Source organism: Myotis yumanensis, unplaced genomic scaffold (assembly GCF_028538775.1).
Source record: "Myotis yumanensis isolate MYYU_CA2020_CCGP unplaced genomic scaffold, mMyoYum1.0.hap1 SCAF_1, whole genome shotgun sequence".
In the NCBI taxonomy this organism is placed as follows: domain Eukaryota; kingdom Metazoa; phylum Chordata; class Mammalia; order Chiroptera; family Vespertilionidae; genus Myotis; species Myotis yumanensis.
In genome coordinates this window covers 138,305,628-138,429,889 of record NW_027223752.1, presented here as the reverse complement: position 1 = coordinate 138,429,889, position 124,262 = coordinate 138,305,628, and the positions used below count along the sequence as shown (strand labels likewise).

At 42.9% G+C, this 124,262-nt stretch overlaps 1 protein-coding gene across 1 annotated transcript; it reads right to left on the bottom strand.

Moving 5' to 3' along the window:
* Positions 1 to 34,173: 34,173 nt before the first annotated feature.
* Positions 34,174 to 117,758, bottom strand: LOC139021728 (ankyrin repeat domain-containing protein 26-like). Its single transcript, XM_070432258.1, has 21 exons — positions 117,741 to 117,758; positions 115,932 to 116,046; positions 115,596 to 115,769; positions 114,213 to 114,310; positions 112,086 to 112,153; positions 110,179 to 110,235; positions 106,167 to 106,223; positions 104,067 to 104,201; positions 101,224 to 101,257; positions 96,164 to 96,251; positions 82,811 to 82,971; positions 72,135 to 72,312; positions 69,345 to 69,785; positions 65,682 to 65,788; positions 61,363 to 61,492; positions 54,709 to 54,990; positions 53,945 to 54,153; positions 51,665 to 51,802; positions 36,890 to 37,054; positions 36,139 to 36,175; positions 34,174 to 34,806 (listed from the first exon to the last, which is right to left on the bottom strand). Exons 3-20 carry the CDS (start codon positions 115,701 to 115,703, stop codon positions 36,148 to 36,150), a joined length of 2,484 nt encoding a protein of 827 aa, XP_070288359.1. The 5' UTR covers positions 115,704 to 115,769; positions 115,932 to 116,046; positions 117,741 to 117,758; the 3' UTR covers positions 34,174 to 34,806; positions 36,139 to 36,147.
* Positions 117,759 to 124,262: the final 6,504 nt, after the last annotated feature.

Genomic DNA, 124,262 nt, shown 5'->3' with positions numbered 1-124,262 from the left:
TGGAATGGGAAATGACCTGATGAACTTCAGTTTCTTATAAATAGCATCTAGTTACATCCTTAGAACCTGGATGTAACTGGATGCTATTAATAATATTATTGTCTAAAGTCCTAGGAATGTCATTAGATAGCATTTTGGATGGCTCTTGGAAGCTTGAGACAACACTGAAGATTATATTGTAAACAGTGCCTGCACTTAATGACAGAGAAGCACACAACAAAACTCAGACTTCAACTGCCAGACATTTAAGGTTTTCCCTCCAGGCCCCAGAAACCTAAGAACAGGTGCTCTTTCTGAGGACTGCGCCCCTCATCCTGCCCTCCCTTCCCAGGATCAGCAAGGAGAAAGCCTGTGACAGAGGGCATAAGCCTGTCCCTACAACACCTGGAGCCCACTCTCCCCACCTCCTTCTACTTTTCTGACAGCGCCCCAAACATTGCTGCCAAATCCCAGAAAGCCAGGGCCTGGTGCTCAGGGTAAGGCATCCTGTTGCCATAGTGTCTGAGGCTTCTCCCAGACAGGCAGGCTCCATGGATGCAGGTGCACTCAGACCTGGGAAGGAAGGAGCCACCTGGCCTGCCTTCCATCTCCGCACCTCCATCCCGGAGAGCGGGTGTCCATGGAATCCGCTTGTGGGCTGGAGAAAGGGGCACATCCCTGCCACATCAGCCTCTGCCAGACTCCTCCCATTGTGCATTGGACCCCGCAGAGCCGATCCCAGCAGCAAAGCGCCCAGCCAGGAGGGCAGCAGCGTGGACACTGCCACCTCCCAGAGACCACGCCCGACCTCCAGGGCCAGGGTCTCCAGCCTTCCCTGAATTCGAATCCACAAGGACCAGGTGCCCTGAGCCTAGGACCCCCTTCCCCAGGGAGGACTCAGTGTAACCCGCGCTGGTCTTCCCACAGCACAAGGCAGACTGGGCAGGGGCTCAGCACACCAGGAAGGCAGGCATGTGATGGCTGGGGGACTGGGCAGCCTCAGGGAGCCTGGCTGCCAGGTGGGGACACAGCTGTGCCTGAGCGGAAAAGCAGGTGAGTGCACACCCGGTGGGCAGGCCCAGCCTGACAGGGCCCCTGTGCTCTCTGGAGGATGGAGCTAACCCTCCCATCTCCTCAGTAAGAGTCACGCTCCCATTTCCTGAGGACGGGACAGGAAATCTCCACGTGAGACCTGGACGCCCTGGTCCTCCCTCCATGTGGGGTTTGACCAGCTTTCCAGCTGACTTTGGCAGACATAATCCTCAAAATTCATGTTTTCTAGAAGTGAGTCTTTAGTTAGGAAAATTTGCTGCATGCTGCATGGCCTTTTCCGCTGTTTCTCTTCCCTAACCCCTTACCTGTCCACCAGGTTGGTTCAAGCCCGCCACACTGCGCACACCTTTCCCACTCTCTCTGCCAGCCCCCAGAAAGGGCCCAGGACCTGGACTGCAGTGCTCAGTGGCCCCTCCTCCTTGGGAGCTCCCCTGGCTCCCCAGCTTTCTCTACTGTCTCTGGTTTATTGTCCTGAAAGGGGTCCTGCAGAAGCGACCTCTGTTCTGCTCTAGTTGCCTGGTGGTGTGGGGAAGCCACATGCGCTCTTGACGTCTGGGGTACACGCTGTCCACGCTGGGGGCACGCACTCTGACACTGGGAACACGCGCTCTGACACTTGGGGCATGCGCTCTGATGCACAGGGCACGCGTTTTGACACACAGAACATGTGGTCTGATGCCCTGGGCACTTGCTCTGGACCTCCTGGGCAGGAGCTGTGGGAGTGGAGCGCTTGGGTCAGGGAGGCCTGTGCACATGGTGACACCCTGTGGTCCCTGTGCTCCCTTTATTCCAGGGGGAAGGCTCCTGGGGGTGGCTGTGACCACCCTGCCCTGCGGAGACCTGCAGGTAAGCAGAGCCCCAGGGGAGCTACCACCACCAGTGTGGGTGAAAGGACGAAGGTCTCACTCCAGGCGTCCCTGTGGGTCTCTTTCTCCCATTTGTCAGAAGCCAAGGCTAGGTTTCCCCGCAGGAGTGAAGCTGTCTGTCCACAGGAGTGATGTCTGTGCTGGTTTGGTGTGCTGGGGAGGGGAGGCTGGTCCTGCACCACTTGTCTTGGGTGCTGAGGTAGACCTGGTACCGAGCCTGGGGGAGGCCATGGGACCTGCACCAGTGGGTGCACCAGCTTGGTGGACTTGGGCAAGCAGGGCACCTGGACAGGGGTGTTTCCTGTTCTCTCAGAGGCTGCCTGTCCTTTCCAGCCCCCTGTGTGCAGTCCTGTTCCCTGGAGGAAACTGGATTTCTGCTGCAGGGGATGGGGTGGGGGGTGGGAGGGTGTGAGTGGTCGCTCAGGCCTCCCTCCTTCTCCAGCTTCTCCATCCTGCCCCAGCTTCTCCCTCCTGCCCCAGCTTCTCCCACCTGCCCCAGCTTCTCCCTCCTGCCCACAGACCCACCTCTCAGCCTGTTCCCACCATCACAGTGCCTCCAGAGGCCCACACAGATACACAGTTGGTCTGTAACTGGCTTAGACCTGCCACCCAGAAACGTCAAGATAGGTTAGCATTAGAACATCCTCACTGCTTGGATAGGCACTGCCCACAACCTGCGTATGTCTATTTGCCCTCCTATTTATCCTGATGCACTGGGAACTGCAGTGTCACATCCACCCGGGTCCTCACAGGGCCCAGGGTATCACGGTGCTCAGTGAGCATGTCTTCACCACACCTGGCCTGGGCCCAGTCAGGGTCCTTACCTGCATGGCCGTATCCCCTCTTCCCATCCTGTGTCTGTTTTGAGAAGGTGATTACTTCACTCAAGTGGTCCATTGAAATAATCAGACTGCTTAGTCATTCCCATGGAAGCGCAGAGCATCTGGCCACCTCACAATTCTTGGTGGGTCAGAGAAGGGGTAAATCACAGAACCCTAAATACAGGTGCCAGCGCTGCAAAATGATTGCCTTGCTGGTGCATTCGGAGAGCAGGGTCTACAGCGACAGTCCTTCTTGGAATCTAATACTTGTTAAAAAGGATAAAGATTCAGATGACACAATTCAGAAACCATGAACGGCCCGCACAAATCCTCCACTGCATGCTGTTTCTATGGTCACTTCTTTGGGGAAGACCCTACCTTTAACAGCTGTCCAGCTTCTCTTCCCGACCTGGAAAAGTCACATGCCCACCTGCCAGAGATGGGAAGCTCTTGGGAGCCATCAAAGGTATTGAAAGCATTGTAGTTCCTGCTTTTCCCCTGCTGGCTGTGTGACCACAGGGGAGTGCCCAACCTCTCTGAGATGGTTTCTTCCTGCCTACATCAAGCGATTAAACAAAACTTTGTCCTGCCAGTGTCGCTCAGTGGTTGAGCATAGTCCCAGGAACCAGAAGGTTGTCTGTTTGATTTCGGTTGAGGCACATGCCTGGGTTGTGGACACAATCCCCAGTGTGGGGCATGTAGGAGGCAGCTGACCAGTGATGTTCCTCTCTCATCAATGTTTCTATCTCTCTCCCCTCCACTCTCTCTAAAAATCAAGAAAAACAAAACCAAAATTTATCCCTGGAAACCTGCACATCCCTTTGCTATTGCTGATTGAGAACAGCCAGCATGTCTCTGGCACTCAGGTTTCAAATCTCGAACATAGACATGCAGAGGATGCTCCGAGGTCAGGGGTCAAAAATATTCACATAAAACAGTCTGCAGTGAAGGAGCCATCTTCCTGTCAACATGAAAGGTGGGCCATGTTTCTGGAAATTGACTGTGTTAGACTTGGAAAATTATAATCTACTTAGAATCTTTTGCACATCTTGCTTCTGAGATGTTGCTGCCAATTTTCATAATTCTGTTTCCTCTATCCTCCGTACACTCAGACATACACATCTGAGAGAATATATATATGACACATACCTGCCGTACATTTTCCCACAAAATGCAGCTCAAACCCCTGTGGAAAATCACCAGGCATTAGTGCACAGGTTCCAGATAGTAGGCATTTCCTATAAAATGAAGTTGGGGATGGAATTTATTATATTAACTAAACCAATTTCCATGCGATGACGGTGAAAATTCTGTCTGGCAGCCTGGCTGTCTTTGTGGCGGCAGCATTCCTTCACCAGGAACATCTTGGCTGCCCCTGCAAGAGCACTCCCAATTAAGAAGGTGCGGTTACATGGCAGTGTCACTGTGCTTTGTGCTGCCAGCTATGGAATGAGTGCTCCAAGCTGGGGAACAGCTTTGGATCTCCTCATGCCTGTTAATGACCTGCATCAGAATGGGCTGCTTTCTTTGTCATTTTACTTAGTTTTCTTAGAGCCAGATTCAAGTTTTGTTCATAAAATCATGATGGTGATAAATGAAGGGGGCCCTATAAACCCTCGGAAGCATATAGATCATGGGCTAGGAATACAACAGCAGGTTTTGCCAATGGAAGGAAATGCGTCAACTTCTAGATTACAGATTTTTAAACATGTATTTGCTTAATGAAAAGTTGGTACAAGTGTGTCCGTAAAATTCACAGGATATGAGAGTTACAAGGGTACAGCGGAAACCTAAAACCGGTCTCCAGCTAACAAAGCTCTGTCTAGGGGCAACTAAGGTTATCGATCCTTATGTGTCCTCTGTCTTATTTTACAGTGAAGGAAAATGACACTCAGACCAGAAAAGCGATTAATTGAGCCATACCACTGGTTACTTGCTGTAGCTAGACCACTGGACCAGGACCTGGCCTCCCCCAGCCCTAACACATTCGTCCCCATCAACCATGGCTGTCCACAGGCCCCAGGCAAACTAGAGACATTCTTTTTTTTTTTTTTTTAAATAGTTAAATCTTTATTGTTCAGATTATTACATTTGTTTCTCTTTTTTCCCCCCATAACTCCCCTCCTTCCAGCTCCCACCCCACCCTCCGCCCTCACTCTCCACCCACTGTCCTCATCCATAGGTGCATGATATTTGTCCAGTCTCTTCCTGCATCTCCCACACCCCTTTCCCCCCCAAGCATAGTCAGTCCATTCCCTTTCTATGTCCCTGATTCTATTATAATCACCAGTTCATTCTGTTCATCAGGTTATTTATTCACTTGATTCTTAGACTCACTTGTTGATAGATGCGTATTTGTTGTTCATAATTTGTATCTTTACCTTTTTCTTCTTCTTCCTCTTCTTAAAGGATGCCTTTCAGCATTTCATATAATACTGGTTTGGTGGTGATGAACTCCTTTAGCTTTTCCTTATCTGTGAAGCTCTTTATCTGACCTTCAATTCTGAATGATAGCTTTGCTGGATAAAGTAATCTTAGTTTAGGTTCTTGGTATTCATCACTTTGAATATTTCTTGCCACTCCTTTCTGGCCTGCAACGTTTCTGTTGAGAAATCAGCTGACAGTCATATGGGTATTCCCTTGTAGGTAACTGAGTTTCTTTCTCTTGCTGCTTTTAAGATTCTCTCTTTGTCTTTTGCTCTTGGTATTTTAATTATGATGTGTGTTGCTGTGGTCCTCTTTGGATTCCTTTTGTTTGGGGTTCTCTGTGCTTCCTGGACCTGTAAGTCTATTTCTTTCACCAGGTGGGGGAAGTTTTCTGTCATTATTTCTTCAAATATGTTTTCAATATCTTGCTCTCTCTCATCTTCTGGTACCCCTATAATTCTGATGTTGGTACGTTTGAAGCTGTCCCAGAGGCTCCTTACACTATCTTCGTATTTTTGGGTTCTTTTTTCATTTTGCTTTTCAGGTTGGGTGTTTCTTGTTTCTTCGCATTTCAAATCTTTGACTTGATTCTTGCGCTCCTCTGGTCAGCTGTTGGGAGTCTGTATAATATTCTTTATTTCAGTCAGTGTATGCTTACTTCCTAGATGGTCCTTTATCACACCATCGAGGGTCTCATTAGATTTCCTGTACATCTCATCAAGTTTATCTACAGACTCTAGAAGCCTCTTGAGAGACCTCAAAAGTGTGGTTCTGAACTCAATATCCTCCCTTGATAGTTTTGTCCTGTTTCTTTGTCTCCGCATTTTTTATGCTTTCTTGGTACACCCCCTAGTGGTCTTTGAGCTCAGTCATGTTGTAGTTAAGCCTTGATTGTTGTAGTTAATACTAGAGGGATTTGACCTCCAGGCCGACTGGCTGTGATAATCAGCTGTGTCTGCAGTGGAAGAACTTGTGTCCTCTAGGGAGGTGCTAATCTAGCCTTTGCCTGAGGCTATCCAGCAAATGCCTCTGTGCAGGGCTTGGGCGGGGCGGGTCCTAAGGGATCAACAGGGCGGAGGAGGGAGCAGTTATTGCTGCTCTCAGTCCGTCCCCAGGGGCTCTGCCTCTCTGTCCCAGCAACTGCTGCAAACCTTGGAGGGACTGTAACCAGACAGTCCTGCTTCTCCCGTTTGAGTCTGGATCCCTAGAGACTCGCCCGGATCTGGAGCTCAGAGTCTGAGGTTCCCTCCGGATTGAAACAGACAACCACGCCCTCAGCCACCAGCCCTACTGCGCGCACTCCGCACCTTAGTATTTTACTTCAGCACTGCGCCTCCTCTGATTCTCGGTTCCTCCTAGTTGTACAACTTCCATTCAGCCAGCGTTCCTGTGGTTCTGGATGATGTCCATTCCGTCTTTTAGTTGTATTTTTGAAGTGGTTGTTCGAGGCAGCAAACTCCAGCATTAACCTATGCTGCCATCTTGGTTTCTCCGAGCTTGCTTTTTTCTAAGAATAAGTCCATTTTGTTGAAATAGAGTTGTTCATAGTATTTTTTTCATAATCCTTTATATTTCTGTGTTGTCAGTTGTTACTTTACCTCTTTCATTTCTAATTGTGTTTATTTTGGTCCTCTCTCTTTGCATCTTGGTGAGCCTGGCTAGAGGTTCATCAATCTTGTTTATACTTTTAAGGAACCAGCTCTTGATTTTGTTGATCTTTTATATTTTTTTGGTCTCTATGTCGTTTATCTCTTCTCTGATCTTTATTATTTCCTTCCTTCTGCTTATGCTGGACTTTTCTTGTTTCTCTCTTTCTAAGTCTTTGTGTTGTAGGGTTTGGTAATTTATTACCATGGCTTCTTGTTTTTTGAGGCAGGCCTGTAGAGCTATGAACTTTCCTCTCACGACTGGTTTCACTGTGTCCCATAGATTTTGGATTGTTGTGTTTTCATTGTCATTTGTTCCCATGATGCTTTTTATTTATTCTTTGATCTCTTTGGTGATCCAGTCATTGTTTAATAGCATGCTATTTAGCCTCCAGGTGTTTGATTTTTTTCGCATTGTTTTTATTGTAATTGAGTTATAATTTTATGCCATTTTGATCTGAGAAGATGCTTGATATGATTTCTATCTTCTTGAATTTGAAGAGACTTTGCCTGTGTCTCAATATGTGGTCTATCTTTGAAAATTACCATTGTGCACTTGAGAAGAATGTATATTCTGTGGCTTTGGGGTAGAATGTTTTGTAGATGTCCATTAATTCCATCTGTTCTAGTGAATCATTTAGGATTGATATTTCTTTGCTGCTTTTTTGTTTAGAGGATTTGTCCAGTGGTGTTAGTGGGGCATTAAAGTCCCCTACTATGACTCTATTGCTGTCAATTTCTCCATTGATATCTTCCAGAGTTGTTTTGGTGTGTTTTTTTTAAATGTATTTTGGTGCTCCAATGTTGGCTGCATATATGTTTAGCAGAGTTATATCTTCTTGTTGAATTGTGCCCTTTAGTATTATGAAGTAGCCTTCCTTATCTCTTGTTTTGACCTTCACTTTGAGGTCTAATTTGTCAGATATAAGTATTGCTACCCCAACTTTTTTTTTTCATTTCCATTCATCTGAAAAACCTTTTTCCATCCCTTCATCATCAGTCTGTATGAGTCCTTTGTTCTGAGGTGGGTCTCTTGTAGACAGCAGATATATGGGTCATGTTTTCTTATCAACTCAGGTACCCTATGTCTTTTGATTGGGGCATTAATCCATTTACGGTACATTTGAAGTTTTTATTGATAGGTACTTGTTTGTTGCCATTTTTATTCTTTATGCCTGTGTTCCTTTTTCCTCTCCTATTTCTTCTTTTTACAACAGACCCTTTAGCACAGAGGTTCTCAACCTGTGGGTCGCGACCCTTTTGGGAGTTGAACGACCATTTCACAGGGGTCGCCTAAGACCATCAGAAAACACATATATAACTACATATTGTTTTTGTGATTAATCATTATGCTTTAATTATGTTCAATTTGTAACAATGAAAATACATCCTGCATATCATATATTTACATTATGATTCATAACAGTAGAAAAATTACAGTTATGAAGTAGCAATGAAAATAATTTTATGGTTGGGGGTCACCACAACATGACGAACTGTATTAAAGGCTTGTGGCATTAGGAATGTTGAGAACCACTGACATAAGATATTGTAGATTGCCTGAGGTCACAAAACCAATTATCTACAGGCCAAAAGTGGGCTCTAAGTCTTCTCACTGAATCTAAGTTTCTCTACCAGCTACTTCTTCTTCATATTCAGGAAAAATACATAGATTTTTAACTATAACTCAGAGAGGATGAGTATGTAAAACTTTGTCATGTACCTCCATAATGTTTAGGCATGAGATCCAAAATGGTAACTTTGTAACTAGATAAGTTTTAAAGTAATGAATAAACATTAAGTGGCAGAAATTATTAACATAACATCCATAGTGGAAGTGAATACACTCAAATAATAAAGCACAGCATTCTTTTAAGCACATGACAAGAAACTTGAAGAAGTAAATCTTTAGTTAAATCAAGCAAGCTGAAATTGAGGAAAGTCTTCCTTAAAGGAACATTCATTTCCCCCCAAATAAAACCTGGCTTACCAATGAATGAAGAAGTTAATTATCCATGTTGTGAATTATCTGTAGCAACATTTAAAATACAAAACTGGATTTTCTTTACCGACTAGAATACTTCTGTCCAACCTCTCTTGACCTTTGTTGTCATGTACAAAGGACATAAACCTAATTTCAATTATGATTTAACCCCATCAGAAATTGTAGTAGTACCTTCAGTTCTTTGTCCTCCAGTCTCCACATGAGGACTTAGACTCTCTCTACCTTCCTCATGAGAGGAGAGGAGATGTACCTGATGGGTGAATTTGAGAGAAGTAAGAAAGAATAATTGCCTGGTACTAAACCTCTTCTTGGAAAAGATGTGTCTTCCCACAGTTACATGAATTCCTGGGCTTCTCAGCAGGGACAGGTGTAAAGCATTTGTTTTCTCTGATTACAACTGTGGGAAGAAGTGATAAGTGTTTGAAGGACTAATGTGGCCACATATGTGAACCGTATCCTCCAGTTTGTTATGATGTGTTAGTAACCAAGCTTATAAGTTCATCTCCATCTGCCTGACTCCTATGTTCTGATATAAGAACGGAATGAGGGCTGTCATTTGTCACCTACCCCACCACAGCTCCAAGAAGATGATTATACAACATGTATGGTCATGTTTTCTTCTTCCTTGAATTTATACACAATGTACATTGACCAAATCAAGTCCCACTCTATCAGCAAAAAAGTTACATTTTATTTGTTTTTTTTAGTTTGTTTATTTCATGACCAACCAAAGTTATTTATTTAAGCTATCTCCTGCCATAGCAAAGAGATGGAAGACCAGTATAGTATATAGTCATTTTACACTAGGAAAGAAGTCAGCTTAAGGTTCCATACACTTTTCTGGTCTGTGTGCAGAGTGTGGTCCAAACCAGTGCTGTGGTCCCCACTGGGTAGTGGTCCAGGTTCTCTTTATTCATCTTCATAGCCAGTTGGCAGTGGATTCAGATGAGGATTATGGAATAGAGTATGGTACCATCTCCCCAGGGAAAGGGCTCGGTCCTGATGTGGAGATGGAGGTAGGCGATGAACTCAGGTCTAAAGTGCTCTGCTTGGTGTGACTTCAGATAGGTGTGAGCAGAGCCCTCCTTGCCGTGGGCATCACTTGACATAGGTCATGCCAGCTGTGGCGTCAACAGACCCATAAGTCCAAAAACCGGGGACTCAGCTGTAGTCACCACTTTGACCAAGGGAAAAGTTACATTTTAGAAAAAATTATACTGAAGCTAGCCAGCACCGGTTTGGCTCAGTGGATAGAGCGTCGGCCTTCAGACTGAAGGTTCCTGGGTTCGATTCTGGTCAAGGGCATGTACCTTGGTTGTGGGCACATCCCCAGTGGGGGGTGTGCAGGAGGCAGCTGATCAATGTTTCTCTCTCATTGATGTTTCTAACTCTCTATTCTTCTCCCTTCCTCTCTGTAAAAAAAAAAAAAATCAATAAAATATATTTTAAAAATAAAGAATGATACTGAAGCTAATACCATCAAAAGCAAAACAAATACAAGTAGATGTTCATTCATTCAACACTAACTTATTGAAAGGCTACCATTAAATTATATCTGAAATTACAGGTTGGAAAATAATGTTGCATTCCCTTTTTGAGACCAATTTGATAAACACACATACAAAACACATGCATGTATACATTTTCAAATCCTATATAATAAAGCAGTAGTATGCAAATTGACCTTCACTCTGTCACACTATCACAATATGACTGCACCCCACAGTAGAGATGTGATTCCTGTAATGAGCCGTAGCAATCGATCAGCAGGGACCTGAGACTGCATGGCCCTGGGCTGGGGTGGGGGACTTGAGGCTGCACCCCCAGCCTAATGGGGCTTAACAGGGGGCCTAAGGCCACACACCCTGACTGATGGTGCTTGATGGAGGACCTCAGGCCATGCCCCCCACCAAGTGGGGCTTGACAGGGGACATTAGGCTGTGCCCCCAGCCTGGTGGGGCTTGATGTGGGTGAGATTGGCTGGGTCTGGATCTCACCCAATGTGGGTGAGGCCAGCCAAGTCTGGGTCTCGCATGATTTTGAGGCATGCCTGGGTGGGCAGGGACTTGACTCTGGGTCCCACAGTGTGCCCCAGACTCTGACCAGAGGAAGATTTTCATATACATTTTACTAATTTCTTTTCATCTCTGACACTTCTATTACAGAGAAAGGGCAAATAGCAATATTAAAATATTTCCTCTAATTCCCTTTTAATGTGCACGAATTTCGTGCCCTGGGCCACTAGTCTACACTAATAAAAGAGAAACATGGTAATTAGCGTACGACCGCTACCCTTCCCATTGGCTAATCAGCATATCCTTATGCGAATTAACTGTCAGCCAAGATGGCGGCCAGCAGCTATGCACTGAAGCAAACAGGGAGGCTTGCTTGCTCCAGTGACAGCAGACTCCAACGTTCCCCACACTTGCCGGACTCTCAGCTGCAACTCTAAGCAACTATGTTGCAAATATAGAAGCTAAAGAAAACCCCAGAAACTGGCTTTCAGTCAGCCGGGCTTCAGCCAGCCGGACCACAACATTGTATCAAATACAGAAGGTAAAGGCCAGAAACCTGCTTTCAGCCGCTAGGCCTCAGAGCTAAAGCTGGCCCAGAATAGAAAAAAAGAAAAAAGAAAAAAGGAGCAGTTGGGAGCTTCAGTCACCTGGGAGCCAGACAATGGCCCTCAGCCCCTCAGCCCCTCAGCCAGACTGGCCAGGCACCGCAGTGGGGACCCCTACCCTGATCCAGGACACCCTTCAGGGCAAACAAGCCAGCCCCCACACGTGCACCAGGCCTCTATTCTATATAGTAAAAGGGTAATATTCCTCCTGGCACCAGGATACACGGAGCTGCGAGGCCTCCCAGGACCGGGATCAGCATGACAGGGGGCAGCGCCCAAACCCCCTGATTGCCCTGCGGCTCTGTGTGTGACAGGGGGGAGCTCCCCAAACCCATGATGGCCCTGAGGCTCTGTTCGTGACAGGGGAAGGTGCCCCAACCACCTGATCACCCCTGCTCTGTGCCTGATAGGGGGGAGCTCCCCAATCCCCTGATTGCCCTGCGGCTCTGTGTGTGACAGAGTGCGGCGCCCCAAGCCCCTGATCGGCCCTGCTCTGTGGGTGATAGAGGGTGGCACACCAACCCCCCTCCATGGTCCTTGCTCTGTGTGGAATGCTGTAGAGCCATAACTTCCCCATTGGCCCTGCCCTGAGTGTGACAGGGTACAGCGCCCCAACCCCCTGATCCGCCCTGCTCTGTGTGTGACAGGGGGCTGTGCCCCAACTCCCCTATTGGCCCTACTCTGTGAGTGACAGGGGGGAGCTCCTCAACCCTCTGATTGGCCCTGCTCTGTGCATGACAGGGGGTTGCTCCTCAACCCCCTGATGGGTCCTGCTCTGTGCATGACAGGGCAGAGCTCCCCAACCCCCTGATCTACCCTGCTCTGTGTGTGACAGGGGGCAGCACCCCAACCCCCTGATCCGGCCTGCTCTGTGCATGACAGGGGGCGTCGCACCAACTCCCCAACTGGTCCTGCTCTGAGCCTGACCAGGGGCTGCACTTAGGGATTGGGCATCCCTTCTGCCACCTGGGAGCAGGCCTAAGCCAGCAGGTCGTTATCTCCCAAGGGGTCCCAGACAGTGAGAGGGCACAGGCCGGGCTGGGGGACCGCCCCCTGCCCCCCGCGAGTGCACAAATTTTGTTCACCGGGCCTATTCTATATTATAAAAAGGCTCCCATTAAATTATATCTGAGATTATGGGTTAAAAAATAATGTTGCATTTTCTCTCTGAAACCAATTTGATAAACATATACAAACCACATACATGTACACATTTTTAAATTTAATATATTTTCAGTAACTGTTGATATTTTTAAGCTAAATTTCGATAGATAGCATTCTTATTTTAAATCTTTTAGAAGTAAACATAATATCAAATGAAATAAAATCAAGTACATTTGCCATTAAAAGGATTGCAATTCATTATCTAATTGTGAATATGTTAATGTGTGAAAAATACACTGGGAAATTTGTAAATATTAAAAACATGTATTTTGCTGCAAAAAAATGAGGACAGATTTGTTCACCATGGAACTAAAAAGTTAAGCACAGAGAAAATGAATGAAAAAAAGGAATAGGAAGAAGTTGAGCAATTATCTGTATCCTTCAAAAGACAAAATTACTAAGGACAATTGTGTAAGTGACCAAAGTGCAGTGCAGACCTAAGCAATTAAATAGAGTAACTTAAATAAACAAGTTTATTAAACTCACCTCTGCCTTATGCAAAATTAGGGGAACCACTGTGATAGTTTGAATAGAGTTAAAATTCACAGTAGAAAGGCACTGCCTTGGTGGTGTAAAGATGATGCCTATATTTAGTCAGAAAGATATCTGACTCAACAATGTGTTGAGACACAATGTTCTGTGTGCCATGTACAAAGTTAAAGTCTTAGGAATATTAACTCTTTTAGCCTTCATGTATTTGTATACATAGTAGCTAAACTATTGAATACACATTTGAGAAGTGGAAAACAATTACCTAAATGAATCATTAAAATATTTTCTGAAAGTGTCAAACATGGATCAAAGTCTAAAAACAATCAATGTAAAAGGAACTCTTCCTATTTAACACAGATTTAAAGAACAGTGATTGAGGAACGATTATGCCAGGAATTGTGTTGGAAACATAACTAATGAAAAACACTTTAACATAAAATATTTTGAACCCAGAGAAATTTCATCTGGTGTAAAACTGCCTAGAATAAATTTTCAAATTTTCAGTTGTTAGTAAAAGCTTCCATGTACAAGAAAATCTCAGTGGTCCCTGGCCCGGTGGCTCAGTTGGTTAGAGCATCATCCCATACCCCAAAAGGCTGCAGCACCTGTGATTCCCAGCAGGTACATGCCTAGGTTGTAAAGTCGATCAACTGTCTGGAAGCAACCAATCCATGTCTCTCTCTCACATCCATGTTTCTCTCTCTCTCTCTCTCTCTCTCTCTCTCTCTCTCTCTCTCTCTCTTTCTCTCCTCTATCTCCCTTCCTCTCTCACTAAAAAGCAATTAAAGGAACATATCTTCCTGTGAGGATGAGAAAAACAGAAAATTAAAGAAAACCTAACTAGTGATATATGTGTTCAAGCTAATCTTAACTTTTGTATTTTATAATATCATTAAAGAACACAATTGAATAAACTGAAATTGCTTCTGATGCATACAATAAACATCCAAAATTAAATTAGAATGTGAACACTAAAGATAAAAATTATCAAAACAGATACACAGTCATCTATATCACTAAATGGAATCAAGTGGGCAAGGCTAACCTTATGTAATGGTGAGAAAAGAACACATATAAATATTCTGAAAATGGAGAAGCTGAAAGCATGGATAAATGATACTTTATTATAATTATTGTCCTTAAAAGTTGGGAAAACAAGGTAGGAATAGTCCAAAATGTTAAAACTTTACAAATACAGGAGATTAAAAAACAAATTCAATGTTAAGGTGTTTTTAACATTTGACTCTCCAGAATCATACCTTAAAAACCTTTAGAAGTCTGCTCTATTGTAATGCCCCATCCCAAAAATCACCCCATTCTTTCATTTTAGACAGCATCTTACCACCTCTCTTAGTATTGTTTTCCCAGTAGCAATAATGAAATTCCCAGCAACTCTACAAGACACCTTCTTTCCCTAAATCTAAGAATTCTGGAAATAACAACTGTATAAATTTTTCAAGGAATTCTATTGGGATCTTGTGACTTATCTCTATATCTTGTTAGAGTGGTGCTTTTTTAAAAAATATTTTATTGATTTTTTACAGAGAGGAAGAGAGAGGGATAGAGAGGTAGAAACATCAATGAGAGAGAAACATCAATCAGCTGCCTCCTGCACGCCTCCTGCTGGGGATGTGCTCGCAACCCAGGTACATGCCCTTGACCGGAATCAAACCCAGGACTCTTCAGTCCACAGGCCGACGCTCTATCCGCTGAGCCAAACCAGTCAGGACAGAGTGGTGCTTTTTTTACTCTGTCTTATTAAGTCTAGCATAATTTGGTCAACCAATGTCTTATGAGGAAACTATGCATACCTTGGAAGCAACATTGAGTTTAAAATAAAATATTTTTTCAAATTTATATAAGAATACAAAAAAGGAGACAAACAAAAACAACACAAAACAAAAAAACCTGCACCATATTCTTCCCAAAATATTAAAAGAAAAGCTTCCCCAAAAAATCTTCTCTTATTCTTGCAATGCTTTTGCATTTACATACTCTTTCATCTTCATCTTCTGAAATGAGACATTATCTGACTTTCCCAGTGAGAACTAACACGAACATGTTAGGTTTGCATCAGGCTTACCAATTTACAGAAGTATTTGACATTCTTTTCTTTTTCTTTCTTTAATATCCATTGTCCAATTTCACAACTTTGAAGCATTTAAACCTTATTTGGCCAAAGGGCGGTCTAAAAATCCTTAGCTTTGCTCCTCTGTGATGTGTTCCGATAAAGCCAAATGGGAAAACAAGGTTGAAGCCTCATTTGGCACAGGCCTGTGCTATTTTTCTCTGCATTAAGACCATGAAAGCACCATCAAAACCATAAGCCGACGTACACTGATTGAAATTGGAATTTTACTGAGTGACAGAATCATGGCCAAGTGAGACACCCCTTTGTATCTCCCCTGAAATCTACAACTAGTTTCACATCCAGAACCCAACAAAGTTTCCTCTGGCCCACACACTAAAAGTTCCACAGGCCAGTACTTTCAAAGGTAGGCTTTTAAAATGTGTAGGAGAGGCAGGATGAGGGTAGAGGGCGCGGGAGGGAGAACAGGGATAAACACATCACTGCAGCAAGGCTGAGCTGACAGGCCTCACAAACACAGTAATGATGGAGGAGTTGGGGGGTGCAGCCCTCACACCAGGAACAGCAGAGGGCAACATCTCAGCAGCATCCCTCCCCCACCAAATCAAGATCCCTCCCCAGTTGCAGAGGTGCTCACACTATCCCAGACCAGCAGCAGCAGCAGCAAAGCCAAGTCTCCAGCCTCCAGGCCACAGTACCTTGCTGCCAGTGGCCATAGGGAATGAGGTAGCAGCTCAGTGGGCTCACAAGCTGGCCCCCCTCAACTGACCACATCCCTGTCAGGAGGGTAGTGCCCTGAGACCTAGGCAACCTGGATTCTGCACCAACACCCACTACCCTGGTCACCCCACAACCACTTCCACCTGCAAGGTTAAGCTTTCCACACCTTGAGTCACAAACATCCCCTCCCCAAGCTTAAGTAGTACAGCATGCTGCATTCATGGAGAATGTGCTTAAGAATCCTCTATGACAGAAAACATTTCATTCTTTAAAAAGAAATGTCTCAATACATCCAGGAGAAACCAAGATGGCAGCATAGGTTAACGCCGGAATTTGCTGCCTAGAACAACCACTTCAAAAATACAACTAAAAGACGGAACGGACATCATCCAGAACCACAGGATGGCTGGCTGAATGGAAGTTGTACAACTAGGAGGAACCGAGAATCAGAGGAGGCGCAGTGCTGAAGTAAAATACTAAGGTGCGGAGTGCGCGCAGTAGGGCTGGTGGCTGAGGGCGTGGTTGTCTGTTTCAATCCGGAGGGAGCCTCAGACTCTGAGCTCCAGATCCGGGCGAGTCTCTAGGGACCCAGACTCAAACGGGAGAAGCAGGGCTGTCTGGCTACGGTCCCTCCGAGGTTTGCAGCTGTTGCTGGGATGGAGAGGCAGAGCCCCTGGGGACGGACTGAGAGAAGCCATAACTGCTCCCTCCTCTGCCCTGTTGATCCTGTGGGACCCACCCCGCCCAAGCCCTGCACAGAGGCATTTGCTGGATAGCCTCAGGCAAAGGCTAGATTAGCACCTCCCTAGAGGACACAAGTTCTTCCACTGCAGACACAGCTGATTATCACAGCCAGTCGGCCTGGAGGTCAAATCCCTCTAGTATTAACTATAACAATCAAGGCTTAACTACAACATGACTGGGCTCAAAGACCACTAGGGGGTGTACCAAGAAAGCATAAAAAATGCGGAGACAAAGAAACAGGACAAAACTATCAAGGGAGGATATTGAGTTCAGAACCACACTTTTGAGGTCTCTCAAGAGGCTTCTAGAGTCTGTCGATAAACTTGATGAGATGTACAGGAAATCTAATGAGACCCTCGATGGTGTGATAAAGGACCATCTAGGAAGTAAGCATACACTGACTGAAATAAAGAATATTATACAGACTCCCAACAGCTGACCAGAGGAGCGCAAGAATCAAGTCAAAGATTTGAAATGCGAAGAAGCAAGAAACACCCAACCAGAAAAGCAAAATGAAAAAAGAACCCAAAAATACGAAGATAGTGTAAGGAGCCTCTGGGACAGCTTCAAACGTACCAACATCAGAATTATAAGGGTACCAGAAGATGAGAGAGAGCAAGATATTGAAAACATATTTGAAGAAATAATGACAGAAAACTTCCCCCACCTGGTGAAAGAAATAGACTTACAGGTCCAGGAAGCACAGAGAACCCCAAACAAAAGGAATCCAAAGAGGACCACACCAAGACACATCATAATTAAAATGCCAAGAGCAAAAGACAAAGAGAGAATCTTAAAAGCAGCAAGAGAAAGAAACTCAGTTACCTACAAGGGAATACCCATACGACTGTCAGCTGATTTCTCAACAGAAACTTTGCAGGCCAGAAGGGAGTGGCAAGAAATATTCAAAGTGATGAATTGCAAGAACCTACAACCAAGATTATCCAGCAAAGCTATCATTCAGAATTGAAGGTCAGATAAAGAGCTTCACAGATAAGGAAAAGCTAAAGGAGTTCATCACCACCAAACCAGTATTATATGAAATGCTGAAAGGTATCCTTTAAGAAGAGGAAGAAGAAGAAAAAGGTAAAGATACAAACTATGAACAACAAATATGCATCTATCAACAAATGAATCTAAGAATCAAGTGAATAAATAACCTGATGTACAGAATGAACTGGTGATTATAATAGAATCAGGGACATAGAAAGGGAATGGACTGACTATTCTTGGGGGAAAAACAGGTGTGGGAGATGCGGGAAGAGACTGGACAAAAATCGTGCACCTATGGATGAACATACTGGGTGGGGAGTGAGGGCAGAGGGAGGGGTGGGAGCTGGAAGGAGGGGAGTTATGGGGGGAAAAAAGAGGAACAAATGTAATAATCTGAACAATAAAGATTTAATTAAAAAAAAAAGAGAGAGAGATATGGGGTGGTAGCATCACAATATTTCTTGACCTGCACCTAGTTATACCATGCTTGCTTTAGAAATATTTATTACATCTTATATATATATTTTATACACTTTTCTGATGCATGCTACATTTTACAATGAAGCATTTCTTTGTTTAAAAAAAAAAAGTAAATGTTTCTTCCTCCGCTTATTGGTAGTTCTGAATGTTAGGTTTTTGTGTCATTTTTATTTTCCCATGGGATCAAAAGGAACCTAATATATGATTGCAAGTTGAAAATAGGGGACAGAAATCAGGTATTGGCAGTTTTTCCATTTTCATTTGTGTGTGAATTTTTTAAATATAAATGTGGGGACATAAAGCATTTATGCAAGTCAAATGTTTTAGTAAACAAGTTTCAACAGTTCAACTTTATAACAATACTAGAGGCCTGATGAACAAAGATTTGTGCACGGGGGAGGGGTCGTGTCCATCAGCCAGGCCTGTGCCCTCTCACAGTCTGGGACCCCTTGGGGGATGACCACCTGCTGGTTTAGGACTGCTCCCCAGGGAATTGGGCCTAAGCTGTCAATGAGACATCCCTCTGGCAGCCCGGGAAACCTCGGGGGATGTCCATTTGCCAGTGGAGAGCAGGCCTAAGCTGCAGTCTGACATCCTTAGTGCTGCTGAGGAGGCAGGAGAGGCTCCCACCACCACCACTGTAATGGCAGCCATCAGCTTGGCTTGTGGCTGAGCAGAGCTCCCCCTGTGGGAGTGCATTGACCACCAGGGGGCAGATCCTGCTTTAAGCATCTGCCCCCTGGTGGTCAGTGTGTGTCATAGTGACCAGTCATTCCCAGTCATTCTGCTGTTAGGGTCAGTTTGCATATTGCCCTTTTATTATATAGGATAGAGGCCTGGTGTATGTGTAGGGGCCGGCTGGTTTGCCCTTCAGGGTGGGGGTCCCCACTGGAGTGCCACTGGGGTGCCTGGCCAGCCTGGGTGAGGGGCTGTTGGATGTTTGCAGGCTGGCCACACCACCTTTAGGGTGGGGGGTCCCCACTGGGTTGCCTGGCCAGCCTAGGTGAAGGGCTGAGGGCTGTTTTCAGGCTGGCCAAGCCTCCCAAGCAACAGAAGCTCCCAGCCTCTCCTTTTTTTCTTTTCTTTTTTTCTGGGATTTATTTACCTTCTATAATTGAAACTTTTTAGCCTGGAGTGGAGCTCAGAGCCAGCCGGGGCTTGGCTTCCTCCATTGCCAGGGGCAACCCAAGGCTCCAGCTCAGTGGCCACAGCTGGCTGAAAGCAGGTATCTGGGGTTTATTTACCTTCTATAATTGAAACTTTGTTGCTTTGAGTGTAACTTAGAGCCGGCTGTGACAGGCTGGGAATCTTGGCTTCTTCCATCACTGGAGCAAGCAAGCCTCCTGCTCATTCCAGCTCCTTGGCTTCTGGCCGCCATCTTTGTTGGCAGTTAATTTGCATATCTCGCTAATCAGCTAATGGGAGGCTTAGCGAAGGTATGGTCAATTACCATGTTTGTCTATTATTAGGTAAAATAAATAAACCTGTTAAATTTTTCTGGACAATGCCAGAATTTTTATTTTTTTTTAAAACAAGTGAATTTCTTATTGATGGCAACTAAATGGTGTTTGTAGCATTTTTATCATACAGTATATTACATACATTCACTATACTTTTCTAACTTAGTTGTCCTACTGTTATGGGTTGACTCAGCGAGATAGACCACCGACTCAGAATTTAAGTTTAGGTGCCTTTATTAAGCCGGCCAGCTGACCACAGTCCCAGCACCCCGCCAAAGCAAAAGGCTGAACTGTGGTGTAGACTGCAAAAGTTACAGCATATTTATTTGCAAAAACTACAAAGTTACAAAGCCTTGTTTACACAATTTGTTCCCGATAGAGTATAGCATTATCACCTTCCTATCTATGTTTTCCGGGAACAGAGAGCACAGTATATTGAGGAGGGACCATGAGAGGGACCATGAGGAGGGACCCGATATGCAGCCCAGTACATTCCCTACTGGTCTTATTCCCGAATCAAATCTTTGATTCAGCGCCCTCCTCTACGATATGAAATTGAGGAGGCATTTGGCAATGCAGGGGCCAAATATGAACCCTAGGAGGAGCAGAACGACTGGTCCTCCCAAGGAGGAGATCAGGGTAGTTAGCCAGGGGTACCAGGAAAATAAATTCTCATACCAATTGCCTTCAGCCCTTCTAGTCTCTTCTTGGTCAGCCAGCCGTTTTCGCAGCTGGCTAAGGCTCTCCCTGGTCACCCCCGAGTGGTTGGTGTAGAAACAGCAAGACTCCCCTAGGGCCAGACAGAGGCCTCCCTGCTTCAGGAAAAGCAGATTTAGGCCTCGTCTGTTTTGTAATACTGCCTCTGCGAGTGAACCAAGGGAGTCCTCCAGTTGGCTAACAGATTTTTCGAGAGAGCTTAAATCTTGATCTATCTGCCTACTTAACTCTTTATAATTCTGGTGGCCGGTTGCTAGGGTGGCTGTCCCGATGGCCGTGGACCCTGCTAGTCCTATTCCAATAAGGAGGGGGACTAGGATGGGGGCCCTTTTAACCCTTCTGGGTTCGAGGTTTAAATGTTCTCTGCCCCCTTCTCCCGAATAATAATATACCTGTGGGAGGATATGAGTTAGAATGCATAGTCCAGGGTCCATCGGATTCTGGAGGACTGGAGAGAAGATGCAAGGGGTTATACCAGTTGTACATGCCCACCAAGTCCCCTCTGGAGCTACTAAGTAGGTGGGGGTCTCTCCTGTATAATTCTTTGGAAGTATGATAGATGAATTACATAGATCTGTATAGGTGGAACTGCTAACGGGGTAGTTCATAAGGTACACACAAGTCCCGGGGTTTAAGATGTCCCCAAGAGTAAGTCCTTGGTGTTTGTGTCCCCACATACACAATCCGTCTGGCAGACTTTCTGCCGAAAGGTTTCTGATGGCAGAAGCGTCCTTCCCGAGCTGGGCCCCTGCCCCTATCCCAACATAATAAGGGGGTTCAGGGTTGAGGCACAGCCAGCAATCCGCAGTCAGGTTTGGGGAGGTGCGATTTAGGAAAGAAAACATTAAGTCCAAGGTTCCCAGCAGCTTCCGGTTTGGTTTTCCTGCACCTGTATCCAAAAGCTGTTGTAGGTCCCCAAGGGCTGGCGAGGTCGTGGCTGCAGGTGGAGTAGGGCTGGGGCTCCCAGACCTTTGTGACCCAGGGGAACTAGGAGGTTTAGCTGGGGCTGGGTGCTGTGGCTGGCTCGGCCTCTCTGGCTTGTCTAGGGGATGCAAGGGACCAATCGGGTTGAACCACCAGGGAAGAGTCCGGCGTTGAATGGTGAAGAGTTGGCCAGGGTCTCGGCCACTTACATAGAGTCTTAGTCCCCAGGTCTTTCCCCCTTCCCATTGGTCAGTCCACCAGGCGAGAGGCATGAGGAGGGCAGGGTTACAATTTCCGATCGTGCAGTTCTTCTTCCGGGCCCCAGGTCGAACCTCTCTTCAACGAGTCTCTGGTCTTCTGGACCCGCCATCCCTCGACGCTGTTGTTTGTTTTCTTAACCTGCATACACGATGGATCCAGTGCCTCTTTCCTGCGACTTTGATGGCGGTTGGAGTGCTCAGCACCACCTGGTAGGGTCCATCCCATCTAGGTTCCAGGCTGCCAGGGTCATGACACTTCACCCAAACGAGATCTCCCAGAGAGAAGGCAGGCTGTGTTGGACTGGATCTCAGCAAGTCCTCCTCCAGTATGGCTCTCGCCACCCGTCATGCTGACTTGGCGCTGCTCTGCAAAGCCTGTAAGGATTTAAGCAAATTTTAGGTAGAGAGATGGGCGACTTCCTCCTCCCTCAACCTGGGCACCAATGGCAGCGGTTGCCCAAACATTATCTCAAAAAGGAGTTAGCCCTTGGATGTATGGGGTGCACCTAGCTCTGAGGAGAGCAAAAGGAAGGAGACTTACCCAGTTTTCGCCAGTCTCTAATTTTAACTTAGTTAATGTTTCCTTTAAGATCCAATTTATCCTCTCTACCTGTCCAGAACTCTGTGGTCTATAAACACAATGCAATTTTCAAGTAACTCTTAGGGCCTTAACTATGGATTGTAACTTTGGCGATAAACGCCAGGCCATGGTCGGACCCCATGTATAGTGGCAGGCTAAACCGGGGGACGATTTCAGTGAGGAGTTTTCTAACTACTAACTGTGCTGTCTCTGCCTTGGTTGGGTATGCCTCAGGCCAGCCAGAGAAGGTATCAATGAAAACCAGCAAGAATTTATACCCTCCTTGTCCTCCTGGTATCTCGGTGAAGTCCACTTCCCAGTGTTCTCTGGGGTTCTGACCTCGGAATCGCTGTCCCAGTGTGGCCACAACAGGGGGCCCTTGATTCACCCGGGCACACACTTGGCACCTTCTAGCCAACTTTTGAGATATTTTCGGGAGCCCTGGGATGTAAAATTCTCTTCCCAGTAGTTCTGATAGCTTCATTCCCCCAGGTGGGTGCTCTGGTGGGTCTGGGAAGCGATGGTCCACCCCAGGGCTTCTGGCATTATAGGCCTCCTATCTGGCAGAATTAGCCATCCAGCCTTTCCTTTCCCGGCCCTTAGTTTCTCAACTAGCCTCTGTTCCTCTGGAAGATGAGTAGGCTTCTCTGGGAGCCTTCGTGCTGGCAGGGCTACGAGAACTTTAGGGGCCCTACTGGTCTTTTAGTCAATTCCTTGGCTCCTATATGGCTGCCAGGTGGTTAAGTATCTCAGGAGCTTTTTCCTTTCCTCCTGAGGTCAGGAGACTTCTTTAAGGTGGCTCCCGTGTCCTCCTGTAAGGGCAGTGTGAGGAGATATATCCCTGTAGTCCCTAGGTAGGTCTGGCAGGGCCAGTGTCAGGGCACTTACCAGGGCTTCTTAGATCTCCCCTGGCTCCTCATGTACCCCCCGCTACCAGGTACCTTCCTCTACGAAGCTGCTCCTGTCGTCCGTGTAGAGGGTCTCATCCGGATTCTGCAGGGCTGGTCCACAAGGTCCTCACGGAGGGAAGTAAGGGTAGTCAGTGTCTCCTCGCAGTCAGGCAAAGGGGCCTCTGCCTTCTCGTCAGGGAGGAGTGTGGCATGGTTCAAGGCAGCTGTTTTCAGGAAGCTGAAATGTTTACTCTTTTCCCCTTTCCCTACCAGAGGGCCTGAGTGAGTGCTATGAGTTCCACAAGGAAGTCCACCTTTTGACCCCCCACTGTCAGGGTTATTCTGGGCTCCTGGGAGCCAGCTGAGCCATGACAATCCCAATCCACCTCCTCCACCAGCATGGGAGGGAGTCGGTTCCCCCGCAGGTTCAGGGCACTCCCTTTTCCAATGTCCTTCCTTTCTGCAAAATGCACATTGATTTTTCCCAAGCCTGGGTTGAACTCCTTTTATTCCACGAGGCTTTTCTTTGCCCTTGTTGTCTCTCTGGCCCCTTGGGCCATTTTCCTCATTTAGGGCCAGGAGGACCTTGGCCATCCAGGTGTTTAAACCTGCCAGTGGGTCCTTCAGATTGTCAAAAACCTCCTGGGCCACCTCAACCAACTTAGAGATTGATTTCCCCTCAAAGCCTTCTAACTTCTGTCATTTTTTCCTAATATTTGGGGCCGACTTGGAAACAAATGCAACATTGACAGCCCTCCGACTTTCCAGGGCATCAGGGTTAGGCCCCTGGACTGTCTCTGTCACCTTAGAGAGGTTTGTGGGTCTCCAAGCAGCAGCTTGGATGTCCCCTAATAGAGTCTGGCGATACCGATCGAGAGCCTCCTTTCCCCTGTCACTATAGGGGCTCCAGTTGGGTTGCCTGGAGGAAAACACAGCCTTTAATCTGTCTTTTATTTGTTCTTTCAGAATGGACTAAAGTAGCTTTATTTCCCTACAGGGTCTTATCTGTCACAGGACCTTACAGGGTCTGTAATTCCTGTAACAGAAGGCTAGTATTCACCACTTTATTAACCCCCTCTGTTCTAGACAGGCCTTCCCCAGTTTCCTACAGTTGAGGTTTTGTGCCACCCCTGACATGGCCATGGTTACACAAGCCTATAAGACAGTATACAGGTTGCTAACTGTCAACTGTCTCTCAATAGAGACCAAAAAAAATTTTTTTTAATATACTTTATTGATTTTTCACAGAGAGGAAGGGAGAGAGATAGAGAGTTAGAAACATCGATGAGAGAGAAACATCGACCAGCTGCCTCCTGCACATCTCCTACTGGGGATGTGCCCGCAACCCAGGTACATGCCCTTGACCGGAATCGAACCCAGGACCTTTCAGTCCGAAGGCCGACGCTCTATCCACTGAGCCAAACCGGTTTCGGCAAGAGACCAAAATTTAATAGGTATTCTTCTTTGCCCACCTGGGAAACTGCCCTCTCGGCAGCTAGACACCATTTACTTTTTGGGTTCATTCCACAGAGCCTTTTTCATGGACAGTTTACACATAGGCCAGTTCTTCTTTCTAGCCACAAATACAGTTTGTCCAATGTCCTTAAAATGTATTCTGGCACAGGAGAAAGTTGTTTTGCTGTACATAGGTAGCTTAATCCCTATACAACTGGGCTTGGACCTCTGCCTAGCAAATTGCAGTCTATAAGTTCAATATGCAGACTCCGGTCCTCCTAACTCAACGAGGTTTCAGCTAGTCTCTGAGTCAGACTTCTCCACTCTTGGAGAATTTCAAAGTCCTGATGGCTCCCAGGTCCAGGGAGAGTGCCTTTTTCTTAACTCTGTTTATATTTACAGGGCCCTGCTTTCCCTGTCTTCCCACCAGTCCCCTTTATGGCAGAGCAGTGACCAGGCCTCTTTGAAGGGAGTGTACTGAAAGGGGATATCAGCCCCTCCTCTTCCAGCAGGAACAGGTACTAAACCCTTTCAGTACATTTGCAAGCAGGGAGCTTTTACTAACTCTATCTGCAGCTTTTATAGATCTCAGCCTTATGGCTTAACTGCTGTAGCCTGCAAGCTAATGTCAGGTCTATTTTCTTGCTGCTGCTTCTTTTTTAGGGTCACTGCAGGCAGCTCAGGCATCCAGCCCCCCTTCTTTGATCATTCACTCCCTAATCTGGTCTGGAGCTGGGAATAGATCCTCGGTCTGCCTTGCTTCCCCAGAGGGCTGCCTGTCTAGCCCAGATCTAGAGGGCCGGCCTGCAGTAGTGGCAACATAGGAACTGCAGGACTGGCGGATGTCATAAGGTCCTGCAGGTTCTCCCCCCACCCCCCCCATACGCTGTCCCTGTCTAGTATGGGATGGACTGAAGGGGTTGAAGGACGACAAAGCCCCTCCTGTCGGTGGGTGCAGAGGGAAGACAATTGGCATCAGGGGAGGCAGGGGCTCTGGGTCGAGCTGGTGGCTTGGCCTGGGCCTGAGGCCCGGGCTCACCTGAATCCGGCGCCAGGGGACCATAGGGGGGGGGGGCGGCTAATGGGTTCTTCCTGCTCTCCCTGAAGGACCGGGGGAGCCTTTCCCTTCTGGGGCCAGGCCAAAAGAATTGTCTGTCTCTGTCCCAATTTTCCCTCGGGAGGCAAGCCCTCATTTACCAGGGCTTCTTGGACAATATGTCAACCTAAACTTGAATATAAGGAATTTGATTAGGATGCCCTGGGTGGCCGTGTATGACGTAATGGACCCAGTAGGCAGTGGTCAAAAGACCCTGCATCCGGCCACCTCTTCTGGAAAGTGGGCCACTCATTCACAGAATCACTGTAAATCAAAAGAATTAACATTATAAACTTTAAATCTACCCTAGAATTTCAGTTTAATACAGTAAATTACAACCTAGGGAAGAGCAGCTGATAGACAGAAATCTTTATTAACTAAGTGGGCTGATTCTCCTTAACAGTGAGCAAAAGACTCTGAGAAAAATAATTCTTGCAGTTGCCGAGAGACTATTTGCAGACTGCTAAGGGACCAGCCCAAACGTTCAGCCAAGTATATCAACAGAAAGCAGAATAAATCAAAGTAGCTCTTACTTCACACAGACCAGTAATGATTTACACTTTTTTCCTCCTTCTCTGTAGTAAATTGGCTAGTCCCACACAAACAAACTTTGTCCCAACCCCATGATGATCGGTGATGAGAGACAGACAAGCGAGGGGATGACCTGTTTCCACAGATCCTCATGCAGATGCCCGCCTGGCCGCATCCCTTGGGAGCTTAGATTCGTTGTAGCTAAAGTGCACCCATATAAACCCCGGGCCTGGTCACCTCCACATGGGGGTGAGTCACCGTTATGCCATATGACGAATCACGGAACTGCAGGTTGGGGCCCACTCGGACTCCATAACTGTAGTTGTTGAGCCACATAAAGGAGAGGAGAGGGCAGGCCCCCTCCCTCCACACTCACACACTTTCACCAGACATTCACTCAGAGTTTAAACAATCCACACAATTCCTAACAATTTCCTAATTCCTGAGGGAGCTCTATAGCTTCCCGGGAGGTGATCAAGCTCCCCTTCCACTCACCCGGAGTGGGCCTGACTGATCGGGGGTCGACAAAGATAACTGACCCTATCGCATTTGACAAAGACAAAGACAACAAAGAACAAAGACAAAATAAATCAGCCAAATGCAACCTAAGGTTGCCCGGAACCTGCAGCTTGCTCCTTGAAGTCCTGAAATTTTTCAAAAAACATTGCAGCAGGGTGTACACAGAAGCAGACAACTTTTTAACAATAAACAGCAAGACAAACATATACCAGACAGACAAACCCAGTGCAGCCTACAGCCGCACAAACCAGGGACCCCGGCCACTGTCGTGGCCCCGGGTCAGGACCAGGAGTACCGCTGTGTCCAGCCCTCCATATAGGTCCTTCCGTGGGACGTCCCAATTCCTGTTTAACAACAGGTCCTTACCTCTCTTGAGAGTCCAGGTGGCTCGGTTTCCGAATTGAAAGTTTTGGGTGGACTGGAGGCCTCCTTGGTAGTCGTTCTCCACAGGTGTGGGGTATCTCGCTGAGTGCCCGGCAACAAGTGGGGGAGAGCCTCCTGCCTTGAATAGGGGGTCCCTCTGCTCCCTGCTGTGGGAGAGCCTCCTGTCCTAAACAAGGGGTCCCTCTCCTCCCTGCCGGGAATCTCGCTGCAGGCCTCCAAATGTTATGGGTTGACTCAGCGAGATAGACCACCAACTCAGAATTTAAATTTAGGTGCCTTTATTAAGCTGGCCGGCTGACCACAGTCCCAGCACCCCGCCAAAGGAAAAGGCTGAACTGTGGTGTAGACTGCAAAAGTTACAGCATATTTATTTGCAAAAACTACAAAGTTACAAAGCCTTGTTTACGCAATTTGTTCCCGATACAGTATAGCATTATCACCTTCCTATCTATGTTTTCCGGGAACAGAGAGCACAGTATATTGAGGAGGGACCATGAGACCATATCTCAAGGCCTGACCTGATGTCAGTACCTTCCTATCTGTCTGTTCCAGGAACAGACAGCACAGCAGCCCAGTACACCTAACAGCAGAAAGACTGGAAATGACTGATCACTGTGACACACACTGACCACCAGGGGGAAGACGCTCAACACAGGAGCTGCCCTCTGGTGGTCAGTACACTCCCACATGGGGGAGCTCTGCTCAGCCACAAGCCAGGCTGATGGCTGCCAGTACAGCGGTGGTGGTGGGAGCCTCTCCTGCCTCCTAAGCAGCGCTAAGGATGTCCGACTACAGCTTAGGTCTGCTCCCCGCTGGCCACTGGACATCCCCTGAGGGCTGCCAGGCTGCCAGAGGGATGTCTGATTGCCAGCTTAGGCCCAATCCCCTGGGGAGCAGGCCTAAGCCATCAGGTGGTCATCCCCCGAAGGGTCCCAGACTGCGAGAAGGCATAGACCGGGCTGAGGACCCCCCACCCCCGAGTGCACAAATTTTTGTGCACCGGGCCTCTAGTATGTATATATTGTGAAATGATTTATACAACAGCTAAATTAACATTTATCATCTCACGTAGTTACAATTTTAATTCTTGTCATGAAAACTCTCAAGTAACATCAATTTTTAACAGATTTTGCTGAGACTAAGGATTTTAAAAGATATCCATGAACACAATGAAATAACTAAGGTCCCTAAGCTACTATATCTGAGTTATTTCACAGGATTATGTTAGGGATCCAATGAGAAAAGTGATTTAGAAATTGCTTGTAAACAGAAAAGCACTACATAAGAGTTGTTTGTTATTACTGTGAGTTAATGCAACTGATGTTTGAGGGAACACAGCTCAGTTTATACTTTCGAATTAATCGTGTCATTTTATAAGTAAAGATCTTGGTTTGCAATTAACTTATTCCAATAAAGGTGTTATTACTTAAAATATTTGGGGGAATTTTTTGGAGGGGAATTTATTTCAACCTGGTTTTGAATATTGTTAGGGTTGAGATCTATTTGTCTTTTAGGCATAGATTTGGTTTTGGAGGCAGCCAAACATTATTCTGATACCAATTTGTTGAATAAATGGATGTTCAAATTAAGTAATACTGGGCTTTTTTCAAGAAAGGAAGTGCATGTGTTTGTGTTTATGTGTGTGTTATGTACATCGGAGGATGTGTAGTATAATAGGAAAAAGGGGAAGGGGTTTGAAAATTGCCTGTCAAGGCAAATTTAAAAATAATTTTACAAATTGTATTGAGGAATGACAGCATCACCAAAATAAATATATTGCCTCCCAAAGTAAATATGTTGAAAAAGTAACACATTTGATCTAGAAATTATGTTCATTGAAAAATCAGACTCACTTCTTTGTAGTTGCATTTCATTTGGGAACTCTTAACATTTTTACCATTCTCAACTGGGGCACTGGATGCCAAGTATAATACATTACATATACTTTAGGGTCTTGATATGTTTTCAATGAAATTAGGTATGTTTCTAAACTACCATGAGAAAAAGAAACCTCAAACTTCACTTAAAACACATAGCGAAAATTATGTTCCAAAATATAGCCATATAGTCAATATGGCTACAGATAATTTAATACCTTTAATATCCTTTGTAATATTTTTTTAAACTTGCACCATTTAAGTTATGGCACATTTCCAGTTAAAACATTTCCAGTAAAACAGATAAAGATGGGGTATAAGTTAATGCTGTGATTTTTGAGACTAATTTTTAAAAAATTCTATAGTCATTGTCCATAAAAGTACCAGAGAAATGTGACTCAGTATATACATACTTTTTCACTTGTTTTCCTGTACTTCTATTTCTAAGGCTTACAAGACTGCATTTTTCCTATACTACTTCCTGTGCCCATTCAGAATAAATAAGTATTCTTCTTAAGAAGTAAATGTTGCATGTGAATATGCAAATTACCAACATCATAAATGAAAAGTAAATTATTAACTGAATTAAATGTGATTTATGGAAATCTTATAAATGTGCATTTGCTATGTATTTTGAATATGGGGAATATGGGGAAGAAAAAGAAAATTCGAGGTTTAAAAAAGTTGTCTTAATGTAGAAAAAAATTTTAAATTGACACAGTGTTTATTTCCATCCTATCTAATAAAAGACAAAAATGGTAATTGACCGTACCTTCGCTACGCTTCCCATAGGCTAATCAGGGCGATACGCAAATTAACTGACAAGAAAGATGGCGCGGTTAATTTGCATACATAGGCGCCAAGCGACGGAGGGAAGCTGGCTGGCCCCAGGCAGGAGCAGCAAGCGAAGGCCGGTGTGGCAAACGAAGAGCAAAGAGGGAAGCCCGCCACGCCGGCCTTGGCCACGCCCCCGGGGCCCGGGGCCCCTCCCAGCAAAGAGCGAATGCCTGGGTTCCGGGCCCTGGAGGAAAACTGGTGCCAGCAGCCAGGGGAAGGGGCCCCTGAGGGGCCACAGACTGCGAGAGGGCACAAGCCGGGCTGAGGGACCCATTCGAGTGCACAAATTTTTGTGCACTGAGCCTCTAGTCAATATATAATTTATATTATCAAAGTATGTTTATTGCCCAAGTATATTGCCAATATACAGTATACTTATTAACACAGTAATTATTTGTTCTCATCAATAAGTGGATAACCAGATCTCATTATCCTAATAGTAGACAAAATGCAAATTGACCATACCTTCATTATGCCCAACATTGGCTAATCAGAGCAATATGCAAATTAACCCGCCAACAAAATGGCAGCTAATTTGCATATACTGGCTGGGAGTGAAGACTGAAGACATCGTAGAAGGAAGCCAAGCAACAGAGCCGAGGTAGCAGAGATGGGTGGGAGAGACGCGGCAGAGAAGGGTGGGGTAGGAGTGGCAGAGAAGGGCAGGGTAGGAGTAGCAGAGACGGGTGGCGTAGGAACTGCAGAGACAGGAATGAAGCCCTATTCTTGCAGGAACCTTCCTGCAAACGGGACTCTAGTGAGATAATAAAGTTTATTAAAGTGGAAAACCCCTAATTCTACCTGGCTGAATTTAGTATAAAAGTGGGTTTATGCTGTGAGAAAGTAAAATTTAATAGCTGGCAATTCCTGCTCCTACCCCTCTAATACTGCATAGAAATTTCAGCCCCTATAGCTGTTGGAAAATACCAAAGGCCCTTTATTTATTTAACTGTAATTGCATCATAAGCCTAGAAAATCTGGAACAATTCCATGAGGGTTAAAAAAAATGGAATGTTGTATTCGATCTCTAGCAATATGGTAGATAAGACTCAATGAAAAATTTTACTTTTACTAATGAAAACATCTGAAAAATATTTTAAGTTTTTTTTAATGTATATTTTATCTATCAAGGAAACAGGAAATCATCAGGACACCAATACAAAGTATAAGAGAGAGAAATAAGCCCTTAATCTAGCTTTCACCCTGAAGGCTTCCATAAAACACCAATGAACTTGAAATTTATTTTAAGAACTATGAGAGTATAGGAGACTACACTAGAGCCTAGCTTGGGAGACCTGTAATAGCAGAAATCATTCTCCCTTATCCATACAAAGCTGGAACCCAGTGTCATGGTGAATTTGAGGTAAACCTGCCCTAAAGATGGGGCCAGCAGCTAAACCTATCTGTGGGAGAGTATCCACTAAAAATGTATAACTTCATGCTGAATTGTGTTCCAAAGTCAGTGAAGAAAATCTGTCTAAAAGTGATCCTGAAATATTGGCTTCTGAGTACTCAATAGAAGCAAATTCAGACCCTATCTGGCAAAACTCACATTCAACCTAAGGCTCCAACAACTCTCAACAATAAAGTTCCAAGGAAGTGGTTACTATTGCAAAACAAACCAAAAAATATCACAACATGAACAAGGAAACAGATTCCAACATTTTGCATTATATGAAAATATAATATAACATATTTTTGGTATCGATAAAGAAGTTGAGATGATAACAATTATGAGCACAAAATAAATTAACTATTTTAAAAGTGAACAAAGATATTTTATTAAGAAACAAATTGAATTTCTAGAAATGAAGGATATAGTATAGTAATTGAAATAGAAAACTTAGTAGCTAGACTAGGCAACAAAGTAATAAAAAGGGAATTGATAAACTAGCAAATAGGTCTGACGAAATTATGGAGAATGTAATACACACAGACAAAAATAGATAATATGAAAACTAGGGTTAGCAACATATGTTAACTATCTAGTCATAGTTCCAGAAAAAGAGAATAGGATGAATGCCAAAGAAATACTTGAAAAAATAAACACAGAATTTTCCACAATTGATGAAAACCCAAAACTAAGCAAATCAAAAGGAATACATCCTAAACACAACATAACTAGAGGCCTGGTACACAAAAATTTGTGCACTCGAGGGCTCCCTCAGCCCGGCCTGTGTTCTCTCACAGTCTGGGACCCCTCGGGGGATGTCCACCTGCTGGTTTAGGCCCACTCCCTGGGGGAATGGGCCTAAGCTGGCAGTCAGACATCTCTCTTGCTGCCCAGAAGCCCTCAGGGGATATCCACTTGCCAGCAGGGAGCAGACCTGAGCTGCAGTCAGACATCCTTAGTGCTGCTGAGGAGGCAGGAGCGGCTCCCACCAACAGCACAGTACTGGCAGCCATCAGCCTGGCTTGTGGCTGAGCGAACTCCCCCTGTGGGACTGCACTGACCACCACCAGGGGGCAGCTCCTGCGTTGAGTGTCTGCCCCTTGGTTGTCTGTGTGTGTCATAGTGACCAGTCATTCCCATCGTTCTGCGGTTAGGGTGAATTTGCATATTACCCTTTTATTATATAGGAGTGCCTGGCCAGCCTGGGTGAGGGGGCTGAGGATCATTTTCAGGCTGGTCACAGCCCCTCAGGGTGGGGGTCCCCGCTGGGGGGCCTGGCCAGCCTGGGTAAGGGGCTGATGGCTGTTTGCAGGCTGGCCACAACCCCCAGCCACCCAAACTCCCAGTGGAGGCTGGCTGGAAGCAGGTATCTGGGATTTATTTAGCTTCTATAATTGAAATTTTGTTGCCTTTTGAGGAGGCCACAGTCAGCCAGAGCAGGTGGGAAGCTTGGCTTGCTTCATCGCCAGGGCAACCAAGCCTCCTGCTTGCTTCAGCTCCGTGCCTGCCGGCCACCATCTTGGTTGGGTTAATTTTCATATAGTCGCTCTGATTGGCTGGTGGGCATGGCATGGGCATAGCAGAGGTGAGGTCAATTTACATGTTTCTCTCTTATTAGATTAGATAAGTATTCACTTTAAACTATAATAGTTTTTAAAATTTTTATACTGCACTACTAATAGTACTACTACTAAGATACCAAATGCACTTTTGGACTTCTGTGGCTCTTTTGCTTTAATTAGCATATTTGTCTTTTATTAGTGTTGATTATGTAAGATAATTATATTTTCCTAGGAAATGCACACTAAAGTATTTAGGAGTAAAGAGGTATCATGTGTGCAACTTACAAATGGTTCATATATTATATCTAACAGACCTACATTTACATTTATTTAGGCAATAGACAGGAAGGGAGAAAGGATAAAGTAAATGTAGTAAATTGTTAACATTTGAGGAATGGTTTTAGGAATTTTTTTGTACTATTGTTATAACTTTTCTATAAGACTGAAACTTCTAATACAAAATATTTCTAAAAGAAAAATTTTAAAAATAATTTTAACACATTATAACCCATTTTATGAAATAAACCACAAATTCATATTGATAAATGAATAAATTAAAAGTTTAATGAAGAAGAGATATTTACACTGACTCTAAAAACTTCCCTATAAAGCAATAATTGTGAAGTGAAAAAAGAAACATTACAGTGGAGAAACCCAGTAGATACTGCCTTCACTGATGAACATTAACATCACAAAGAATGACAAATCAAAACTGTAGGTCACATCACAGGATGCAATGAGAAGAGTATAGGACTACTTCTGTGATGCTCTTGCTAAAAATGTCTGATCTGAATCCTACATAATAAAAGCCTAATATGCTAAGTGTCTGGTCATCTGTTCAACCAATCAAAGTGTAATATGCTATGCTAAGGCCAACCACTTGCTATGACATATACTGACCACCAGGGAGCAGACACTCGACCCAGTAGATTAGCTTGCTGCTTGAGTCTGGCTGATGAAGACGGCCTGGACATGCCCTGGAGCCCTTCCGCGGTCCCTCCCTGGCTGGCCAACCTCCCGCGCCCCCCCCCCTCGTAATCCAGGACCACTCAGGGGATGTTGGAGAGCTGGTTTCAGCCCAATCCTGCAGGCCAGTCCAAGGGATCCCTCTGGTACACAAATTCATGCACTGGGCCTCTAGTATTATCATAAGGAAACATCAGAAAAATCCATGGTCTGAAATTGAAGGACGTTCGACATACATTAGTTGAACTTCCTCTTCAAAGGATTCAATGTCATGAAAGTCAAGGAAAGACTAAGGACCTGTTCCAGCCTGAAGGAAAAGAATAGCCACTACAGCTCAATGGAACCTATGGATCTGAACAGGGTCTTCATGCTATACAGACAAGTGGCAAAATTTGAAAAGGATGTGAGGATGAAACAATAGAATGTATTAGTGTGAATTTTCTGATTGTGGAGGTGGTATGGTAGACAAGTGGAATGTACTAAAGCAATAAAGCACGGTGGCACAGTGTAACAATTTACTCTCAAATAGTTCAGGGAAACAGAGTTCTTGGAACTAAAACTTGGAACTTTCTGTAATTTTAAGACTCTTTCTAAAAATTCATTCAATAAATGGAAAAGTAGAAAAGCCTTAGGCAAACTTTATTTCCCCCACAAGGAAAAATTTTTAAATATGTGTTTAAAATTGCATAAGTCCAATGCCATGATAACATTTTAATATAGCTAAACAGAAGCCATAGCAGCAGATACCAAAATTATCTCTGTCTAAATCTTTAGGATCAAATATTGTGATAAAATTGGAATATGTAAAAATATCTATCAACTAGCTTCACTAAAATATGAAGGACAAGTTGTTTGCTTTGATGTTGTTTAAACAGTTGGTATTTGAGCAATTTGAATGTGTATAATTCAATAGTGCTGGCTTTCATTTACAAAATCTGCTTAAAACTTACTTAGATGCCCCCAAAATACTCCAGTTTAAAATACTATATAAATTTTCATCAAATATATGATCAAAAATTTTTTTCTTTAATACAAGTTCACGTCATGTGTCTAATGGAAAACAAAATGTTATGTAAACAGTACAGTAAATAATTTTTTACTGTTTATGTTTCAGATCATGTAATTTTTCAGCAAAATCTCTTTATATTCTTTTTGTGTTTTCAAAAGTAAATCTTGACATGAACTTGACTGACTGATTGATCCTACAGATCCTACAGGACAAACTCTATAGGATTCAGCTTCAAATTTAGCAGCATCTGGAAAGAAAAAGAATTGTATTCTTTAAACTACAACTAAGTATAAGTGTTAAAAACAATAAAGACTTCTATATCTGGGTACAATATACAACACAAGAATACTATGAAACGTAATTATTAATTCAGTGGTTGCACACTGTATTAATTGGTATCATGGCTAAGTATCAGAGCTTCTGGTTTTCCCCATATTCAACACCATGCACTAAGGTAGTGTGACAAGCACTGGAGTTACAAGATGAAGATGACACAGCCCACCCCTGAACAATCATTTATATATATAAATGGCTAATATGCAAAGTGTCCCCTCAGGAGTTTGACTGGGAGACCGGAAGTTCGAACGCTGCTATGATGTGTGTTGACCACCAGGAGGTGGCGCGGAATGAAGCAAGGCCCGGGCCCAGAGCTGGAAGGCCCCAATCGACCCTGATTGCCAGCCAGGCCTAAGTACCCTACCTTTGCACAGATTTCGGGCACCGGGCCTCTAGTTTACTGTAAACTGAAAAAGCAACAAACGAGCAAGCAATTTCACTCAGAGTCATAGATACCACCAACCAATATAACACAGGGCACTATTGGAGCACACAGAGGAGACATCCCAGTTTTGTGTCAATATTGTCAGCTTTTTGCTGGAGGTGATATGTAAGTTGATATCTGATGGACAAAAAAAAAAAAAAAAAAAAAAAAGTATGCCAGAAAGAGAAATGAAGCAGATGCGAGAACTAGAAATGAGGAAGAACATTTGTGGAACTGGAAATGTCTAGTTTAGCTGCTAGAGCAAAGGGGCAGAGCAGCAAATAGAAGGCTGCATTATTTGGCAACAACTAAATGGACTTCAGTGTTTTTACTCCACGTAAAGGAATTTGGAGTTTTCATGAAGGTAAAAGAATGACAAGTCAATGACTGGAGTTTTGAATATTTCCCCTCAGTTGACAGTTACATGAACTGTAACTGCTTGACAGTATTACTAGATGAGTCTGGTTATTTGGCCTTATATCACTAGTAAAAACATGAGAAGTGATGAAGCCAGTTTTCTGACCATAGTTTCAGTGTGCAGGTCGACAGTCCACGGCAGAGGGAAGGAAGAGAATAGCCAGAAATGAAGAGAGATGCATGCTGGTAGACTTCTGAGGTCTTTAAAGAGCCATAGAACATGGTGATTACATGTGGGATAAGTATATTCTTCCTTATGACTGTTTATATTTCACATTTTTCATTCACATGGAAAAAAATATTTAATGCAGTATATATTATCCAAACATGGAAACAGATGCCATTTCCTATTCTCAGTTTATTTACAAAATCAACGATATCTAATAAGTTTTGGCAACATACCTTCTCTAGTTAGGGTTTCTCCATACTCCTGCCATATCTGAAATAGGTCAAATATTATTTTTAGTATTTAGGTTAAATAAGAGACATTATTAGAGAAATGATATATAGCTTATGAAATGTGTCTTTTAAATACTACTTTTAGAGACTGGAGCATTAGGGATTGCACAAATAGAAAAATAATCACATAAACAAAATTAATTCAGACTCATTTTAATTTTAGATAATAGAGAGCATGCATATATAATGCTATTTAGATTAATCTGATAGAAATACAATTATTATTGGTCCATTGAATAACCATAACTTCAGAAAAGTAATATTTGATACCATTGGTTTAAAGAAGTTTAAACAAGTCAAGTCATATTTAACACTGAATGCATTACTTTGCGATTCCAAGAAAAAATGCTATTTATAAAAATTTAGGTTTTTGTGAGTTTTTTTTTTACTTGAATTGATTTTTATTTTAAATGATCTTTACATCCCCCTTCAGGCCAGGTGCTGCTAGCCTACAGCCCCCCTGAGTTGCCTTTCCCTGCTGGGGGGCGGAGGGAGAGGGCTGCCCATGGGGGCGCTGAGGGGCCACACGTGGTTCTGTGCCTCACAGGCATGTTGCTGGGTAGGGGTCTGCTCCCGGGGGCGCCTCAGCTTCTCCTGCCCCTCTTGCCACTCCTTCCTGATCCCCAGGCCCCAGCCCAGTGGTTGGTCCTGGCACAGCCCAGGCCAAGGCAATGGGGACCCTTCCGCGGTGTACCTGGAGCAGAGGCCTTCGTTGGGAAAGAGGCGGTGTCTGGTGTCTTCCAGGAAACCGGACGGAGCCCATGGTGACCCCTGGTAACCCTGTTCCCAACGCTGGGGATCCAGAGGCAGCCTGACTCGAGTTGTCATGGATATGCTGGCAGAAGACCGTGTCTGCATTCTAAATCATAGAAAAGCCCATAGGAGAGATAAGTGACTTCGGACTCAATATATTCAGATGAGTCTGTTGCTTCACATTTTGCCCTTGTCACTGTTTTTTGATGAAGACATCAAAAAACGCTTTAAGGATTCAGAGAAAAAAAAACCCTTTCCTAAAAAAATGAGTAAGATTTTTGGAAGAAAAGCTTACAGGCGCTCTATTAGATGAAAAAACATGTTCTGTGCGCCGAGAACAATTAAATAAGGCTTTATCATGCCTGCCGAGAGGTTTGCATTGATAGAGATAATTTAAAGAGAAAATTGGATAAAATGAACAAAGGCAACCTGAATGTTTAAAAGTATTGAATGAACAGCAGCAGTCTAAAGAAATAGAAGTCCTCAGGCTAAGAACAGAGGTGGAAACACTGCAGGTGATAAGGAATTTAAATCCACCTTCATCAAACTGGGAGGTGGAAAAGCTGAGTTGTGACCTGAAGATCCATGGCTTGGAACAAGAACTAGAACCGATGAAAAAAGAATGTAACTCTCTCAGAATAGAGCCTCAAAAAGCCAAACAAACACATCCATCTCAGGAAGACAATCTGCAGAGCAGAGCTCTCCAAAGACTAAGCATTTCAAGTGATGATATGCAAAATGTATACTGGGAGCTGAAGGGAGAAATGTCTAATTTGCATCTGGTGACTCAAGTACAGATTGAACTGAAAACCCCAGCTGCCATCAAGAAAGCCTGTGCCCCGTAGGATTCCCGTAAGGCCTTGGCAAAGACAGCACACAACTGCACTTGACGAATTTCACTGCAACAAACAAAAGACACCCCCCTCTCTCACCAAATGGCAAAACTCTTTGTCTTACCACAGCTTCCCCTTTACCAGGAGATGGAAAAGTTTTATCAGAGAAAGCAGCTCCCCATCATGCACAGATAATGAGAGACCCATTCCTCATGACTGCACAAACTTTCAGGAACATTACTCACATGGCAGAAATTCCCTGGAAGATAATTCCCAAGCCCTCCTAAATCAAGTGAGACAGCATTTGGGGAGACTAAAAATGAAACGTTGCCTTTACCCATCCTGCCACCACCGCATAACTTGGATCAACATAATCAAAACTGCCTTTATAAGAATGAATTCTGAAGAGAGCTGTGACTTGGTCATGAAGTTGCTGCACCTCCCCCAAGGGCACTCTTGAGAAATTCTTTAATAAACTGAAAGCGGGATTTGATTAAACTTTTGCCAAGATCCTCAATGTACACGTCTGCACATACTGTGACGTATTGTGTAGTTGATTTGCCAGTAGGAGAGAGCAACCCTTCATCTTCACATTCTGCCTAACAATTATATATATTACTAACAAATTAATAAACTTGTTTCAAAAAGAAAAAAATAATAATAAAATGAACTTTCTATTCTTATACTTTAGAAAATTAAAAGTTTAAGATATGTTCTATGCTATTAATTTTTCAATCTAAAATTACAAAAGTGGTACTGTCATAAGGTCACATGAAAATTCTGCTGGCAAAAGATAACTGAAACTATGCTACTGTCTTTATTACGACTGAGACATTTCTTTATTCATATGAACAACAAAAGTTTCAGGAAATCTTTGATTTGAGGAATAAAAAAATCAATATATGGCCCTGGCCGGTTTTCCTCAAAGAGCTTCAGCCCTTTGACGTAAGGGTTGCAGGTTTGATTCCTGGTCTGGGGCACATACCAGGGTTGCAGGTTTGCTCCCCGCCCCCAGTAGGGTTGCATGCGGGAGGCAACCATTAGATATTTCTCTCTCACATGGATGTTTCTTTTCTCTCTCCCCCTCCTCCCTCCCTCCCAGTCTCTCTGAAAAGCAATGGAAAAAGTATCCTCAGGTGAGGATAAATAACAGTAACAAAAATCAATATATAATTCTGTAATTGTAACAACCTTGTTTTCTTTCTAGAAATTAGAGCTACATTTGGAAACAAACAATTATAATTATAGTCTACTTAATAATGAAATGTGTGGAAATACTTCCAATTATATTAAAAGTGTCCTGATCTAGAGTGTTCTTAATAAAACTTTTCTTTAAAAAGGTATCTTTTCACTCAATGCCTGAAACAGGGTTTAAAATAGTATATTAAGCATTAAACACTGTGGTGATCATTATCATGTGATACCCAATACCAAATTTCAGGTATGAAGACAAATTTTATGACTAACATGCTCCCCAGTATTTTTGGAGGCTGTTTTTATTAACACTTATGACAATAGCATGACAGACAGGCCTTATTAAATGGATAATGTGGCAACATTACTAGACAGACTTTGTAAAATAAATAGCTCGATACTAGATAAAGACCAAGGCCTTTATTGAATCACTTTTCTGTCACCATTAATAAAATAGGTATTATGTGAATCACACTTTTACACAACTTGAATTAAGAAACTACCCATGGAACATTATTCTCTGTTCCTACAAAAGCTCCTTTCCTAAATATTTATTTCTGTGATGTTTATGCTTATTTCTAGGTGAGGACTTTGTCCAGAGGGTGGAAGGAGCTTGAAGTTCCAACATTAATAAGGAGAACACATCTGCCATTTTATTCCTATTGTGTCATTTTCAACAATATAAAAAGGTGAAAAAAGTATAGCAACATTCAATTCAAAGGATTTGTCATTAGAAGGATTTTTCTCAGAACTGGTAGTTCCCAAACTCTCTCCCATAGGAATCTGTTTCCCCTGTGGACACCTGCAGGATTGCAGGGCTTCAGAGTCTCCATCCCCCCTTAGTTAGGCAGCTCGATTTGTCTGTATTATATAAAACATTTTCATGCAAATTCTAAAAATAAAATTTCTAGTCTAAAAAAATATTTAAGGTATGAAAATCACTGATTTATTTTTTTTAATTTTTTATCAAGCATATATATGTCATATTTAATGGAAAGTTCCATAGATTTCTGCTTTCATACAAAAAGCATAGTGAAGGTAAATATGAGCAAATTGGGAGACCAAGATGGCGGCATAGGTAAACACCAGAAATTGCTGCCTTGCACAACCACTTCAAAAATATAACTAAAAGACAAAAAGGACATCATCCAGAACCACAGGAAGGCTGGCTGAGTGGAAATTCTACAACTAGAAGGAAAGAGAAAAGAACACTGAGACTCAGAGGAGGTGCGGAAGTAAAGTGCAGAGGTAGGGAGGCGCACGCAAAAAGGGCAGGCAACTGAGGACCTGGTTGTCTTTTTTAATCAGGAGAAAGTCACAAGCTCCCAAATGCTCTGAACTCCACTTCTGGGCGAGTCTTTGGGGACCCGGATTCATACAGGGAAAAACTGGACTGTCTGGCATCGGTTGGAACTTGAGGGCGACTTCCTCTCAGAGGTGCTTGCAGTGATTACTGCGGGACACTGAGACACGGTGCCTCTTAGGGTAGGACTGAGTAGCAGCCATAGCTGCTTGCTCCACCCTGTTGAACCCCTGAGACCCTGCCCCACCCAAGCTGTGTGCAGAGGCATTTGCATATGAAAGGCCTGGCACTTTGCAACCTGAAAATTACCTAACAAACTGCAGCTTGGTCAGAGAGACCCAGAACTTCCAAAAGAAGGCCCAAGGCCCCACAGCAGCTTGCATTGCTTCACAGCTGGGCCTCATCTGGGCACCTCCAAACCCCAAACAAAGAAGAGGAATCTGCAGATCTCTCCATAGCTCCTGCTGGGTAGCCTCAGGCAGAGGCTAAATTAGCACCTCCTTAGAGATCCAAGAGCCAGTGTACCCAGTGGTCAGATTGGTACCATCCAGATTACAACTCCTCAGATCCATAAGGGACACACTCAGGGGGCAGACTCAGTGAGCACCAAAGCCCCACTGAAGCAAGTTTTGCCCCAGAGGGGTATCTAAAGCACAGAAGTTCTCCCACTGCAGACACAGCTGATTCTCACAGCCAACTGGCCTGGAGGTCAATTCCTCCAAGTGATATCTACAACAATCAAGGCTTAACTACAACAAGACAGTGCACAAAACCCAGAAAGGGGTGCACTAAGAGTGTCCACCTCAGGTAACTGGGGAGGCTGAGCCACTGGGCCCTATAGGACACCTAGCACAGAAAGCCAATCTATCAACACAGAGAAGCAGCCAAAATGCAGAGACAAAGGAACGGGTCACAAATGACAGAAATGGAGGAAAGCAAACTACTGGACATAGAGTTCAAAACCACACTTATATGGTTTTTCAAGAATTTTCTAGAAACTGCCGATAAATTTAGTGAGACCCTCAAGAAATCTAGTGAGACCCTCAAGGTTATGAAAAAGGATCAACTAGAAATTAAGCATACACTGACTGAAATAAAGAATATTATACAGAGTTTCAACAGCAGACTAGAGGATTGCAAGAATCAAGTCAAAGATGAGAAATACAAAGAAGCAAAAAACACCCAACCAGAAAAACAAAAAGAAAAAAGAATCCAAAAATATGAAGATAGTGTAAGGAGCCTCTGGGACAACTTCAAGCGTACCAACATCCGAATTATGGGGGTGACAGAAGAAGAGAGAGAGAAAGATATTGAAATCCTATTTGAAGAAATCATGACAGAAAATTTCCCCTACCTGGTGAAAGAAATAGACTTACAAGCCCAGGAAGCACAGAGAACCCAAAACAAAAGGAATCAAAGAGGACCACACCAAGACACATCATAATTAAAATGCCAAGAGCAAAAGACAAAGAAAGAATCTTAAAAGCAGCAAGAGAAAAACAGTCAGTTACCTAAGAGGGAGTACCCATATGACTCTCAGCTGATTTCTCAACAGAAACTATGCAGGCCAGAAGGGAGTGGCAAGAAATATTCAAAGTGATCAATAGCAAGAACCTACAACCAAGATTACTTTACCCAGCAAAGCTATCATTCAGAATTGAAGTTCAGATAAAGAGCTTCACAGACAAAAAAAAGTAAAAGGAGTTCATCACCACCAAATCAGTATTATATGAAATGCTGAAAGGTATCCTTTAAGAAGAGCAAGAAGAAGAAAAAGGTAAAGATACAAATTATGAACAACAAATACACATCTATCAACAAGTGAATCTAAAAATCAAGTGTATAAATAATCTGATGAACCGAATAAACTGGTGAATATAATGGAATCAGGGGCATAGAAAGGGAGTGGACTGACAATTCTTGGGGGGAAAGGGGTGTGGGGGGTGTGGGAAGAGACTGGACAAAAATCGTACACCTATGGATGTGGACAGTGGTGGGGGGTAAGGGCAGAGAGTGGGGTGGGAACTGGGTGGAGGAGAGCTATGGGGGACAAAAGCGGAACAATTGTAATAATCTGAACAATAAAGATTTAATTTAAAAAAAATATTGTAATAATTATGTATGGTGCCAGGGGGTGCCAGACTTATGGGGTGATCACTTTGTAAGTTATATAAATGTCTAATCACTATGTTGTACACCTGAAACTAATATAATATTCAATGTAAAATGTAATTGAAAAATAAAGTTACAAAAACATCAAAAATATATGCACAAACTGCCAGGATTTGGAATTGGTATATCTTCCTTCATGCTCTATTTCTCTCTTGTATTTCTTGCTAATGTCAGTTTGTCTATCATTAGCAGCTAGTCTTTTTTACCTCCCCTTAATTGTCATTTCTAATATGTTAGTAATTGAGAAACCAGATAAGCAAACTTTGAAACTTTGGCTCCAAATACACAATTCTGCTTGAAGGCTTTAATGTCCCCTGAATAAACTGCACAATATTTAATGTTTTTATTTTGTGGCAGCTCTTGTGGTTACTCAGAGTTTCATTTACTTTCTGGTTCTTGTCTCTTTTGGACAGCGGAGGACTTGTTGCAGGCATATAAGCATAATCAATGAAAATCACTGACTTAGTCCAAGTTCCTAATTTGTCCTAAGAGGCAACAAAAGCTCAGAGAGATTACAGGTTGCCTGAGGTCAGAAAACCAATTAGCTGCAGGCCCAAAGTGGGCTCTAAGGCCTAAGGTTCTGTGCCGGCTCCTTCCTCATATTTATGGAAAAATAAACAAAACTTTAACTATAACTCAGAGAAAATGAATCTGTAAAACTGTCATGTAGCTCAATAATGTTTTAGCATGAGACACAAAATAATAGCGTTGTAACTCAACTATCAATTTTTAAGCAATGAGTAAAAATATAGAAACAGAAATTAATATCATACATCCTATTTGTAGCAGTCATTACACTCAATTAATAAAGCACAGATTATTTAGCCACAGGACAAGAAACTTGAAGGAGAAAATCTTTGGTTAAACTAAGGAAATTCTTCCTTAAAGGAACTATCCATTCCCTCCAAATAAAACTTGGTTTACCCAAATCAACCAACAAATGAATTATCTGTGTTGGGGGTTATCTATAGCAAAATTTAAAACACAAAACAGATTTCTCTTTACTGTTTGGCATACTTCTGCCCAACCTCTTTCATCCTTAGTTGGTCTGTACACAAGACATGAACTTAATTTCCATTATGACTTAACCCCATCAGAAATCATAGGAGCACCTTCACTTCTCTGCCCTCCAGTCTCCACAGGAGGCCTTAGGCTCTCTCTACCTTCCTCACTAGGGGACAGAAGAGATATCTGATGTGTGCACTTGAGAGAAGGAACTGGGGATGCTTGCTTAGCCCCAAAGCACTTCTTTGAAAAGACATGGCTGCCCACAGTCACATGAACTTGGGTCTGCTCTCATCTCTGCAGGGAGCAGCCTGCCCAGGGACAGGTGTCAGGTATTTCTTCCCTCCACTCCCAACTGGGTGTGAAACTGCCTGATTTGGGATGAGTGTTCAGAAGCCCTGTGACCCCACATCTAAACCACATTTTCCAATTCCTTACTATGTGTGAGTAACCAAGCTAGTAAGTCCATCTCCATCTGCCTGACTCTATGATCTAATCTCAAAAGGGAAGCAGGGCTGTCATTTGCCATCTACTCCAGCACAGCTCCAACAAGAAAGATGACTACTCTACACTTACAGAAATGTCTTCTCCTTCCTTGACTTTATACTTAATGTACGTTGTTCAAAACAACCCCCTTTTAAAGAGGGAAAAGTTATATTTTTGATAGAAAAATGCAGAGAAGCCAACAACAACAGCAAAACACAAAAAATGCAAATATATGCTCATTCATTTAACACTAATTTATTGATAGGCTACCATTCTATTACATTTGATATTACAGGTTGAAAAATAATGTTGCCTTCTCCTTTTGAGACCAATTGATACACATATACAAACGACACACACATCTACATTCCCGTGTGTGATATATGGTCAGTAACTATTGATATTTTTAAGTTAAATTTTGGTATCATCCTTATTTTAAAAGTTATAAAAATAAATGTAATATAAACAAAATAAAATCAAGTACATTTGCACATTTGAACTATAGCAATTCATTATCTAATTGTAAAAAGGTTAATGTGAGAAGGAAATACATTATCAGCTTGTAAATATCAAAAACATGTATTTTATTGCAGAAAAAAAAGAACCAAGGAAAAATTTGCTAATCAAGGAGCTGAAAAGTTAAGTACAGAGAAAAATGAATGGAAAAAAAGCATAGGAAGAAGTTGAGCAATTATCGGTTGCCTTTAAAAGATAAAACGACTACGGGGCAATTGTGTAAGTGGACAAAATAAAGTGAAGACATGAGGAATTATATAGAGCATATAACTTATGTGATAAACAAGTTTGTTAAGCTCTGTTTCTGCCTTCTGAGAAACCAGCATCACCACTGTGAGAGTTTGAAAAGAGGTAAAATTCAGAGTAGAAAGGCACTGCCTTGTTGATGTAAACATGTGGTCTGTGTTTCGTGGGGAAGCACTGAGACTCAACCTTTTGTGGAGACACAATGTTCTGTCTGCCATGTACAAAGCTAAAGTCTTAGGAATAGTAACTGTTTTAGCTTTCATGTATTTGTATAGCAAGAGTTGTTAACTGAATACACATTTGAGAAATAGAAAAAATTATTTACATAAATTATTAGAGTTCTAATGTTTTCTGAAAGTCTTAGAAATGCACCAAAAGTCCAAAATCAGTCAATGTAAAATTGAGTCTCCCTATTTAACACAGATTGAAAGGACAATGAGGAACTAGGTGACATGCATTGTGTTAGGAACACAAATATTAAAAAACAGTTGAATATAAAAAATTTTGAAATCAGAGAAATTCTATCTGTTATAAAATTGTCGGGAATAAATTTTTAAGTTTTCAGTTCTAAGAAAACAATTCCAAGTGCAAGAAAATGTAGTGATACGTCGGTTCAAGCTAATTTTAACTTTTGTAATTTATCATAATAAACTAAATAACAGAGTTAAATAAAACTGTGAAATCACTTCTGGTGTATTGGACAAACATCCAGAATTAAACTAGAATGTGAAAATTAATGGTAAGAATGAACAAATCAGATAAGTAGCAAGCTATACCAGTACAATGAAATCAATTGGGTAAGGCTCACTTCCATGTAATGACGGCAAAGGCAACAAATCTAAATATCATGAACGTGAAGAGAACTGAAATCACAGATTGGAGCAATACTTTGGGTGAGGGGGTGGCAGGCGGGCGGGAACCTCAGCTCGACCTACACCCTCTCCAATCTGGGAGCCCTCAGGGGAGCCCTCTCTAATCCGAGAGTTTCTATCTGTCTTTGCAATCATATGAGCGAATTGTCTGAGACCCCCAACCCAGTTTGGTTTGTTGCTCACAGATTAATAGAGGCATTTTTTTTTCTTTGCTTCATTGGTGGAGATTTCCAGGAAGTTTTAGGATATCTTCCCTTTAATTTTTCCTAGACACTCTGATTTTACTTATTTCTCTCACTTTTGCTTTCGCTTCATCCCCAACCTCAACAGTAACTTGCTCTAGGCTCACTTTGCTCTAGTGCAGCGGTTCTCAACCTGTGGGTTGCTACCCCTTTGGCGGTCGAACGACCCTTTCACAGGGGTCGCCTAAGACCATCCTGCATCAGATATTTACATTACTATTCATAACAGTAGCAACATTACAGTTATGAAGTAGCAACGAAAATAATTTTGTGGTTGGGTCACAGCATGAGGAACTGTATTTAAAGGGCCAGCAGGTTGAGAACTACTGCTCTAGTCTCTAGAAGAACTAGGATTCCTAGCATTCCTGGTGCTCCCTGCACTCTGGGATTCCACTTCAGGTCCTGGGGCTGCCACCAAAACTACTATTTCCAGAATTCCTGGTGCTCCCCAGGTTCTGGGTTTTCCCCAACTGAGGCAGCCACATCCCCCCAAGCTGTGGGCTCCCCAGTAATTTGCTCTGTGTATGCAAATCACCCACCAGCTTTGTCAGGTTAATTTGCATACTCACTCTTCATTGACTGGTGGGCGTGGCTGGTGGTTGTGGCTTGTGAGCAGGGCTTTTGCTTAGCAGAGGAATGACTAATTTGCATGTTTCTCTTTTATTATATAGGACTAGTAGCCCAGTGCACAAAATTCGTGCACTGGGCTGGGGGTGGGGGAAAGGGGCCCCTCAGTCTGGCCTTTACCCTCTCCAATCTGAAACCCCTCAGGGAATGTCCATAAGTCCTGTTTGTGCCCACACTTTTAACAGATAACAGCCCTGTTGTTGTTTCTTTCTTATGCTTAAAACCATTGGAATTAGTAGGTATTCAAAGTGTGTATACATTTTGGGGGGACACCCTGTATATCTCTAGTCAGCAGTGAAAGAAACCAACAGCAGATTTGGAACCCCCAGGCGGGGAACCTTGCTCACTCCGCACATGTCTCCCCACTTCACTTTCCACCTTCGTGGGCAGCAGAAGAATCAATGTTTTCTCTAATTAATTCGGAAAAGCACGTCCTGTCATCTGCTGCCCAGCAGGAGTGCACTAGGCCCCAAGCAAGCGAGGCTCAGTCAGGGCAGCCTTCGCTTATGGGTGCTGGCACCCAAAGTGCATATTCCTCCTCTATAGTCGCCCCAACTATCCCACTGTTTCACTGAGAGGACAGAATTCCTCTCTGCCTCTGGGTTCTTGATCTTGAACGCTGACCGAAGGCACCTCAGCGAGGGCCCCCCATGCCCACCAGGTGTGTCTGTCTGCACCTGCTCCCGCCTCAGCACCTGCATTAACCACGCCCCAGAGGTGATCTCGTAGCTGCACTGGCCTCCATGGGAACAGGGCATCACCACTCCACCCTCTCACTGTCATCTCACAGGCGCCCGCCCTCAACACCCAGAACACCCAGACACTCTCCAAAGGATGTGAGTCCATCAGTGGGGATGTGTGCACATCCTGTGGGGGTGTTAGGCATGCCGGGTTGATGGAAGTGCGGTGGAGAGGCGGGGGGAACTTGTGCACGCCTTGGTTTGCAACTGTTGCAGGTGTGAGAGGGTGACAGTGTGTTGGGGGATGTTTGCACGCCAGGGGGGGATGTGCACATGGGAGGCCTCTGGCTTTGCAGATCCACAAACCCCTGTGCTGTGGCCAGGAGGACGTCAGTTTGGCCCGCCATGGTGGCTGTCACTGCGATCCTGCACCTTCTGGGCCAGGAGGAGGATCTTGCACAGCCCCTCCTGGGGGCCTGCAGGCGCTACTTCAGCTCAGCCTGAAGGGTCCGCTTGGCGCACTCACAGCTGTCACCACCGCCATGTGTGGAGTACAGGCCGCCCTTCGCCTGCCTGCCTCCCCTGTCCAGAGGCTCTCTGCACTGCTCACCTGCCCAGAGTGACTGGGGCTGGGCGGAAGCCAGGCGTCCTGCCCTGCCCAACCCCGGCCCATCCGCCCCTGTGTGAGCTGCCTTCCGACAGGAAGGGTCATGGATCTGGGTCCCAGGACCTCGGACAGCCTCAAGCACTGCCCCCCGCCTGGCAGGGTCACAGATCCGGTCCTACAACCAAAAACAGCCTCAAGCACTGCCGCCCGCCCGCCAGGTCACAGAACCAGGTTCCAGGACCACGGACAGCCTCAAGTGCAGTCCCCTGCCCAACAGGGTCACAGATCCCTGTCTTGGTCCCATGGACAGCCTCTCGCGGTGCCCCCAGCCTGGCAGATCATGGATCTGGGTCCCAGACCGCGGACAGCCTCAAGCACTGACCCCGCCCAGCAGGGTCACAGATCCGGGTCCGTACTTCGGACAGCCTTGCCCGCTGCCGCCTGCCTTCAGTATGCAAATTAGCTGCCATCTTGTTGCTTCAGGGTGGGGGTCCCCACTGGGGTGCCTGGCCAGTCTGGGTGAGGGGATGATGGCTGTTTGCAGCTGGTCACATCCCCTTCAGGGTGGGGGTCCCCACTGGGGTGCCTGGCCAGTCTGGGTGAGGGGCTGAGGGCCATTTTCAGGCTGGTGGGCGACTGAAGCTCCCAACCTCTCCTTTTCTTTTCTTTTCTTTTTTTTATTCTGGGATTTATTTACCTTCTATGACTGTCACTGGAGCTGAGATCCAGCTTTAGCTCTGAGGCTTGGCTCCAGTTTGTGGCCTCAGCTGCTGAAAGCAGGAATCTAGGGTTTGTTTGGTTCTATAATTGCAACATTGTTTCGGTCCTGCTGCTTCAGGTCTGATGGCTGATAGCAGGTTTCTGGGTTTTCTTTAGCTTCTATAATTACAACAGTGTTTCTTAAACTGCAGCTCAGAGGCCGGCAAGGCAGGCGGGGAACCTTGGCTTCCTCCATCACTGGAGCACAAGCCTCCTGTTCACTTCAGCTGCTTGGCTGCCAGCCGCCATCTTGGTTGGCAGTTAATTTGCATATCACCCTGATTAGCCAATGGGAAGCATGTTGGAGGTACGGTTAATTACCATGTTTGTCTATTATTAGATAGGATTGTCCTTAAAGTTGGAAAAACAATGCCGAATAAGACAGAGCACTACAGTAGGAATAGTTCAAAATGTTTAAAGTTTGCAAATAAAGGGGATTGATAAACAAATTCAATATTGATGCATTTGTAATATTTACTCTTTAGAATCATAACTCAATAATCTTTAGAAGTCTGTTTGTTTTATAATGCCCTATCCCCAAACCCACCCCTTTCTATTATTTTAGGCATGTTACCATCTCTCATAGAATTAGCTGTTTTCCTAATGGCAATAATTACCTTCCCAGTGACTCTACAAGGCACCTTCTTTCCACAAGTCTAAGAATTTTGTAAACCCCAACTGCTATAGAAATTTGGCGGCCTATCTCTATATCTTGATAGATTGGTGCTTCAGACTCTCTCTTCCTGAGTCTAGCATGATTTGGCAAACCAATGCCCCTCAGGGAAACTATGTATACCTTGAAACTACAATGTTAAGTTTAAAATCAACTATTTTTTTCAATTCATATAGAAATACTAAGAGTAAGCACCTCATTCCTTCCAAAATATTAAACAAAAACATTTCCATAAATATCTTCCCTTGCATTGCTTCTGCATTTACATTCTTTTCCCTCTTCATTTTGCAAAATGAGGTATTTTCTGATTTTCTGGTGAGGACATTTCAAGTCTGCATCATAGTATTGCTTAACAATTTACAAAAGCATTTGATTTTTTTTTTGTACCAGTAGCCCAGTTTTACAAATTTTTAACAACTGAGACTGTATTTGGCCTAAAGGCTGTCTAGAAATTCTTAGCTTTGCTCTTCTATGTTGTGTTATGATGAAGCAAACTAAGAAAAAGAGGTTGAAGTCTCATTTAGCACAGGCCTGTGCTACCTTTCCCTGCATGAAAACACCATAAAAAATAATGAAAACCATAAACCATCGTGCATTGATTGAAATGGGTATTTCAGTGGGTGACATCAGCATCATGACAAAGTGTGTCTCCTCTTAAATCTACAACAAGTGGAACATCTAGAACCCAACAAAGGCACCTCTACTCACCTGGATAGTGGACGTCTTGGGATGTGCAGGAGAGGCAGGATGGAGAGAGGAGCAGGGACAGGCCCCTACTGCAGTTCTCCAAGGACACAGCTGAACTTATAGCCCTTGCAAACACAGTACTGGTGGAGGAGGCAGGGTGCACTGCCCATACCACTGCCCAGTAGGAGTCCCTCCCCTCCCCAAATCCAGATCCCTCCCCAGCTGCAGCTGTGCTCACACCACCACAGACCAGGAGCAGCAGCAGAGCCAAGTTTCCAGCCTCCAGGCCACAGCACAATGCTGCCAGTGGCCAAAGGGAATGAGGCAGCAACTCAGTGGGCTCACAAACTGGCTCCCCTCAACTGGCCACACCCACACCTACCACCATGGGGTGCCCTGAGGCCCAGGCGACCAGGATACAGCACTGGCACCCACCACCCTAGTTACCCAGGCTGCCACTCCCATGTCCAAGGGTAAGCCTCAAACACCTTGACTCACTGCACACCCTCCCCAAGCTTCAGTAGTACAGGTAAGAGAAAAGAAAAACTGCACTATAAGACCATCTACTGGAAAACAAAAGAAAGACCTGAAATTATCAACCTGCTGAATTGTGAAAATCACAACATTCCTAAGAAAAGTGTTCAGCACTTCAAATGTGCCAGCAGAGGAACAACCCATCAAGCAGCCTGGACCACCATAGTAACACTAACACAGAAAGAAAATGATAATTCTCCAGAAGGAAACTCAGAATACTGGACGATTGTGATCTAAATGAACAGAGAAATCAAAATAGCAAAATAGTCATGAAGGAACTCAGCGAGATACAAGAAAACTCAAAATCAGTTCAACAAGCTCAGGAATGAAATGAATGAACAGAAGCAGTACTTTACCAAACAGATGAGAAGTATAAAAAAGAACCAAACAGAAATTCTGCTGCTGAAGAAGTCAATAATAAGATGAAGAAGGAATATTTTAATAGCACTGATACACAATGGAAGCTAGTTGCTTTTTCAAGACTCCCTATCATTGCCATCTTAGTCATCAATCATTCAAGTGCTGTCCAGATAAACAGACAGAAGTACACTTCATTTAAAAATTCAAATATTAATACATAAATTTAAAAATAAAAATTCAAATATTTGTTAAATTTAACTATTTTATGAATGACCAGCTGCTCAGCAAGACATTTTATAACAATTGGAATGAAATTGCAGAAGTAAATAGCAATTAACACTGTCCTTTGACCTAAGAAGATGACAAACATTTTCACTTAAAGAGAGAAATTTAACCTTTTAGTGCTACAAGTTTATTTAATTCATTAAAATGATTTATCTCCATTTCATTTAAGTAGCAAATATCCATAAATGGTTAAATATCTAGATGTCAATCATTCACTTATGGTTAGGGGTGGAAAAGTTGGGGTTCAACAAAACTTAAAAATGGTTATGAACCATCACCAATTTAAAATCCATTAGAAAGTAAGCCAAAGCATCTCCAAGTACACCACTGGTTATTAGGCAAGAATATATAATTTCTAAAATCAAAGTGACATGCAGCTTTTTAAGAAGTTTAAAATGTGTCACTTCAGGCATAGTAATTGAATAAAGTTAATGATAGGTATCTCTTGCAAATGAGACATCCAGGGACTTAAAAGTGATTATAAAATTTCTGTCTCCTTTCTACATTAGCACAATAATTAAGACTTTTTATTAGTGTGTACTAGTCAATTAAGCAACTCGGAATTTCACCAAATGAAACACAAGAATTATATCAGAAATCTGAAACCCAAGAGGAAAAAAGATAATATAACTAACCTGTGGTAAGTTGAAGTGCATGGATTTGAGGTAGGAATCCCCAAGTTTTCTCTTGGAATGGAATTTCTCTTGCTGAGCTGTTTCTCCCAGAAAAGTTTGTTGCTGACTTCTGCTAGCTTCTCCTTAATCCTAGGAAAACTGTAAACAACAAATGCTTAGTATTTTATTTTTCTCTAAGTGACTTGCAATTTTTTAAAGTAGCCAGGATAGTAAGTGGAATTGCCCATTAAATAGCATTTTAGCAATGAAAACGTGTCAGAGCAGATCTGCTCTATTCAAGTACAGGTTCTTAATTTTTCTAAAAAAATACTTATGTTTCCAGGCAGTAGGGGGAGCGGGTTCCTAACTAAGTACTTAATCCAAAGTGGGGAGGCTATCAGTGATGCAGACGGCTTATCAGGTAATACTTGCTGCCTCTGGAAGGGCTGTACTTACAAGACCTTTTAAGATGCCCTTGGACATATTTAGTAGCCACTTTAGAGATTTAAAAAAAAACTCTCAAAGACATTGTCAAGCATTTGCCTTCACCACCCTTGTACAATACACTCATTACCTTGGAGATATTAATCATTTAACACCCAGGCATTATTTAGAACAACAACCTGTAAGGGAGAACAAGATATCCTGGCTGCTGATCAAATGTATGAAAACAGCTCTAGAGGCCATCTATCTATATTATAAAAGGCCCGTGGCCATAATGCTGGAACGCCAGAACAACCAAACAACCCATCACGAGAAAGTGCATGGAGCACCTCTCAGTTGCTGCCCCCAGCCCGCCAGCCGTTTGGCACAGAGTCGGGGTCTGAGGCCTGCGCGGCAGAGGCAGTGAGCTACTCTCACACGGTGGGCCTGGGGTCCTGCCGGCATGGCGGGTGTGGGTTTTGTGTGATTTTGCTTGCTGGGCCTCTAGTTATGCAAAGTGTCTCCTTGGGAGTTCAACCAAAGACCGGGCATTTGATCACTTGCTATGATGTGTGCTCACCACCAGGGGGTGGTGAGGAATGAAGGGAGGCCCAGGCTGGCAGCCCAAAAGCCCTGATAGGCTCTCATCGCTGGCCAGGCCTAGGGACCCGATCTGTGCACCAATTTCATGCACTGGGCCTCTAGTCTATTGATAATAACAAAGTTCACAATCAAGAAAGTAAATATACCAAGTACCAGAATGTGTTGGAGTAACTTAACCCTTTGTGTTTAAGTTTTTATCTTAACTATTTCTATTTCGGGGGCTTCTGACAAGCAATTATACTAATAAAAAAGTAATATGCTAATTAGACCGGAGACCTTCTGAAGACCTTCTGACAAAGCCAGAGGCTTGGCTAGCCTGCAAACTGCCCCCAAACGGCCCTCAGCCCCTCACCCAGGCTGGCCATGCCCTCCAGTGAAGTCCCCCACCCTGATGGGGGCATGGCTGGCCTGCAAACCACCCCAGCCACTCACCCAGGCCGGCCACGCCCCCCAAGGTGACCCACATCCTGATCTGAGACCCCCTTCAGGGCAGACCAACCAGCCCCAACCAATGCATCAGGCCTCTTTCAATATTAATAAAAGGGTAATATGCTAATTAGACCAGGAGACCTTCTGGATGTCTGTCCAGACAGAGTCATATTGGTGGGGCCAAGATAGAGGTGGTTAGGGGCAATCAGGCCAAAAGGGGAGGGCAGTTGGGGTTATCAGGGTGGTCAGGGGGCAGCTGAGGTCGAGCAGGCTGGCAGACAGAGTGGTTAGGAGCTATCAGTCAGGCATGCAGGTGAGCAGTTAGGAGCCAGCGGTCCCAGATTTCAAGAGGGTTATCTGACTGCCGGTTTAGGCCCGATCCCTGTGGGGATTCCCATAGGGATCAAGCCTAAACTGGCAGTCGGACATCCCCCAAAGGGTTCCCAGATTGGAGAGGGTGCAGGCTGGGCTGAGGGATAACCCCTCCTCGCCTGTGCACCAATTTCATGCACTGGGCCACTAGTTTTATAATAATATCGCTGTTTACATTTTAGAGCTTCAAGACACTCAGCTTAAAGACTAGTAGTAGACCCAGATAACTACATGGAAATATTAAGTTGGGAAAATAAAGGCAGGTAAAAGCAAAAAAGGGGGAGAGATGAAACCATCTTAAGGGGACATTTGAAAGGTGAGTTTATTTACTAACATCACTTTCCAAAGTTAAACGACCTAGTTGGCTTTCACGCCCTACTAATCTATGAACCTGGCCCAATAGTAACTATGTTTAAAGTTTAGAGGCTAATTAATGAATTAAATTTATTTTCTCTGATTCTGCATTTGACTTACTCAGTTAGCTGATTTTCCAGTAACTTTCTGCCTTCCAATTCTTCTTGGTAGAGTCGCACATATTTTTTCAATTCTCTTTCGATATCATCTTGAGAAGTTTGCACTTTAGAGATTTCTGACTCCAACTCTTTATTTCTGAGTTCCAAGTGACTTGTTGAAGCCTGATCATTTATCATCTGCTCTGACATTTTTTGAGATGCTCTTTGTCTCTACAACAAATAAAAAGGATACATTCTTAAAGTAATTATAAGCTGAACACTTATATTTGTTTTCTTTAGTTTTGAGTCATCAACTCAGAGATAAGCTTTAAGTGTGAAAAAAGCTGAAATTCAAAATAGTTATCATCAATGTCCACTGAATTGAATCTGAGTTATAAAGTTAATCATTATTCTATTAGTACTCATGTAATCTGATAATTCAAAGAATAATAGAATCAGTTTAAGATATTAAAAGTTAAAAAATATAACTTAATTCAAGAGTATGGTACAATTTTGAAATCATGTTTTTTACCTTTTCTTCCTAATAGTCTTATTTTACATCAACTGGTCTTAAAACTAAAATGAAGGATCATTTGGAAAGATCAATTTAGTGATAATGTTAGAAACTAAAATAGTGAAAAGGAAAAACAAATGCCACCTTCCTTCCAGAAATCTTCAAAATAAGTTGCTATTAAAGGGAGTAAAGGAGAGGCAAAAATACTGTATTTATCGAAAAGGTAATTTGCAGTGAAATGAATTAAAGCACAATAAATCAAAAAAATTAACCTGTAAAAGTGAATTGACTTTTTCTACTTTGTCTGCTACATCCCGTATTGCTCTTTCTTCAAGCTTCTTTTTATAGTCTTCTAATTCACAGATTTCTACCATATTCTTTTCTATATTTCTGAGGTTTACTGCTTCTTGTTTCGCCTTCTTTACTCTATCCTTTAGTTCTTCACGTCGCTTTAGAAGTGGTTCCATTGATAACTCCTGTTGAGGTGTCTTTTCCTCATCCAGACATATACATTTTGAAGATGATGGTTGCAGTTTTGCTATAAGCTCATCATTCTGCATGAATAAAAGAATATAGTTTGGTTATGAAGGTGTGGACACCAGTATGAAATTTTGAAATGAATTCAGTGGCAATAAAATGTTACCTATACTCTGGTAGGGTCTTAGAATGTGAAACCTTCAATTGCTCAGAATCAAGATCAAAGTTAAAACAACCAGGAGTCACAAAAATGTATTTACTGTTGTCATCTTTGCCACACAACATCTCTTCTGCCCTTGATTTTATACTCTTTTTTTCTATGACTATTTCATGTCTTTCCTCCACAAAATGACTATGCATTGCTCCTGAATAGAAAGTCTCATATCTCTTCCCCCATCTTAACACTTCATAATCTTAACACAAAAGTTTTAGGGGTATGGTATTCAGATATTCAGGACTGAGTCAAAAAATGCCTCACAAAATAAGACTTTGGAAATGAGACTAATTAATCTTATAAATATAGACTCTAATGTCATATGTCTTTTATTGAACTGTGAACGTTTGATGCTAATTTGAATTGCGTTCCAAAAAGAAATGATTCCCTGCGTTACTGAGAAATTACATCTCTCACTGTAAAAGTTTAGCGAGATGAGCCCTACATTTTTTATAATAAAAAAAAAATGGGGATGGGTCTTAATCCAATAGTGCTATCTTGAAATTCTCTGTTACTTCCCACAAACTAAGGAAACATAGTAAACAAAACAACATCATCAACAACAACAACAAACTTGCTGGAATGTCAGTGATCATGACTTGGGAAGAACTACTTTCCTTCAGATACAATGATTACTTGGTAAGACAAGGTGAGGGATGTCGAGTTTTTGAAGCACGTCTCCAGATTCTCTGGCACTTGTCCAGGAAATAGGTGCTGGCCTCAGTGCTACCTGGGTTCTGGTGAATAGGATATGGTGACTGCTGTGTGACTGCTATGTCTGGGTGCCATCGGACTCTCTCCCCAGGGAAGCTCATCCTGGGAACCCAGCCACCACGTTGTGAAGAACGAAGCAGCCCAAGCCACATGGTCATCCTCACACAAGTGTCCAGATGAGACTGTCCCAGCGAACGCCCCAGCCAAAAGCCCGCTGCACCTGAGAAACCCGTGAATGACCAAGCCTTTAGAGATGATTCAACTTCCCAGCTTCAAGTCATCCCAGCTGATGGTAAGTGGAAAAGAAATGAGCTGGCCTCACTGCAGATTTGTGAACAAGTAAATGCTGCTTTAAAACACGAAGTTTGGAGGTGGTTACTGAGCAGCAATAAGTAACTGGCACAGATACTGACATTAAAAATAGAGTGCTGACACTAAAAAAGAAACACACACACATATGGGAGCACCTTTGAACAGGCGGCAGGTAGAACCCGGCATAATGTAGAGAAGCATGAGAATGGAAACCAAAAGGGCCTCCAAGAAAGGGTGAGTGGAGGCCTGATGGCCCCTGAGGAGGTTGACAGCAAGGGCTTCTGGGCAAGTGAACACAATGACACTGAAAGGATTCTCACTAGGAAGCAGCTGAAAGTGAAATTGATGAGAAACATAAGCTAAAAATAGACAAATAAATATAAAAGGACCCCATTTACCGGGTTAAAATATTGATTTCTTGTTTATACCTTCTCCCACATGTCCAATTGTCAAATAATCCTAACATAAAGAAATGGCTTCTGGGCTAACATCAAATCCAGGATGTCCAGAAAACATGTTCGAAGGATGAAGCCAAAACTCATAAAATTCTTAAGACCTTAGAAACATTTACGTGGTGCCTCAAAGGATTTTCAGAATGTAAGAATTTTAACGACACTGTTCTATAACACCTCTAGGAAGCCCAGGTGAAGAGCTGATCTGAAAACAAGTGGTGAGGTGGCTTTTCTAATGCCATGAACCCCAATAAAATTAACTGGACAGACACTCAAAGTTCCTAAGAGAATGTTAGCTTGGCCTCCTGAAGGGAGACCAAGACAGTACACAATCAAAAGGGCCTCTGGGCCTTAGATGTTCCACAGGGAGGACGCAGGCTGTCAAAAGAGCTGCAAGCACCGGCCATTTCTTATGAAAAGGACAGAGCAAAGTCTCAGAGGGAACAGCCAAGGGCAACAGAGAAGCACTCCAAGGTCAGGACTAAGCTTTCCTTTCCTCAGTGAGGAAACAGAGAGGATTATGAAATCATTTTAAATATCAGTGGCAAAACAACAGCAATGCCTTTTGGCACCATTTAAATACAATTTCTCTAGCTCACTTCAAGCTTGTTCATGTGTTATACCACAGTGTTTCTCCATAGGAAACAAATTGGTTTTAAAATTTTGAGATTTCAGCCCTAGTTGGTTTGGGTAAGTAGATAGAGGACAGCCTGCAGACTGAAGGGTCATGGGTTCCATTCAGGTAAGGGCACATTCCTGGGTTGTGGGATCAATCCCCAGTAGGGGGCATTTAGGAGATAGCCCATCAATGATTCTCATCATTGATGTCTCTCTCCCTCTCTCTCCCCCCCTTCCTCTCTAAAAACAAGTGGTGAGGTGGCTTTTCAAATGCCATGAACCCCAATAAAATTAATATATATATATATATATATATATATATATATATATATATATATATATATTAGAGGCCCGGTGCACAAAAATTTGTGCACTCCGGGGGAAGGGAGTGTCCCTCAGCCTGGCCTGTGCCCTCTCGCAGTCTGGGACCCCTCGGGAGATAACGACCTGCTGGCTTAGTCCTGCTCCCGGGTGGCAGAGGGCACACCCAATCCCTAGGTGCAGCCCCTGGTCAGGCTCAGAGCAGGGCCGATTGGGGAGTTGGGGCGCTGCCCCCTGTCATGCACAGAGCAGGGCGTATTGGGAGGTTGCGATGCCACCCTCAGTCATGCTCAGGATAGGGCCGATTGGGGGGTTGGGGCACTGCCCCCTGTCACACTCAAGGCAGGGTCGATGGAGATGTTGCAGAGCCACCCCCTGTCACGCACAGAGCAGGGTCGATCACGGGGTTGGGGAGCTCCCCCCTGTCAGGCACAGAGTAGGGCCAATAGGGGAGTTGGGGCACCACCCCCTGTCACACACAGAGCAGGGCGGATCAGGGGGTTGGGGCGCTGCACCCTGTCACACTCATGGCAGGGCCGATGGGGAGGTTATGGCTCTACCCCGTTACACACAGAGCAAGGCCTATGGAGCGGGGTTGGGGCGCCACCCTCTATCACCCACAGAGCAGGGCCGATCAGGGGTTTGGGGCACCACCACTGTCACACTCAAGGCGGCGCTGATGGGGAGTTTATGGCTCTACCCAGTCACACACAGAGCAGGGCCAATGGGCGGGGAGGGGGGTTGGGGTGCTGCACCCTGTCACACACAGAGCCGCGGGGCGATCAGTGGTTTGGGGAGCTCCCCCTTGTCAGGCACAGAGCAGGGCTGATCAGGGGTTTGGGGCGCCTTCCCCTGTCATGATCAGAGCAGGTCAGATATGGAGGTTGTGGCCCTGCCCCCTGTCACAGAGCCGCAGGGCGATCAGGGGGTTTGGGCGCTGCCCCCTGTCACGTTGATCCCAGGGCCTGGATCCTCGGTGCTCTGCTGATCTGGTCCCAGGAGGCATATTACCCTTTGGGGGCCGGCTGGTTTGCCCTGAAGGGTGTCCTGGATCAGGGTGGGAGCCCCCACTGGGGTGCCTGACTAGTCTGGTGGAGGGGCTGAGGGCCCTTTTCAGGCTGGTGGGTGACTGAAGCTCCCAACTGCTCCTTTTTTTTCTTATTTTTTTTTCTATTCTGGGCCAGCTTTAGCTCTGAGTCCTCGATGCTGAAAGCCAGTTTCTGACCTTTGTTTTTCCTTCTCTATTTGATACAATGTTGTGGTCTGGCTGGCTGAAGCCCGGCTAACTGAAAGCCGGTTTCTGGGGTTTTGTTTAGCATCTATATTTGCAACATAGTTGCTTAGAGTTGCAGCTGAGTGGCCCGCAGGTCAGGCGGGGAACATTGGAGTCTGCCATCACTGGAGCAAGCAAGCCTCCCGGTTCACTTCAGTGCATGGCTGCTGGCCGCCATCTTGGCTGACAGTTAATTTGCATAATGATATGCTGATTAGCCAATAGGAAGGGTAGCGGTCGTACACTAATTACCATGTTTCTCTTTTATTAGTGTAGATATTTAAAAATAAAATAAAATTTGAAATTTCAAAGTCAGGCATTTCTAAAGAGGAAAGGTGACAGTCCAGATTTTAATCTTCTCCTCCCCAGGTGGTGAAAGCTACTGGCAAGGCTATGAATTATGAGTTAAACACAATGAAAGAAATGGCTAAGTCAGCAGATCCTGTTACTAGAATTTCATGGAAATGGAAGTGAAGTGGGAGGCACTGGGTTAGAGGCTGAAGGTTTAAATGCAGACAAAAAGGAATGGGTGTTATCATTGTAAGCCTACTTTCCCATCATGTCACAGAGTCAGCACAACATAAGCTGGCAATAAGCTTTATCAAGAAACAAGAAATCTCCATGAAAGTAGAGGTAAAAACATGCCACTACACTGACTTTTTTTTATTACATAAAACAGCTGGTACTATGCAAGATGACTGGGAAAGATACTCATAAAATTTGATTTGGTACTGGCATAAGGACAGACTTATTCTTCAGTGAAGTAGAAGGGAGACACCAAACCTAAGCCCAATTTGTGGCCAACTGCTTTTTGACAAGGGTGCCAAACAATTAAATCAGATATGAATAGTCTTTTTAACAAATTGTCCAGGGACAGCTGGATATCCACACGCAAATGAATAAAATTTGACCTCTACCTCAGACCATACATAAAAGTTAACTTAAAATGTAAAAGCTGAAACTATAAAAGACTTAAGAAGAAAACATAGGTGTATATCTTCATGACTGGATTTGGCACCATTTAAATACAATGTCTCCTCTGCCTTACTTCAAGTTTAGATGTGAAACCAAAAGACAAAAATAGATTAACTGGACTTCATCAAAATCAAAACCGTCTGTGCTTTGAAAGGCACTACCAGGAAACTGAAAAGGTAAGCTGCTGAATGGAAGAAATATTTGAAAATCCTTTATCTAATAAAGGATTTGTATGTAGGACATTTAAAGAACTCTTACAATTCAATAATACAAAAACAATCCAATTAACAATGGGCAAAGGAATTGAATAGATAGTTTTTCAAAGAATATATACATGTCAAAAGATGGTGAACATCACTAGTCATTAGAAAATTGTAAATCAAAACCAATAATAAGATGCTACTTCACACCTACTAGGTTGGCCACAATAAAAAAAAAGTAATGACAAGTGTTGGCAAGAATGTGGAGAAATTGGAACCCTCATGCACCGTCAATTAAATACAAATGGTGCAGCCACTGTGGAAAACAATCAGGCAGTTTCTCAAAAGGTTAAAGATCTGATCAAGCAATTCCATTTATAATTATATTCCCAAGAGAATGAAAATAATATGTTCACATAAAAAGTTGGACAGGAATGTTCAAAGCAGTGTTAGTAACAACACCAAAAAGTGGACGTAACCCAAAGGTTCATCAAATGATGAGTAGATTTTAAGAAATGTGGTCACTTCATGCAATGAAATGTTACTCAGCAATAAACAGGAATGAAGTACTGGTGATACGTGCTACAAAAGAGATGTACCTTGAAAACATTATGCTAAATAAAAAAAGGCAGTCACAAAGGAGCACCTACTGTGTGATTCCACTGATATGTAATGTGCAGAACAGACAAATCTAGAGAGACTGAGAGGACAGTAGTGGTTCCTGAGGGCCAGGAAGAGTGGGGAGGTGGAAGCTGGCACAAGGTGGTTGGTAAAGGGCACAGGGCTACTTTTTAGGGGGATGAAAATGTCCCCAAACTGACTGTGATGATGACTGTGTAACTCTGTGAATACAGAAAAAGGCACTGAACCGTACACTTTAAATGAGTGAACTGCATGGTATGTTCGTTATGTCTCAGTAAAGCTGCCACCAAAATTGTTTGGACTTGGTGCTGGTGCCAGGGTTCAGGACATAGAGCAGTGGTTCTCAAGCCTCTGGCCCTTTAAATACAGTTCCTCATGTTGTGACCCAACCATAAAATTATTTTCATTGCTACTTCATAACTGTAATGCTGCTACTGTTATGAATCGTAAAGTAAATATCTGATATGCAGAATGGTCTCAGGCGAACCCTGTGAAAGAGTCGTTCGACCGCCAAAGGGGTCACGACCCACAGGTTGAGAACCACTGACATAGAGAGTTAACAGTAGGCCCTTTTTATAGAAAAGTGATAAAGAAAAAGCTGTCTTTTTCACTTATACCAAGTCTATAAAATTAACAGAAAAATCTATATTTCACTACTTAAAGCATTGAATGATATCTATTTCCCCAAATTAGGTGAATTTTGGGTCCCAAAACTGATTTAAAATTACCTTCTGTTTTGGCTTTTTAGACTGAATTTCCATGTCAGCTGGACTTGGTTTTGAATCTCCAGGGAAACCAAGCTTTTCATTATCACATTCATGTAATTTCTGTTTTGCAACTTTTAGGAGTTTTTTAAGTCTGAAGAAATGTACAAAACAAATATGTCAAATTCTTTAAGATTAAGTATTTAGTTATTATTTAAACAGATATTATGTTTATAAAATCATATAAAATAAACAAATCTATAAATTATGATGCTCTCATTTGTTCTAATCTAATATTTTCTGAAAGCATACTAGCTAAATTATAATCTTCTGTAAATAAAATGAAAAAAAGCCATGACATATGTGATATGGGTATATAGTTAATATTGTAACTATATAGAGTCCTTATATTCATTTGACTATGTTAATATAAAACATTAACCTATTATTAAATATCAACTAGAAACCAGAAATCAGTATCCAAGGTGAAAAAGAAAACACAATTACATGTGAAAGTTTTGGAAAGACACAAAAATATCTTTTGGTACCTACTGACAATAGTCTACAAGAAGGAAGAAAAGTACCAACATCCAGGAGATCATTCAAAATAGAAGGAGAAACAAGAAAGAAGAATCTTTGAAGTCTGAGTGGAAGGGGAAAGCAGAAAGAGGCAGGGGTTTAGAAGAAGGTAAATCAGAGAGATAATGTGGAAAAGTCTCTTCAAGACTGTTTTAAGAAAAGATCTTTGCTAGCACAATGTTAAGAAAGTGAAAGGGTTATAATATAGAGAAAGACAGTAAAGTGAGAGGAAACACACTGAGAGAATCAAAGAACAAACTTAAGAATTCAGCCAACAAACAGAAAGGAAGCCATGTGGGGGCTCCCCAGACATGGGAAAAATGCCATTGTGTTTCTATGAGTGATAAACACAGGATTACCCAGCTTCTTTAAATCATACAAACATTTTGTATATGTGATCTCTTTTATAACTAAAAAAAGAGAAAGAAACATAGGCCAAATCAAGATAATTATTGGCATTGTTAAACAGTGACACAGATAGGTTTTAGTTATTAAATTACTAGAGGCACAGTGCACGAATTCGTGCACAGGTGGCACCACTCGGCCTGGCCAGTGATTGGGGCTGATTTTGGCCATCTTGCCCAGTCCCAATTGGGGCCAATCGGGGCTGGCTGGCCAAGGGGAGGGACTGTGGGAGGTAGGCCAACTGCGGGAGGTTGGCCTTGGGTGTGCACTGACCACCAGGGGACAGCTCCTGCATTGAGCATCTGCCCCCTGGTGGTCAGTGGGTATCATTTCAACCAGTGGACCAGTCGTTCAGTCAACCGGTAGTAACAGTCACTTATATATACACTAGTAGCTCGGTACACAAAAATTTGTGCACTTGGGGGTGAGGGTGAGGGGTGGGGCCAGACCCCTCAGCCCGACCTGCATCCTCTGTCATGTTTCGAGACCCTGGCCACTCCTGGCCTAGGCACAGGCCTACAGGCTTGGGGTGGCCTGGTTCCTGAGGCCCCATTTTATCAAGAGAACAAAGTCAGCGTTAGTTACAGCCCTCACTGAACCCAGTACACTGCATCTGTGCATACAACTGCCTCATTCATGTGCCTGCTTTGCCCTACTGAATTACTAACATCTTGAGGACATAGCTCTGTCTTATCCTGCTTCAAATTTCGGTGCCTGTCCTGGTGACAAGGACCTGAGAGGTTTGCTGAGTGAGTGAATAATGAGTGAGTGAATGAGTGAATGAATGATTGAGTAAATGAATGAGCAAGCAGCTAAGGGGCAGGAATTTCTGCTGTGTTGCCATGGCAACAGGGCAGAAGTTCTGGCCCCACTCCCGGCTGCCTGAAGCCCACGTGGGAAAGTTCCCGCCCTGCTCCCAATGCCTGGAGCCCCTCTCCTGGCCGCCTAACATCTTGAGAACATAGCTCTGTCTTATCCTGCTTCAATTTCAGTGCCTGCCCTGGTACCAGGGACCTGAGAGGGTTTGCTGAGTGAGTGAATGACTGAATGAATGAGCGAGTGAATGAGTGAATGAATGAGCAAGTAAATGAATGAGCAAGCAACTACTGGTAGCAATAGTTCGCACACCGCTCTGGGCTGCCTGACGCAAACCCCGGGCAGTTCCCGCCCTGCTCCCAGGGGGCCCACTCCCCTCTCCCAGTTGCATAGTTTGTGCAGAGCAAAGGTGGTCCGGGTGTGCGTGTTGGCAGATCCGTGCATTAGCACCCACCAACCCAGGATCCCCACGGGAGGGCCATTTCTAGGCATGGCCATTGGCAGATTGGTGCATTAGCACCTGCCAACCTGGGATCCCCACGGGAAGGCTGTTTGTGGGCGCTGCTGGTGGCTGATCAGTGCATTAGCACCTGCCAGCCACGAATCCCAGCAGGAGAGCCATTTCTGGGCGTGGCCATTGGCAGATCGGTGCATTAGCACCTGCCAACCTGGGATCCCTGGGCGGTCCGTTTGCAGGTGCAGCAGGTGGCTGATCAGTGCATTAGCACCCGCCAACCCGGGATCCCCGGGTGGGCCATTTTTGGGTGTGTCCAGTGGCAGATCTCTGTGGTCAGCCCTGGGTCGGTCCCATACGCTCTGCCTGCCACCCGGGTCGCAGATAGCAGGCCTGGATGGCAGCGGGACAGGCAGGATGGTGCTGTCCTGTCAAGCCTGTAGTATGCAAATTAGCCGCCATCTTTGTTGGCAGTTAACCGCCATCTTGGTTGGCAGTTAATTTGCATATCACCCAGATTAGCCAATGGGAAGCATGTCGGAGGTATCATTAATTACCATGCTTGCCTATTATTCGGAAGGACTAGAGGCCCGGTGCACAAAAATTTGTGCACTCAAGGGAGGGGGGAGCAGGAATCCCTCAGCCCAGCCTGTGCCCTCTCGCAGTCTGGGACCCCTCAGGGATGACCACCTGCTGGCTTAGGCCCGCTCCCCGGGGGATTGGGCCTAAGATGGCAATCAGGCATCTCTCTGGCAGTCTGGCAGCCCTTGGGGGATGTCCACTTGCCAACGGGGAGCAGACTTAAGCTGTAGTCAGACATTCTTAGCACTGTTGAGGAGGCAGGAGAGGCTCCCACCACCACCGCTGTACTGGCAGCCATCAGCCTGGCTTGTGGCTGAGCAGAGCTCCTCCCATGTGAGAGAACTCTGACCACCAGAGGGCAGATCCTGCATTAAGCATCTGCCCCCTGGTGGTCAGTATGTGTCACAGTGACCAGCCAGTCCAGTCCTTCTGCTGTTAGGGTCAGTTTGCATATTACCCTTTTACTATATAGGATAGAGGCCTGGTGCACGGGTGGGGGCTGGCTGGTTTGCCCTGAAGGGTGTCCCGGATCAGGTTGGGGGTCCCACTTGGGTGCCTGGCCAGCCTGGAAGAGGGAATGATGGCTGTTTGCAGCTGGTCACACCCCCTTCAGGGTGGGGGTCTCCACTGGTGAGCCTGGCCTGTCTGGGTGAGCCTGAGGGCCGTTTTCAGGCTGGCAGGTGACTGAAGCTCCCAACCTCTCCTTTTTTTCTTTTTTTTTTTTTTGATTCTGGGATTTATTTACCTTCTATGGCTGTCACTGGAACTGAGAGATGGCTTTAGCTCTGAGGCTTGGCTCCAGCTCTGAGACCTCGGCTGCTGAAAGCAGGTATCTGCTTTTGTTTGGCTTCTATAATTGAAACACTCTTACAGCTCCAGCTCTGAGGACCGGCTGGCTGAAAGCAGGTTTCTGGGCTCTGTTTAGCTTCTATAATTGCAACATAGTTGCTTAGAGTGCAGCTCAGAGGCCGGCAGTAGCAGGTGGGGAACCTTGGCTTCCTCCATCACTGGAGCAAGCCAGCCTTCTCTTCGCTTCAGCTGCCTGGCTGCCGGCCACCATCTTGGTTGGCAGTTAATTTGCATATCTCGCTGACTAGCCAATGGGAAGGGTAGCGAAGTTGCAGTTAATTACCATGTTTGTCTATTATTAGATAGGATAGATTTGCGTGCAGAAGGAATGCACACTATGAGAAGAAGGGAATATCACCAAAGAGAGCCGATATGTAGCAGAATTAACAACTCAAGGTAGACATGAAAAGCACAATTGACAGGATATGCAAAAGGCATCCTCATTATGGTTTTACGAATCATAAAAAAGTAAGTACAATATCATGTCCTTCAAAGCAGTTTCAGATTGTGGTGTGTGTTTCTCCAGTAAGTTTTTAAAGAGGATAATTTAATTGTAAAAATTCACAGAGGAAATAAATTTTATTTTAGTTTTAATAAAGTAAAATGAAAGTTAAATCTTAATTCATGGCAGAAATGTTCTGAAATATTAAAATCTTACCGAGTAATCTCTTTTTCTAAATCACCAATTTCATTTACTTCTTGCTGCAACCTCTGCTGCAGAAATATATTTAAGTCAATATATTTCTTTAACTCTTCTTTTTTGTGCTGACATTTTTAAAAAAAAAAATTTAAAGAAAATTATTTTTAAAAATCTAGAGACTCTTCTTTTTTAAAAATATGATTTCTAATGAATTCATGAATAACATGCGTAGACAAGTTTATAAATGGTAGTAGACAGGTTTATAAAATCTAGTTTATAAACTTGATGCCAATAGGACAGATTTAAAAAATAATGACTTCTTACAGCAGCTTAAATTGATTTTACATTTTCACCACTTTCTTTATGGAAATTAAATTGCCAAAGTTTGTGAAAACAGAGGTTTTGATATATAAATTACTAAGGGCTAAAATACTTTTTAAGGCTACATTGACCTTTTAGTTTCTAAAGATGCCCTAGAAACATTTTCATCAATAGTTCAAGATATTCCAGGTTCAATTAAATCACATCTTACTAAGGTAATCTTTGAAAGCTTCCCATGCAGTCCCCATTACCTTATGGGGGTAATCTGACTTTAGGATGAGGTAGAATCTCATTCTCTGTAAGCTTCTTCCATAGGTTTCATTTTCTACTTTTCTGTTAAACACTTTCCTCTTTAAATAAAATGTCTTCTCTATGTTACATAAAATCATAACTTTTACTTGATTTTTGTAGCTTTTTCTGTCATCCTGTTGTCCCCACCCATTAAATATAACATTATTTTTAATGCAAAGGTCTCACCCATTTATTCATATTTTCACCACTCAATCTTTTTTCTTTCTTTCTTTCTTTCTTTTTTTTTTACATAAGAGGCTGACTTTCAATTCTATAATTTCACTAAAATTTTTTGGAGAGTCATCTTCTTTTAGTCCTTTAATGCTTTACTTCTCAGCAGAGACTGATAACAGTGATCATATACACACTGTCCCTCCAGTCCTTCAACTGCGCATCATTTCTAAACAGTAAACATGATGTACAGTCTTCCACACTGTCTATTGCTTTTTTATTTATTTATTTTTGCTTGGTTTTGGGGGGAAAGAAGTGGTTGCATGTTTATTTTTCTTCACCCTGCTGAATGCCATAGACTAGAACTACATTGAGGTTGAAGGGAGATGTAACAAGTTTAAGAAACTCAATACCTGGTTTTACAATTTGATAACCTTTGTTTTGAATATTTAAACTAAAGATAAGGGCTAAAGATTATGTACTTAGCATGAGAAAATAAGTATATAATCAATACCACAGAAATTATGAGGAATTTCAAAAGGACAGAAAGATAATAGCATCTAACAAGGAATCCCTAAAAGACAGAAAGCTAATAGGATCAACTCCCAGACATACACAGAAGAGGAATACCCTGAAGAATAAATTAGGGGAGCTCCAGTCCAGCAGTGGCTAGAGACAGTGGTCACCAGAGACAATAGGGTGTTTTTTCACCTTTTAGTATGGAAAATTTCTAACAAACAAAAGAAGATAGAATATTATATTGGCCCTCCATAGGTTCATCGCCCTGGTTTACAATTTTATTTTTAATTTCTTTTCTACCTTACTTCTTTTTTATTTTCTTTCCATCACAATGTATCCCCACTATGGCCTTTTCCATCTCCACCCAACTCCATCACACACCTGGAAATCATCTGTTGTCCATGTCCATGAGTTCTCTCTAATTTTTTCTCTTTTTGTTCCATCCCTACACCATCCCCCAACACCACCACAGCAAGCAGCAGACAAGTACCATATGATTTTACACATATATGGAATTTAATGAACAAACTGAACTACCAAGCAAAATAGAAACAGACTTCCAGAAAGCAGTCTATTCCCTTCTTAAAATTCTCTCAGAGATACTTCAATCTCAACACTTCAAACCAGATTCCCTAATCAACATTTCTAGCCTTGACCCCTTTACTGAGGTCATCTGTACTTTTCCTTTTCCCTTCTTGCTCCTCATAAACAATATCCTCAACCACACACTCATAAACCATGAGTGACCTGGATCGCCCTTGTAGATTGCTAAGCTTGTACATTTTATGTTGATTCTTACTGGCGTTACTTTGAGTGTACTACTGTTGTGTTCTGAGTTTGGGGGCACCTTCACCCTTAGGATGTTGACCAGCATTCTCTGTCTTGTTTTTCTCTTATAATGCAAATGTTATTTTTGCAAGTGGCAGATTATCAATTACTTGCCTTTAAAAATAATAATACATTCTTATTTCATAGATACCTGACCAATAAAAGTCTTCTGAAGTTCTTTTCACATGTTATCTCAACTATATTGTTTGAAGGCTTGGGAAAGCTAGAGCTATCTTCTTCTTGCCAATGCAGAAGACTCTTTACCTCAACATTCTGTTGATCAAATATCTTGGTTTGAATTCCAAGACTGCCACTGATATCAAGTATTTAGTTGTATCTTAACTATAGTTAAGCTCAAATGTGTTCAATGTATACACAGATAGGTACACTTATATCAAATAATATCCCCCACAGGCAAATTAACACATAGAAAGACAAGATTATATCTTGGGAAGAAAATTAAGACAATGGGGAATTCAAGGCTAAAGCATTCCACACAAATGAGATGACAAGTGCAGAAATGAATGAGGTCAGTGAGAGTTGAAACAGAGAATGCTTCATAGAGGGGGGATTGGGAGCCAGGTCCGAATAGATATAGGATGAGGCAGGAGGGAAAGAAACTGAAAAGACAGAATGGACAGCATGAGTAAAGGCAGAGAGATGCTGAAATCAGGCCAGTTATCTCAGAGGATAAAAATCCCATGACAACGCCCTGACTGGTTTGGCTCAGTGGATAGAGCATCAGCCTGCGGACTGAAGGGTCCCAGGTTCGATTCCGGTCAAGGGCATGTGGCTGGGTTGCAGGCACATCCCCAATAGGGGGCGTGCAAGAGGCAGCTGAATCGATGTTTCTCATCGATGTTTCTAACTCTGTATCCTTCTCCCTCTCCCTTCCTCTCTGTAAAAAATCAATAAAGTATATTCAAAAAATAAATCCCATAACAAGAAGAGAAAAACCTGTGTTCACACAATGACTTGTACAAATAGTACTCATAGTTGAATTACTAACAACCAAAAAGTGAAAACAATACAAATTTCCATCAATTGATAAATGGATAAGTGGAAGAGCCACATGATGAAGTATTGTTCGGCAATAAAAAGAAAGAAATAAAATATTGTTATGTGCCATAATGTGCACACACTTTAAAATATGAGATTAAGGGAAAGAAGCCAGTCCAAAGGACTATAACTTCTGTGATTGCATATATATGAAATATCCAGAATAAGCTAATCAATAGAGACAGAAATGAGACTGGTTTTTGCAAGGAACTGGTAGTTACTGCTAAGTGGTGTGGAGTTTGTTTCTGGAGTGATAAAAATATCATATAATTGACTGAGGTGATAGATGCACAACTTTCTGAATATGTTTAAAATATTGAATCATATAATTTATACAATGTGTGAATTATATCAATATTTTAAAAATATCCATTAGTGGATCTAGAATTAATTTTTTTAGTTGTCATTTGTGGATGTACATATTCCAATGATCTGAACATTTCCATGCTTTCATAATATTTCCAAGTGAGAAAAAATGAAAGATATGCCTACTTCAACTGGTTTGTAGAGTGACCTTCCCGCACAAAACCCTTCATCTCTTGCTGTCTGGGAAGCAAGTTGTAGGTCTCCTTTTGATGTCTGGCAATGCTCAAGATCCTGTGCAGCGGTAGCCGGTCTAGACCGGTATGATTCATCTTCTGCTTCCAGTCTTCCTCTGTTTTGTTGTTCATCCTCCAGTTTACTGTTTAGCACAGTATTCTCAACTCTCAGAACTTCAAGCTGCTCATTGTGTGGAAATACTGTTTCTCTTATTGTCTTTTGAAGATGGTCATTCTTTTTGTTGACAATTGCAATGTCCTCAAAATGTTCTTTTTCCATTTCTTGCTTCTGATTTTTTGCCGTGTCTATTTCCAGTCTCAGCTTGGCATTTTCATCCCGCAACATGCAATTTTCATGCAATAGACTTTCTTCTTTTTCAGAACTTTCAGGAACCTAAATAACACAAAGGAGACTTTTAGCTACAACATTGAAAAACATGCCATGATAGCTTCTGAAATTAAAGAATAACTATGTTTATAATTTCAAAAATTGCAATAAGTAGGTATCCTTCTGGAAAAAATAGAGTTGGATCCAATTCTTTAACTTTTTCCAAGCACAAAATCTCTTAATTTCAAAAATTTAATATACAATTATGAATTTTTAAAATGAAAAATATCACAAGAGAATTATAAGAGTCTCAAAATTGGAAAGGGTTTTCCTGAATCACCACAAATCAAGAATGCATTAAGTAATTGATTACTAACTCCTACACTTAAAAATTGAGATTACAGTCTGAACACACAGCTGCTCCACAGTAAGAGTATTAACCCTATATATATTAGGATAAACTAAATTTCTTAAAATTTTTTCCCCAATATTATCCCATAGATATTCTATTTTTCTAATACATTCCTAGATAGTTATAAAGACTACCTCCATGAACAACGGATAACCAAGCATTTTCCTAAGCACTTCTACATCCATCAATGACCTCATTCAGTTATCACAATCTGGAGTGGAGGGGATAAAAGATAAACAAGTTCAGGATTTTCCCCAGGTTTTCAGACTCCACAATTCGTGCTCTTGCACCAGTCCATAGTTCCTCTCCAGTGTGGATATAAAAACACAAAAGAAGCCTATGTTTCAAAAATCAAATGATGAATAAGTGAAATTTACAGAGTCTTCTTAGAAAATCATGAGTTTTTTGTTGCTGCAATAACTTTCATTTCTTGTTCATGATGTTTAAAGTAATACTAAATGAGCAATGTGTGTGTGGGGGGGGGAGAAGGAATACACTGAACTACTTTAGTAGGAATAAGATAATTATCAATAAGTTGTCACTAAGTATATATTGCAGCATGCCATTCTTTTCAGAAGTCCTCTGTATTAAAATGGGATGCTACTTAGAGCAAAGTGTTACTTTTCTCAAAAGTAGAAAAATGACATCTAAAATAACATCTTTGAACTGGTTATACCCTCCTTCAGTGGAAGTGAAAACTAGCCTCCTTATTGATATATCAAGGAAATAAAATCACTGCCCAAATTTGGAATATCTGTTGTTAGTAACAATATCTTTGAGATTATGGAAAACACATTGATTCCTACGGAAAATATTAAAAGCCTCCCCTTAGGATGAGGCCATTGTGAAGTCACTACTTGACTGTTTGAGACAAATGGATTTGAATTAACAATATCATTTTATCTAATGGACCCAAAATGTCACCCCTATCACACACACACACACACACACACACACACACACACACACACACACATTTTCTAAATCCTCTATAGTTTCCATATGTACAGTATTGTTTTTTTTAAATATATACACACCCATGGATGCTCACACACATTTGAAAATGACTAAATAAGCTATCTCAGAATTCATTTTCTTATGAGCTATTTCTATCTCCTTTGGTTTGCAAAGGTGTTTGGTCAGAATTCCATCTTGTAATATTCTGGCATTCTGTTCTTGAGAAAATTGGCTCTGAGTGTAATCTCACTCTTCTACAACCCAGGGACACATTTCATTGAGTTTTTGGTCTCATACAATTAAAAAATATAACCGAAGCTTAAGAGCAGTACCTTAAACAAACTGTGAAAAGGAAGTAGCCTGTTTTAGCACAGTGATTTTTCCTCCCCATGAAAAAGTCAAATTTTAAGTGATTGCCGCATTTGTCATAGAGCAAAAATACAGTATTCTGAAATAAAATTTCTTTATGAACATTTTAATAGTTCCATCACCATCTCAAAGCAATTTAGCCTGTATGTTAACATTTTTTAAAAGCCAAAATTAGCATTTATGTTAATGAATAAGCTCAATTTATTTTCCATTTCTTCTTTTAAAAAACATACACAGATCATCTGTTATATGCCATGACTAGTAACAAATTAATAATTTTAGTCATAAATGTCAAAGTTCAGATTTTTTTAAAACGACATATTTTATTGATTGTTTTATTTTTAAAAAGAGAGGAAGGGAGAAAGATAGAGAGTTAGAAACATCTATGAGAGAGAAACATCGATCAGCTGCCTCCTGCTCATCTCCTACTGGGGATGTGGGGATATGCCTGCAAACCAGGTACATGCCCTTGACCGGAATCGAACCTGGAACCTTTCAGTCGGCAGGCCGACGCTCTATCCACTGAGCCAAACCGCTTTTGGCCAAAGTTCAGGTTTTGAACGAGATGACATTTTTGGATTTGCTTTAAACATAATAATATACATTAAAATTAAAGGGATATAAATATTGATGAAGTACTGTTAGATATAAGAGATTTTTCCCAAAGATAAATTTACCTCATTCTCTGTTATAATATCCAATGTGATGTTTTGTGTTCTAATAGTGGTTTCAAGTTGTGGGTTCATTTCAACTTCTTTAATAGAGTGCTCTTCTTTCTTTCTTAACTGCACCCTATTTTTCTCATATAACAGATCAGCTTTTCGTCTCTTCTCTTTTTCTTCTCTTAAGGTGAATCTGCAGTTAAATATAACCAAAGCTGTGATCAACATAAGATAGCCTGTTATATTTATACTAGAGGCCCGAAGCACAAAATTCTTGCAAGGGGCTGAACCCTCGCAGCCCCTTTGCAGCCACAGCTTCATCCGGAAGGTCGTCTGGACGGTCATTCTGCTGTTTGGTCTAATTAGCATATTAGCTCTTTATTATATAGGGTGATGTCTTGCTTAAACCTCATGGTAACCACAAAGCCAAACCTCCAGCAGATTCACAAAAAATAAAGAGCAGAAATCAAACCACACTATGGAAAATCTTCAGTTCACAGAGCAAGGCAGCAAGAGAGGGAGAATGGAGCAATGGAACTACAAAACAGCCAGAAAACAACAAGAGAGCATTGTAAGTCATTACCTGTCAATAATTATTTTGTAAATGGATTGACTTCAATCAAAAGGCATAGGATGACTCGGGGTAATGAACACACAATGCAGTGGACAGAGAGTGTGCTATAGAACTGCACAACTGGAACCTGTATAATGTTGTTAACCGAAGGCACCTCAATAAATTCAATAAAGAGAAAGGCCTAGAATGACTTTATGGATTATAATAAGAACAAACTATATGCTGCCTACAAGAGACTCAATTCATTCATTTTTTTAAAACATTTTAATCCTCACCCGAGGATATGCTCATTGGTTTTAGAAAGAGGGAAACGGAAAGACAGAGACAGACAGACAGACAGGGAAACATCAATGTGAGGCAGCCAATGTATTGATTGGCTGCCTCCCATTATATCCAGACCAGATATCAAACTTGACTGGAAATGGATCTATAAACTTTTGGTATAATGGATGGCCCTCCAATCAACCTAGCCACACAGACCAGGGCTCAATTCATTCTTAAAGATACTTAAAGGCGCAACACAAAGAGATGGAAAGGATATTCCTTGCAAGTAGAAATCAAATGGGAACAGTTGTAATTATACCTGTATCAGACAAAACAGAATTTAATCCAAAAACTGGAACAAGAGACAAAGAAGGTCTTTTATAAGGGGGTTACTTTATAAAGAAGATATAACAATCATAAATATGTATGTACTCAACATTGGTTACCCTAAAATATTAAATAAATACTAACAGAACTAAAGGTAGAAATAAACAACAATACAATAATAGTAGGGGGAATCAATACTCTACTTTCAGCCATGAAAGATCAACTAGACACAAAATCAACAAGGAAATGTTGAATTTGAACAAAACATTAGACCAAATGGACATAACAAACATTTATAGAACAGTCATACATATTTTATCACTGTTTCAAAGAGATAGCTGCACTCCCATGTTCACTACAACCTTATTCACAATAGCAAAATTTATAAATTAAGTGTTCACCAATACATAAACAAATAAAGAAGATGTGGTATGTATATATGTTTGTATGTATGTGTGTATTATATATATGAATATGTATCTGTATGTATATATATAATATATGTGTGTATACACACAAATACACACACATGCACACACACACACACAGAGGCATTTTATGAGGCATGAGAAGGAAGGAAATCCTACTCCTAAGGGCAGAAATTGAATAGTGGAAAATAATTATAAGAAATATCAATCATGCTTTATTAACAGTGATTGTTTTGTTCTGGTTAAAGACAACATATTCTCATCTGTCTGGGAATTTCCCCCAGCTCCCTTAGACTTGAGAGCTACCCTGGAAATGTGGTCCATCTTCCTTAACTGCTTATTATCATGGAAAGATTAATAACCTTGTTGGTGAAACAATGGAGTCCCAGCCTGCATTGGTGTAATCTGTAACCATTATATCCAATTTTATTTCTTTTGCCTTCTTCCCATTCCTGTAATATCCATTTTTATTGCTTTTGAATCATACCCACTCTTATTTTTTTTTTGCCTCCTTACCCATGTAATCTTTGTCTTACTACCACATATAAGTTGGCTTTTGGTGTGGGGGTTGCAAAGCAAATTTTCTTGGATGACCTGCTGCTCTCTCATATTGTCAGCATTATTGGAATAAATGTCATATATCTTCATATATGATTAAACCCTGTCTGATGTACAGCATAGTGATTATAGTTAATACTGTAATATATACTTGAAAGTTGCTAAAGGAGTAGATCTAAAGATTTTCACCACAAATAAAGAATTGGTAACTGTGCAATGTAATGGAAATGTGGACAAAGAATCCTGTGGTAATCATCATCTACACTAATAAAAGAGAAACATGGTAATTAGCGTACGACTGCTACCCTTCCCTTTGGCTAATCAGCATATCCTTATGCAAATTAACTGTCAGCCAAGATGGCGGCCAGCAGCCATGCACTGAAGCGAACAGGGAGGCTTGCTTGCTCCAGTGATGGCAGACTCCAACGTTCCCCGCCTGACTTGCCGGCCTCTCAGCTGCAACTCTAAGCAACTATGTTGCAAATATAGAAGCTAAACAAAACCCTAGAAACCAGTTTTCAGTCAGCCAGGCTTCAGCCAGCCGGACCGCAAGATTGTATCAAATACAGAAGGTAAACAAAGTAGCAGAGGCCTCAGAGCTAAAGCTGGCCCAGAATGAAAAAAAGAAAAGAAAAAAAGGAGCGTTTGGAAGCTTCAGTCACCTGCCAGCGTGAAAATGGCCCTCAGCCCCTCAGCCAGCCTGGCCAGGAACCCCAGTGGGGACCCCCACCCTGATCTAGGACAACCTTCAGGGCAAACCAGCCAGCCCCCACAAGTGCACCAGGCCACTATCCTATATAGTAAAAGGGTAATATGCCTCCTGGCACTGGGATCAGCGGACCAGCAAGGCCTCCCGGCACTGGGATCAGCGTGACAGGGGGCAGCGCCAAAACTCCCTGATCGCACTGCGGCTCTGTGTGTGGCGGGGGAAGGCGCCACAACCTCCCTCTCTGCCCTGCTCTGTTCATGACAGGGGAAGGCACCCCAACCCCCTGATCAGCTCTGCTCTGTGCCTGATAGGGGGGAGCTCCCCAATCTCCTGATTGCCCTGCGGCTCTGTGTTTGACAGGGTGTGGTGCATCAACCCCCTGATCGGCCCTGCTCTGTGTGTGACAGGGTGCGGTGCCCCAACCCCCCAATCGGCCCTACCCTGAGCGTGACTGAGGGTGGCACGGCAACCTCCCAATCCGCCCTGCTCTGTGCATGATGGGGCAGCGCCCCAACTCCCCAATCGGCCCTGCTCTGAGCCTGACCAGGGGTTGCACTTAGGGATTGGGCCTAACCTCTGCCACCCGGGAGCAGGCTTATGCCAGCAGATTGTATCTCCCGAGGGGTCCCAGACTGCGAGATGGCACAGGCTGGGCTGGGGACCCCCCTCCCCCCGCCCCCTGAGTGCACAAATTTTTGTGCACCAGGCTTCTAATAATATATAAAAAGCCAGACATCACGACCAAACAACTCGATGGACAACCGAACAGGAGGCTGCATGGGGCGACCAGGCTGGCAGGGGGATTAGTGAGGGATGACCAAACAACTGAACAGCAAGCTGTGTGGGGCGACCAGGCCCGCAGAGGGGGCAGTGAGCAGCAACCAGGCCAGCAAGAGGTGGCATTAGGGGCCACCTGGCCAGCAAAGGAAGGCAGTTCAGGGTGACCAGGCCTGCAGAAAAGGCAGTAAGGGGCGATCAGGCCTGAGGGGGGCCAGTTAGGGGCAACCAAGCCAGCAGGGGAAGCAGTAAAGTGCATCCAGGCTTGTGGGAGGGGGAGTTGGGAGAGACCAGGTCAACAGGGAGGGCAGTTAGGGGCGATCAGGCTGGCAGGCAGTGGTGATTAGGGTGTTCAGGCTGGCAGGTGGGGCAGTTAGGTGTGATCAGGCAGGCAGGCAGGTAAGCAGTTAGGAGCCAGCAGTCCCAGATTGTGAGGGGGATGTCTGACTGCCAGTTTAGGCCTGATCCCAGGAATCCCAAATTGAGGAGGGTGCAAGCTAGGCTGAAGGGACCCCCTTCCCATGCATGATTTTCATGCACTGGGCCTCTAATCCTATTTAATAAAGAGCTAATATGCAAATGGTCATCACGCCCTCATGCCCTCCTGCTGTTGCACCGGAGCTGTTCAGACACTGAACACTTGGGAGAGAGTAATGGGGACCAGCCAGGCACAAATGAGCTCCTGAGAGAGGAATGGGGACCAGCCAGACACAAATGAGCTCACAAGAGAGAAATGGAGACCAGTCAGGCTGGGGCCTGGGAGATGGACAAGCTGCCCGCCCCATGGTCCCAGGTGCCAGTGGCTGTTGCTGTGGCCTGGGAGAGGGACAAACCACCAGCCCCACAGTCCTTGGTGCCAGCAGCTGCACCTGTGCCTGCCACCTGGGAGAGGGACAAGCTGTCAACCCCAGAGTCCCAGGCGGCCATGGCTACCTACCAGGCAAAGCCACCCGCCCATGGTCCCCTGTGGCTGCAGCCAGCCTGGGTGAAACCAGCCCAGTTCCTGGTTGCCTGTGGCCAGTCAGAGGAAGGGAATTCTGGGTCCCAAGTGCCTACAACTGGCCAGATGAGGGAATCCTGGGTCCTAGGTATGGGGCAAAGCAGAGGCGGTTAGGGGTGAACAGGCCAGCAGGAGAGCAGTTAGGGGTGATCAAGCGTGCAGGTAGGGCAATCAGGCTAGCAGGCATAGGGGTTAACACTTGGAGTGCGGGAAACGAGTTAAGTCAGCTCGCGTGAATTGCGCGTACTCCGCGGGAGCCGTCTTTAACTCGGTTCATATAGATTTGCGGTGAAGTGCGGGAAACGTGTAAACTCGGGCCGATTGTAACTGCGTATTACCAAATATTTGTTTGTAATCCACCCTTTTGGTGGATGGAACAAAACCAAAAGACAGAGCCATCTTATATTTTGGCGGGAAATTCACCCGCACTCCAAGTGTTAAGAGTGATCAGGCAGGCAGGCAGGTGAGTGGTTAGGAGCCAATGGTCCCAGATTGTGAGAGTCAGTTGGACATCTTCCAAGGGGTCCCGGATTGGAGAGAGTGCAGGCTGGGCTGATGGACCCCCCCCCCCCCACCCTCCACCATGTATGAATTTCATGCACTGGGCCTCTAGTATAACAACCTAAAAGTGTATAAAATGAACAGAATTGTATACTTTCAAGATATACAATGATATCTGTCAATTATATCTCAAAAAACTAGAAAAAATTAGAAATTGGAAAAAATAAAATACTCACATACCATTTTATATATATATACTAGAGTCCTGGTACATGAATTCATGCACCAGCGGGGTCCCTCAGCCTGGCTTGCATGAGAGGGCTAAAACTGGCTCTCCAACATCCCTTAAGGGGTCCCTGATTGCAAGAGGGTGCAGGCCAGGCCGAGGGACCCCACAGGTGCAAGAATGGAAATGTGAGAGAGACATGAGAGGTGGGCCAGCCAGAGAGAAATTGTGGGAAAGCTCCAGGGCATGTCTGGCCCATGTCACTCAGTCCCAATCAGCTGGACCCGAACAGCAAGCTAACCTACAGGTTGGAGCATCTGCAACTTGGTGGTCAGTGCATGTCATAGTGAGCAGTTGAATGGCCTTAGCATGTCATTAGCATATTATGCTTTGATTGATTGAATAGACGACCAGTTGACCAGACACTTAGCATATTAGGCTTCTATTATATAGGACTAGAGGCCCGGTGCACAAAAATTTGTGCACTCCGGAGGGAAGGGGGGTCCCTCAGTCCGGCCTGTGCCCTCTCACAGTCTGGGAACTCTCGGGAGATAATGACCTGCTGGCTTAGGCCTGCTCCCGGGTGGCAGAGGGCAGGCCCAATTCCTAGGTGCAGCCCCTGGTCGGGCTCAGAGCAGTGCTGATTGGGGAGTTGGGGCGCCGCCCTCTGTCATGCACAGAGCAGGGCATATCAGGAGGTTGCGATGCCACCTTCAGTCATGCTCAGGGTAGGGCCAATTGGGGGGTTGGGGCACCGCCCCCTGTCACACTCAAGGCAGGGTCGATGGGGAGGTTGCAGCGCCACCCCCTGTCACGCACAGAGCGGGGCCAATCAGGGGGTTGGGGCTCTGTACCTTGTCACGCACAGAGCAGGGCCCATTGGGGGGTTGGGGAACTCCCCCCTGTCACACACAGAGCAGGGCCCATTAGAGGGTTGGGGAGCTGCCCTCTGTCATGCACAGAGCAGGGCCCATCAGGGGGTTGGGGATCTCCCCCCTGTCATGCACAGAGCAGGGCCCATCAGGGGGTTGGGGATCTCCCCCCTGTCATGCACAGAGCAGGGCCCATCAGGGGGTTGGGGATCTCCCCCCTGTCATGCACAGAGCAGGGCCCATCAGGGGGTTGAGGAGCTCCTCTTGTCACTCACAGAGTAGGGCCGATAGGGGAGTTGGGGCACTGCCCCCTGTCACACACAGAGCAGGGCAGATCAGCGGGTTGGGGCGCTGCACCCTGTCACACTCAGGGCAGGGCCGATGGAGAGGTTATGGCTCTACCCTGTCACACACAGAGCAGGGCCCGTGGGAGGGGGGGTGCCACCCTCTATCACCCACAGAGCAGGGCTGATCAGGGGGTTGGGGAGCCTTCCCCTGTCAAGAACAGAGCAGGGCGGATAGGGAGGTTGTGGCCCCTCCCTCTGTCACACACAGAGCCACAGGGCGATCAGGGGGTTTGGGTGCTGCCCCCTGTCATGCTGATCCCAGTTCCGGGAGTCCTCTGGGCTCCGCTGATCCTGGTGCTGGGAGGCATATTACCCTTTTACTATATAGCGTAGAGGCCTGGTGCACGGGTGGAGGCCGGCTGGTTTGCCCTGAAGGGTGTCCTGGATCAGGGTGGGAGTCCCCAATGGGGTGCCTGGCCAGCCTGGGTGAGGGAATGATGGCAGTTTACAGCTGGTCACACACCCTTCAGGGTGGGGATCCCCACTGGGGTGCCTGGCCAGTCTGGGTGAGGGGCTGAGGGCTGTTTTCAGGCTGGCGGGTGACTGAAGCTCCCAACCTGTCCTTTTTTTCTTTTTTTTTTTTTTTTATTCTGGCCCAGCTTTAGCTCTGAGGCTTGGCTCCAGCTCTGAGACCTCAGCTGCTGAAAGCAGGTATCTGGTTTGTTTGGGTTCTATAATCGAAACACTGTTTCAACTCCAGCTCTGAGATCCCTGCCTGCTGAAAGCAGGTTTCTGGGGTTTTGTTAACTTCTATATTTGTAACAATGTTTCAAACTGCAAGCTCAGAGGCCAGCAGCAGCAGGCGGGGAACATTGGCTTCCTCCATCAGTGGAGCAAGCAAGCCTCATTTTCGCTTCAAGCTGCCTGGCTGCTGGCCGCCATCTTGGCTGGCAGTTAATTTGCATATCACCCTGATTAGCCATTGGGAAGGGTAGCGGAGGTACAGCTAATTACCATGTTTCTCTTTTATTAGATAGGATAGTAGAAAATGGTGATAATCCAATTAGTTATGATTTTCTTTGAAAATTAAATTATTTGGTAACTTTTGTAGACTTTTAGGCTAGCATCTAATCCTATATAATAAAAGCCTAATATGCTAAGTGTTCAGTCATCCAGAGACCTGTCAACTGTCAACTGCTGCAGACACACCCTGGAGCCCTCCCGCGGTCTCTTCTCAGCCAGCTGGCCCTGATGGGACTGGGCAAGACACGTCCGGACATGCCCTGGAGCCCTCCCACAGTCCCTCCCAGGCCCAATCATTCACTGGTGGGGTCCCTTAGCCTGGCCAGTGCTGTCTTGAAATTCGGGAACCCTCAGGGGGTGAAAGGAGAGCCAGTTTCAGCTCTATCCCACAGGCCACACCCCTCAGGAGGGTGCCAGATGCAGGACTCATGGGACTGACTGGAGGTGAGCCCGCAGCAGGCACAGTGGGGCCGGGATGAGTGGGAGCAACAGGTAGGAGCTGCAGGCAGCATTAGATTGCGGTTTTTGGCCCAATCCTGCAGACCACCCAGAGGGGCCCCACCCATGAACGAAATCATGCACTGGGCCTCTAGTTAGTATATATTATATAATAAAAGTCATGAGAAATATGATCAAAGACTGAATGCTGGGATACTTGAATGTGTAAAAGGTGGGAGATGAGGAGAAACCAAACAGACTAAGAAGGACAGACTAGGAAGAGCAAGGGGGAAACTGAGTTAGTCTGTTTGAACCCCCTGAAAACTCAAAGTCCTGAAAGATGAATGAAAAAAGTTTTTCTTTGGTTCAAATATTGCTGATAGGTTAGGTAAGGCCAGGTCTAAAACATTAACCCCAGATTTATTAGAGGAGAATAAGTAATAACCTTGAGAAAAACAATTTTTCAGAAGAAGTGGGACTAAAAATTATGTGAGTGGGTTCAAGAGAGCATGGGAGGGAAATTAGAATCAGTGAGTATAGACCTTTTCTTTTTCCAGGACTTTGTAGTTAAATGGCACAATCTTGGATGATCTCATCATCTTCATGTTTAGCTGTCACTTTCAATCCTTTCATAGTGACCATGAAGCATTTTTGTAATACTTAAAAATTTTTTCATTACATACCTGTGGCACTAACTGGTTTAAAACATTTCAGGCTAAGAATTAAAAAAAGAAATTCACAAAATTATACAACTAAAAGATCCCATGAAATGTTGCTAGATATATAATATTATATAACCTGATTATCATGTTTCTCGTGTTTACTAAGACGACAGGAGGATTTCTTGCTAGATGAAAATCATCCAATCCTAGAATATGTTACACTACTCAAATGTACAAAGTACACTGTAGTTAGTAATCTTTAAATTGTGTAACATAAATAAAGGGGGAACATGCAGGTAATAATTTTACTTTACAAACTGAATTTTTGTCAATTGTGTAATATGATGTCCCTGTTGACAAATTGTGTGTGGTGCATACTGAAATGCATTCTTCTTAAAAAAGAAAGATAAAAGTATGCATGCATACCTTCAAAAAGAATATTCACTACATTAGGAACACCTTGGTTTATAATGCAAAGGTCAACAAAGGAATGCCTGCAGGCCAAATCCAGCCCAGAGCCTGTGTTTGTAAATAAAGTTTTATTGGAACACAGCCAATCCCACTCCTTTACCTAGTGTCTATGACAGATTTCAGAGACCTAATGGTTCATAGAGACTGTATTACAGACTATCTGGCCCTTTATAGAAAAGGTCTGTCTACCCCTCGTCTAGCAGATTAGCCTCATGATGTGTTTTAATAGATTTTACTCAATATATCGAAATCCTATATATTAAAAGACTAATATGCAAATTGCCAAACGGCCAAAGGACTAGTCATTATGACATGCACTGACCACCAGGGGGCAGATGCTCAATGCATGAGCCTCCCCCTGGTGGTTAGTGCGCTCCCACAGGGGAGTGCCACTCAGCCAGAAGCATGGCACACGGCTGGTGAGCACAGCGGCGGTGGCAGAAACCTCTCCTGACTCCGCTGCAGGGCTAAGGATGTCCAACTGATGGCTTAGGCCTGCTCCCCATAGCTGCAGGCCAAGCTGACGGATCCCCTAACCCGAGTGCATTATTTTCATGCACCAGGCCTCTACTTTGTAGATAAGACATGGAACAAACTGCCTTGTGAAAATCCCTGGGCTTTCCTACTAATTTGAGTGTCCAATATTTGAGCACGCCGGTATTAGGAACAAAACACAAAAAACTAGTATCTAGCAATTTAGATAGAAACAAAGTAGAGTGACAGTGTTGCATATGACTTCCTTTTATACTTGAGCAGATATTAAAAGTATTCTCACAAAATTTGTTGAAGACATGATATAAACCCAATGCTTTAAATACATTTCCACTGTGAAACAATCATTATACTGTAGACCAGAGCTACATTCATTTTTTTCCATTGGCTGCATACTACATTATTTTGTAGGTATAATAATGCATTTCCTTATAGATAGGTATTTACAATATATGCAACTTTTTGGTATGCAATGTTGTAAGAAATATCCTTAGCATACATACATATGTTTGTAGCATTTATATAAATATCCTTAATGCATATGTGTATATTATATATCTTGAACATCTATGTCATATTATATCTATCTATATATCTATATATATATCTATATATATATATATATATATTACAGTGTCCTACTGTATGTTTTATATACATAATAATATATAATTAATGTCCTTTGAATGTGTAGGTGTGTGTTTATACAAGTCATGTTTTCCTGTAGGATCTAGTTCTGGAAGTGAAGCTATTGGGATAAAGGAATGAAATACTTGAAATTTCAAAACTTGTTCAATTTCCCTTAAAAAAAAGTGCCAATTTCATCTACAGAGAGTGCATGAGAATGCCTTTTCCTCCCACGTGCCAATTCTGGTTTTTATTTTCTTTAATAAAATAATTATCATTATTAGTTCAAGAAATGGTATCTCATTGTTCGTTGATTTGCATCTTTCTGATTACAAGCAAGGTTCTCTCTGTCTAGTAAAAATAAAAAATTTGGTAATCAGGAATATTAGCTCAAGTTGGAATTTGTTTATAGGAAAAGAAAGATTACCTACTGTTAAGTACTGCTGTAGGCTTACCTGTCAGACTCTTCATTCTCCGTAATAGAAACCTGGTGCTTATCAGTTTGTTCACTGTTGCTCTGCTGACTCAATCCACCACTGTCACTGTCATCAGCACCATCATACATGTTTCTGGATGTTTCCCTTTTACTGACTTTCTGCTCCTTTTTTTCTTCAACCTTTGATGAAAGTTGGATATTAAGGATATTGTTATTACTTTATTAACTAAAAATACTTCATTAATTTGATCATTTGAATCTTAGTTTAGTTGCTATGACTTGAATCAATAAAAGTATTTTGTATGTTTAATTTTATCATTAAAATTGTTATAAATTCTGCTTCATTTCTTTTTTAATAAAGAAGCAGAATTTTTCAAGTTTTCTCAAAGAGCTTTCTTAATTTTGTGCTGCTATTCACATATCATCTAAAACGTACCTTAAAACTCAGTTTTCTCACCCCAAATAGCCACAGCAATCTTGAGAAAGAAGCACAAAGTTGGAGGGATCACAATACCAACTATCAAGCTATATTACAAAGCCACTGTTCTCAAAACTGCCACGTGCTGGCACAAGATCAAACATATAGACCAGTGGAATGGAACAGAGGATCCATAAATCAATCCAAGCCATTATGCTCAATGAATATTTGACAAAGGAGGCAAAAGCATACAATGGAGTCAAGGCAGTCTCTTCAATAAATGGTGTTGGGAAAATTGGACAGATACATGCTAGACCTCCACATTATAGCATACACAAAAACAAACTCAAAATGAAAAAAGGAGTTAAACACACAATGGGAAACCTTAAAAATCTTAGAGGAACCCACTGGCAGCAAAATATCAGGCATATGGCATAGCAATATCTTTACTGACACAACTCTTAGAACAATGGAAACTAAGGAGAAAATAAAGAAATGGGACTACATCAAAATAAAAAGCTTATGCACAGCAAAAGAAACCATCAACAAAACTACACGAGAGCCCACTGCATGGGAGAACATATTTACCAAGTTATATACGATAAGGGTTTAATCTCCAAAATTTATAAGGAACTCATACAACTTAACAAAAGGAAAATAAACGAACCAATCAAAAACTGGGCAAAGGACCTAAATAGGTACTTTTCAAAAGTGGACATACAGAGGCCAAGAGACATGAAAACATGCTTAAAGTCACTAATTATCTGGGATATGTAAATCAAAGCAACAACGCAGTACCATCTCACACCTGTCAGAACGGCTACCATCAACAAATCAACAATGACAATTGCTGGTGAAGATGCGGAGAAAAAGAAATCATCTTGCACTGCTGGTGGGAATGTAGATTGGTGCAGCCACTGTGGAAAACAGTATGGAGTTTCCTCAAAGAGTTAAAAATGGAACTCCCATTTGACTCAGTAATCCCACTTCTAGGAATATATCCCAAGAAATAAGAAACACCAATCAGAAAGGATGTATGGCCCTAACCAGTTTGGCTCAGTGGATAGAGCATCAGCCTTTGGAACAAACGGTCCTGGCTTCAATTCCAATTAAGGGCACATACATCAATTACATTCTCCTCCCCGGCCTTGGCCCTGGTCTGGGCTTGTGCAGGAGGCAACCAATCAATGTGTTTCTCTCACATTAATGTTTTTTCTTTCTTTCCCTCTCTCTTCCACTCTCCCTAAAAATCAATGGAAAAATATCCTCAAGTAAAAAAAAAGAAAGGATATATGCACCCCTATGATCATAACAGCACAATTTACAATAGCTAAGATTGGAAAACAGCCTAAGTGCCCAGCAGCAGGTGAGTGGATTAAAAAACTGTGGCATATCTACACAATGGATTCCTATGTAATAAAGAGCTAATATGCTAATTAGACCAACAGCAGAATGACAGTCTGGACAACCTTCTGGACAAAGGTGGGGCTGTGAGGCCTGAGCCCCTTGCATGAATTCTGTGCATCAGACCTCTAGTTCTATTTATATTTCTATAAAGCCTAAGTGACCAAACCACTAGTTGCTATGATGCGCATTGACCACCAGGGGGCAGACACTCAATGCAAGAGCTGCCCCCTGGTGGTCAGTACACTCCCAGAGCCAACCTCTTGTGGTCCCTCCCTCCCCGCCCCCCCATGGGCCGGCCCCCAACGGGGCTGGCCAGCCAACGTCCCATGTCCCTCTTCTCCACCCCAGCCGGCCAATCACCCGTGTCCCTACCCCACCACCAATGGCCACGATCGGCCCCTATCTCTGGCTGACCAACCTCCGCAATACAACCCCCTGCCACACACATACACAGATGGCCCCAATTGCCCTGATTGGGACTGGGCAAGACAGTTCCAGTCAGCCGGCCAGGCCGAGGGACCCCATTCTGCATGAATTCATGCACCAGGCCTCTAGTGATGCTATAAAAAAGAAGAAACTTTTACCATTTGCAATAGCATAGATGGACCTGGAGAGCATTATACTAAGTGAAATAAGCCAGTCAGAGAAAGATAAATATGACATGATCTCACTCCTTTCTGGAATATAATGAACAACATCAGCTTATGAACAAAAATAGATCCATGGACAGAGAAGCATTGAACAGACAATACAACCTCAGAGGGAGGGCAGGGGAGGTGTGGGGGGGAAGGTAAGAGAGCAACCAAAGGATATATATGTATGCATATAAGCATAATCCATGGCTACAGACAGTAGGGGGGTGAGGGTATGTGCTGGGAGGCTTGGGCGCAGCCCAGTAGAAGTCAATGGGGGAAAAAGGAGACATATGTAATACTTTAAACAATTAAGAATTTAAATTAAAAAACCAACTCAGTTTCTCTTCTCAGTTTTTTTTAGAGACAAATATTAAGTTTATTGCAAATAATATATGTGACCTATATGTTTATCTGACAGAGACAAGGAAATAAAAAGACAAAATATGCAAAATTTGCCCCTTTTGTCTTTCTCACTTGGGTCTTACATTACCCACTAGATTTAGAGGATATGACATTGTGCATCAGTAACAAATAGGAAGATATCCTCTTTTTGCAGGATCCTATTCCTTCCCCCATCGCCTTTTAAAACTAATTTTTCTAAGATCTTTGAGGGTATCAAAAAGTGGTGGTATTCAAAATATATATGAACCAAAATTTACCATAACACTGGAGGAGAGGAAAATCAATGAATTGTTAGTTAATGTATAATTCTGGAAAATAAGTAATGCTTTCATAATTTCACAAACAATCACTATAAAATCTTATAGCTAGAGGATATACAAGTAGACATATACTTATGTTAGCCCCATATTTACAGATAACTGAAATGAAACCAAGGTTTAATGATCTGTCCAAAGTTCTTAAAGGTGCATTACCTAGCATTTTATGGCACCAAAAGAAAGGATATAATTCTATAATGCTGAATCAGATAAATAAACATAAAATCTCATCAAATTAATCACATAAATTAGGTATAACTTTTGAAAAGTAATTTAATGCCTAGTGTAATGAGAGGTGGCATCCACTTTTTCTTATAAGGAGCATAATATCTCAATCTCTTTCCAACTCAAAACTCAGTTTTCTTCTTTAGAGACAAATATTGAGTTTACTAGAGGCCTGGTACACAAAAATTTGTGCACTCGAGGGTGGGGGTGTCCCTCAGCCCAGCCTGTGCCCTCTCACAATCTCAGACCCCTTTGGGATGTCCACCTGCTGGCTTAGGCCTGCTCCCCGGGGGAACAGGCCTAAGTGGCAGTCAGACATCCATCTGGCAGTTTGGGAGCCCTCGAGGGATGTCCACTTGAAAGCACGGAGCAGACCTAAGCTGCAGTCAGACAACCTTAGCGCTGCTGAGGAGGCGGGATAGGCTCCCGCCACCACCGCAGTGCTGGCAGCCATCAGTCTGGCTTGTGGCTGAACAGAGCTCTCCCTGTGGGAGCGCACTGACCACCAGAGGGCAGCTCCTGCATTGAGCGTCTTCCCCCTGGTGATCAGTGTGTACAATAGTGACCAGTGATTCCCAGTCATTCTGCTGTTAGGGTCAGTTTGCATATTTCCCTTTTACTATATAGGATAGAGGCCTGGTGCATAGGTGGGGGCCGGCTGATTTGCCCTGAAAGGTGTCCCAGATCAGGGAGGAGGTCCCCTTGGGGTGCCTGGCCAGCCTGGGTGAGGGGATGAGGGCTATTTTCAGGCTAGCCACACCCCCTTCAATGTCGGGGTCCCCACTGGGGTTCCTGGCCAGCCTGGGTGAGGGGCTGAGGACTGTTTTCAGGCTGGCCATGCCCCCGGCAACCCAAGCTCTCAGCCTCTCCTTTTTTCTTTATTTTTTCAGCAGGTATCTGGGATTTATTTATCTTCTATAATTGAAACTTTGTAGCCTTGAGTGGAGCCCAGGCCCAGCCAGGGCAGGCTGGAAGCTTGGCTTCCTCCATTGCCGGGAGCAACCCAAGCCTCCTGCTCACTCCAGCTCTGTGGCTGCCTGCTGCCATCTTTGTGACAGAGTGACAGAATGATGGTTAATTTGCATATTACTCTTTTATTAGATACTAGAGGCCCAGCGCATGAAATTCATGAGCAGGTACAGTCCCAAGGTCTGGCCTGTGATCAGGGCATCTTCCCCAGCTTCCTGCAGCTGGCCCCACCCCCCACCGCAACCCACTGCCAATTCCCCATTCACCATCACGTGATTAGTGCCTGATGGCTGGGGGAAGGGACTGAGAGGATGGCTATTCCCGCCCGCTCGTCAGCCCCTCCCCTGCCGTGGGTGGCCATCAGGCAATTGGAGCCTGCCGGCCAGGGAAAGAGACCAAGAGGTGGTCAGTGTGCCTCATAGTGACTGGTCCAGAGGTCATTCTGGTTGTTCTGCTGTTAGGGTCAATTTGCATTTTACCCTTTTATTATATAGGAGGATTGCAAATAATTTCTGTGACTTATCTATATATATGAAAGCCTAAGTGAACAAATGACTGAATGACTGAACGACCAGTCAACTGGTCACTATGATGTGCACTGACCAACAGGAGGCAGACACTCAATGCAGGAACTTCCTCTTGCTGGTCAGTATCCTCCCACAGCCAACCTCCCATGGCTGGCCAACCTCCTGTGGTCCCCCCCCACTGGCCAGCCAATCTCCCGTGGTCCCTCCCCCTGGATGGCCAACCACCTGCGGCCCCTCCCATGCCAGCCAACCTCTCAGATCCCTCCCCGGCCCTCATCATGCACTGGTGGGGTCCTTCGGCCTGGCCTGTGCCCTCTCAAAGTCCGGGACCCCTCAAGAGATCTCAGAGATCTGGCTTCAGCCTGATCCTGCAGGCCAGGTCAAGAGACCCCATTGGTGCACGAATTCATGTACTGGGTTTCTAGTATGATAATAACATACATGTCAAAATGATAACTGCTCAAAGTGGGAATAGAGGGATCATAACACATCATAATAAAAGCCTTATATGACAAACCTACAGCCAAGATCATATTCAATGGGCAAAAACTAAATACATTTCCCCTAAGAACAGGAACAAGACAGGGACGCCCACTTTCACCACTCTTGTTTGACATAGTACTGGAAGTACTAGCCATAGCGATCAGACAAGAAGAAATAAAAGGCACCCAAATTGGAAAAAAAGAACTAAAATTGTCATTATTCCCAGATGTCATAATATTTTACATAGAAAAAACCCTAAAAACTCCATCAAATAACTGTTATACTTAATAAACGATTTCAGCAATATAGCAAGATACAAAATTAATGCCAAGAAATCTATGGCATTTTTATACACCAAGAGTGAATTTTCAGAAAAAGAGATTAAAAAAAGAATCTCATTTACCATTGCACCAAAAAAATTAAGATACCTAGGAATAAACTTTACTAAGGAGGTAAAAGACCTGTACTCAGAAAACTACAGGATACTGAAAAAAGTGATAGAGGAAGACATAAACAGATGGAAGAACATACCATGTTCTTGGATTGGTAGAATCAACATTAAAATGTCCATACTACTCAAAGAAATCTATAGATTCAATGCACCTCCCCCCTTAAAATACCAACAGCATATTTCACAGAACTAGAACAAACTCTCTGAAATTTCATCTGGAATAAAAAAAGACCTCAAATAGCTGCAGCAATCTTTAGAAAAAAGAACAAAGTAAGAGGATCTCAATACCAGATATCAAGCTGTATTACAAATCCACTGTTCTCAACACTTCCTGGTACTGGCAGAAGAACAGACATATAGACCAATGGAAGAGAATAGAGAACCCAGAAATTGACCCAAACCACTATGCTCAATGAATATTTGACAAAGGAGGCAAGAGCATGCAATGGGATAAAGGCAGTCTATTCAATACATGGTGTTAGAAAAATTGGAAAGATACATGCAAAAAAATGAAACTAGACCAACAACTTACACTACACACAAAAATAATCTCAAAATGGATAAAGGACTTATGTAAACATAAAGTAGGAAATCATAAAAATCTTAAGAGGAATCCACAGGCAGCAAAATATCAGACATATACTGAAGCAATATCTTCACCTATACAGCTGAAGATATCGGGCAATGGAAACTAAAGAAAAAATAAAGAAAAGGGACTACATCAAAATAAAAAGTTTCTGCACAGCAAAAGAAACCATCAACAAAACAACAGGAAAGCCCACTGCATGGGAGAACATATTTGCCAACGTTATGGTTTAATCTCCAACATTTACAGGGAACTCATAGAACTTAACAAAGGGAAGATAAACAATCCAATCAAAAAATGGGAAACAGACCTAAATAGATATTTTTTTGAAAGAGGACATACAGAAAGCCAAGAGACATGGAAACATGCTCAAATCATCGGAGAGATGCAAATCAAAATGACCATCTCACACCTGTCAGAATGGCTATCATCAAGAAATCAACAAATGGCAAATGCTGGAGAGGATGCGGAGAAAAAGGAACCCTCCTTCATTGCTGGTGGGAATGCAGACTGGTGCAGCCACTGTGGAGAATAGTACGGAGTTTTCTCAACAAACAAAATGGAACTGCCATTTGACCCAGTGACCCCATTTTTAGGAATATATCCCAAGAAACTAGAAATACCGCCAGAATGGGTTTGGCTTAGTGGATAGAGCATCGGCCTGTGGACTCAGGGGCCCTGGTTTGCTTCCGGTCAGGGGCATGTACCTTGGTTTCGGGTACATCCCCGGTGGCGGGTGTGCAGGAGGCAGCTGATCGATGTTTCTCTCTCATCGATGTTTCTGGCTCTCTATCCCTCTCCCTTCCTCTCTTTGAAAAATCAATAAAATATATTTTTTAAAAAAAAGAAACTAGAAACACTAATTAGAAAGGATATGTGTACCCCTATGTTCATAGCAGCACAGTTTACAATAGCTAAGTTTTGGAAACAGCCTAAGTACTCATCAGGAGATGAGTGAATTAAAAAACTGGTACATCTACACAATAAAATACTATGCTGCTGTAAAAAGGAAGGAACTCCTACCATTTGTAATCGCATGAATGGAGCTGGAGAACATTATGATAAGCAAAATAAGTCAGACAGAGAAAGATAAATATCACATGATCTCACTCATTTGTGGATTATTATGAACAACATAAATTAATGAACAAAAACAGATCCAGAGACAGAGAGGCATTGATCAGATGCTCAAACCTCAGAGGGAAGGTATGGGAGGGTGGGAATAAAGGGGAGAGATCAATCAAAGGACTTGTATGCATGCATACAAGCATAACCAATGGACACAGACACCAGGGGGGTGAGGGCATGAGCTTTGAGGGGGGGTGGGGAATGGAGGAATAAGGACATATATGTAATACCTTAATCAATAAAGAAAAATAAATAATATTTTTTAAAAATAATAATTGCTATGCTTTTATTTTTGGAAGGTATTCTATGGTTGGTATTCTATGGTTTTATATATTTTAATCTTACCATTACAATTCACATTCAACATTATTTGCATTAGTTTTAGTTGTGTAGCAAATAGTTAGACAATCAGACGCTTTACAAAGTAATCCTCCTGATATTTCAATACTCATCTGACACCATTCATGCTTATTACAACATGATTGACTATATTCTCTTGGCATCCCTGTGACTATTCTGTAACTACCAATTTGTACTTGTTGATCTCTTTACTTTTGACCCAGTCCACCAACCTCCTTCCCACTGGCATCCTTCAGTCAGATCTCTGTTACCTATGAGTCTGTTTTAAATTTATTAGATCATCTATTCTACTTTCTACATTCCACATATACTAGTAAGTGAAATCAGATGGAACTTTGCTGGAGACCAAGATCAACAGTAACAGATATAAATGTGAGGAGTCTGGCAGAAGGCTGACCAGGACTCCTTTTGACATTCACAGGATGAATATCTACATTTTGTTACCTGCTGCTGACTCAATGGCCTAAAGCAAAATTCCCCCAAACCTGACAATCTTACTGTTTAATAAACAATTACCATTGGTATGTCTGTTTGCATTCCTAAAGGCAATTGTGTATTCTAGCTAATAAAAGCAGCCGGGAAAGGAGCAACAGGGAGAACTTGACTGCTATGGTTAAGTTGTCCTCTGGTTATCCCGGTATTAAAAATAATATTTCATCTTGTGTATCATTTGTGCGTCAGCTCTTCTTCCAAGCCTTAGAACCCTCGAAAGCCACACTGGCTGTGGACTCTCGCAGAACTTACCTTTCTCTGTCTGATTTATTACACTTAGCATAATCCCTTCTAGGCCTATCCATGCTGTCACAATGGTAAGATTTTGTTTTTTTATGGCAGTATCATACTTTATTAAACAACATAAAGGTTTGACTCAACAAACACATCTGAGAGTGGTGATAACAAATATACATGAAAGTATATATGTTTGTTTGTAAAATATCGCAATAATATTCCAATGGTTAGGTACAGTGCAGGTGGGTACTTCAAAGTTGGGGGGACTGTGATGCAAAGTATATGAATAACCACTATGCTGTCCATGTGAAACTAATAAAAATAATATTGAACAGAAACAATAACTCAAAAGTAAAATAAAATAAAAATATCTTGAAGTGATCATATTGGAATTCTAGGTTCCAAGGTTTTCAGTAAACCATTGAAGATTGCACACACTATAGCACAAAAATAGATGAGTTTAGCTGGGGCTATTTGTTTATATCCCTTCTCTCAGTCATAACTTCCTTCCATTTTATTGTTTCTGGGATGCAATTTATGGGTGTTTTTTTTTAAGTTGATTTTAAAGAGAGCAGAAGGGAGAGGGATAGAAACATTGATGAGTGATAAACATTGATTGGCTGCCTCCTACACACCCCCTACTGAAAATCCAGCTATAACACAGGCATGTGCCCTGACCCTGAATCCAGACAGGAAACTTTTGGTTCATGGGTCAATGCTCAACCACTGAGTCACACCAGCCAGGCTATGGGGTATAATTTATACTTAAACCAATGGACTTAAAACAAAACAAAACTCTAGTGCTTATTACATTTTTTTTTTTTTCAGCAATCTCCTTTATACTTTCACTGGTTCAGAAGGTCACATGTACAAAGCTAACTTAGTTTCCCAATTCATAAGAACGACTAACAGAGAGACATAATTAAAAAACAAACTTGAGAATGTTTTCCTAAACTATTATTTAGTTGATAGAATCTACTTAAATATACAATTACATATTTATTTATTTTTTTAAATATATTTTATTGATTTTTTTACAGAGAGGAAGGGAGAGAGATAGAGAGTTAGAAACATCGATGGGAGAGAAACATTGATCAGCTGCCTCCTGCACACCTCCTACTGGGGATGTGCCCGCAACCCAGGTACATGCCCTTGACCGGAATCGAACCTGGGACCTTTCAGTCCGCAGGCTGATGTTCTATCCACTGAGCCAAACCGGTTCCGGCAGAATTACATATTTAGACAAACCCATTTTATACACAAACTTTTTTTAGTAGTGGAAAATGAGAATGGATCAGAGAATTGGTAAAGAGAACAAAGGCAAGTGAAAATATACCTCTTTTTGAAGTTGAAATTTCTCTTTTTTCCAAGCCAGGCTCTCTACTTTTACCATGTCTATGTCATTCTTAAGCCTTTGTATATCTTGCTGTAGTTCTTCATTTAAATACTAGAGGCCTGGTGCAAGAAAATCATGCATGGGGAGGGGGGTCCCTCAGCCCAACCTGCAACCTCTCACAATCCGGGACCCCTCAGGAGATGTCTGACTGCCTCATTGCCCCTAACCATGCTGTCTCCCTGCCTCATCACCCCTAACACCTCTGCCTGCCTGCCTGATTGCCCCTAACCACTCGCCTGCCTGCCTGATTGCCCCTAACCACTTTCCTGCCTGCCTGATCACTCCTAACCCCTCTGCCTGCCTGCCTGATTGTCATTAACCACTTGCCTGCATGTCTCATTACCCCTAACCACTCTACATGCCTGCCTGATCACCCCAAACTGCTCATCTTCCTGCCTGTCCACCCCTAATCGCTAGCCTGTCTGCCTCATCGCCCCTAACCACTCTGCATGCCTGCCTTATCGCCCCTAAATGCTCACCTGCCTGCCTCATCACCCCTAACCACCTCTTCCTTGGCCTCCGCTGCTGCAGCTTCATCTGGAAGGAGGTCCAGAATGACATTCAGAAGGTTGTTTGGCTGTCCAGTGTAATTAGCATATTACGCTTTTATTATTATAGGTACTCCAGCTATTCTGTCATTGTGCAGTGCAGAGGAACTCTCATCTTTTAATTTAGAGTCCATGCTTTTACAATAATTAGCACTGCAATTATTTGCACATAATGGCTTGTGGAACAAGTCTTGATTTGGCTTTGTTTCTTTATAAGTATTTGTAACAGCAGACATATCATGGCTTTTTAATTGAACCATTGCCACAGACAAGGCACAAAGGAAGATTGCTTTTCAGATCACTAAACTGAGGTGTAGGTACAATGCCCAATTTCCATGAACAGACCAACAGCAATGAAAACTCTACCAAGGCAGGCTCACCTAACACAATAACTCACACAAGTGACATTTCAGGAGCACCTAGCTCAGGTGATCAGAAAGAATATGCCAATGAGACTCACATGACTCCTAATACATAAGGCCATTATACCAAGAGTGCGAGGCAAAGCAGATATACCCAATACACAGAAACAAGTACAGTGAGGCAGCTAAAATGGTAATAAAAAGAAACATAACCCAAGTCAAAACAAAAAAACAAACAAAAACACAAACAGAGAATTACTCAGAAAAAACAACAACAAACTAAATAAAATGGAGGAAAAATGTTCACCAGATACAGAGTTCAAGAACATGATTACAAGGATGATCAAGGAATGTAGTGAGAACTTCAACAAAGAAATAGCAAGTATATAAAAGGACAAAGAAACCATATAAAATAACCACTCATAAAGTATATAATATCTGAAATGAAAAATACACTAGAAAGAATCAGTAGCAGATTAGATGAAGCAGAGAACAGAATCTTTTTTTAAAAAAATACATTTGATTGATTTCAGAAATAAAGGGATAGGAAGAGATAAAAACATCAATGATGAGCCCTAGCCAGTTTGGCTCAGTGGATAGAGCATTGACTGAGGGTCCTGGGTTTGATTCCAGTTTATCCTCAGTAGGGGATGTGCAGGAGGCATCCAACCAATGATTTTCTCTCATCATTGATGTTTCTGTCTCTCACTCCCTCTACCTTCCGCTCTAAAATCAATAAAAATATTAAAAAAGCAACCATCAATGATGAGAGAGAATAACTGATCATCTGCCTACTGCATGCCCCACATGCCTAATTTCCAATCCATGGTATTTGGGGTCATATTTTTTTTCATCTGCATAGCAAAGTCTTGGTCTTCTTTCACTTCAGACATAACTACTGGGATCCTTACTTTTTTATTTTCTGTATCATTATAAAAACTCTCCTCATTTTTGTTTAAAACATGTTCAGAGCCTGAAACCCTGGCATATATCCTGACATGGATTGAACCATGACCTCCTGGTTCAAAGTTTGACACTCAACCACTGAGCCATGACAGCTGGGTGAAAATAGAATCTTTGATTTAGAAGACAAGAGAGCAGGTAATATCCCATTAGTGCAGGAAACAAATATTTTTAAATGAGGCTAGTTTCAAAGACTTCTGTGACAACAAAAAGTATAGGAACAGCCACATTATAGGAGTACCAGAAGGAGGAGATAGGGAGGAGATAGGAAATAGTGTTGACCCAGGAAACAAGAGGTCACTGGTTTGATTCCTTTTCAGGGCACATGCCCAGATTGTGGGCCCAATCCCTGCAGGGAACATAAAGGAGTCAGAGGATTGATGTTTCTCTCTCATCAATGTTTATATCTCTCTGTCCCTCTCCCTTCCTCTCTCTCTGAAATCATTTTCTCCATCCACAATGGTATCAAACTAGAAATCAATTACCAAATTAACGCTGAAAACACACAAACACATGGAGGGTAAACAACCTGTTACTAAAAAGTGAATGGGTTAACAATGAGATCAAGGAGGAAATTAAAAGATACCTAGAGACAAATGAAATGAGAATATGACAACCCAAAATCTATGGGACATATGAAAGCAACCCTAAGAGGGAAATTCACAACCATATAGGCCTACCTCAAGAAACAGGACAAGTCTCAAATTAACACTGTAACCTTTCACCAGGAGACATGTTTTAAATAAGTCTATTGGATTGTTTTAAAAGGGGTAACATTATCTTCATTTGATTGATTGATTGATTGTGACAGTATTCTTTTTTTAATGATTAAAGTTCACCAAACATAAAGTAAACCAGTAAAAAATTCAGTAGCATTTGCCACATACACCATGCTATGCAATGATCACCTCTATTTAGTTCCAAAACTTTTCAATCTCTCCAGAAGGGAACCTCATTCCGATGAAATAGAGACTCCCCATCCCCCCTACCCAAGTCTCTGACAACCACCTGTTTGATTGATTTGTGTCTCTATGGACCCACCTTTTTGTGGACATTGTATATAAAAAGAACCACACAATAAAATAAATATATTTTCTACTCTGGCCTGTGGGGCTTGGTGATTGGAGTGTTGTCCCATGCCCGGAAGGGTCAGGGGTTCAATTCCCAGTCAAGGCATATACACAGATTGTCAGTTCATTCCCATGATTGGCCATGCAGGAGAAAGCCAATCAACGTTTCTCTCTCACATCAATGTTTCTCTTTCTCTCTCTCTCCCAGTCCTTTCCTCTCTTTCTAAAATCAATTCAAAACATATTTCCTCACTGAAGGATTTAACAATAATATGACTAATTTTGCATTACAAACATAAAACAATGATAGGGAAGCCACTAGGAAACTTTAAGAGTAAGTGATAGACATAATTCAATTCAGAACAGGAAAATTAATTTCACAAGAGATCACTTTACCTTCAAGTCTTCATGGTCTGATGTAGGGCATGAATCAATAATGCGAGATTTGTAGTAAAATATACAACACAAATGAGTGAGTCCATTTCTTTGAAAAAACAACAAAACAATTTAAGTGAAAAATCAGCTATCTATATATCAAATAAAGATTCTTAATATAATTAACACTGGGCCTTAGTTTTTTTTTTTTTTTAAATACTTTCCATTATCTATTTCTGCTGCTACCTCTTCCAACCTGTGAGCTATTTAATGAAGACACACTCTGCCTGAGATTAATCTGTTTTCACCAATTAATGGCAGACATAACTTTTATTCCCTAAACTGGAACACATCTGATGACCTAAGTCAAGGTAGGAAGATACACTGTCCCTTCCTCATCATCTGTCTCTGGTCCAAAGACTAAACGATGTCAGTCAAAAATGGCAGTCTTGCTTCTTTAGCATGGAAACCACCTATTAAGGAGAACCCATTCCTTCCTTTTACCTTAAAACTATACAGGAAGTTCCTGAAATGGTTGAAAGTTCTATGTCCAAATGTCAAAAAACAAATGCTTATGTTGCTAGCCTTCCCACTCCCAGATCACCCTTCTGCAGGCTCCAGAACATTTACATCTTCAGCTTATGAGGGCACAGACTCCTGAAACAAGGGTGGGAGCCCAGCATGTAGTTGAGACCACATGCTCCTCAGGGGGACCTTTGCCCTGAGACATGCCTCTGCATTCTCAGCCACCACAAGTGGATGTGGGGCCAGCCCTTTTGGAATCTCTGTCCTTCCTGCCAGTGTAGCTGAGGCTTCTTCTGTAGAACTTGGGTATAAGACTAATGTTCAGATAGTCTTCAGGTTGGTAGTTATATAATTTAGTTCTCGTTCCAATTTGGCCCAGGGAGGAGGTGAGTGTGACTTTCACCTCTTTTGCCTCCATCTTGGAGCACCCCTAACAAATTCTGCACTTTAGGGGCTCACTGTTAGGATATGGTGAGGTGAAATATTTTAAGTGAGGAAGGAAGCATCTGTAATGTTAAAATTCAGCTAGTAATTTAATTTTGATAGATTTAGCATCTAATAAATTGTATAATTCCAATAGTGCCAAAATTAGGTGTGAGGGTTCATATTTTTATTTGTATTTAGGCCAAGGCAAGTTATTATTATTCTTTACTTCTTAGTTTCAATCCTGTGATTGGAACTAACTAATCATAGATTAAGAATCCTAACAGTTAAATTTTAATTATTTTCTAACTTATCTTTGTCCATACTTGATTACTCAAGGATAAATTATTTCAAAAACATATACCCCAACAGCAAAGACATCTGAAAATCAAAGCAAGCATATTCATCTCCCACCTTTGCATTTAGAAAAAATGTCTCAAGAATCACAAATAAATAGGGCATGTGACAAAGAGGATACATCTGCATATTCAGGACACACTTCTGTGCAAAAGGAGGAGGAAATGGGCATCAAACAGGGCACATTAGAGCAGAGGAAGAACTTGCAACTTTCCAAAGATGAGTCAAAGCAGAGGTCACATGAATTTTCTGTAAAATTCAAAATGACGGAATGCCATGAGGAAGAGCCACTACGTGATAACTCTAAAGAAGGAGCAAGCTTAAGACAAATGCCTTCTAATTTGACAGGTAAAATGCTTGATTGTGAAGGAAAGATGCATTTGGAATGTCTGTCTCTGCAGCATTACAAATATTTCCTGAATGAGAACCCACTCTCAAAATTGTTCCTCCATCTCAAGCAGACCCTGAGTCCCTAGTAGACTCTCCCTGGTCATCTTCTGAAAATGATCACAATGCCCTGAGAACCAGAGCCTGGAAGAGGAGCTCACAGGACATCTGGCTGTGAAAATAAGCAGGGCTTCTGCCCTCCCAGGAAAGGTGGGAGTCTGCTAGGAACCCAAGAGCCCTCTTAAAGGTCCGGTACACAAGGTCCCACCACTCACCCTGGGGCCTATGAAGAAAGGGTGGCTCAGAGTGCACTGGGAGTCATGTGATGAGAGACTGCTTTGTGTGGCTCTGGGAGAGAGCTGAGGGGATGGCCTCTGTGTGCCCTCCCCGTGCTGAGTCCCTCTCGCAGATGCCATCACCCTTGGGTCAAGCCCTCCCTTCCTTATGGCCTCAGCCTGGGGAACATACATCTTGAATCCTTGTCCCCGACCCTGTAAAGCTATACAGTACAAAGGAGCCAGCTGCCTGGGCCCATGGTGTAGACTTTCATGGAGGTCTCTTAAGGAGGTCGGGATGGACCCAGGGGGTATCAGAGATTGAGTTATGTGACTTTGGGTTGGGGCTTTTATTCCCTTACTGGTCTAACTGAGGCCACCATTCCAGTGCTGAGCCCTCTCTTCACACAGCCAAATCTTGATACCTGGGGGCCTGATGAATTCTGCTGGCCTTATCCTAATGACTCCCTGAGACCCATCAAACACAAAGGTCCACAGGTACCTGGTGGGTGATAACTGGCATTTGTGTACCCTGGGACTTTTGCTGACTGGGCCTAATACCAAAAAATGAAGCCAAGTTTGAATCGGCAACAACATGGTAAACACCACTGGCACCTACCTGATGACTCACTTACCTCATGCAACTCACATACCAACAGGAGCTCTTTCAGAGACTGGCCCCAACAGAAAGCTGGTAGGTGGAGGTAGATCTCGGAGTGACTTGGGCTTTTTGCTTAGCTGCCCCATGGGCTTGGTGCTGGTAGAAGGAGGCATTGCTCTGCAGCTTGGCCCCTCCCAGGTGCATCCAGGCCCAGCAGAGGCAGTCACAAGCTGGATCGCTTTGTTGTTCCACACAGGTAGCCCAGGGGAAGTCACAGGCAGAGGCTGACATTGACTTGCAAGAGTGTCCCTCCCAAGAGGCCCCAGAAACAACACACTCAGTGGAGGGCTTCAGAGCATGACCCAATTAGCTCCAAAAGGAGAACACCCAAACAGAAATCTGGGCAGGCACTCCATTGAGCTGGAATGAATTGCTTGACATGGGGTCAGTCTTTAAACAACAGCTTGTATACTGTGTGTAGCAGCATGTGGATAAACCAATTAGCTGATGTGCTTCCCATGTACACAGAGAGTTGGGCAGGGGAAGGACTAGATGTCACATCAGTAATGGAGTTGGGTAACACACCTATGTAATGAGTGGATCACTCCGACTCCATTTAGTTTGTTTGCCAGGGAAATAGGGAGCTCCTATTTTTTTTTCCATTTGAGCCCACCCTAGGACTCAAGGGTACCTAAGTCCCACTCTGTGAATCAGAGTTCAGGTTGATGCGACCACAGTCCTATTTGTGATCAAAAGAATCTTTCCAATGGCTCCAATGTTTTAAATATCTTTGAAAAGAAACCTTGAATGGTGCTATTTCCTTCTATTAAACAAACAAATAGAAGAGTAGCAATCTCTTCAGGACTTCCTTGAGCCTCATGTTTTAATCTGCCTTTCTAGAGAACTCCCAACATCCTATGGCCTTCCTTATTATAACTTACCTTTAACTTGTCACAAACCCCAATATTCTCATCTTCAATCCCAACCTAGTGTTCCACTTGAAACTTGGGATTCTCCTGCTAATTCCATTTTTACCCCCTATTGACTGTGTTCACTACCACTCCCCATCTTTCTATTATGAAACTTTCCTACAGATTTGATAAAGAAGGTAGTGTATTACACTTAGCAACCTGATTTTATAAGTCAGTTTCACCACCTTATATATCCCAATGAGTCACTTTAATCTCTTTTCATTTCCAGTATTCTATGCCAACAATTAGTTAGGCATGATATTAAATACAGGTTGAATAGCTAGAGGCAGTTTTGTTTAATTAATTACTAGGCTTCCTTAAACTACTGAAATTCTATGTGCCTTTGATTCTGTCTATAGAAAAATGGAGAACACCATAGCTGGCAGCATTGGGGGAAAAAAGCACAATGAAAGAAACACTAAAAAAAGCAGAGAATAAAATAAAATAAATCAAGAATTCATGGAAGAGGAAAAAATACCATAGGATCAAGGAAAAAACCTCATACAACTAGGCAAAGGTCGTAGCCTGAAGAGAAAACCAAGCTGGGAAGTCAGTAAATAGAGGAATCAATTACAAATATCCTTTAAATACATGCTGAATTTAATTAATATGACATGAACTATACATAGATATTCTTTACTTACAGGTAAGTACAGTGGGGCCTTGACTTACGGGTGTCCCGGCTAACGAGTTTTTCAAGATATGAGCCGTCTCTCGGCCGATTTTTTGCTATGAGTTGCGAGCTAAAATTTGGGTTATGAGCCAGCTTCAGATACCCCACCGCTAGTTGGCACAGCAAATGTCACAGTGAACGCCACAACATCAGCCCATCATCACGTGTCTCACTCGTTCATAATTGATTTGACATACTAGTAATTTGAGTTACGAGCTCCGTCAAGGAACGAATTAAACTCCTAAGTCAAGGCCCCACTGTAATTCATTCCAAGAAAAATAGATATCATTTTACCTAACAACGCTTGACTGATGAGGCCTTGCTTAGGTACAACCTTTGGTTCTGTGGCCATAGCTAACTGAGAAGGGCCCTAAAAGCTTTGGTAAAAAGAGCAAGGTCCTATTTACCACTACAATTGTCAAGGAGAGTAAGATAAATGCTTAGATTAATTAAGCCTCTTAGAAAATCTCTAAATCAGAGTTAACACACAATCAGACTTCACTTTCTGAGTCGGTCTGATTCACATATATATCTCAATGCCAGCGCTACATAGGAACTTATCAGTGTATGTTGAGGGACAACAGAATAGACTGGGAAGTCAAACAGGTTGACAGTCAAGTCATAGGTTGGCCACTTGCTAACTATAGAATCATGGGTCAATTCATCCACCTCCCTGAATTATAGTTGCCTCATTAATAAAAAGTAGGCTACAATACACAGCTACATTGACAGCTATTGTGATGATTATATAACACAGGTTATATATAATATATGGTCTAGCACACAGTAGAACACTCTAGAACTTTTAGTTTCTTTTCTCTGTTTTCCTTTAGGTAACTTATAGCTTTTAAAAACCCATAAAATCTTACCTGCATAAAGGGTCTTCTTCAGAGAGATCATGCACTATTAAGGAAAAAAGTAAAATACATTTTAAAACAACAATAGAAAAATACAAGACACTAAAAGTATCAGAGTAATGCTTTGTTATAAAGTATTCCTTTAGGACCACACACAAAGACTATACCAGAGGGACTATTAATTATATTATTAGCAGGCCATTAACAACACTTACTTTCGCTTTTTAAATATATCAAATCCAAGAATAAAAGAGAATGGGCTCTTTCAAAATTTGATACCTACCTATTAACTGTTATCTATAATGAACATAATCCCAACCAAATCCCATAAGGCTGACAGAAAATGGCAACATTAGTAGAAGAAGAATCCTATATAATAAAAACTTAATATGTTAAGTGTCTGGTAGTCCAGTCAACTGTTCAACCAATCTACACTAATAAAAGAGAAACATGGTAATTAGCGTACGACCACTACCCTTCCCATTGGCTAATCAGCATATCCTTATGCAAATTAACTGTCAGCCAAGATGGCGGCCAGCAGCCATGCACTGAAGCGAACAGGGAGGCTTGCTTGCTCCAGTGATGGCGGACTCCAACGTCCCCCGCATGCCACTGCCAGCCTCTCAGCTGCAACTCTAAGCAACTATGTTGCAAATATAGAAGCTAAACAAAACCCCAGAAACCGGCTTTCAGTCAGCTGGGCTTCAGCCAGCCGGACCGCAACATTGTATCAAATACAGAAGGAAAAACAAAGGCCAGAAACTGGCTTTCAGCAGCCGAGGCCTCAGAACTAAAGCTGGCCCAGAATTTAATAAAAAAAAAAAAAGAAAAAAAGGAGCGGTTGGGAGCTTCAGTCACCTGCCAGCCTGAAAATGGCCCTTAGCCCCTCACCCAGACTGGCCAGGCACCCCAGTGGGGACCCCCACCCTGTTCCAGGACACCCTTCAAGGAAAACCAGCTGGCACCCAACCGTGCACCAGGCCTCTATCCTATATAGTAAAAGGGTAATATGCCTCCCGGCACTGGGATCAGCATGACAGGGGGCAGCGCCCAAACCCCCTGCTCGCCCTGAGGCTCTGTCTGTGACAGGGGGCGGGGCCACAACCTCCCCATCCACCCTGTTCTGTTTGTGACAAGGGAAGGTGCCCCAACCCCCTGATCAGCCCTGCTCTGTGCCTGATATGGGGGAGCTCCCCAACCCTCTAATCGCCCTGTGGCTCTGTGTGTGACAGGGTGCAGCACCCCAAGTCCCTGATCTGCCCTGCTGTGTGGGTGATAGAGGGTGGCACCCCATCTCCCCCCCTCCATGGGCCCTGCTCTGTGTGTGATGGGGTAGAGCCATAACCTCCCCATTGGCCCTGCCCTGAGTGTGACAGTGGTGGCGCCCCAATCCCCTGATCGGCCCTGCCCTGTGGGTGATAGAGGGTGGCACCCCAACCCCCTGATCCGCTCTGCTCTGTGTGTGACAGGGGGCGGTGCCCCAACTCCCCTATTGGCCCTACTCTGTGAGTGACAGGCGGGAGCTCCTCAACCCCCTGATCAGCCCTGCTCTGTGCGTGACAGGGAGGAGCTCCTCAACCTCCTGATGGGCCCTGCTCTGTGTGTGACAGGGGGCGGTGCCCCAACTGCCCTATTGGCCCTACTCTGTGAGTGACAGAGGGGAACTCCTAAACCCCCTGATCGGCCCTGCTCTGTGCATGACAGGGGGGAGCTCCTCAACCCCCTGATGGGCCCTGCTCTGTGAGTGACAGGGGGGAGCTCCCCAACCCCCTGATCAGCCCTGCTCTGTGCATGACAGGGGGAAGCTCCTCAACCCCCTGATGGGCCCTGCTCTGTGAGTGACAGGGGGGAGCTCCCCAACCCCCTGATTGGCCCTGCTCTGAGCCTGACCAGGGGCTGCACCTAGGTATTGGGCATGCCCTCTGTGACCCGAGAGCAGGCCTAAGCCAGCAGGTCCTTATCTCCTGAGGGGTTCCAGACTGCAAGAGGGCACAGGCCAGGCTAGGGCACCCCCTCCCGCCACGAATGCTCAAATTTTTGTGCACTGGTGCTCTAGTTAAAGTATAATATGCTAATGATATGCTAATGCAGCTCAACAGCTTGCTATAACCTGCACTGACCACTAGGGGGCAGAAACTCTGACCAATAGGTAGCCTGCTGTAGGTGTCTGGCCTATTAAGAATGAGTGAGATGGGCCGGACACATCCTGGAGCCCTCCTGAGGTCCCTCCCACCCCTGATTATGTACCGGTGGGGTCTCTTGGCCTGGCCTCACCCTCTCATAATCTGGGACCCCTTGGGGGATGTTGGAGAGGCGGTTTCGACCCAATCCTGGAGGCCACTCCACTCAGGAGGGCGCCAGATGCAGGGCTCAGGGGTGGCAAGCACTGCTGCTGGCGTACGAGCCTCTCTGGATAGGGACTAAATGGGCACCAGCCCACGGCCGGCACAGTGGGGCAGGATGAGCGGGGGTGGCAGGTAAGAGCTACAGGCAGAGTTGGACTGCGGGTTTCAGCCCGATCCCCACAGGCCACCCAAAGGGACTCCTCCTGTGCATGAATATGTGCACGGGGCCTCTAGTCATAGAATAACAATGTCAAACTTAAATAGCATTAGTTTTCTGGACTCCTTCCCTTAGGAGCAGTTACATTACTTTGCGTAGCACAGTATGACCTCTCCAGCTCTCAGTGAATACAGCCAGTTTAGGATGGAACACTCCATCAAAAGGAAGCTTGGTCACTAGACACTACACATTCCAGCACAGCAAAACATAGGAAGCAGACTCTTTCTGGCCCCATTTCCATTCTATAATAATAAAAGTGTATTATGCTAATTAGACTGGACATCCAGACGTACTTCCAGATGACCTTCCGGATGAAGCCCTGGCAGCAGTGGCTGAGGCAGAGGCTGTTGTTGTGGCAGGCGGGGGCCGAGGCAGCCTCCAAAACGGTGGGAGCCGGATCCATTGCACCAATTTCATGCATCGAGACTCTAGTTGCAAGGTAAGTAAGAGAGACTTTGTGAGTCCAATTTGATAAAGTAGAACCCATGAGACTATTTCCTTCCATTGCTACAGTATATCTGTCCCAGCTCATAGAGCAAGGTGGTCCAGACAGTTAGTGCTCTGCAGTAGAGCGTGAGGTCATTTTTCTCAACCCTCAACATTAGGTGGCAAATGCCTACAGAAATCATTCTCTTTCAGCTTGTACCGCATATGTCATCATAGCCTATGCTGATGAACAACAACAACAAACCACAAAGTTCAAAGAACATCTTGGATCACTACATCCAATTACCTTAGCATTTTAATTTTTTAAACACTCAAAAAGATATCCACTGCATAATTTCTGCTATACAACACTCAGGAAAATACACAACTATGGAGACAGTAAAAAAAAAAAAAAATTCAGTGGTTTCCAAGGGTTAGGGAGGAGGTAGGAATGAATAAGCAGAGCAGGGAGAATTTTTAGGATAATGAAACAATTCTATACGATACTCTTGATGGTGGATATGTGCCATCATACATTTGTCAAAACCCATAGAATGTACAACACCAAGAGTGAATCTTCAGGTAAACTATGGGCTTTCGTTGATACTGATGTGTCAATGCACGTCCATCTGTTGTAATAAATATACTTTGGTGCAGGAAATAAAAAATGAGCGAGGCTGTGTGTGTAGGGGCTTTGGGGTTGATGGGAACTCTGTACATTCAGCTCAATGTTGCTGTGCATCTAAAACAGCTCAAGAAATAAGGCTTATTAATTTTTCTTTAAAAAATGTATCCGCTGAATCTGCTATTAATATATATCAACATATTAATGCTATTTTGAAGACACAGTCACCTTAGAAATTAACATAAAGATCAGAATATGGGTATTATCCCAAATTGAGTGAAGCATATGGAAAGACGTAAATAAAGCCAATAATCTTAATTGTAAACTAGGACAAGAAAATAATTGGTAAGTATACCAATCTTACTTGATAATTATAAATGGGGATTTAGTGCAACACAAACAAAAAGTGATTTTTTATTTGTAATTAAAAGACACTTTATATTCTAATTTTAAATCAGAAATTATTATGCTGATTTTATCTAAAAATTATCTTGAAACGGTAATTGGATAAAAAGAAACGTTTATCATTCCCTAATATTGCACTAGTAACTTATGTACAAATACCTGTTAAATACTCACCGAGAGTCACAAATGTAATCAGCATTGCAGGCAATTATGGATGATGCGACTGAAACTAATACCATGTTATATTACTTGCTTTTAAAATAAAATTGTAGGTGAGCGCCAAAGATTCAGTCAGGGCTATACCTGCTGTGCAGAAACATTTCATGCAGCAGGCTCAAGTCTACTATCCTTAGAAAGTCCTGCTTAAACGCATAGCCTTCAGTTGGTGTCTGAAAATCTGAATCCGATCAGGGTTCTCACATTTTCCAAACTGATAATAGAGGCTCCCTGTGCCTAAACATTTTGTACAACCTATGGTGTTCACGTTGAACACTGGCTTTCCTTTTGGAAATCTGGAATTTTGGTACATGCTATGGGGAAGATGCCTATGTGGTTAGCATGACATAAAAACCTTGGCACTGAGTCTAACCGGACTGGTAGATGACAGTTCACGTGTGTTGTCAGAATTTGACCCTGGAGTAATGAAGACCTCCTGCTAACTCCACAGGGAGAGGACTCTTGGAAGCTTGTGCCTGGTTTCCTCCACCCTTTGTCACAGGCAAACCTTTTCTCTTTGCTGGTTTTACTTTGGTCTTTCACTGTAATAAATCTCAGGTATGAGCACGACTATATGCTGAGTCCTATAAATCTCTCTAGTGAATAAGCAAACTTAGGTTATGGTTTAGGATCTTTAACAAAATTGCATTATGTGAAATTGTTATTATTTGATTTGAGGTGTTATATATAATTACAGTCAGAAGCTGATTGCACAGAATACCTGTCTTTGATTTTGTTTTGCTCAGTGCTTGTTTTGGAGATCCCTGTAGATCTTCAGCTATTGGAAGAAAGGCATAGAAAGGGATAAATAAAACAATGATGTCAGAAAACAATGTGAAACAAGCAACAACCCTATTTACGCAGAATAGAAAATACAGAGCTCTAATGATTGGCAACATGTTCTATAACATGGAAGTTCCGCTCAAGAAAAGGAAAACATCACACTGACAATTTTCTTCAACTAAACAGGGCTTAATTCCTTTTTAGAATAGTTATGAATCAATCAAGTAACTGTGATAACTACAGAAAAACAATAATTGTCATATTAGTATAATAGTATCCTTGTGCTTACAGAATTCTTCCCTAACTTGTTCCTAATTTATAATAAAACTAAAATCATGGTTCACCTGTTTAAGGCAGTTATTGGCAGGCCAAGTCAAAGTAAAGAAATTGTATCCAAAATGTAGGGATATCCATGGATATTCCATCAAACTCAACATGTATGGGAACTTACTGCTCTTTCCAGTTGAACTGTTGCTCTTTCTTGCTCATATGAAAAAGTCCTAGTCTTCATGTCCGACCTAAATGCCAGTGCACTACCTGGAAACTTATCAGTCACCTTAGATTTCTTTCTCCTCACCACTTTTTGCATGCAATCACCAGGAAATCATATGAACTTAGCCTCCTACTGTCTCCACTTATTTTGCCACTGTCAACTGCCCGTCAAACATGGGCTCTTAAGAAATGGCTTTCATAGGGAGGGAAATACCACCAACTATTATTGTTCCATATTAAATTAATAAGATTTTTTTAAGCAGAAAAAGTGAGAAAGACATAGACCTAGAAAAAAACTAACATTTCAAATGGAGTAAATATAGTTTCCTGACTCATTTCTGCATGGATGGGTAAAAACTTCATAATGGACTGATGCTAGTTCAAGGAGGCAAAAGCTTCCCTTGTCTCCACGTTTCTTTATGTGGTTTCCTTCTATGTACCCACTACATGAGGGGTCAGTCAGCAAAGGAGGGCCCAAGGCCAAATACAAGCTGCCATCTGGTTTTACAAATAAAGTCTCACTGGAACACAGCCATGCCTGTTCACTTACAGACTCTCTAGGACTGCCCTCACACCACAGTGGCAGACTTGAGTAGACATGTCAGACCACATGGCCTAAAATCAGGCCCTTTACAGAAAAAGCCTGCTGATCCCTCCGTCCTATCACAACCAGAGGGCCATAATCAAATCTCATCTTGTTCCTCTTCCGCTCAAAACTCCCATGAATCCCTGCAGTAAACACTGCTGGCTTCCTACGTCAGTCTTCATTCTTGCTGGACAACCACAACTGTATTTGGACATTTACTGTCCTGATACACAAAGAAGGTGGTGTCTCCCCAGCTCCAAAAAGGGAAATGATTATACTAAGCTCATCACAGTACCTAGTTTACCAATAACTGGTTTAGGAATGAGCATGTGATGTAACTCAGGCCTATAAAACTTCACTCTAAAGTGGTTCTCAACCTGTGGGTTGCGACCCCTTTGGGGTCGAACAATCCTTTCACAAGGGTGGCCTTAGACCATCGGAAAACACATATATAATTATATATTGTTTTTGTGATTAATCACTATGCTTTAATTATGTTCAATTTGTAACAATGAAAACACATCCCACATATCAGATATTTACATTATGATTCATAACAGTAGAGAAATTACAGTTATGAAGTAGCAACAAAAATAATTTTATGGTTGGGGGTCACCACAACATGAGGAACTGTATTAAAGGGTCTTGGCATTAGGAAGGTTGAGAACCACTGCTAGAGGAAGTCAACTGAAAGTCTGTCCATTTTCTCCCTATTTACAGGAAACACATAGGCCAGGCCAGTGTGGTTCAGAGGCTTGAGCATTGTCCCATGCACCAAGAGGTCGCTGGTTCTATTCCTGGTCAGGCCACATGGGTTGCAAGCTTGATACCCAGAAGGGGTGGGCAGTAGGCATCAGATCAATGTGATGGTTCTTATTGCTATTTCCATCTCTCTCTCCCTTTCCTATCCTCTCTCACTAAATATCAATAAAACCATATTTTTTTTGATGTGTAAACTAATTTGTCAAAACATTTTTAATCACATAAAGAGTTCAATTACATTTCAATCTCGGTTATTATTCTTTTTTCAAAATTTGTTTTATTGCTTAAAGTATTACAAAGAGTATTACATATGTCTCCTTTTTCCCCCCCCTTGACTTTCCCCAGCCTCCCCTACCCCGCAGTGTCTTGTGTCCATTGGTTATGCTTATACGCACGCATACAAGTCCTTCGGTTGATCTCTTACCCCCTCCCTCTCCAACCCTCCCAGGTCTTCCTGCTGTAGTTTGACAGTCTGTTTGTTGTTTTATTTTTTTAAGTTAAAGAAAGCACATATCTCAACATCACTAACCAGGGATATGCAGATGAAAGCCTTAATGAAGTACCAGCTCACTCCTCTCAAAATGGCTGTCATCAAAATATGAATAACTAACAAGTTTTGGCGAGAATATGGAGAAAAGAGAAAGCCTCATGCACTGTTCAAGTGATTGTAAATTGGTACAGTCACTGTGGAAAGCAGCATGGACACTCCTCAAAAAATTGGAAATAGAACTGCCATTCCACTTCGGGGTATGTATCCAACAGAAACATGAACACGAATTTGAAAAGATATTCACACCCATATTCACTGCAGCAGGATTTACAATAGCCAGGATATGGAAGCAGCATAGATGTTTTTCCATAGATAAATGAATAAAGAAGGTGCAGTATATATATATTATATGTATATAAGATTATATATGTGTGTATATACATGTATCCTCAGACATAAAAAAGAATGAAATCTTTCCATTTAGGACAACATGCATCGACCAAAAGGATGTTATGCTAAGTGAAATAAGATAAAGAAAGACAAGTACTGTTTGATCTCACTTACCTGTGCAATCTAAAACAACAAAACAAACAAAACAGAAACACACCCTGTAGCTACAGAGGACAAACTGATGGTTGCCAGAGGATAGTTGAGGAGAGGGATGAAATAAAGAATATGAATAAGAAGTAAAAACTTCCAGTTATAAAATATGTAATCCACTGGGATCTAGTCCACAGCACAGAGAATGTGTTAATTATTGAAATAACTTTGCTCGGTGACAGATGGTTACTAGACTTTTCACTGTGAACCCAGCATAAGATATGTGAACGTCAAACCACTATGTCATACACCTGAAAGTAATATATTGTGTACCAAGTAGATTTTTAAAAAAATTAAAAATGAACAAAGCAGTGCTTTGGCCTTCACATATTGCCATGTGAGAATAGGATGCTTTGGAGCCATAGCCAATTACTGACCAGGAAAGCAGACATAAACACTGACAACCTCACAGCTGAATAAGGGACAACACCTGGGATCCTTATGTCATCACTGAGCCACCAAAACAATCCTGGTTCCTATTGTTTCAGCCTCTTAATTAGGCCACCTATTATCTGAAGCTAACAGCATTCTATCTGATAAGTTCCCAAGATCTACAAGATAAGATCTAGTCCTTTCTGTAGTACTAAGGACTTTCATAAGCCTGCCTTAGCTAAGCACTCACCTCATTCCCAACCATTCCCGTAGTGCACATTTTCACATTGAAACGGTACTGCTCATGAATCCCATAAACTTCACGTGTGCATCTTAGCTCTTACCCTGCTGTTCCTGCTGCCTAACGTGTAATTGCAATACCTGTTCCCCCTGCCAAACATAACCTTTCTGCCCCTTTACCTGGCAAACTTCTCCTCCATCTGCATGCTTACTTTAAATCCCACCCAGATTTTAATTTTTTTAATTTTTATAGTGTGTGTGTGTGAATTTTAGAGGACATTTATTAAAGTTGGGGATAGTGAAACAAGAAAGGGATGGAGAAATTAGCCTAGGCTCACTAAGTAGTCAGACAAAAGAGGGTCTTGGGGACAGGTTTATAGGGTTTGCCCGGGATAAATTGCCACTGACCATTGTTGCTCTGGTTGTAAGCCTCCTGGGGTCCCTCAGAGTTTGGGAGATACATCCCTGTGGGAAAAGAAACGGAGAAAGACTTGGGCGTGCAAGCACACCTTTATTTTTATTTGATTTTTAACTACTTAAAAACATTGATTAGAGAGAGAAAAGGAGAGAACTTCAACTTATTGTTCCACTTATTTATGCATTCATTGGTTGGTTCTGGTATGTAGCATGACCAGGGATGAAACCCACAACTTTGGCATATTGGTAACAATGCTTTAAGGACTGACCTACAGGGCCAAGGCCTAACCCACATTTTTAAAACTCTAATTCTCATCATGGACTTAAAGTGGCTGGCACATACTTCACATCAATAAAATAAATGATAATTATAAAGTCCTAGTGCATTCTACCACCTGGTAAGCACTGAATAAAGTATAGTAAGTAATAGGAATGACAATGACATTAACAAATTCTTAGAGGGCAGGGACTGTGTTTTTAAAATATTTCAATTCTGCAACATAAGAATGTCATTCAGTACCTAAAAGGCACCTGAGAGTTAAATAGTAGACCAGTAAGTAAATTAATAATTAGATTTTGGGAAAAAATTGAAAATTCTGCTGAAAAAAAAACACACAAAAAACAGAAATAAACCAGGGACAGCGCTCTCATATTATGAGAAACTTCAGGGTCAAAACACCATTTCATCCTTGTATTTCCTAAAAGTTGCAAAACCGGCCTACACAAGTCCTCTGATAAAGGTCTACCGAGTCCAAGGTGTCCTCATACATTTCCGATTGCACAATGAACTAGGAGCCACATCTGGGTAGCACTATGGCATTTTTGTCATTGTGAAACACTTTTGTACTTTTATTGTAATTTGTAGGAGTCCTGAATTGGGTTATTTGAATACTTATTATGATTACCTTCTGATCAATGGTAACAGAGTATCTTGTTCTAAGAAATGACAATGTCCTGACAATTATCCAACAAACAGAAGGAAACATCTTGTTCTACTGAATCATCATATCTCATTCTGTCTTGACATTTGAGGAATAAAGGTGATAACAGTGAGATCTTGTTGGCATTATATATGAAATACTCCATGATTCTCAACAGGTTTGGCCTTTCTGACTTCTGTGCTGTCGGTAGGTATCTTTGAAAAATAACCTCATTGGGCCCTGACAGCACAGCTCAGTGGTTGATCATTGACCTATGAAACTGGAGATCAAAGTTTGATTCACAGTCAGGGCACAGGCTCCCTTTGCAGGCTCGATCCCCAGTGTGGGGTGTGCAGGAGGCAGCTGATCAATGATTCTCTCTCATCATTGATGATCCTATGCCTCTTCCTTGTCCTTCCTCTCTGAAATCAAGAAAAACAATCTCATTGAGCGTTGTAGTTCAACTAAGTTCTGTAGTTCTTATTTTTTGCCATTTGTTTGTGGTACCAGGAAAATATTGTTGAGTTCCCAGTTTTAGTGACTTTTTTAGTCAGACAAATCACTATGAAAAAACAGGTTTTCATTTACTAAATGTAATCTACTGGCTGTAAAAACTAAACAAAAGATTCATTTTTAAAACAAGTCCAATTAGTTACAAAATGAATATAGAGGAAACATACAACAACGTAACTTAAAGTCATTTTTCTTTTTTACATAAAGATATCATATAGGATTTTAGGGTTAAGGACTAAATAAATGAACCTCTTTTCACTGTTGCCCCAGGTATTAAAATTACCTATAATTAACTGTTTTAATAATACCGAATACTATTCTATTAAGAAAGAGATTAAGAAAAACTATACATGCAACTTACACATTATTTGTGGGTTTTCTTTTATTGCTCTTTCATTAGCAAAACTTACTCTTAATTCATCCATGGTAGGACAACCAAGAGTAATTCACTATCAGAAGTCTTACCAAGATTGCTACCGTCAGAAGATCTTATAGGTCTTTCTTCTTTATATTTCGAAGGTAGTTGTTGTTCACTATCAATTAAAAAAAAGGTTATAAATAATATTACTATGTCAATACACACATAAAAATATTTCCCTAATATTGTAAATTCTTAGAATATTTCAGATAACATCAGAGTCAATATTAAAACTTTAATTCTACTATACACTTCAAACTTGTAAGTTCTACAAACTTCTTATGAAGCATGTAATTTTTTTTTTAAAAGCACGAAACAGTCAGGATTTGAGGGTAACATAGTTTGGTGAATTAACTAGAGTTAACTTGACATAATGGCAAGTCTCTTGAACTCAGACATCCCTGTTCTATAACCAACAGCTATTTTTTCTCAAACAAGTCACTTTTCTATGGCTCAAGGTCCTCCTCTACAAAATAATAGTTTTACTACCTTACTTTTGAAGGTTTTTTGGAGAATTAAATGACATAATACAGCAAAAAGAGATGCTTGGAGAAACAGCAAGGCAAAGGAAAACTCTCATCATGAGCTTTATTTTTTGAAACTAATTTAGAATCCAAATGAAATCCCAATGTGGGTTTTTCATAGTTTCTAACATTCAAATGTTGCAGTTCTCAGAAAATATTAACTAGAGGCCCGGTGTACAAAATTCGTGCACTCGAGGCAGGGAAGTCCCTCAGCTTGGCCTGTGCCCTCTCACAGTCCAGGAGCCCTCGGGGGATGTCCAACTGCCGGCTTAGGCCTGCCCTCAAGCCGGCAGTCAGACATCCTTAGTGCTGCAGCGGTGGTGGTAAAGGCTCCCGCCACTGCCTCTGTGCTTGGTAGTCATGAGGCCATCTCAGGGCTTCTGGCTGAGTGACACTCCTCCTGTGGGAGTGCAATGACTACCAGGGGGAAGCTCCTGTGTTAAGTTTCTGCCCACTGGTGGTCAGTGTGCGTCATAGCAATTGGTCATTCTGCCATTTGGTTGACTTGCCTATTAGCATTTTATTATATAGGATGGAACTACTTGATAGTCAATGTGCCCCACTGAGGGGTCCTGGATTGAGGGAGGGTGCAGGCCAGGCAGAGGGACCCCACTGGTGCACAATTGGAGCTGGGGAGGGAAGCAGGAGGTTGGCCAGCCAGGGAGGGACCACAGAAGAGCTCCAGGGCATGTCTGGCCCATCTCGCTCAGTCCCAATTGGCTGGACCCCAGCAGCAAGCTAACCTACCAGTTGGAGCATCTGCCCTCTGGTGATCAGTGCACATCACAGTGAACAGTTGAGCAGCCTTAGCATATCATTAACACATTATGCTTTTATTGGTTGAATGGATGACCAGACAACCAGACACTTAGCATATTAGGTTTTTATTATATAGGATTTTGGTTATTACCTATTCTTTCTTTGGGGTTTATAATTCAGGGTTTTTTAGCTACTATATAACTTGCAACTAAATGTATGTATAAACACATTACCTCATGAAGTCCGATAACACAATGCTCCCTTATTTTTGTTGTGAATCATGTCGACCACAGAAAACTAATAGAAGTCAGGATGTGGCCTGGACCACTACTATCCCTTCCCTATCTACTCACACTGTGAACCAGCAGATCTTTATGAGAATGATGCTTAATATCCCTGTCCACACCCAACTGGGTTGGATGACAGAATCCTACCTGTCACTAATGGATACTGATGAGTCATTATGGGGCCTTAACAATTGTAAGGACCAATAACCTACTCTTGAATCAGAGATTTCTAACTGGCTTCCATGTGAGGCATAATTTAAAATATTTTGAAACCTGAGGTAAATTAAACTCACTAGGGAATGTTTCATTCTTATGGCAAAGAGATCCTTTGAGGGGCCAACCTCAGTTATGGAGTCTCAGGCAGGCTGCTGCCTACTTCTCTGGGAAAGGCGACATGGGACCTTCCATTACCTGAACAAAGATGTTCTAGTGTCCTTGGGGGGCAGGTCTGGTAACAAAGGAGAAAGTCTGGTCTTTTCCTGCAGCTTTATTTCAGTCTCTCTGACAGCTTAGAATAGTTCCAACTCAGCCCTTCATTGTTTCACTGGCCCCAGCTTTAATAAATGTACCCTCCAAATATAAAACAAGGAATGAGCAATTGTACCTTTCCATGTGATTGGTTTTTGAAGCTCTAGTTACTAAAATCTCCACCATTTTCTCTTTGTTTTCATATTTAGCAAGTGAAAGTGGTGTGAAGTCATCCTGTATAAACAGAAAAACAGTTTATAATTTATTAAATTATATAAATATAAACTGAACATTAAAACTTATAAAAGATCCTCTGAACTTACACATATAATATAGAAAGTAAATAAAAAGTAGCCCCTTTTGCCCTGGCTGGTGTTCTCACTGGTTAGAGCATTGGTCTGCCCATGGAAGGGTCCAGGTTTGATTCCCATTCAAAAGATTGTACCTGGGTTGCAGATTTGGTCCCCAGCCCTGGTCTGGGCCTATGCAAGAGGTACCCACACATTAATGTTTCTCTCTCTCACCCCTCATCCTTCCCTCCCTTCCACTTTCTCTAAAATCAATGGAGGATGGGAAATACTCTGGTGAGGAGGAAAAATAAATAAAAGGATCCCCTATCTTCTCACCCCTGTGCAGTCACTGCTGTTCTTCCCTTTAAAATGCCCTGCACTTCCTCTTCAACAGATTAACTGCAGCATCCTTCTCCAAATCTCACTTCCAACATTTACAGTACGGGTTCCCAGAATCTGTGTTCCTATCGTGGTATCCTGTTGTTATTTTGTTGCCTGTGGACTGGGGCTTCCTCTTCCCTCTTGCACTCACCCAGCTCCCCTTGCTGGGGACTAGGCCTCCTCCTCCCACCCATCCCCAGCAGCACCATTTCCTAAGCCCTTGCCAGCACAGCAGCCAGGCCCCAGCATCACTTCACTCCCCCAGGCCTTCAGCCTTAGTGGGCTCTGAGCCCATCTCCCACTCCAAGGCACTAACAGGAAGTTCTTCCTTCTGGAGTGGAAGGGTAGCTGGGAGGCAGAGCTTTGCCCCTTACATGGACACTACATTTCTCCAGCCCTCCCTGATTGGGCTTTGGAGTGTCTCCATGGTGATAGGGCCTGATCTCTTGTATTCAGTGTATGTATGTGAGAAAGAAAATCTTTGTGTGAAAGGAAGGAAGGAAGGAAGGAAGGAAGGAAGGAAGGAAGGAAGGAAGGAAGGAAGGAAGGAAGGAAGGAAGGAAGGAGAAAGAAAGTCCTTGTGCCTGGCTGGTGTGGCTCAGTGGTTGAGTGCTGACCCTAGAACCAGGAGGTCAGGGCACATGTCCAGTTTGTGGGCTGAATCCCCAGATGGGATGGGCAAGAGGCTGCCAATGGATAATTCTTCCACATCATTGATGTTTCTATCTCTCTCCCTCTCCTTTCCTTTCTCTTTAAAATTAATAGAACATATAATTTTTAAAAGGCTTGAAACTAAAGGAAAAACATGTATTTCAAGTATTTTGTAAATAAAGTTACTTGGTCTATACCTTATTTCTTGCTTCCATATTTGCCATACAGGAAAGTAGCTTTTCCACTATAGCTGTATTGTTGCCAAGGACAGCATAGTGAAGAGGAGTGTTGCCATGGATGTCCATTACATTTGGATTGGCACCATGGTCTAGAAGAATGGTTGCACATTCCTCTTGGTCATATTGTATAGCCTGTCAGTATTATGCCAAGAAATAGATTATAAGTTCTAGGAATTCAAAGTAAACATTCCACAAGTTTCACCAATGGCTTCTAGTTAAATGAGACAAACTCATTTTTATTCTAAGTAATTAAATTAAACCCCCCTCATGTTGACATAGTTGGCTAATACATACGTGAATGAGAGCTGTTTTGTTGTCAATGTCACAGAGGTTCAATAGGCAATGTCTGCGTGTTAGCAGTCTCACCACTCTCGGATGGCCCTTGCCACAGGCCACATGCAAAGCAGTCCTATGAAAGTGAGAGGACTGCTTAGAGAATTAGAGGACACCAGATGAAAGCATATAATATCCACATAATTGTAAACATTTCTCTCTATGCCTTCAAAGCAAATATTTAATTTTCTTCTGGAGACAGTACAATTTTTATTAGTTTTTGTTACTCACCACATTAGTGAAGGAAAAGCCTATTTGAATACGGAGAGGATGACCTGGGAATTCAGCTCAACTTGGTTCTGATCCTGTTTTAATTGTCACTTATTAGCTGTCACTTGGCCTTTCTGGGCCTCAATTTCCTCATCAACAAAATGGGGATAAAAATAATAGGAATCTCACAGGACACCGCTGTTTGTTTTAATGAGAATCTATGCAAAGTGTTTACTACATTAACTTGCACATAAAAAACAGCTTAATAATTGTGATATTAGTATCATTATTACTATTACCGCCACTTTACAAAGACAACATGTCAATTAGCAAACTGATATCATTATACCTACTTTGCATATGTGTTTTAAAGATTAGAAAGAACACAGAATTTCAATTATTCTAAAATGCTTATATTCTCTCACTTTAACATCTCTGACATTGGAATCCAATTTTAAATTCAGAATGTCTTACAGAAGGCCAAGAGACATATGTAAAGATGCTCTAAGTCACTAATCACCCGAGAGAAGCAAATTAAAATGACAACCAGGTACCATCTCACACCTGTCAGAATGACTATCATCAACAAATCAATAAACAACAAGTGCTGGTGAGGATGTGGAGAAAAAGGAATCCTTGTACACTGCTGTGGTGGGAGTGCAGACTGGTGCAGCCACTGTGGAAAACAGTATGGAGTTTCCTCAAAAAATTAAAAATGGAACTTCCATTTGACCCAGCAATCCCACTTCTAGGAAAATATCACCAGAAATAAGAAACACCAATCAGAAAGAATATACGCACCCCTATGTTCATAGCAGCACAATTTATAATAGCTAAAATTTGGAAACAGCCTAAGTGCCCAGCAGCAGATGAATGGATTAAAAACCAGTGGTATACCTACACAATGGAATATTATCATCTATACTAATAAAAGGGTAATATGTTAACTAGACCAGATAGACCAGACATCTTTTGATGTCCTTCCAGATGTCTTCCAGACAAAGCCATGGCGGTGGGGGCTGAGGCAGAGGTGGTTAGGGGTGATCAGGCAAGCAGAGGAGAGTAGTTAGGGATGATCAGGCTGTCAGAGGAGAGAAGTAAGGGGTGATCAGGCCTGCAGGGGAGAGCAGTGAAGGGCCATCAGATAGGCAGGCAGAGGTGGTTAGGGGCAATCAGGCAGGCAGGCAGGTGAGCGGTTAGTAGCCAGGGGTCCCGCATTGTGAGAAGGATGTCCTACTGATGGTTTAGGCTTGATCCGTGCCAGTTTAGGCCTGATCCCACAAGCCTAAACCGGCAGTCGGACATCCCCAGAGGGGTCTCAGATTGGAGAGGGTACAGGTGGGGCTGAGGGAACCCCTCATGCACGAATTTCATGCCTCTAGTCCTATATATAATAAAGAGATAATACGCAAATTGACCCTCACTCCATCAGGCCATCACAAGATGGCTATGCCCACAGCAAAGGCAGGGTTCCCGTAACAAGCCGTAATGAGCGATCAGCAGGGACCTGCGGCTGCATGGTGCTGAGTCGGGGTGGGGACCTGAGGCTGCGCCACCCACCTGGTGGAGGTAGATGGGTGATCTCAGGCCACGCCCCCTGCCCTGGTGCCAGGCCAAGGGACCTGAAGCTGCGCCCCCCTCCTCCCCACCCGGCGAGGATTGATGGTGGTGGGGCTGGCTGGGGCTGGATCTTGCCCAATGGGGCTAGGTTCTGCTGGGTCTGGGTCTCGTTCCATTTTGAGGTGCAGCGGGTGGCTGGGAACTTGACTCTGGGTCCCGTGGTGTTCTCCAGACTCTGAGAGGAGGAAGATTTTCATATACACTTTACTAATTTTCTTTCAGCTCTGATACTTCTTTTATAGAGAAAGGGCAAATAGCAATATTAAAATATTTCCTCTAATTAATTCCCTTTTAATGTGCACGAATTTCATGCCCTGGGCCATTATTCTATATTATAAAAAGGCCAGTGGACATAATGCCTTCATGCCGTAATGACCAAATGACCAGTCACCAGGAGGTGCATGGAGCATCTCTCAGTCCCTCCCCCACAACCCACAAGCTCTGATCACAGCAAAGCTGGTGGCCAGCAGATGGCGGGGTGGTGGGCGGGTGGTTGTGGAAAGGTGGGCGCAGTGAGGCGGGCACAGTGAGGTTCACACATGTGTGGGGGGTGTCGATTAGCGGAGCGCAAGTGAGTGGGCAGGCACACTCAATTTTGTGCGCTGGCCTCTAGTATAAACATAAAAGCCTATGCAAGTGCTCGATCAGTAAATATGATGTGAACTGACCACCAGGGGGCAGAGACTGAACACAGAAGCTGCCCATGGTTGTCAGTGTGCTCCCACAGAGGGAGTGTGGCTCAGCTGATGGACAGGCGCCAGATACAGGGCTTATGGCTGGCCGCCACAGCCCGGAGACTGCAGCAGAGCAGCAGGAACAGCGGTGGGGGCAAGTGCAGTGGGCTGGGATGAGCCAAAGTGGCAGGCAGGAGTGGCAGGTGGTGTTGGACTGCCTGTTTTGGCCGATCCCCACAGGCCATGGTTCTCCTATATTTTCTGTTTTATTACTTTTTTAAAGAAAAAGACCCAGTTAGAGAAAGAAAAACATCACATGATCTCACTTATATGTGTAATCTAATGAAGAAAACATACTGATGAACAAAATATATCCAGAGCTTTGGATGCATGGAATAGATCAACAGATATCAGGGTGGTAGTGGGAGGACAGGAAAAGATCAACCAAAGAACGTATATGCATAACCCATGGACACAGACAATAATATGGGAAAGTTGCCTGGTGGGGTGGGGTTTGGGTGGAGGGAGGACAAAAAAGGAAAAAAAATGGGAGAAGTCTGTAATACTGTCAACAATAAAACAAAAAGAACATGTTTAAATGTTTTTTAAAAATTAGTTTTAATTGATTTGAGAGAGAGAGGGAAGGAGAGGGAGAGAGTGAGCAAAACACTGAGGTGAAGGAGAAGCATCAATTGGTTGCCTCCCATAGGCACCCACCCAAGCAGTGATCAAACCAGAAACCTGGATAGGAGTCTTGACTTGAGAAGAACCTGAGACCTTTCAGTGTACAGGAGGGGTACCAGCCGATGCTCCCACCAACTGAGCCATACTAGTCAGGGCACTATTTTGAATGTTTCATTTTTATAACCACACAACTAAAAATATTTATCTATAATCATTTACATATTATATGTAATAAAGCTATATGAAGTAAAACACATATGATGTGCTTACAGGCATAGGTGAAAAACAACTCAAATGCCCATCAGTAGATAAGTAGATGAAAAAGATGTAGTACATTTACACCATGGAATACTACGCTGCTGTAAAAAAGGAGCTCTTATACCCTTTGCCACAGCATGGATGGATCTGGAGGTTATTATGGTAAATGAAATAAGCCAGTCAGAGAAAGACAAATACCATATGATCTCACTTACATGTGGAATCTAACAAACAAAATAAACTGACAAACAAAATTGGAGAAGAGGCATGGATACATGGGCCAGACTGACAGATCTCAGAGGGAAGGGGTGGGGGAACTGGAAGAGATTAGCCAGAGAACATATGTGCATATGTGCACAGCCCATGGACAAAGACAGCAATGTGTGAAGGCTGAAGGGGGCTGGGTGGAAGGGCACTAAGGGGGTGAAATGGGGGACATCTGTAACAGTGTCAACAGTAAACATCAAATAAACATAAAAATATTCCCTTTACTTCTGAAGAGGCCAATAGTTGTCAGAAGATACCAAATCTCAAAAAAATGTCCAAAAAACAGAAAGTGAGAAATCAATTCATAATATTTACTAGAATGTCTGTATATGTTCATTAAAGGAAATGTCCATCCTATATAATAAAAGGGTAATATGCAAATTAACCCTAAAAGCAGAACAACTGGGAATGACTGTTCACTATGACACACACTGACCACCAGGGGGCAGATGCTCAATGCAGGAGCTGCCCCCTGGTGGTCAGTGCGCTCCCACAGGGGTGAGCTCTGCTCAGCCACAAGCCAGGTTGCCAGCTGCCAGTACAGTGGTGATGGTGGGAGCCTCTCCTGCCTCCTCAGAAGCACTAAGGATGTCTGACTGCAGCTTAGGCTTGCTCTCCACTGGCAAATGGACATCCCCTGAGGGCTCCTGGGCTGCTAGAGGGATGTCTGATTGCCAGCTTAGGCCAAATCTCCCCAGGAGCGGGCCTAAGCCAGCAGGTGATCATCCCCCGAGGTGTCCCAGACTGCAAGAGGGCACAGGCCTGGCTGAGGGACCCCCCGAGTGCACAAATTTTTGTGCACCGGGCCTCTAGTTTATAATACAAATGCTCAGAAATAAATTTTATCACATTTTGCACATATTTTTCCATAACAGAAGATCATAGTCTGTTTGTATGTATAACCAAGCTGAGTCTTTCTTATTAATACACTGCTATTTTAAGAAGTGCTGAGTAAAACAAATTGTGTAATTTATCTAATTATTTCATAATGATATTTTAGTATAAAGAGAATTGATGGGTATAGAGAATACATATGTTAAGTGTGGTACTCAGCATCAAATTCCCTATTTCAAAATCAAAAGCAACTTAAATTTGAAGTAGCAATATAAAGACAATCGCTGGTCAACTTCACAAATTTTGTGGATGGAAAATATTATTTAACTCCTTTTTTAACTTATTCCTTTTCTTACCAGGAACACTAAATATTTTTTCCTTTGTCTGCTGGTCACTTATACTTATGCAAAAAGCACTTTGTCCACTTTCAAATTAGAGTTTTTTCTTGTTGATTTTAAAGGCTTCTCTGTAAAAGGAAGACATACTTTTTCCTCTGATACACATACATTGCAAATATTTTGCAAGCACATTTTCTTTGATTTTGATAATATTATTTTCAAATACACAGAGGGTTTGAATTTTTTATATTGCTCAATCAACCTCCTGAAATCTTGCTCTTGAAGTCTTGGTCAACATTTTTTTAAAAATGCATAAATAAACCTTTGTGCTTTCTTCTGGTACTTTTCTCACTTTCTATATTTAAAATTTTTAATTGGAAATTTATTTTAATCTAGCTATTTTCCCCCCAATACTTAACATAAAATGTCCACCATTTTTAATTGACCTTTTTCTACAAACATGAAATGTCACCAGTATCAATTTCTAAGGTCTTACATATATTTGGGGTGTTTGGGCATTTCCCATTCTGTTCCAACTATTTATCTGTAAATAAATACTTTCTGAAAGTTTATAGCACCTGATGATAGCTAGAAGGATAAACCTGTGTCTACTATACAAAATTTTTTTAATTTCACCAGATCAATGAAAGATAGCATGTAACTGAAACAATTTTAAAACATATTTACTTGGTTGTAAAATTGATAAACATAGGAAGAGCACACACTTTGAGAAAGTGAGTCTTCTTAATCAGGACCACAGCCATCTTCCCACCTCAAAGTTCCTTCTGAGGTCCCTCCATAAAGAACACAGGTGCACACTGATATAAAGCGGGTATTGGATTTTATCCAAAGAACTTTTAGCTCAGAAGGTGATTGATTATGGGAATTATTTCTCTCATTATGCATTTTTCTATAGCATGTAACATTATAGTGTAAAAATGTGTACATCCTATATAATAGAAGCCTTATATGCAAATCGACCGAACAGCAGAATGACCAGTCGCTATGATATCACTGACCACCAGGGGGAAGATGCTCAACGCAGGAGCTACCCCCTGGTGGTGAGTGTGCCCCCACAGGGGGAGCTCAACTCAGCCAGAAGCTGGGTTCAAGGCTGGTGAGGGCAGCAGCGGTGGCAGCAGCCTCTCTTGCCTCTGTGGCAGCACTAAGCAGCAGTGTGCAGGCTGGCTGGCAGTAAGGAGTGAAGGGTCCTGGACTGTGAGAGGGTGCAGGCTGGGCTGAGGGACTCCCCCCTTCCCTCAGTGATCAAATCCTGTGTACCAGGCCTCTGTCTAATACAAAATACTGTATATACTTAATTGTGTTTCCATTATTGATATGCAGTTACATCACTTAAAGGTTGTCAGTGAAGTGTTCTGTAAGAGGCATTGTGAGAGGGTCCTTATGTTGTTGTCTTTGCTCATAAAGTTGGTCTGAGGGCTAGACCCCAGGTCAGGTGTCCACCAGGGAGGAGCTACAGGGCCCTGGCTGACAGGAGGCTGCTCCCACCTGCTGAGACCTGCAAGGGGTGTCTCTCCCAAGTCCACCCACCTCCTCCCAGTGGACCCCAGGACCCCAGCCTCCCAGTCCCCATTACCTGCTCATCCTGTCCCGATCGTTCAGGCCACTTTTCCTGAACAATAGGATTTTCTTCACTTTCCGCACGTTGCCCACGCTGGCAGCTTTGTGGATCGCTCCCATATCTGTGTCTCGAAAGAGAGGCCTTGGGGCTCCCAAGCCACTCCTCCCAGGATTGGTGGGGGAGTCCATGGCCGCCACCCTGGGACTTTTCAGAAAAGAAAACACCTTCTTCATGGTGGAGAGTCAGGGCTTCAGAGAAGCCTCACCTTCCCTCCACTTTTCACGCCTCCTGAGCTCAATACTAGCTCTCTAGCCAACCACCTCACGCCACAGCATTCAAGCAGGGCAGTTTGGCAGTTTAACATCTCTCCCCTCGGAATCGCAGTAACCAAGCAACGGCCTCTGACATCACTAGGCATGTGCATAGGACCTTGTGGTCAAGGGCAGCCAGAGCCCATGTGCAAAGCCCAAGTAACTCAAATCACAGAGACTGCCTGGTGGATGTGTCTCCCTGGTTAGAGCTTCTGCCTGAGCATCAGAGGGTGGTGGGTTCCATAACTGGTCAAGGGCATGAACCTAGGTTGCAGATTAGATCCCTGGTCCCATCAGGTGCATTCGGGAGGAAGTCAACCAAAGTCTCCTTCACATTGGTGTTTCTCTCTCTGCCACCCCCACCTCTCCTACTTCCCTTCCTTCCACAAAGAAACAATTAATGGAAATAATATACTTCGTGAGGATTAACAAAAATTAAAATTAAAAAAAATCTAAGTGATTGTCTGTGGGCAGGTCTGGGTTCTTTTCAAACATCCCTGGGAGTTGGCCAGGTGTTTCCAGAGGCTTGCAATAGTTATCCCAGTGAAAAAGGAGTCTTTGCTTATGAACAGGGCTAGGGTGGTGTAGAACTTCAGGATGCTCAAGGTCTGGTCCCTGAGAAAACTCCCATTAAAAACACCTCTAAATCTCCCAGTGCCCCCGTTTATATCTGTTCCACATCCCTCTGGCCCCAGACAACCTCCAGGGAATATAGCAGATGCAACAACAGAAGGATGTTTTCATGGTTTCAGAGATTGTGGAAATATGTGTCTGCAGGTGCAAATTTATGAGAAACCAGTGCCCGCTCTCCAGATGAAAGCACCTTTCCGCAGGCCTCTTAATCCTCCCCCTTTGGCCCACCTCTTACATTTTAATTTGTGTAAGAGGTGGGCCAAATAAATCTTTAATCAATCCAAGATTTATTTTGGAGCATGGTGTTCACATTTAAGAACTTCCTTAAAAAATGGCTATTCACCTGTCCCAAACCACCTTTTCTCACCTAGTTTAAAATGTCACTTTACCGTGCATTAAACTCTCAGGTTATGTTTTTTTGTTTTGGGGTGGTCTGTTTTATCCATTGGACTGTCTGATTCTTTTTGCATCAGCACCGCACTATTTTAACTTCTTTATAAAACGTATTGTAGTGTTTTACAGTTACAATGTTCCCCCTCTTTAATATTCTTTTTCTGTCTCTTCTTGGCCATGTTTACCTTGAAATTATTTGAAATGAAGTTCTAATCAGTATTCCAAGTTTTAAAAGAAATCTTAGTGAAATTTTAATTAGCTTGAGAATTAATTTTAACTGATAATCTCTTGAATCAGTATATGCAGATACATATGATGTCTCTCAATTTATTTAAGTCCTATTATATGTTCCTCTTATCTTTTGGTAGTTACTTTTTTAAATAAAGCTTTTTAAAATATTCTTATTTATTTAGACAGAAAGAAACATCTGTTGTCCCACTTATTTATTCTTTCATGGTTGCTTCTTCTATGTGCCTGAACTGGGATTC

Bases quoted from the DNA above. Each gene is read 5' to 3' on its own strand.
- LOC139021728 (XM_070432258.1), bottom strand. From the start codon at position 115,703: ATGGACATCCATGGCAACACTCCTCTTCACTATGCTGTCCTTGGCAAC. The intron at 96,252-101,223 runs GTAAGATTTTAT...GTTTTTTCAAAG, and splicing joins GAAGAAGACCCTTTATGCAG to AAATGGACTCACTCATTTGT. The intron at 61,493-65,681 runs GTAAGATTTTAA...ACATTTCTTCAG, and splicing joins TTAGAAAAAGAGATTACTCG to ACTTAAAAAACTCCTAAAAG.